Source organism: Pongo abelii, chromosome 19 (assembly GCF_028885655.2).
Source record: "Pongo abelii isolate AG06213 chromosome 19, NHGRI_mPonAbe1-v2.0_pri, whole genome shotgun sequence".
Classification (NCBI taxonomy): domain Eukaryota; kingdom Metazoa; phylum Chordata; class Mammalia; order Primates; family Hominidae; genus Pongo; species Pongo abelii.
The window spans coordinates 68,808,195-68,949,795 of NC_072004.2; the positions used below are offsets into that span (position 1 = coordinate 68,808,195).

The 141,601-nt window shown below is 52.8% G+C and overlaps 2 protein-coding genes across 12 annotated transcripts; one reads left to right on the forward strand and one right to left on the reverse strand.

The window, feature by feature from the left end:
- Positions 1–7,658: 7,658 nt before the first annotated feature.
- Positions 7,659–83,191, reverse strand: SRCIN1 (SRC kinase signaling inhibitor 1). Of its 11 annotated transcripts, none has more exons than XM_054546316.2 (21): positions 74,331–83,186; positions 56,747–57,048; positions 53,142–53,240; positions 46,473–46,496; positions 42,426–42,621; positions 41,631–41,829; positions 41,113–41,206; positions 39,750–40,615; positions 38,620–38,763; positions 38,341–38,384; positions 37,872–38,059; positions 36,517–36,692; positions 31,029–31,159; positions 30,751–30,898; positions 30,181–30,427; positions 29,451–29,685; positions 27,343–27,497; positions 26,844–26,996; positions 26,050–26,172; positions 22,112–22,258; positions 7,659–11,746 (listed from the first exon to the last, which is right to left on the reverse strand). In XM_054546316.2, exons 1-21 carry the CDS (start codon positions 74,521–74,523, stop codon positions 11,612–11,614), a joined length of 3,999 nt encoding a protein of 1,332 aa, XP_054402291.2. In that variant the 5' UTR covers positions 74,524–83,186; the 3' UTR covers positions 7,659–11,611. The 11 variants fall into 11 exon arrangements, with proteins under 11 accessions (XP_054402291.2, XP_063574241.1, XP_063574239.1 ...); XM_063718170.1 differs by having other exon boundaries at positions 7,660–11,746; positions 38,620–38,712; XM_054546319.2 differs by lacking the exon at positions 7,659–11,746 and adding an exon at positions 16,460–17,096.
- Positions 83,192–104,823: 21,632 nt separating this feature from the next.
- Positions 104,824–105,195, forward strand: LOC112129713 (small ribosomal subunit protein eS27). The gene has a single exon (XM_024235523.3). It carries the CDS (start codon positions 104,874–104,876, stop codon positions 105,126–105,128), a length of 255 nt encoding a protein of 84 aa, XP_024091291.3. The 5' UTR covers positions 104,824–104,873; the 3' UTR covers positions 105,129–105,195.
- The last annotated feature ends 36,406 nt before the right edge of the window (positions 105,196–141,601 follow it).

Sequence of the window (141,601 nt, forward strand, 5' to 3'; positions counted from 1 at the left end):
AGACATCATCAAGAATGTGAGAAGAGGCCAGGCCGGTGGCTCACGCCTGTAATCCCAGCACTTTGGGAGGCTGAGGTAGGCGGATCCCTTGAGCCCGGGAGTTCGAGACCAGCCTGGCCAACATGGTGAAACCCCATCTCTACTAAAAATACAAAAATTAGCGGGGCGTGGTAGCAGGTCCTGTAATCCAGCACTTTGGACGCCGAGTTCAAGACCACCCTGGGCAATATAGCAGGACCCCCTCTCTACCAAAAAAATTTTTTTCTCTTTTTTTTTTTTTTTGAGATGGAGTCTCACCCTGTTGCTCAGGCTGGAGTGCAGTGGCACGATCTTAGTTCCTTGCAACCTTCACCTCCTGGGCTAGAGTGATTCTCCTGCCCCAGCCTCCCGAGTAGCTGGGATTACAGGCGCCCACCACCACGCCTTGCTAATTTTTATATTTTTAGTAGAGACGGGGTTTCACCATGTTGGCCAGGCTGGTCTCAAACTCCTGACCTCAAGTGGTCTGCCCATCTCAGCCTCCCAAAGTGCTGGGATTGTAGGCGTGAGCCACCACGCGCAGGCAAAAAAAAATTTTTAAATTAGTGAGGAACGGTGGTGTATGCCTGTAGTCCCAGCTACTTGGGAGGCTGAGGTGTGAGGATCTTCTAGCTGCAACACCAAAAGCACCAGCTATAAAAGAAAAAAAATTGATAGATTGGACTTCATAAAAATTAAAAACTGTGTGTGTCAAAGGATACTATTAGGAAAGTGAAAAGACAACCAATCATTGGATGGAAGAAAAAAAGTGTGTGTGTGTGTGTGTTTTTGTTTTTTGTTTTTTTTTTCCTGAGACAGGGACTCACTCTGTGGCTCCAGTTGGAATGCAGTGGTATGATCATGGCTCACTGTAACCTCAACCTCCTGGGCTCAAGTGATCCTCCTGAGCTGGGATTATAGGCATGCACCACCACACCCGGTGGGAGAAAACATTTGCAAATCATATATTTGACAAGGGACTCATATCTAGAATATATAAAGAACAATAAAAATTCAACGATAAAAAGACAACCCAATTTAAATAAAAATAAGCAAAGGATCTGAAGACATTTATCCAAAGAAGATATGCCAATAGCTATTATATACATGAAACTATTTTCTTTTTTTTTTTTTTGAGACGGAGTCTCGCTCTGTCACCCAGGCTGGAGTGCAGTGGCGCGATCTCGGTTCACTGCAAGCTCTGCCTCCCGGGTTCACGCCATTCTCCTGCCTCAGCCTCCTGAGTAGCTGGGACTACAGGCGCCTGCCACCATGCCCGGCTAATTTTTTTGTATTTTTAGTAGAGATGGGGTTTCACCATTAGCCAGGATGGTCTCGATCTCCTGACCTCGTGATCCGCCCGCCTCAGCCTCCAAAAGTGCTGGGATTACAGGCATAAGCCACCGCTCCCGGCCAAGATTTTCAACATCAGTAGTCATCAGGGGAATACAAATCAAAATCATGAGCTACCTCTTCATACACATTAGGGTGGCTGCAGTAAAAAGACAGACAACAATAAGTGTTGACAAGAATGTGGAGAAATTAGAATGCTTATTACATGGCTGGTGGGGCAGCCACTTTGGAAAACAGTTTGGCAGTTCCTCAAAATGTTAAACCTAGAGTTATTGTAAAACCCAGCAATTCTATTCCTTAGGATATACTCAAGAGAGCTGAAACATATGTCAACACACACAAAAAAACTTGTACACAAATGTTCATGTACTGACAACCTAAATATCCATCAACTGATGAATGGATAAGTAAAATATGATATATCCATACAAGAAAAAATTATTCAGTCTGGGCACGGTGACTCATGCCTGTAATCCCAGCACTTTGGAAGGCCAAAGTGGGTGGATCACTTGAGGTCAAAAGTTCAAGACCAGTATGACCAACATGGTGAAACCCCTTCTCCACTAAAAATACAAAACTTAGCCGGGCATGCTGGCACACACTTGTAGTCCCAGCTACTCGGGAGGGTGAGATAGGAGACTTGCTTGAGCCTGGGACGCAGAGGTTGCAGTGAGCCGAGATCACGCCATTGCACTCCAGCCTAGGCAACAGAGAGAGACTCTGTCTCAAAAAAAAAATAAAGAAAAGAAAAAAAAAAAAAGAGTGAAATACTGAGGTAGGAGGTGGGACTCGACTCCAGAGTTAGCTCTTGGACACTGGACCAAATTGAGAACTAGCTAAAACAAAGATGGAGTGGAAGCAGTTCTCCATAATACATGCCTACCAGTGCAGCATTTGTTTACCATTGCCATGGCAACAGCCAGAAATTACCACCCCTTTCCATGGCAACGACCCAGTGACCCAAAAGTTACCAAAATTTTCCTACAAATTTCTGCATAATCTACCCCTTAATTTGCATACAATTAAAAGTGGGTATAGCTATGAATGCAGACCCGCCTCTGAGCTGCTACTCAGCACACAGCCTGTGGGGTAGCCCCGCTCCACATGGAACAGCACCTCTGCTGCTGTGCACTGTCACTTCAATAAAAGCTGCTGTCTAACACCACCGGCTCACCCTTGAATTATTTCCCGGACAAAACCAAGAATCCTCCTCTGCTAAACCCCAATTTGGGGGCTTGCCTGCCCTGCATCAGTACTGATACATACTACAACATAGATGAATTTTGGAAACATGTAGAAGGAAGATTGTCACAAAAGACAACATGTTGTATAATTCCATTTGTGGGAAGTGTCTGCAATGGGAAATCCATACAGATAGAAAGTACATTACTAATTCCCTAGGGCTGTGGGTTGGGGTGAGGAGGTAGGTGGCAGAGAGGAGGGTGCAGGAATGGGGAATGACTGTCAAGTGGTCAGGGTTTGGGGAGTTGAAATAATCTAGATTGTGGTGATGGTCACATATATCTGTGAATATACTAAAAATCACTGAACTGTAGACTTTAAAAGGGTGCATTTTGTGGTATGTGAAATAAATCTCAATAAAGCTATAACAGGCCAAGCATGGTGACTCATGTCTGTAATCCCAGCACTTTGGAAGGTGGAAGTGGGAGGATCACTTGAGCCCAGTAGTTTGAGACCAGCCTGGGCAATATACTGAGACCTTGGCTGTACAAAAAACTAAAATTGACCAGGCATGGTTGCACATACCTGTAGTCCTAGCTACTCTGGAGGCTGAAGTGGGAGGTCTGCTTGAATCCAGGAGGTTGAGGCTGCAGTGAGCCGAGATAGTACCACTGCATTCTAACCCTGGTGACAGAACAAGACCCTGTCTTGAATAAATAAATAAATAAATAAATAAATAAATAAATAAATAATTTTAAAAAGCCATAACAGGTCGGTCATGGTAGCTCGTGCCTGTAATCCCAGCACTTTGGGAGGCTGAGGTGGGCAGATCACTTGAGGTCAGGAGTTCAAGACCAGCCTGGCCCACATGGTGAAACCTCATCTCTACTAAAAATACAAAAATTAGCTGGGCGTGGTGGTACGTGCCTCTAGTCCCAGCTACTCAGGAGGCTAAGGTGGGAAAATCACTTGAATCCAGGAGGCGGAGGTTGCAGTGAGCTGAGATTGTGCCACTGCACTCCAGCCTGGGCAACAGAGTGAGACTCTGTAAAAAAAAAAAAGAAAAAGAAAAAAAAAAAAGCAGCCATACAAACAATAACAAACTGTACTCTAAAACTTGCTCTAGGCCAGGCTTGCTGGCTCACGCCTGTAATCCCAACACTCTGGGAGACCAAGGCAGGAGGATCACTTGAGTCTAGGAGTTCAAAATAAGCCTTGGTAACTCTGTCTCTGCAAAAATTGAAAAATTAGCCAGGGGTTGTGACTTGCACCTGTAGTCCCAGCTACTCAGGAGGCTGAGGCCAGAGGATCACTTGTGCCCAGGAGTTTGAGGTTGCAGTGAGTTATGATGGCACCACTGCACTCCAGTGTGGGTGACTGAGCAAGACCTTGTCTCAAAAAAATAAAATAGGATAAATAAAATACAGTAAAACTTGCTCTGCCTATCCAGTGGGTTTTTTTTTTTTTTTTTTTTTTTTTTTTGAGATGGAGTTTCGCTTTCGTTGTCCAGACTGGAGTGCAGTGGCATGATCTCAGCTCACTGCAACCTCCGCCTTCCAGTTTCAAGCGATTCTCCTGCCTCAGCCTCCCGAGTAGCTGGTACTACAGGCATGTGCCACCACACCCAGCTAATTTTTTGTATTTGTAGTAGAGACAGGGTTTCACCATGTTGGCCAGGATGGTCTCGATCTCTTGACCTTGTGATCCGTCTGCCTTGGCCTCCCAAAGTGCTGGGATTACAGGCATGAGCCGCTGCGCCTGGCCTCCAGTGGGGTTTGATCTATTTCATAGGAAACATTTCTTTTTTTTTTTTTTCTTTTTTTTAGACAGAGTCTTGCTCTGTCAACCCAGGCTGGAGTGCAGTGGTGCAATCTCGGCTCACTGCAACCTCCGCCTGCCGGGTTCAAGCAATTCTCTTGCCTCAGCCTCCTGAGTAGCTGGGATTACAGGCGCCCGCCACCACGCCCAGCTAATTTTTGTATTTTTAGTAGAGACGGGGTTTCACCATGTTGGTCAGGCTGGTCTCGAACCCCTGACCTCGTGATCCACCCGCCTTGGCCTCCCAAAGTGCTGGGATTACAGGCGTGAGCCACCGCACCCGGCAGGAAACATTTCTTTGGGAAAACTCCAAATGTATGAGGGCTTAGGTGAAAGGAATAGAGACTTTTCCCTGCCCTTCTAGTATGGACATGGAGAGGCAGCATGATTGTCACCCTGAACTAAAGCACAGGCTGAGATTTTGAGTGAAGATTTCTGGAACAATGATAAAGGGGAGGGGATGGAGGGATCCCCCTGCCAGGTGTGCCATTATGAGTGGTATCAGCCAGTCAGCACCAGTGAGCTTCGAGGAAGCCTGTTCTCAGTTAAGGGGCACAGATGCCACTAGCCCCAGGCCCCCATCCTGTGGACCATGCTCTGTCACTCTGAGCTCAGGGACCACTTAAGCCACTCAATGATCAAACAGTCAGAAAATGCCCAGGGGGGCCCAGAGAGGATGTGCAGACAATGAAGGAGAGAAGCCGAGGGCTTCCCCCATCGCTACACGTCAAGTAGCGCCTGCCTCCTCTCCATCAGGAACCTGAGTTCTGAAGGCAGTCAGATCGCACTCAAATCTTGGCCAGAGTCAGCCTTCCCCACTGATAGCACAGAGGTAATAATATCTATTGTCTGGGTTGTTAGAAGATTAACAGACTTTCCATAAATGGTAGCAATTAGTATTATAAAACATTAATAAAGCATGGCTATTGGGAGGGGTAAGTTCTGGTTTTTCTTTTTTTTCTTTTTTTTTTTTTGAGACAGAATCTCACTCTGTCACCCAGGCTGGAGTGCAGCGGCGCGATCTCGGCTCACTGCAAGCTCCGCCTCCCGGGTTCACGCCATTCTCCTGCCTCAGCATCCCAAGTAGCTGGGACTACAGGCGCCCGCCACCACGCCTGGCTAATTTTTTTGTATTTTCAGTAGAGACAGGGTTTCACTGTGTTAGCCAGGATGGTCTTGATCTCCTGACCTCGTGATCCGCCTGCCTCTGCCTCCCAAAGTGCTGGGATTACAGGCGTGAGCCACTGCGCCTGGCCTATTTTTCATTTTTGAGACAGGGCTGGGGACTGGCTTTCTGTGAGTCTCAAGGGTTGCTGGGCTTTGGTGGGTGAGTGACTCATGGAGGGGCATTCCCTGCAGACAGTAGGCAGTATTGTATTTGAGACAGGGTGTCCCTTGGTCACCCACACTGGAGTGCAGTGATGCCATCATAGCTCACTGAAACTTTGAACTCCTGGCCTCAAGCAATCCTCCCGCCTCAGCCTCCCCAGTAGCTGGAACTGCAGGTGCATGCCACTCTGATTAACTTTTTTTTTTTTTTTTTTTGAGACATAGTCTCATTCTTGTCGCCCAGGCTGGAGTGCAATGCCATGATCTTGGCTCACTGCAACCTCTGCCTCCCGGGTTCAAGTGATTCTCCTGCCTCAGCCTCCCCAGTAGCTGGGATTACAGGTGCCTGCCACCATGACCAGCTAATTTTTGTATTTTTAGTAGAGATGGGTTTCACCATGTTGGCCAGGCTGGTCTCGAACTCCTGACCTTGTGATCTGCCCGCCTCGGCCTCCCTAAGTGCTGGGATTACAGGCATGAGCCACCATGCCCAGCCCACTCTGAGACAACTTCTGAAACAACATGTCAGTTCATGACACTTTCTTACTTTAAACCCTCCTATTGTTTTCCATGGCACCTTCCTTACCACAGCCCATAAGGCCTCACATGAGGGGGCTTCTGCCCACCACGCTGCACTTTCCCCTCCTCACTCTTCTTGGATTTCCTTCATTTTCCAGAACCCACTGGTTACATCCCACCCAGGGCCTTGTGCCTGGGACCCTCAGCCACCAGCACCCCCAAAGCCCACTCCTCACCCACCCACAAGGTCTCCTCTCAAATGTGACTGACCCTGCTACTCCCCGCCACACCTGTCACTGGCCTCTTTCCTGTGTGCTCCCAGCACCTGCCTTGGTTGAGCTCGGGTGTCTGTTCTGTCTGCTGGCTGTCCTGGCAGCTCCCCCGCCAGACAGAGCCCCAGCCCCAAGGAGTGGACGAGCAGCGCCTCGCAGGGAGTGCATCCTGGATAGGCATCTGGCAGGTGAATGAGCGCAGGCTTCCTTACAGGCTTGCAGCAGATGGTTCCGTTTGTTACTTGATCTTGAACTGTCATGAGTGCAGTGATTCTGGGAGGGGGTTTTTTGGCTCCTCTCCCAGTTTTTGGGGAATAGGATGGCAGAGAGAAGGCAAGATCTGCTGACATTCTAAAAAGGACATAGGGATGGGCTACGGGCAGGCTGGGGACTGGCTTTCTGTGAGTCTCAAGGGTTGCTGGACTTTGGTGGGTGGGTGACTCACGGAGGGGCATTCCCTGCAGACAGTAGGCAGGTCGCTGCCCTCTGTTTCCAAAGAGGTCTTTAGGAGAAGAGTGAGCAACTGGGGCCCCTGTGATGGCTGGAAGATTGTGGCTCCAGGACATGGTCACTACCTTCAGGGATGGAAGTGAAGTGATGCTGAGAGGAGAGAAGAGATTCAGTAACATGCCAGCCCTCAGCCACGCAGAACAGCTGGAGGGCAGCCTCGGGGACTCTTAGAACATGCTGGAACAGTGGCACAGCCTTCAGAATTCCAGGAAAGCCTGTAAAATCCAATCAGGACCCATGGCATACACCATGGTGCTCTGTGTAGCAGGTGCCACTTTGCTGTGGCTGTTTGTGCATATGTGTGTACATACCTAAAGCATAGAAGTGTCAAATGCATTTTGTATTGTTACCGCTTTACGGGTTTGAAAGCTGCTGCATCTAGAAAAGATGGGTGTGGCCGGGCTCGGTGGTTCACGCCTGTAATCCCAGCACTTTGGAAGGCCGAGGTGGGCAGATCACTTGAGCTCAGGAGTTCGAGACCAGCCTGGGCAACATGGCGCAACCTTCTCTACAAAAAATACAAAAAATGTAGCCAGGTGTGGTGGCAGGCACCTGTAGTCCCAGCTACTTAGGAGGCTGAGATGGGACGATTACCTGAGCCCAGGGAAGTTGAGGCTATAGTGAGCTGTAATCATGCACTCCAGCCTGGGTGACAGAGGGAGACCCTGTCTAAAAAAAAGAAAAAAAAGAAAAGAAAAGAAAGAAAAGATGGGTGGACCCCCACCAAGGGTCATCTCACTCAAAGGGCAGGAGGCTGAGACCCAATTCAGGGGACTGCTGGAGGTCATCAGCACTGCTTGGTTTTAGGGTAACCGTGGGCTTTGGTGTCAGGCAGAGCTGGATTCAAACTTACAGGTTTGTCTACAACCTACCAGTTGTATGACTCTGGGTAAGATGCCCAACATCTCTGAGCTTTGTCACTTGCCTGAGTAGGTAGTGCCAGTAGCTACCTCACCGATGGTTGTGAGGATTAGGCAGGACACCTCCTGGAATGCCAAGCCGAGAACTGTTTTTGTTTTTTGAGACAGGGTCTCGCTCTGTCACCCAGGCTGGCGCGCAGTGGTGCGATCTCGGCTCACTGCAACCTCCACCTCCTGGGTTCAAGCGATTCTCATGCCTCAGCCACCTGAGTAGCTGGGATTACTGGTGTACACTACCCCACATGGCTAATCCCAGGGGCCCTGTTCTGTCCTCCCCCTCATGCTCTGCCAGCTGAAGGCCAGTGGCTGCCAGGGATTCCCCATCTGCCACCTCCCCCCATCCCAGCACCTTCCAGATCCTCCAGGGTGAAGCAGAGAAATAATGAGACATCAGCCTATAGGAAGGAGATCCAGGAGAGGAAAAAGAAACAAGTTTTATTAAAGCCCCAAACACTTGGCTAGAAAAACTGAAAAGGAAAGAGAGCAGGGAGGTGCGGAGAAGAAAAAAGGACATTAAAAAAGAGAGACAGAGAAAACACAGCAACCCTTTTCCATTTAGAAATTGTCAAGTTACACCGACAGAGGTCACAGAATATCCACAGAAGCCATCACTGCTACACCAACATGGGCCCTACAGGGTGGATGGGGCAGGGTGTGGAGCCGGGGCTCACCCCGGGGGGCCCCCTGGGGACCCCACTCAGAGCCTCAGGCCTGAGGCTCCTGGGGAAACAGCATATTGTGGAAGGGGCAGGAAACCCCCCATGCGAGTAACACAGCACAGTGGGCGGGGGCTGAGAGGACCAGGTACAGGGGTCCCCGGAGACGTCTTAGTTTTCTCTTGGTCAAGCACACACTGATGGACAGAGCAGCGAGGCGCATGCAGCTGGGGGCACTGATGTGCTGCAGGCTGTGAGAGGGCCAGCGGGGACGGGGGCTCAGGAAGGGATCTGGAGCCAGTGGTGCAGGGATGATGGAACACACGCACACAGAGGCACACCCACACACCTGGGTCTGCACCAGCACACATACGTGCACACACACACTCGGAGACACAGATCACATGCACCTCCATGTATGCGTCTCTATCCACATGTACGTGGCCCACATACAAGTCTCTGGCGCTAGGCATGTCTGCACACACATTACACATGTTCTCACACACAAAGCTCCTCTCACGCTAACATGCAGGTAGGCACGTGCCAATGCCCGAACAGGTTACATGCACCTATGTGCCCACGCCTTCCCCCACACATGTGCTCAGCCATGCCTGTGGGTGCAGGCCCCATGCATCTGCACACACAGTGCATGGGCTCGTGCCAGCACACACACAGGCTGCACGCGATTCCACACGGATGCCTCCCAGCCCATAAATGTGCAGGAACCAAAGGGAAAGAAAGATGCAAACCCCACTGGGCTTCACCCGAGCGGGTGGGGCAGGGCACATGGCTTCCTCCTTCTGCCCCTTCGTGGATGGACACTGCCCCCACCCCCCACCTCCCCTACAAAGGGACATTCAACTCAGGACAATGACGGTGGGGCACACATTCCAGTCACAGGGCTGAGGATGGGAGCTGGGGGCAAGTGAAGTAGCAAGCAGAGAGTAATGGAGTGGAGGGAGGAGGGGGCACCACTCCCCCCTCCCCTCCCAAGTCAGGGGGTCTCTGTACAGCCAAATCAAACCAGACCATTTCACTGGGACCACAGAAGCCAGGCCGACGTGCCCGCCCCCCAGCCCCCCTCCCCCGCCAAAACAGTGGCCAGGGAGAGTGCCGTGGTTTTCTTTTTTTTTTCTTTTTTAAATATTTATATATATTTATATTACGTATATTATATATATAATATGTAAATATATTTTTAAAACAATATAAAATGTTAAGACACTTCACTTAAATGTAAAGAGTTGCCTGCAATTAAAAGTAATTGCATCATTTATGAGGTCCTTTTTTTTTTCTATTTTCCAGGGTTTTTTTTTTTCAGGAGGGATTTTTTTTTCCTCTTTTGTTATTTTTCAAAAAGGCTTGCTCGCCTTGGTACAAAAATGATCCAAAGCTAGAAAACAAGGATGAACCAACAAAGGCAAAAACAAAAAAAAGAAATGAAGAAACACAACCCGTTTCCCCTCCCCCCAAACCTTCAACAGCTCCCCGCTCTCCCCAAGTGCGGACCTTCCCCAGCCCGGCCCCAGGGGCTGGGGTGGGGGGGCTCTGCCTTCTGCACAACTCCTCCTTTCTGTGCTTGCTGTGAGGGACTGATTCTAGTCCCCCTCCCCTGTGCTTGCTTCACTTTGTGCTCCAAGTGGGAATACTGCTGCCGGGGACCCCGCTCCTCCTCCTCCTCTTCTCCTATCCTCTCCCTACTGGCTCCTCACTGTGCCCTCTGGGGGGCCAGGAGTGAGAACCAAAATTGGCCTCTCTCTGCCTCCCCAGGACCCGGCCAAAAGCCAGGCAGCACTGCCAACCGCCTCTGCAGGGCAGGCAGGGCGTCCACAGGCCAGGGGCGCTGGCTGGATGGTCAGGCCTCAGGGACCTTCAGACATCTCACCAGGGTCACCAGAGCCCCATTGAAAAACTACGTCTCATCCTTTCCCGGGAAAACCCTCAAATCGCCAAGAGGATGACTGAAGGTCAAGTCACCCCACCTGCGGGTCCCAGGTGTCTTCAGTGCTCCCCATCAAGCCCCTCTCGACCCTCCCATTTCCCTCAAACCAGACCCTTCCCCCAACTGCAGGCCACAAAACCTGGTTTTCTAGGCCCTCATTCTTGCCCACCCCACCCGCATTAAATAAGTTAATGCCATTTAAAGTGCTAAATCAGGAAACTAAAAGAACCAAATACCCGTCCAGGCGGCCCTCTCCCAAGGCAGTGTCCCTGATGTCCGGCTGTCCGTGGGACCCACTCTCCACAGCCAGCAGACCAAAGGGCCTCTGCCCTCCACTCCCCACTGGACGGCGAGGCCCAGGAGGCCAGCGCCTCCCCAGGGACACAGACTCCATGGCCTCGCACCCACCCTGAGGCCTCTCAAAGCCCGGCCTCGTCTCCAGCCTGTCCGTCTCTACTCCAGGCCCACTGGGGTGTGAGTGCGAGGAGGCAGAGCAGCCACAGAGGCGGTCACAGTCTTGTCCGAGCTTAGACAGGGAGTGGGGCGTCTCCAAGGCCAGTCTCCCTGAGCCCCGCTCTCCGGCTTGATGTATGGGTTGGTCCGATGTCCCCGCGTTCCTCCAGGAAGGTACCGAGAAACGGGAGAGGGGTCTCCCACTGCTCCAAGTCTCCGTGGTTCAGAGTTTGTTTGGAGTATTCTTGGGAAGTGAGGGGAAGGTGGGAAAGGGGTGCAGGAGCTTCAGGATGGACTGGGGGAAAGAGTGGTGAAAGAGAAGAGGGAGAGACGTGACAGGTGCGGCCAGCGAGAGGCCAGCTGGGAACAGATCAAGGAAGGTGGTGTGTTTGGTTTTTAGTTTTACTGTTTAAAAAAAGATAATTAAAAGTTAATTGTTAAAAAAAACAAAAAAAAAAACCAAAAACACCAACAGATGATGGGTAGAGGGAGCTGAGGAGGGCCGCACCCTCCTCTTCAGGGCACACCCCTCAGGGGGTCTGGAGAGTAGGGTGGGGTGGGGTGGAGATGAAGGGAAGAGAGGGGAGAAATGGCAGGAGTGAGGGAGGGGGACAGGCGGGGCAGCGGGGTGAGGGGCTTCTAGAAGGAGATGGAAGAATTCCTTGCCCCAAAGGAAGTCAATACAGGGATAGAGGTTCTGGAAGCCGAGGGCTTTTCTGAGACTGGGCTCGAGGTCTCATTCGACCCGCTCATCTCTTTAGATGGTTTAGTGGCCTGGAACAAAAACAGGGGTCAGGGGTCAGAGAGTGGAAGGGAGCGCCTCCAAGCTGGCCCCCAGCTGAAGTTTTAAAAGTGGAAAACCTCCACAAATCCAAGGAAATTAACTGCAAAAGGAAGAAGCCAGAGGGGCATCTGGAGAGAGGGGTCCCTTGAATGGGGAGGGGCGGGGGCAGAAAAGGGGGGGAGGGGGGCACGAGGTTGGACAAAGGGCCTGGGTGGTCAGAGGGCAGGCCCATAGTTACTGAGAGCAGAGAGAGAAGCAGGGAGTGACCAGAGAAGCACAGAAGAGGCCGCGCCCAGGATGGGCAGACGGGGAGGTGGGGGTGGGGGATGGCAGGGGAGGGGAGGAAGAAGAAGTGAAACGTTAGCTGGGACAGGGGCACAAGCCCTGCGGGGGAGGAGGACAGGGTGGGGAAAGGCTCCTAGTCCCAACTGGCCCACTGTACAGCCGGAGCCCCTTCCAGCCTCATCCTGGTGGCAACAGAGGAGGGGGCTTATCCTCCCGGGGGGAATAAACACTTCAAAGACCCCCTCCACCACCACCACCACCTGGAAATCTGGGAAGAAGGCGCACCAGCCTCCCGCCCAGTGCAGGAGGCCCCACTGCACGCCCTGCAAGCGCTTGTCGCCCCAGTTGGTAACAGGAGGCTACTCCCTTGTGACTCGTCCTGCCCTCACTGGTCAGTTCTAGTGGTCAGAACTGACCCCTCATGCTCCTTCCACCTTCGTGGACTCCCGCGACTCCACCGGTCCTGGAGGCTTTTCCTCTGCAGCTGCGGTCTCCAAAGTGCGGTTTGAGAGCTACGTGCATTACCTCATCACCTCCAGGGGACACCCTGTGGCATGCATCGTGAATTCAGATTCCTGGGCTCCCCTCCAGAATCCATCTCTTGTGTGGGCTCATGAATATGCATTTTAAGCAGGTGCCCCAGGTGCCTCTGCTGCACACTTACCTTTGAGATCCACTGGATTAAGGCTACACAGACCCAGGTTTCTCCTTGTAATTGTATTCACTGTCCCTCCTGGCCTTGCTTAGCTACTAGTGTGAGAACTGAATCACCCAGATTTAAAAAAAGATCCAAAAGATAAGACAGGGCGCTGTGGCGAGTCACCAGAGACCACCCTGAGGTTAGGTCTGGGCAGGGTCGTTCACTTCCCTGTACTATCACCCTGCTGCTACGGAGTTTTCTCAGATGCCTTGCAGTGGAGAAGCTAGAGTCTAAAGCAAGCCCTGTCTCCAGCAGCCTGCCTGGCTCACAGTGAAGAACCAGCGCCGGCTGCAATCACCATTTCTCCTTTACAGGTGCACAGATGGTTGGTTCCACGATTCACCTGGGTTTTGCTCACCACAGTGTAGTTTGCCATCTACATTTCCCTTTTATGAGAATCAAAACAAGGGCCAGGTGTGGTGGCTCACACCTGTAATCCCAGCACTTTAGGAGGCTGAGGCAGGAGGATTGCTTGAGCCCAGGAAGTCAAAACCAGCCTGGGCAACATGGCGAGACCTCGTCTCTACTAAAAAAAAAAAAAGTTTTTTAAATAGCTGAGTGTGATGGTGTGTGCCTGTGGTTCCAGCTTCTCTGGAGGCTGAGGTGGGAGAATGGCCTGAGCTCAGGAGGTAGAAGTGGCAGTGAGCTGTGACTGCACCACTGCCCTCCAGCCTGGGTGACAGAATGAGGCCCTGTTTTTTTGTTTGTTTTGTTATTTATTTGTTTATTTAAGTTAAAGCGAAAGTTCCCCATTTGGGTTTTCTTTTTCTTTTCTTTTTCTTTCTTTCTTTTTTTTTTTTTTGAGACGGAGTTTTGCTCTTGTTGTCCAGGCTGGAGTACAATGGCACAATCTTGGCTCACAGCAACCTCCGCCTCCCGGGTTCAAGCGATTCTCCTGCCTCAGCCTCCCGAGTAGCTGGAATTACAGGCATGCGCCACCATGCCTGGCTAATTTTGTATTTTTAGTAAGACGAGGTTTCTCCATGCTGGCCAGGTTGGTCTCGAACTCCCCACCTCAGGTGATCCGCCCACCTCGGCCTCCCAAAGTGTTGAGATTACAGGCGTGAGCCACCGCGCCTGGCCCTGTTTGGGTTTTCTAACCCCTCTCCTCTGCTCATCCATTACTCAAGGGAGTTCTAGGGGGTCCAGGGCCCAGCCACAGGGTTGTCAGATTCACGCAGTCCTCAGCATGTGTCAGGCATGGCCCCTGCCCTCTCTGTGCCCCCAGTACCTGGGCCTGGAGACAAACTCATCCAACGGGAACCAGAGGCTCTCTGACCATTGTGTCACTTACCTTGGGCTCAGTCCTGCCTCTCCTCTGCTCTAGCCTTTCCCATTTAAAGGTCTTTCCCCCAAAGCCAGGTGGGAGGGAAGCACTGCCCAGCTCCCCCAGATGTCTCTTCACACCTCACCATGTCCCCCGGCAAGGTGCTGATTCTCCCCGGTTGTCCTTGTCCCTCTGAACTGATCTTTCTAGGTAAAAGCTGCTTTTTCTGCTCCTACCCCTTCAGCATTTTTCAAGAGCCTCATTCCATTCCAAGCTTTGGTCTTGGGAACACTTGTCTTCCGGCACCACCACCTGGCTCCTGTATTCAGGCAGGTGACGTGCCTTCACCCAGTTGAGGTACCCCTTCTCCCCCCAACAGCCAGTGCAAGACCTTTAGACATCCAGCTCCACCAGTTTACGGGGATGCCTCGTCCCCGTCCCGCTTCTTCATGGAGACCACTTCTGCAAGCATGTAGTTTCTAAAATCCTCTCGGGCCATCTTCCCTCCTGGGAGACTCTGGCCACACCGTCCACAATCCACTCTCCTGAAGTTGAGGGAGCACATCCAGCTGTGCCCGGTGACCCCAGCCTGTGCTGCTAACCCTTCTCAGGTGACACAGCTGCTGTCTCTGAAGGTTCCTGTCATTTCCTTTCACCCACCATCCTCCCCTGCTAGTTCCAATTATGTCCAGAGAAGCAGAACTTTGTTACCTTCGTGGCAAGGCAGAAACCTCACATACGTCCAGCTTTCAGCTGGGGGAGGCATGGAGCACTGAGCTGGTCCCAGAAGGCATCACCCTGCACACCTCCCTCTTGCCTGGGGATAAGAGCTGGCCACCTGCTCTCGCTGGGTCCATGTTCCCAAGGCCCTTCACACTCTGACGCCCAGATGTCCAGACAAGTGTGGAACCTCTTGACTCTACAGACCCCGCTGGCTCCACCTCCAGGGCCATTCCCAAGGCCACCCTCCCTAGCCCCCACGCCCTCCTTCCTTGCTAAGCCCTGCCTGGATCAGGTATTGAACCATCAGAAGAAGTTGGGCTTTCCCCAGCCCAAAGTGGGGGATGTGGGGATCATGACAAAATCTATGGCAATTGGAGAAATTCCTTTTTCTCCTTGCCAGTGACTGATTTAGGAATGGGCAGTGAGATAAGAGGTGTGGTCTGTTGGAGACTTCTGGGAAAGATTCTCCAGCTTCTAAAAACAGCTGTGTGAGGCGGGGCTCATGCCTGTAATCCCAGCACTTTGGGAGGCCTAGGCGGTCAGATCACTTGAGGCCAGGAGTTTGAGACCAGCCTGGCCAACACAGTGAAACCCCAATTCTACCAAAAATTACAAAAATTAACCAGGCATGGTGGCGTGCACCTGTAATCCCAGCTACTTGGGAGGCTGAGGCAGGAAGATCGCTTGAACCAGGGAGGTGGAGGTTGCAGTGAGCCGAGATCGCACCACTGCACTCCAGTCTGGGCGACAGAGCGAGAGACTCTATCTCAAAAACAAATTTAAATAAATAAATAAAAACAGCTGTGTGAAGCCGGGCTTGGTGGCTCATGCCTGTAATCCCAGCACTTTGGGAAGCTTAGGTGGGTGGATCACCTGAGGTCAGGAGTTTGAGACCAGCCTGGGCAATGTGACAAAACCCCATCTCTACCAAAAATACAAAAAATTGGTGAGGCGATGGCGCCACCTGCAGTCCAGCTACTTGGAAGGCTGAGGCGGGAGGATGGATTGAGCTTGGAGAGGTTGAGGCTGCAGTGAGCAGAGATCATGCCACTGCACTCAAGCCTGGGTGACAGAGTAAGACCCTATCTCAAAAATATTAATAATAAGACCGAGCTCGGTGGCTCATGCCTGTAATCCCAGCACGCTGGGAGGCCGAGGCGGGCAGATCACGAGGTCAGGAGATCGAGACCATCCTGGCTAACAGGGTGAAACCCCGTCTCTACTAAAAATACAAAAAATGAGCCGGGCGTGGTGGCAGATGCCTGTAGTCCCAGCTACTTAGGAGGCTGAGGCAGGAGAATGGCGTGGACCCGGGAGGCAGAGCTTGCAGTGAGCAGAGATCACACCACTGCACTCCAGCCTGGGCGACAGAGCTAGACTCCGTCTCAAAAAGAAAAAAAAAAGAACAAAAAAAATAAGGCTAGTCACGGTGGTTCACACCTGTAATCCCAGCACTTTGGGAGGCTGAGGTGGGTGGATCACAAGGTCGGGAGTTCAAGGCCAGCCTGGCCAACATGGTGAAACCCCATCTTTACTAAAAATACAAAAATTAGCCGGGGGCAGTGGCAGGCACCTATAATCCCAGCTACTTGGGAGGCTGAGGCAAGAGAACTGCTTGAACCCAGGAAGTGGAGGTTGCAGTGAGCTGAGATTGTGCCACTGCACTCCAGCCTGGGTGACAGAGCGAGACTCCATCTCAAAAAAAAATAATAATAAATAAATAAATAATAATAAAAATAAAATAGGCCGGGTGTGGTGGCTCATACCTGTAATCCCAGCACTTTGGGAGGCCGAGGCGGGCAAATCACGAGGTCAGGAGTTCGAGACCAGCCTGACCAACATGTTGAAACCCTGTCTCTACTGAAAATACAAAAATTAGCCAGGCATGGTTGTGGGCACCTGTAATCCCAGCTACTCGGGAGGCTGAGGCAGGAGAATCGCTTGAACCTAGGAGGCGGAGGTTGCAGTGAGCCAAGGTTGCACCATCGCGCTCCAGCCTGGGTGACAGAGTGAGACTCTGTCTCAAAAAATAATAATAATAACAATAAAATAATAAAAATGACAGTGGGACCAAATGCAAAGAAACGTGGGTCCTGATATCCTCAAGCTGCTAAATTCACCAACCCTGGAATCCCCCTGCTTCCAGCCTTCTTGGTTACAGAATACCTTTCCTTATTTTTTATGCCATTTTGAATCAGGGTTCCTGTTCCTTGCAGCTGAAAGCATTCTCACCAATACACGTGAGGCCCAGTGTTGCTTTATTGCTCTATTCAACCTTCATTTTTTGTTAACGTATCACCTTCTAGAATTCTCGTCACAAGCGCGATCTCATCGAGGCTTGCTCACATCCACGAGGTTATGCTCCCTGGCAGGGCAACAGAATCCAGCACTAAGACAGCAGAATTTGTAGCAGGCAAACTTGGGTTTAAGTCCCAGCTCTGCCACTTTTTAACCATGTGACCCTAATCGCATATCTTTCTGTGCCTTCATGTCCTCACCTGCAAACGAATAACAGGCCCCACAGCACCAGATGCACACAACGAGATGATGCCAACAGGGTGTAAGACCCGGCGCCCAACACCCTCAGTACACATGCAACAAATGGTAGCCATTATAGCGATTGTCGTTTTAACCTTTCAGATTTGCTTTGGCTGTTTCCACCTGGATTGGGCCTGATTGGTGGCAAACTCATTCGCTCATTCACTCAATAAATATTTACTGAGTGCCTACGTATGCCAAGCACTATTCTAGGTGCTGTGGGGATGCAGCTGTAACAGCACAGATTTACTTTAAGGTATAAAGTTGTAAACTTGGTACCTAACAGGTATGCTATCTGTCTTTCAGTTGCCTCTCCATACCCCGGAACCAATTACCGGGGAGGGGGGTGCTCACGTATGTTGCCCAGGCTGGTCTCGAACTCCTGGTCTCAAGTGATCCTCCTGTCTTAGCCTCCCAAAGTGGGGATTACAGGCGTGGCCACTGCCCCTGGCCTCCCAGAACTAATTTCTGCCCTGCTCTGTACCCTGAGAGGCTGATCCTGGTCACTCCTTTGCTGACTGGACTTTGGCTGGGTTTGGCCAGTGGGGTCTGTGGCAGGGTGACAGAGAGGGAGGTGGGGTGAAGTTCCTTCCCTGCTCTCTCCCTCCTGGGAGCTGTGTCACAGGCAGCAGCTGTACCCTCCACAGCACAGCTCTGCTGCTCCCGCCCTCCGGGACTCGCTAAACACCTGCCCCACTGCCCTTCCCCCAGGGAGACACAGCCTCCTGCTCTGAGATGTCCATGGGTCCTCGGCATCCCTTGTTTTCTCCCTCAGTCCTCTGCTGTCATCCTTTCATTAAAGTCTCTTCATCTGGGGCCGGACGTAATGGCTCCCAGCACTTTGGGAGGCCGAGGCAGGCAGATCACTTGAGGTCAGGAGTTCAAGACCAGCCTGGCCAACATAGTGAAACCCCACCTCTACTAAAAATACAAAAATTAGCCGGGTGTGATAACACACACCTGCAATCCCAGCTACTCAGGAGGCTGAAGCAGGAGAATCGCTTGAACCCGGGAGGCAGAGGTTGCTGTGAGCCGAGATCACGCCACTGGACTCCAACCTGGGCAACAGAGCGAGACTCCATCTCAAAAAAAAAAAAAAAAAAAAAAAGTCTCTTCATTTCAGCCATCTGAGAAGATAAGCAGTTGTTCAGCAAATTTCTTAGCCCTAATAGAAGAGGTGGTGTCCATAGCTTCAGGTCTACACAAAGCCTTGATCCTTGCACGCCTGGGAACCTGGCTCCCGTCCCTCCCTGGGATCTTAAGCACAACATTCACGGGCTTCTCCTCAGTCACTTCCTCTGGCTACTCTGTGGGGTCAGGCACTGCTGCAATGCATCTCCATCTTAGAACTTTCTTACTCCCAATTTCTGTGTCCCTGATCCCAGCACTCTAGTCCCTCTATCTCAACATCGTCAAAGACAGCTTAGACTCACTGGATGAAGGAGAGGCCTTGGGCACCGCCCCCCCAACCCCCGCCCCCACCCACCGCTGTAGGGCTCACTGTGGTGTTCCAAGCTGTCTCCTGTACCTGGCATTATGTGAGCTCAGGACCAGGCTGGATACTTCTGTCCCCATTGTACAGACGAAGAAAGGGCCTGAGAAGACAGAGGGCTTTGACCAAGGCCACAGGCTGAGCTGGTGTGGATCGTGTCCCGCCAGTGACTCACGTGGCTGGAGCACACCGAGGGTGTGGGTGGAGGGGCAGGGTGAGCTGAGGCTGCTGTGAAGGGCCCTGGGCTGTACATGAAGGATTTGGGTTTATCATCTGCCAGGGGCTGGGGCAGGGATTTTAAGCTGGCAGGGGTGTGTGTGTGTGTGTGTGTGTGTGACACACACAGAGACAATCAAATCTGCATTTTACAAAGTTCCCTCCCTACCCCCAGGTCTTGGGAAATCAGTTAGAGGTGACAGAAGTCACAAGGAGATCTTAGAAGACCATGCATGTTGGTAGCGAGACATCGATGGTTTTCCCCTGCTTCTCTATACTTTACTGTTGAAAATTTCCACAGGGAGGCCGGTGGCGGTGGCTCACACCTGTAATCCCAGCAGTTTGGGAGGCTGAGGCAGGCGGATCACGAGGTCAGGAGTTCAAGACCAGTCTGGCCAATATGGTGAAACCCCATCTCTACTAAAAATGCAAACATGTAGCCGGGCGTGGTGGTGGGCGCCTGTAATCCCAGCTACTCGGGAGCCTGAGACAGGAGAATCCCTTGAACCCAGGAGGCAGAGGTTGCAGTGAGCTGGGATCGCGCCATTGCACTCCAGCCCGGGTGACAGTGTGAGACTCTGTCTCAAAAAAATAAAAAATAAAATAAAATAAAATGTCCACAGGAAACATTTATTACTTTACGAGAAAGAAGCCATGTTTAGAAGAAAGGCTACTGGAGCACTGGAAGTGAGACAGGGGCACGGAGGGGCTTGGGAAGGCTGGGGGTGGGTGACCCTTCCTGAGGGAGACAGCAGCTGGGGCAGCCTCGTACAGGCTGGGGCGGCGGGGTCGGGGGAGCAGTATGTCTGGACGCACGCGTGCGAGGAGCCTAGGGATGACCAGGGAAGCGTGTGTGGGTGACTGGAGCTCAGAATGGAGACCTGGGTGGGGGCAGGGACTAAGCAGTGCCTGGTGCCTGAGGAGAGGAAGGCATGGTGTGAGGAGAAGAGGCTAAGGAGTGCGGCACACGAAGGGAAGAGGCAGGCAAAGGAGAGTCGCCCAGGCAGGGTGCAATGGCTCACGCCTGTAATCCCGGCTCTCTGGGAGGCCGAGGTGGGAGGATCACCTGAGCTGAGGAGTTTGAGACCAGCCTGGCCAACACGGTGAAACTCCGTCTCTACTAAAAATACAAAAATTAGCGAGTGTGGTAATTAGCCTGTAGTCCCAGCTGCTCGGGAGGCTGAGGCACGAGAATCACTTGAACCCAGGAGGCAGAGGCTGCAGTGAGCCGAGATCACACCACTGGACTCCAGCCTGGGAGACAGAGCAAGACTCCATCTCAAAAAATAGAGGGAGTCACCCAGAAAAGAGCCCGGAGGCTCCGGGTGGAGGCTGGGAAGAGGATGCTGAGGAACAGAGCGTCTGCACAGCCCTATGCAGGTGTGGGGGTTCTACAAGCCCACATGCTGCAGAGCAATGGGGGAGGGGGGTGGAAAGAGCCCATCTCGATGCCACTGGAGACCCAGGCAACCCCGGAGATGGGGTGGAGGCTGGGCCATAAAGGCATGAGGCTGACACCACAGCCGAGGAGCTGGGCTCTGGGTAGGGAGGGACTAGGGTGGGAAACAGTGCAGCATCATTAGAGCCGAGGGAAGGGCCTGCTGGAGAGGCTGAAGCACTTTGTGGTGGGGAGGGAGGCAGTCTGGACTTGTGTCCTGCCCCTCACTTGCCAGCCATGTGGCTTTGGATTAAGCCTCAGTTTCCCTGTCACATGGGGGTAATAGACCTTCCTCAGTGTGGTGAGTGAGATGAGATAATTCGCGTGCCTGGCCCCAGTGAAAGCTGTCAGTGTCAGCTGCTCTGCTGGGCACCCAGGAGGGTCCAGCCCAGACAGGACAAGGGGAACTCATCCCTGGCAGTGGCAGGAAAAAGATCTGGAGGTGGGGCTCACAGGGTGTCTGGGGGCTATGAGGAGGCAGGTGGGAGCTGTGGAGAGGCTGTGGGGGGCTGGAGGGCTGCTTTTTGAGAAATTCTCCTGGGAGCCAGTAGGGAGGCAGGGCCTCGGGTGCCCAGGGCTGTCCCAAGGCCAGTGCAGGGAAGGGTTCCAAGATTCCTAGGTCCCGATCCTGGCTGTGATGCCACCTTGCTGTGCACCTTTGGGAAGCCCCTCTCCTTCTCTGAGCTGCCCCCTCATCTGAAAAAGAGATGGACTCACCCATCTCTACCCTCTTGCCTCTGAGTCTAGAACCTTCTCTAACGTCTTGCCTCTGAGTCTAGAACCTTCTTTAAGTGAGAGCATCTGGACATATCACAGCCTCCACCCTCACACCCAGAATGGTCCTGTCATACAGGAGCTACTCATAAATATTCACTGAATCAAACGAGCGCACTAAGGGTCTCTCACAACATCTAGGTCCAGGAGCCACCCTGCAGCCTCTGACCAGGCCACAAGGGCAGTAAACACCCACGGGTGAGGTGTGTCCACCCTCCACACAGCCTCTGCTCCTGCTCATTAGATCTGAAAGAGATTGTGGCATCCCTGCAATTCCAGCTGCACCCCTACCCTTCCTGAGGGCCAAAGTGCCTCCCCCTGTCCCCACCCCACCTTGCAAAGACGGGAGGTGACCCCACTGAAACCCAAACACAAGGCTGAAAAGCAGATGCAAAGTTGGCTTCTCCCTTGGCTAGGGGTGGCCTAAGAGCTAAGAGGGAGACCGGGATGAGAGTGGGGCCCTGAATAGCAGGCGGAGCCCTGGGAAGAGGAAGAGGGAAGCGGAGAGAGAAACAGAGTGGCAGGAAGCAGAGGGCCACAAAATCCCCCTTCTGCACCCCAGGGTAGGCCAGGCCTGAGAAGGGACCCAGACGTTGGGGCTGCTGGAGTCACAAACTCGCTCGCTCGCTCGCCCCTCCTCCAGGAGCCAGCAGTGGAGTCCTCTGTGTCTGAGTGAGGGAACTCCTGAGAGGGGAGGTGCCTGGTTGAGAACTCATATGCTAATCTAGATCCAAAGCTCCGGGATCAGGAGGAGGGAGAAGATGGTTCAGGGGGTGGGTGGGGCAGTCCTGGCAGGGAAGGTCTGTCTGGGCAGAGGTTGGGAAAGCTGGTCACGGGAGCAGGGGCAGGAGATGCCCAGTGGGGCAGGGGCCCGGCATGCAGCAGAGCGGGCCTCGGTGGCCCCCACAGTCCCCGCCCTCACCTGCTGCTGGGCCTGGATCCGCATGTACTCGGCCCTCTGCTTGCCATGTTTGCTTTTGTCGGGGCTGCCCGCCTGGCCCTGGGCCGCCTTCAGCCGAGAGGCCCCTGGAGTCACCACCTTCATGGGCGGTACACTGCCTCCGCCACTCTGCAGGAAGAGGAACAGGGTTGCAGTTGCAGAGTCCACGTGGGGTGAATCACACAGGAACCCTAGCACTGGGTGGGGTCTCGGGGCTGGGACCTCCTCAGTGGGGCCCTTTGAGACCTGGAGACCCCTCTCTGGCTCCACATCTGAGTCCAGAACCCAGGTCCACCCTCTGAGTCCCCACTTATGGTCTCCCTGCAGGAGAGGGGTGGGGCCCAAGCCAGTTTCCCAGTGGCTCTTGAGGGAGAGCTCTTCGGTGGCTTCCTTGAGTAGCTCAGGGGCAGCTGATGCCCTCCTTGGGGAGCCTCTGCTAAAGTGAGGGTCCCCAGCAGCAACCCCACTCCTGGCAAGGGGCACCATCTGGACCTGGGTGCACATGCCAGCGAGGGGCTCTCTATAATGGCACACAGAGCAGAGGGGCAGCCCCAGGCCCACATCCTCCTCCTAAAGGGAGGATGCAGGTGAGGTCTCCCGAGGGATGGGCAAGCTTGGCTCCCATGAACCTCCCCAAGTACCAGGCCTGCCCGCGGGGCACTGGGGATCCAGAGGCGCAAGCAGAGAGATGACAGAGACAGAGAATCAGAGACAGGAGGGGGAGGGGAGCATGGGGATGGAAGGTGGGGAGAGAACTTTATTTGTTGGTTTACAGATACAGAGCAGAAGGGGAGAGGCCCTGATTCTTGCCAAGGCTGGGGATTGGCCAGCCCCTGGGTAGGCCGGCTTCCCAGCCTCCCCCGGACTCTGCCTGCAAACCCTGCCCTGGCACCAGGCTCCCAGGAGAGTGGTAAGAGCTGAGAGAAGGCCGGTGGGAGGAGGGGGCTGGCCTGGCATTTCTGCTGCCCCCTACTCTGTCTGACTCTGGAAATGGAGGAGGAAGGCAGCAGGGGAGGATGAAGAGGGGGCAGCCACCTGGGGGCCGAGGGGTAGGGGTGGGGGGCTGCCAGGGGACCCCACGGCAGGGCCTGTGCCCATGTTGCTCAGGGTGGCTTCCAGCTCCCGGAGCGTCTCCTCCAAGCTGTCCATCTGCTGGGCAGTGGCGCCCCACGTGGTGCAGCCTGAGTTGCCAGCAGCCTGGCCCTGGTGCTCCCTACTGCAGGTTTGGGCATCATGTCCAGAGTCCTTGAGGATCTCCTCTGGGTAGGTGTCAGCAGTAGAGGTCTCCGGAGTCCCATCCTGGGCTGGTCCCTGAGGACATGGTACCCTGGCTCCTCCATCCTCTAGGCTGCTGCCTCCTCCGCCCAGTCTCTTCAGAGCTGCCCCCTCCTTCCGGGGCATGAAGCTGTTCCTCGGCCCAGAAGTCTGCCCCACTACCCCTGGTGGGGCCTGTGGACCATCCCAGCCCCTTCCGCTGTCAGCCAGGGTCTGAGGTCTTGGGGTGGGAGCTGTCCTGGGTCCCAGTTCTTCAAGTCTGGCCTCTGGCGGGGAGGGAGGGTTGGGGGCACACTCTGTCAAGATGATCCTTGGGACGCAGAAGGCCCTGGGACCTGGGGCAGCCTGCGGGGAGAAGGAAGATGAGGAAAAGTGTGATTCCTACAACCAAACCCCAAGCTAAAATGGGGGTTACAGTTAGGTGAGCCTAGCCCCTTTCTTTTACAGATGGGGAAACTGAGGCAGGGAGGGTCCTGACAGAGGCTACCCAGTAAGTTGGAGGCAAAATTGGGACCAGAATTCAGGTCTTTCCCACCATACCCTATGGCCTCCTACTTTCCAGTAAAGGTGCCGATTTGGCCAGGGCAGGCACATGTTTACTTTACACCACCCATGTGAGCCTCTGGGAGCCGGGCTCAGGGTTGCTCCCATGAGTGTGCCCATCTGTGCAATGACTCAACACCAAGGTGGGGCTGGTGGAGGATGAAGTGAGCTCGCTGGGCATGTTGTGAGTGCTTCATAAATATTAGCTATTCGTTGAAATGAATGGAATGGCCGAGACCTTTGGCCCCATGTGGGCAGAGACGACATGTCAGTCTCTGGCATCTCAAACCAGAGACTTCTGGTCTACCCCAACTTTGTGTGCTCTCCCCAAGAGCTTCACAGCTAGAAGGGGTGGGGCTTGCCCCCTGCCAAATCCTCTGTGGCACACACACTCGGGCAAAGCTCCCTTGGGCACCTGCTCCGGTGCCAGCATCCCTGGCCCTGGCCTCGGTGAGGGCACAGAGGGAAGCCCCAAGTACCACTCCCCAATGTGAGTGAATCCTGGTCTAACTCTGAGCACCAGGCTTGTGCCAGGTGCCATCACATCCTTCCTCACCTTCAGTGCCTACCTTAACCTGTGAAGTGACTGCTGCTCTCACCAGGGCGAGGGAGGTTACACACTTCACCCAAGGCCACCCACCCACAGCTAGTTAGTGGCAGAGCCTGGATTTGAACCCAGATAGTCTGACTCCAAGGCCAGTGCTCCTTCCACTAAAGGGAGCTGTGGGGAGATGGGAGGGGGCAGCAGGGACCCCCAACCATCCCCTCCCAAAGGAACCCACCCAGTCTTGCCACCTGCTTACCTGGAAGTGGGGGGTGCTGACTGGGAAGGCAGAGAGGGCAACCTCACGTTCGCCTGGCTCCGTTGCCCGATGCTGCCGCAGGATGCAGAGGGTCGGCCAGGGGCAAAAGGCCTTGTCCACTGGGCCCCTCGGGATGGGCTCCCAGAGCCAGAAAGGGGCAGGTCTTGGATGGGAGGGGCCAAAGTGCCAAGGGCATGGCCAGCCCAGGAGGCGCCCCTTCCATACAGCTCATCCTAGAGGTTCCTCGCACTGCTGTGTGCCCATCCTCTGCCCAGCAGAAGGCACTGTCCACTATCTGATGCCCCTCTGCTCCTCCCCCGCCAGGAAACCAAAGCGCCAGCAGGCCTCCACCCAGGCCAGAAATCAGGTGGCCACCAGCACAGAGCCCGCTGTGGGCCAGGGAGCCCCAGATAGGGAGTGTGTGCACATGGGAGGCTCTCCTTCCCCAGAGCAGAGGCCCCCCTGCCTCAACCTGACCTGGCAGAGAGAGAGAGATTCCCAGACCTTCCCCCTCCCCTCCTCCCCAAGCACAGTCCCCAGGAGTAGGGTGCAGGCAGCAGGTTCACCCCCAAATTCCCAGGAAAGAATAAAGAGGAAATAAGTGCAGCAGGACAGCAGCAAGGACTGACGTTAGAGAGAAGGAAGAATTTCCCAATGCCAAAAGAACCAGCAGCCAAGGAATGGCATAGCTTTCTTCCATTCCAGGCTCTCTGTCCAAGAGAGCAACGTAGGCCCTGGGGCTAGTGAGGCTGTAGATGAGCCTACCCCTGTGGTGTCCTGGCCCCCAGTGCAAGGCATAGATTCTAGGGGAAAAACAGAGCCCCTCCCCGGCACAGGCAGCAGAGCAGCGAAGATGGAGGTGGGGGCTAGGCAAGGGCTCAGGACAAGGTCAGATTTTGAGTTGGACTCAAAGTCATCTTGTGAGCAAGATCCAAACTCCAATCTTGGCCACACTCAGCCTTCGGGCCAGACCTAAGCTCAGACTGCGGACCAGAACAAAATACTCAGGCCTCCATCAGCAAGCCTGTGAGAAAATGCAGACACGAGGGGCCACCAGACACCCAGGCTGCTGGAGTCTCAGGGAGCCCCCCAGCAGGCAGCGGGGAGGAAGGGTTATGCGCCTGTCCTTGGAATGGGGGAGGGGTGAGTCCCCATGTAATGCTGTGGCAGTGGCTGTGGCCATGGTGGGACTTGGGATGGTGACTGGCGTTTTAGCGGGTTAGCGTGGGAGGTGAGGAGAGGAAGCTGTGGGGGCACAGGCAGAGAGAGAGCTGTGAGAAGTGGGAGCAGCCCCGTTACCTTCCGTGTAGGGCCTGGGGCTGAGCCCCCGGGGGGGCCCAGGTCCTGGGGGGACAGCAAGGTGGGGATCAGCTGGCGGCGGGGCGTGGGGGGGAGGGAAGACACTGAGCTTCTCTCAAACACCTGGGGAGCAGAAGGTGGGGGCAGGTTTGGAGGAGGGGGCACCAGGGAGGATGGGAGTGCTGGCCTGTGGCCCCGGCACCCTTGGGGAGGGTGGCCTGGGATGGCATCGGCCCCCAGCCTCACCCCTTGGTCCCTTGCCATAGCCGCCAGCCCTCTCTGCCCTCATCTGGTCACCTCAGAGCCCTGGTAGTCCAGTCTCCCGCACTGGGGCTGGGGGTGGCTGAGAACGCTTGAGTGTGGTGACTGACACCTCTGGGAGAGTCGAGGCATGGGGCATGAGAGTCTCAGAGCTCTGGCCTCAGAATACTCAAGTATGGGGGTCTCAAGCATGAGCTGATCTCGGAACACTGGGGGATGGGGGTCTCCAAACTCGGTGATCTCAGAATCTTCGGATATGGGACTTTCAGAGTGCAGGAGGTCTGGGGATACTTGGGGGGACTCACAGACTACAATTAAAAAACTCAAACCTGCAAGGAGAGGACTTTAGACCCCTACCCCTCATTTCACAGTGGAGAAGAAATGGAGGCAAAAGGCTGGGGTCTGAACAGCCAGCGCTCCACAGGGAGCCCGAGAGCCCATCTTCTGCCTCATCCTGTCACCTGGCCTGGGGGCAGCCTGGGAGGGAAGGGGGCCTGGCTGAGACCTTGGGGGCCAGGTATGCCCTGACCTACCTCTAGCTCTGCGATGATGCGATCCTCGTCATCCTCGTCCTTGATGGCCGAGGCCATGATGGGTGGTGTGGAGGCTGGGCGGGCCACCTCAGACACAGCCCGGCGCAGCTTCACCTGGGGCTTCTGCACCTCCAGCTCCTCAGACTCGGCCTTCTGCAAGGCCCGGGACTCCTGTCAAGGCCAGGCTCTGCCCCGCTTCAGCACCAGCTCACCTCCCAGGTGAGCTCCCCCATCCACCCCAGCTTCTCGTCTGCTACTTCTGCTGCTACACCCCTGCCAGGGTGTCCCTCAACGGACAGGAGCCTGGCATGGAATTAAGGCAAATACACATACCTAGAATCCCAAACTAGCAGGACAAAGTCGCTACCGGCCACTCCCTCTTTCCTTCCATGTTCTCTGAGAAAGGGGTCTCTTTCCCACCCCAGAGGGTCTCCAGAAGTCATCTGAGGCTTCATCCTAACTCAGTCCCCTGGCCCTCTGTCTGAGGTGGGAGTGGTACCTTGATGAAGGCCGAGTCCTTCTTGCTGGTGACCACCACCTCTCCGGTGCGTGTGGTGGTCAGGCCGTGGGAGGAGGGGAAGCTCCGGCGGGGAGGGGGCGGTGGGGGCGACTTTGAGGGCTTCTCCGTGCGGTATCGGGGCACTGTCAACTCATCTGCAGGCACCAAGGGGCTGGGGGTCAGCAGGCCTGCAACCTTGGAGTCAGTGTACTACATCTAACTTGAAGGGGATAAACCTTGCTTCTTCCTCCAGGGAGGACCAGGAGGAGGTGAGAGGAAAGCCTGGGGGCAAGAACACAGGGCCCCTCCTTCTCTTACCTCCTCCTGCACACAAGCCCCATGCCCTGTCCCTCTCCTGACAGCACTCTTGCTACTTCAAGTGTGGTCTGTGGACCAGCAGCACTGGCAGCGCCTGGAAGCTTGTCAGAACTGCAGCTCAGGCCCCACCTCTGGGCAACTAAACCAGAATCTGGTTGAACAAATCCTGGGGTGACGGACACACATTCAAGTTAGAGAGGCGCTGCTCTAACCACCTCCTTCCCACTGCCCCTCACCCTTGCCTCGGCTCAGCTCTCCATCTCTCCTCCAGGGATCCTGGCCCCTCCCACTAGGCTCTCCTCTCCCCCAATTTGTCCTCCAGCCCTGTTTCCAGGGTAACCTGCAGAGAGGTCACTCTAACCATTCCCCTGCCTTTGATCTTGCAGTGGCTCCCCATCACCCCAAACCACGTCCAAGCTCCTTAGGCCAGCACCTCTGCACCTGCCAAGCTTTCAGCCTCAGCTCTGCTTGCTGCTCCCCAGGTTGGACCCTGTTCAGGCCATGCCACACACACACCTCCAGGCGTTTGCACACGCTGTTCCCTCACCCTGGAGTACCCTCTCTCACTGGCTAGGGAAGTGCCCACTCATTTGCAAGACTTCAGTGAAAAGTCACCTCTTTAGGGAAGCCTTCCTGCCGTCCTAGGGCCTCCGCCAGGACTGCACAGTACTGGCATTCACCTCTGCTATTACATTTAGCTCCTGCATTCTATTTCTGGTTTACATACTAGGCATGGCCTGGCACAGATTTCTTAATCATTTTGAGCCTATGTCCTCCTCTGTAAAATGGGAATAACTACCGTATCTGCCTCCTGAGCTTGTTATTAAATTATAAGGATGAGGCCAGGCGTGGTGGCTCAAGCCTGTAATCCCAGCACTTTGGGAGGCCAAGGTTGGCGGATCATGAGGTCAGGAGATCGAGACCATCTTGGCTAACACGGTGAGACCCCATCTCTACTAAAAATACAAAAAAAATTAGCTGGGCATGGTGCAGGCGCCTGTAGTCCCAGCTACTTGGGAGGCTGAGGGAGGAGAATGGCGAGAACCCGGGAGGCGGAGCTTGTAGTGAGCCGAGATCGCGCCACTGCACTCCAGCCTGGGCGACAGAGACAGACTCCGTCTCAAAAAAAATAAATAAATAAAAAATAAAAAATAAAAATAAAATTATAAGGATGACTACATTAAAAGCAATGGAACAGTTCTTATCACAGAGTAAGTGCTTGATAAACACAAATGTCAGTGTTATTCCCCCCACTAAATTTTGAGCTCTTTGAAAGCAAGCCCTGTCTTATTTCCATATCTCCAGCACCTAGCACATAGTAGGTGCTTAACAAATATGCATTGCAGGAATGAATAAAATGAAGGAATGATGACTGCCACTTCTGGTCTGGATTTCTGCCACTCCCAGGACCGTGACTCAGGCTGGGAACCATGGGAACTGTGTCAGTATCAGCAGTATCAGCGCTCAACCCGCCCTCAACACAGCCTGGTTCGCGGCATGCGCCCAGCCAAGTCATGGAGGCGGATGACTCTGCCTGGACTTGCTCCCTGCCTGGTCCTCTCAGTGGCTCCCTTCCCAGGACAGTGGGAAATGCCGGGATGGAGTCCAGCTCGCCCTGTCCTTCTGGGTCCCAGTCTCCCTTTAGTGGCGGCTGATGTCTCAGGGCCTCCCTTGTCTGGCAGCCCAACCACAATGATCTTGAGACCCCAGTGCCTTCCCCATCAGCCTGAGCTCCTGAGGAGGGCACTCCCCCATGCTGGGCTCCTCACCAGCCCTACTACTCCCCATACCTGAGCCCCTCCTCCCACTGGGCTCCGTTCGGGGGGCTGCCTTCTGGCCATGGGGGGCCTTGGGGAGCTTGTGATCTGGAGTGGGGCCCGGGCCTGGATGGGCCTTGCTGGCACAGTCCAGGTCAGGGATGGCCTTGAGCAGCTCTGCCTGTGTCTCTTCCAGCAGCCGGTTGATGTCCTTGGCACTGTACTGGGTCAGGGCTGCCCGCTTCTCCTCCCAGTCTCGCTCTGCAGCCTTAAGAGGGAGCCAGGAGTCAGGACCCAGGTAGCTCTCCTGCTCCAGGATCTCTGGGGCCTCAGCCTCCTCCCCCAAGCCACACAGGCAAGGAATAGAAAATGAAGCCTCATATTTGATCCCACCTCCAGGAAGACCCTTCGACTTCTCGTGGGTATCACATGGCATCCCCATGGATAGGAATGCCACCCTCATTATATATTACATTCGTGATAAACTTAGATCTATTTCTGGGCATTCTATTGTTTCACTGACTACATAGTCTATTCTTGGGCAAACATCATACTGCTTTGATTATTGTAGCTTTATAATATGCTTTCTGTCTAGGAGGGCTAATGTTACCCTCATTACGCTTCTTAGACTTCCATTAGGGCACTGACCCTCCTCCCCCAAGGAAAAAGACCCACAGGATTGGCACTCCCCACTCTAGGAAGGATGGTTGTAGAATGTGTGAACCTGGCTCATGGCCCCACCCACAATCCCTGGCCCCAGCACCTCGACAGACACAGCTTTGTCCACGCTTCTCTTGCCAGGAGTGTCCAGGCCTTTGGTGGGGTTGCCCCCCTTGGGGGTAAGAGAGGCCCCTTCAGCTGGCCCGCTCAGCTCATGCAGGTTCAGCGGGGGGCTGGGGGGTGGCATTTCGAAGTCCACGCTCTTGTTGAAGTCAGTCTCTGCCGTCACCTTCTTGGGGGACTGACTCAGGAGATTGTTGGGGGGTGGCCACACACCCTCATCCACTTGCCTGGGGTTGGGAGAGTTGGGAGCAGCTGTGAGGCCAGCAGGTGGAGACCCTTCTGCAGGAAGGCTGCCCTGAGGGAGGTGGGGTGGGAGGCAGGCTCTGGGATGCTGCAGGAGAGGTGGGAGGGCCTGGGGAGGAGTGACTGCCCCTGGTATAAGAGGAAGCCAGGTCTACAGCATGCAGGGGTCACAGGGCAGAGCTGAAGTGCCAGTCCAGTGAGCATGCCAGTGACCTTTGGGGGAGTTGGGGTAAGGGTTCAGTCTGACCTATGGGTCTGGGCCCGGTGTGTGACCCCATGGGAAATCAGAGGTCAGGGACAGAATGACCTTCGGATCTGGGCCAGCGTGTCTGTGACCCCGCGGCAGCGCTTGAGGAGCCCATCCAGGCGCTGGGGCTCCTCCTTCAGGAACTTCACCGCCTCCACCTCCACGCGCAGCACCACCCGCATCTTGCTCTGCAGGCCGGGGAAGTGAGCTGAGGAGACAGGAAGGCGTGAGCTGGGGCCAGAGGGAGCACCACAGACTGGGAGGAGAGGATGGTGGCTGGAGTATGGCAGACTCCCCCACCCTGAACAACGTGCTGCATTCGCAGGCCCCAGACCCACCCTTGAGCTCTGTCAGCGTCTCCCCGAGCTGCTTCAGCACCAGTGCCTTCTCCTCCAGCTCAGGGCCGGGCACCAGCCGGTGGTTGTGGGACATATCCCTCTGGATCTTCTCCACCGATTTCTCCAGGTCACTGCAGCCACAGAGAGACCCTTTCAGCCCTTTTGGCCTGAGATGCCAGCCCAGCCCCCTGAAATTGGGCAGCTGGAAAGAAATCAGGCCACCAGTTGGATCAAAAGTAAAAGCAGGAGGCTGGGCGCGGTGGCTCACACCCGTAATCCCAGTACTTTGGGAGCCTGAGGCAGGCGGATCACTTGAGCCCAGGAATTCAAGACCAGCCTGGACAACATAGGGAGACCTCATTGCTACAAAAAAAATAAAATAATTAGCTGGATGTATTGGCAGGTGCCTGTAGTCCCAGCTACTCGGGAGGCTAAGGCAGGGGGATCACTTGAGCCCAGGAGGTTGAGGCTGCAGTGAGCCGTGATCGTGCCACTGCACTGTAGCCTGAGTGACAGAGGGAGACCTTGTCTCAAAAGCAAACAAACATAAAAGCCAGCCATCAGGCCACATACTCAAGTAAAATCTGCAATGCCAAATCTCAGAGATGAGGAGACTTCAGAAGCACTCCCTAAGAGGTGCCCTGCACCATCTGCCCCCTTGGAAGCTCTGACCCTCAGCAATATCTGCCCGAGTATCTCTCATTGTAACTTGCATCCCCTGATTCTATTCTGCCAAGGAAGCAGAGAGAACTTAGTTGCCTTTCAAAGAACCAGAGGCAGAGCACGTGCCCCCGGGGAGGTCTCTTGTCTCGGGGGAAACTGCCATGTCCATTGCCCTTCTCTCAAATGATCCAGCCACATAGCCTCTTTCCTGAGAGCCAAAGCTGCTTTAGATTTTCAGCTCCTATATGCTGAACTTGTGTCATTTGAGACCCTACATTCTTCTAAAATGTAAATCAGATCAGGTCATCACTTGTGCCATTGAACGCTAAATGGATCCCATCATCCTGAGGCTAACATCCGAACTTTTCAATGCAGCCAAGAAGGGCAGGAAGGTGCTAGTTGAAAACTTGTTTCTAGAGTCAGACTGATCCAAGCTCCAATCCTAGCTCTGCCCTTGCCAGAGGAGAGATTTTGGGCAAGTTACCTAATATCTCTGAACTTCAACCTCCTCGTCCAAAAAATAGGGATGGTAAGAGTTCCCTGCTAGGCGTGGTGGTTCAAGCCTATAACCCCAGCACTTTGGGAGGCCGAGGCGGGCTGATCACCTGAGGTCAGGGGTTCGAGACCAACTGGCCAATATGGCGAAACCCTGTCTTTACTAAATATACAAAAATTTGCCGGCCATGGTGGCATGCGGCTGTAATCCCAGCTACTTGGGAGGCTGAGGCAGGAGAATCGCTTGAACCCAGGAGGCGGAGGTTGCAGTGAGCCGAGATCGTGCCACTGCACTCCAGCCTGGGCAACACAGTGGGACTCTGTCTCAAAAAAAAAAAAAGAGTTCCCTCTTCATGGGGGCCATCAGGTGGATTGGATGAGCTAATGCAGACGGGAAAGCACGTGGCAAAGGGCTCAGTGCCTGGGAGCTGCTCTTGTTTTCCGTGCTGCTGTAACCCTCGTCCCATCTGGCTTCTGCTTAGAGCCCTTCAGACCTGCTCTGAGGTGCTACATGTGCTGTCCTCTCTGGCTCTTTATAATACTGTTTTCTCTGCCTAGAATATTCCATTCACCCATACACATACAGGCACACACACGTGCTAACTCCTACTGATCCTCAGGTCTCAATGGGAGGCTGTCCTCCAGCCCCTCCCCTTGCGGCTGTTGGGTCTGCTTCCTGCCCTCCAAACCGCTGAAGCTCCTGTTGGCTGGGTTGTGCAGCCTTCTGGACTACTAACCCCAGGCAGGCAAAGACTATGTCTTCCAGATTTATCTCCGGTTTCTAGCACCTGGCATGGTGCCTGGTGCAGAATAGACGTCTGGGAAATAATTGTGGAATGAATGAACAAGGGAGAGAAGGAACTGCTGCCCAGGTAGGTCATCTCAGTTCTGTACTTGAGTCGCTGACATCCCTGACCCACATGCGGGACTTTACATATATTCCTGTCAAATCCCATTGTTGGATTTCAGCTCAATCCAGGTGCAAACAACTTTTGAATTTCAGTTCTACCATCCAACAGATTTGCTCCCCCTTAAAGCTCTGTGTCATCAGCAAATCTTATCAGCATGCCTTACACATCTTCATCCAACTAGCAGGTGAAAAGACAGCCTGGGTTGAAGTCAAGGGCAAAAGCTTGTGACTCAGCAGCACTACCAGTTAAAGAGCTATCCTGTATTATGCACTTACTGTATGCCAGGTGCCACACTCAGGCCTTGGCTTTCATTACTTTAATTAATCCTCAAAACAAATCCTGGAGGTGGGAACAGTTATTATCTCCAGCTTATACACAGACTAACGGTGGCTCAGAGCCTAGACTACACATCCCAGCCTCCCTTGCAGTGATAAGTGGCCATTTAACTGAAGTCTTCCCAATGGAAGATGAGTGGAAGGGGTACATGCTGCTTCCAGACCTGGCCCACAAAAACCTCCCATGTAAGGTCCTCCATGCTCCTTTCTCCTTTTTCATTGGTTGGAAACTCTCTGGGTGATCTTGGAAAACACAAGTTGAAGACGGCAGAACCTCTATCAGCCTGGGTCCCTGCATGGAGAAGAGCCACCCGCCTAACCCACCCAATACTATTCCATGAGAAAGATATATTTATTACTTTTGAATTATTAAACAATTTGGGAGCTTATTTGTTATAGGAATTTACCCTAATTAATTAGCTATCCTAACTAAGACTCTGGCATTTAAAAAAAAAGGAAAAAAAAGATATTCAGATATTCAAAGAGATTAACTAGTTAGTTCAAGGTCATACAGCTATTTTGTGGCAAAGCAGGATCTACTCACATCTGACATCAGCCATTGGTTCTGCTGCATCTCATTTCCACATTAGACCAACATCAGCCACGCTGCCCCCAATCCATACACTGTCCTAGCCCAGCCCTCGCTCTACCACATGGGAAAGAACAACTCCCCTGCTCATATGTGTGACACCTGACTGGTCCAGACTGTGCCAGTTTTATAAAATGGTCACTCCCAAACATAACTCAGAGGGGGAAGACACTCTCATGTAAAGGACTCAAATAAGCCTTCAGGAGATAACAACACTGCTATTCTCAGGCAGGAGGGACTAGGCCTCCCTAAGCTCAACTGGCAACTTGATTTTCTGATCATCCAATCTGCCAAAGTTGGGGGGACTCTAACCTGGGAAAGCTCTGCAAATGAATCCCAGGCCAGCTAGTCTAGACACTGGATTAAAAAGTAGCTAGGCTTTCCAAACCCAGGTTTAGTCCTGGAGGGGTCAAGAGGGGAGAGTCAAAATGGAACCAGCTAAATAATTTATGGGGCCCAATGCAAAATGAAAATGTTACCTCTAGTTTAAAAATTATTAAGAATTTCAAGATGGCAACAGCAGAGCATTACACCAAGCATGGGGCCCTTCCGAGCATGGCGCTCTGAGTGACTGCACAGGTGGCATACCTACAAAGCTGGCCCTGGGTTAGGCGAAGGTGGATTACAGGACCTAAAAGGTCTCAGTCAGCAGCGGCTGCACCTAAAGGCAGTGCCCAGACAGACCTTAAGTGCTGGGCTAGATGGACAGGTGAGTGAGTCAAGCTGAATGAAACAGAACCAGTTTTAACTTCCAGCAAGTTGCCAGGAAAGAGGAAGTGGTATAGCAAATTGGAGCAAGAGTAAGTGTGCAGGAGCTATGGCCAGAGTGAGGCGGGGGAAGGGGGCTGCAGGGTTAAAGCCTGGGAAGGCTATGGGAGCTGGGTAGTGAGGGCCTTCATGGCCAGGTTGGAGCCCAGTATCTGCCCAACCCAGAAGAGGCAGGGGTCCCCTTTCAGGAGGATGGAGAATCCTGCCAGAAACGGTACTGCAGATCCCAAGCTCTCTGAGTAATGGGTTTGATAATGGGGCAGGGGGTGGGGAGTCTGTGTTCCTGGAGAACCAAGGCCCTCGGGGAGCCAAGGACCAAACACTTATAATGACGGTAGCATAAATCTCTCCTTTCGTATCTTCTGGCTCTGTGCTTTTAGATCTCCTTTAATTTCCCTTTAATGTCTCGGTAAAATTCCTTTTGAAAATTCCAACTCCCCTCCTCTGGGCTGAATGAAAAGGGACAAGGAAAGGATAGAAAATCTGGAGAAATGGAATTCCCTGGGTGAGGAGAGATGGCACCTGCCAGTCTGCTTGGAGATCTGGCTGGAGTCCTCACTAAGTTGTCACATCTAGAGTGATGGGGTGGCCCCTTACTCTATTTCAGCCACATGGTGTCATGGGAATTGTTGTCTTGGGCCTTGCTAAAATGCACATGTACCACTAGGCTATGTGGGCCCCAGGCTGAGGAGCAGCGACCCATCTCAAGGAACCCGTTGCAAGAGGCTCATTTATGACTTAGTGAGGAATCTGGGCTCCAAGGAGCAGCCTCTCCTGGCTCCCGGAGTCACTGGCCAGTACAACTCAACCCCTTGTTGAAAAGAGAGGTGAAAAACTTAATGCTGGGTACAGATGAGGACACTGGGGCACAGAGAGGGGCAGGAACTGCCCTGATCACTCAGCCTCTCAGTGCTGGCACTGGACTCCAGGTCCCCTAGTGCCCTGTGTCACCAAGAGAGGGCCCACAGGAAGGAGCAGGGCCTCTGTCTCAGATCCTTATCACTGGCAAGGGAAAGCAGGGTGGGGGTGCTCACTCCCTGAATGGACACTGAAAGGCAGCGTCTCCCTTCAAAGGTGCCAGACAATGGAATGGTTGGCCAGACACCCATTTGCTAAATTTGGATCAGAAGACTGTCTTCTGTTAACCCCTCCATGCCTAAGCATGCGGAGGCAGAGTGTTCGCGATTCCTCCTTCCTTCTGAAAACACTACAGCCCTGTTTCAGCTGCACTAGGAAGGAAGGTGGGTTTTCCTTGGCTATATCTGGACTCAGAGATCAGGGAATCGGATCTCCAATGATGGCTGGTCAGCGCCAGGCTGGAGCAGTGGCGGCACCTGAACGATGCACCTGAACTCACTACCCGAGGGTCACTTTGCACGGGTCACAGGCCAAAATGAAAGTAGGCAGAGGGCAGAGGGAAATCAGGCAGCTGGCCACATGACAGTGAAGCTGCAGGCCACAGGAAGCCTGAGTGTGGATCATTATGAAGCAAGACCATAGCAAAAGCAGGCATCAAGCCAGAAAAAAGAAATCAGGAATAATGCCATCCGGTCAAAGGTTTGTGGGTCACAGAGAAATCAGGCCAGAGGAGAATGAAATCAGGCTTCAGAACTGACCAACGCCACCTGTGACTCAGAGGGAAGGGAGCTGCGCCTCCCAGGGAAACCAGGTTGCGGGTCACTCCGGCCGCACCCGCACCCCTCCCTCCGCCGCGGGCCCAGCCTCACTTGAGCTGCTGGGTAATAAGCTCCTCGTCGTTGAGATAGCGCAGCCGCTCCTCTTCCACCAGGGTGCGCTGCCGCTGCAGCGGGTCCTCCTGCCGCCGCGCCGCCTCCGATACGCGCATGCTCAGCTCTGCCTCCGTGCGCTTCAGCAGCGCGCGCACCGACTCCTGGTTCTGTAGCTGAGGGACGCACGGACGGATGGACCCGGGTGGGGGGAGCGGAGGCGCGCGGCAGGGGAAGGGCCGGGAGAAGGCGGGTAGAGGACTGCCCAATCCAGGGCGGGGCTCTGCAGAAGAAGCGGCTGCTTGGCTCCGCCTCAGGCAGCAGCGAAGGGGTGGGATGGCGAAGGGCAGGGGCAGAGGGCTAAGTTCTGGGGAAGAACAGAGGCAGGAGGAGAACGGATGGGGATCGTGGAGAGGGGAGCGTTAAAATGGGTCATGCAAAGGGGCAGCTGCATGGCTGTGGCCGCGAGCAGGGGTGGTATTGCAGGGGGAGGAGAGCAAGGTTAAGTTCTGGGGAATATGAGGCAGGAGAAGGGGTTGGGAATATTTGCGGGACAGGGTGTAGCCCTATGTAGGTCCCTGCCGACAGTGCGGCCGCACGGCTATGGCTTCCATCATCCCGGAATGGGGACAGGACTGGAATGAAGGACTCAAGCGCTGGCATTTGCTACAGTTTCCATGGCTGGGACAGGAAGACTAAGTTAACGATCGATCCAACCCTGTTCCAAGCCTGAATGGCGGGGGTGGGCGAGATCTTATCCGTTGCCCAGATGGCAATTCTCTGTCCCCTCCCCAGCCTGTCTCTGCTAATTATCCTCACCTGACGGGCCCTGGGCCCGCTTGAGGAGCGGACACGGCGATGCCAAGCTCCTGACAGGTGGGACCATCTGCCAGGCAGGGCCGGGGAGACTGTCGGGGCTCAGGAGGGAGGAGCTGAGCGGACTTGGGGGAAGGGCTGTCGCTGACTCAGGGAAAGGGATGCAGGGCAGGAAGGAACTGGAACTGCCCCGAGGGATACTGACGAAGGAGGGGCTCAGTGGGTGACTGGGGCTCAGTGGGTGACTGGGGCTCCAGGAGGGCGATGGGGACTCAGGGAAGGAGAAGGAGGGCTCAATGAGGGGGTCACGGGCGAGGGGTAAGGCCTTGGTGAGGAAGTGGAGGTTCGGCGAGGGGGCGGAAGCTCAAGAAAGGGGAAGGGGAGAAAGGGTTCGGAGAGAGACAAGTGAGCGGCGAAGGACTCGGGCGTGGGAGCTCTGGGAAAAGGATGAGGTAGTAGGGGATGGGGCGGGACTTGCGGCAAGGGACTTCGACCAGTAGGTGGGCGTTGGTGGGGCGGGGCCCAGGACGGGGCCGTACCTGGAGCTTGCGCAACTGCTGGAGCTGGCCGCGCAAGTCACTGGCGCTGTTCTGCAGGCCTCGCAGGTGAAGCTGCATCTGCAGGCGGCTAACGGCGGTAGGCTGCCCTGCGGGGGTGCTGCTGGCCGAGGGCGGGGGCGGGCCGGACACCGGGGTGGCCCCGCTGCTCCGGCCGCCTGACCCACAGGCTGCAGAGGACCACGAGGATGGGAGAAAGTGAACAAACTGTGAGCCTGGGAAGGACTGGGCTGGGACAAGGTCCTCCCTACTTTCCGACCCCACACAGTAGCCAGAGAAGCCCGTGGCTCTACCTGCCCTAAGTGGTCAGCCCTAAGGGTGGGGATCAAAGTGCCAGGAAAAAGACCTCTTGGGCTAAGGCCAGTGATGTAGCTATTGCTTAATCCCCACTTTATAGATTAGAAAACAGGCTCGGAGAGAACAAGGATGGGGGAGGGGGAAGGTCACTCACGTGCTGAGGGGGTGGCTGCTCCATTGGAGCCTTCAATCTTCTCGCTGTGGCACAGGGAAAAAAGCCATCAGGGGGTCCAGGCCAGCCCCAGACCTTCAGAACTGGGTGCAACCTTGGATGTCATCTCCTCCAGCTCTCTGATCTCAGGATGGAGTCCCAGAGAAGGGAAGGGATTCACCCAGGGTCACCCAGTGAGACACTGGCAGAGCCGATGCCCATTTCCCCTTCCTCCTGCTCCACCCCTAGGCCCTGGCAGTGGTGTTGGCAGAGGGGCCTCACCTGGGGGTCTCAGGCTCAGAGCCTCGCAGTAAGGCGCTCTGCACCAGGCCTGTGAGGCTGGCAATCTGCTTCTCCATGGCCTCCATGCGCTCCCTGGGGAGGAAGGGGGTCTGGGCAACCTCGCCTCTGAGCATAGGGTCTCTCCTGCCCAGCCCCCCATTCCTAAGATTGGTAACCAGAAGAAACACCGTCCCATCCCTGGCTGCCGAAACACAGACAATGCAAAGGGCCCCAGTGCCTAAGGATCAAGCCCACAGCCTCCCATCTCACCTTTCACTCCCTCCCTAAAGGCTGCACGCTGATCTCTCCACGCCTGGCAATGCTTTCCCCTGCCTGCTCTGCCTTTCTCCTGACCCCCTCCCCAAACCATTCCACAGACCCCAGGAGCCCCAAGGAACCCCTCCTTCCATACCACCCAAGGGAAGTGGAGGTATGCTGAGTGTCTCCTCACTAGACTAGGACAGGAACTGGGTTTGCTCAGCTTGGCATTGACAGTACCCTGTGCAGTGCCTGCCACACAGGCCACGTAAGAGCTGTGTGAAGGCCAATGGCTTCTCTTCACCGCTCAGCAGCGCTGCCTGAGGATGCAGATTACCTACTGCCCTGGTTACCTCCTCCAGCCCTGCCCCCTTAGGAGGGGACTGAGCGATGGGCAGGGGCTCCTCAGCCTATACACTAGGTACCCGAATGTGCTCCTTTCCTCGTCACCATTTCTCAACAGCACCCTCCTCCCCAGTGGACTTCAGCTGTCCCGGTGCTGGACAGCTCTCACTGCTGCAAACTCTTAAACTGGAAAGCCACTAAAAGTGGTTCAGCCCCTCAATTTTACAGTTGAGGAAACCGAGGCTTAGAAAATGGATGCAAACCCAAGTCTCCAGAGTCCTCGTCTGGGGACCTCTCAACCACCCCCTCGAGTCTTGCGGATGGGAGGAAAATGGCAAGCTGGTCTCTCCAATGCCCTCCCTGCCACATCCAAGATGCTCTCTGGCGACCCTTCAAGACTACTGAAGGTCTCCAAAGGACTCCAGGATCTCAGTCCAGGACACACACCTGCCATGGACTCTGCCGTGAACCCTCTCCGCAGCGCACCCCTCACCCCCAGTCCCTGAGGCCTGGTTAACGTCCCTCACCTGGTCTCCGTGTCCTTGGCTGGCACTGGCGGCCCGAACCCAACCAGCGAGCGTTCCCCAGGCCCAGGGAAGAGCTCCGAAGGGGGAGCTCCGGCCGTCGAGGCGCTCCCCGCGCTGCGGGTCTTCCCTCCAGGACTCTCGGCAAAGACGGATGAGGAGCCCGAGTCCTTGCGGAAGGACTGGCGCACTGGCGAGCCGCGGCTGGGCGGCCCCGAGTAGGGGCTGTGCGGCGGCGGGGGACCTCCGGGGGGCGCTGCCACGTCGGCCAGCTTCTGCGGTGACGAAGGCGGCAGGCGGAAGCCGTAGCCGTCGCCGTACAGCGGGCCGCCGCCGCCCGCCGCCTTGTACAGGGAGTCCTCCAGATCGGACTGCAGCGCGGCGGCGGAGTAGGTGCTGAGCGAGCGCACCGAGCCGCGCTTGTAGAGGCCGCCGGCGCCCGGGTAGGCGAACGGGTCGCCGGCGGCCGCGGCCAGGCTCAGACGGCCCTCGTGCAGCAGCCCGTAGGGGTCAGCATAGAGGCCCTCGCCTTTCACCAGCACCATGCCGCCCGCCTTGCTCGCCAGGTCCTCGTCCGGCTTCACGTCGCGCCGCTCCAGGATGGCGCTGGGGCTGGGGCTGACGCCCTGGGCGGCCGGGGCGCCTCCCAGCCTCTCGGCCGCGTGGTGCACCGGGCTGCCGGCGTACGAGGGCGGGCGCCCCCCGGCGTACGATAGGCGCGAGCGCGACGGCGAACCGGACTGCAGCCCCGATGGCAGCCCCGACGGCAGCCCGGGCGGCGGCGAGCCGGACGCCAGGTGCGGCGCTGGCGACAGGTTGTTGAGACGCCGCGTGGGCGACGACTCCCGCGATGCGTACACCATCTCTCTCTGCGCAGAAGACAGCCCGGAACCCCAAGGGGCTGGTCACCAAGGACACCCCTGTCCCTTGCTTGAGGAGCCAGCATCTCCTCCCTGACGCTTAGGAAGTCCCTTCTGCTCTCTGCCCTCCCTCCATCCTGCTGCGTCTAAGGCCCCTTTCCTATCAGGGTTCCTAGCATGGAGGAAAAGGTGGCTGATGAAAAGGCACCAGAGGGGTAACCCTCAGCTCAGCTACCGTGAGGGGTGGGAAGTAGAAGGGGAAGGGGTGGCTCCGGCTCCTGAGAGAGGGCTTAGAATATTTGGAGACAAGTTAGCAAAATCCCGAGTGGACAGGCCCGGAATGGAGGGGAAAGTGGCAGGTGGGCAGGGGCTCTTCCCTAACCCCTCAGCCCCTATGCTGTCTTCTCCAAAGCTGGCCCTGGTTCCGGATGACAACTGCCCAGACCCTGCTCCCCTGGACACCATGTGCCCAGCCTCCCCAATACCCTGGGCATGCCCAGCCATACCCGGAGGTCCCCGTTGGTGAGATGTGAGCCAGGGAAGGCAGCGTAGAGGGGCTCCTTTCTGTAGATCTTGATAATACTGCGGTCCTGGATGTCCCTGGGAGAGGCGGGGGGACGGGGGTCACCACCCATCCCCCAGCTGTGCACAATGAGAAGGGGTGGGTACTCCAGGCCTAGAGAAGAGGGGTGGCCAGAGGCACTGGGAGCCTCAACTCTTTCCTAAATCCTTCGCTCAGGCTGCCTGCACACACGTCCAGCAGCCTCCACCCCGGCCTCTTCCTGGCCTCAGGCGCCATTTTCAAGTTAGCTCAAAGCAAAGGGAACCAGCAGGGGTGGACGATTTAGAGAGGGGGTGGGGCAGAGATGGCCGAGGAAGGGGGCGGGGCGGTAGGGCTCTGGGAGGGGAGGGGAAAGGCTGAGGTCGGGTCAGGAAGGAGCTGGGGAAGGGCTGGCGGGGTCCAGCACCCTGCAGAGGAGGAGCGTGGCGAAGCCCACCCGCATCCCCCCCGGTCCACGCCCACCGGACGTCCTCCAGCTCGTAGAAGACGTTGCGAGCCTCGTCTTTGATGAGGATGGCGGTATTGGGCGACTTAAGCATGCCCATGGTGAGCTTCTGCGGGAACATGTGCGCGATGAGTGCGTGCAGCGTGTCCAGGCTGCTGACCTCGTGCGTGATGTGCACGCGCCGAGTCTCCTCCCCGAACTGCAGGAACAGCACCCCTGCGAAGGAGACGCCGCCTTCGCTGTCACTGCTGCCGTCTCCACGCCGCCCTCCAGGAGAGCGCAGGGAGCTTTCCGGAGCTGCGCCAGCCCCGCAGCGGCAGGGTCTGAGGCTAGACGCCGCCCCCGAGTGCAGGTGCACCCAGGCACCTCTCATGCTGCCGGCGGGGGCGCCAGGCCGGGTCTCCAGCCTCTCAAGGTACCCACTGGACTCCAGGCAGTTGGAGGAACTTGGACAAGGAAATGGAAGTGGGGGCAGAGCAGGTGGGGCGGAAACTGAGGGGAAGTGAGCTGAGGGAGACAGAGGTTGGAGAGAGTTAGAGAAGGGAGATGGGAGAGAAGGGAGGGATGAAAGAAAGGGACAGAAAAGGAAGCAGGAGGGAGAGAGGAGGCTTGGAGGAAAAGGGGTCGGGTGGGGATGCTGAGGGCGAGAGAGAGATGGAGAGAGCTGGGGTTGCTTGGGGAGAAGGGGCTGTGGGAAAGAGAGCAGAGCTTGAGGCGAGCTGGCGTGCTGTAGGGGAGGAGGGGGCTCCAGGGAGTGTAGAGCAGAGGGAGGAGCCTGTGCCGGGAGGGAGGGTGGACTGGGCGGGCAGTACCTGGGGAGCGCAGCTTGGTCTGGCTGGCCGAGCGGGAGAGAGGCAGGCTCTGTCGGAAGCGGTTCATCCTGCTGAAGCCCAGGGGCAGCTCGGCCTCCGACATGGTCTCCAGCGACTCGGCCGAGGCGTACGACAGCTTTGCCGCTTGGTCTGCCAGCCCGGGCTGGGCTCCCTGAGTGTGGCGTGAGCTGCGGGTCTGCAGGGGCCGGGCAGGGTGAGAGGAACCAAGGATGAGCACCCCCCCTTTGCTTGTCACTGCCCATATCCAAGCCTGGGAAGGTCCTGCCAGCCAGCGACACCCACACAGATCACAGACTCCTGGCATGGCCACAAGAGTTCCCCAGTCTCTCCTGGCCTTGGCCTCCCTGGGACACCGGGCGGGTAAGGAATGGGCAAAGGACCCAGGCACCCTGGGAAGCCAGACAAGAGGCCATGTGAGCGGGAGCCATGGGCACGGCTGCTATTTCAGGCTTCCGAAGAACAACAACACAAATTTGTCACCGAGGTGAGCAGCAGAATCGTGGAGCAAATTGGGGCATTAGTTCCAGACGTTAATTAAGTGGCAGGTTTGTGAGCGGAGAATTTATTCTTCATGGAGTTCAGAGGGTGGGGGTGGGGGTGGGGGCGGGAAGCAGGGCCCAGGGAGAAAGCAAAGAGAGCTGGGACCCCATGATCCCAGCTTTGAGGGGATGCGGACCCTGACAGAGCTGGACACAGGGAATGTGCCTGATTTAGGGTGACTGAGAAAACTATCCCAAACTCCTCAAAGCCAGCTGGACCTGGATTTGAGACGACCTGCCCAGTGCCCACAATGCACATGTTAAGTCTGATGTGACACACATGCGCACATGACACATGTGCCAGGCCTCAGCCCCTCCTTGCAAGGCACATGCTGCCACACAGCCAGCCAGCCTCCCCCAGGAGCCTCTGAGTGATGGCAGCCACTTCTCTGAAGCTGTAGCTGAGGCTGATATCTGGCTGGGGGTAGGGAAGGATGTCACAGGACAGCTTGATGGCTCTCTCTGTGGGGGAGGGGGAGTCAGGATGATTCCAACCATACTTAAAAGCCTACTTTTGGCTGAAACCTGGGGATGTCACTCAGGGCCACAGCCCCTGACATTCTGCCCTAGTCCCTGGGCAAGAAATCTGGTTGTTGTACAGAAGCTGGTACAAGGAGTGAGATAATGAATCCGATCTACATCATTCCATGTTATGTGTATTATATACATATATGTATTACATATACATATACTGTCAAGAAATAATCATGTTGCCCAATTTTTTTTTTGTAAAACAAATTGTCTATTTTTAACAACAAATCACTCAAAACCATTAACACTGGTTATCTCAGGGTAGACAGTTTTCTTTTTTCACTTTATAGATTTCTCTACAAAACTGTGTGAATAGATTCCTTTTATAATTTAAAAAAAGACAACAGTAAAATATCTCTAAAAAGGAATCATTTATTCTCCTCTTCAGCTCCCTCTCTCCCCAATTCCTGATTTACCCCTAATTAATCTCCATCTTCATATTAATTCAATTTAACGTTCCAATTGGATTAGCACTCTTAAAGGGAGAGCATCTTCTTCTGATGGACAGTATGCCCAGCTGTCCCCAAGGTGGCCTTGAGGGTTTGGGGACCATAATAGATCAGATGTGGGGACATCAGGGAGCTTCCCCTCTCAAGCACAATGCCTTGACCACTGGGTGGGTGTGGGTCTTGGCAGGAGGAAGGCAGCATAGAAATGGGCCAGGGGCAGTAGGGAGGGGCCGCTTGTGCTTGTGACCGAGAGGGCTATGGCTCAGCTCTAGGCTGACCACCAGTGCCAGCCCACACCCCCTGTCTCACCTTCATCCCAGCTGAAGGGTGGGGAGCTCTGCGGCAGTGTGGGGAACCAGGTCTGGTCTGGTGGTCATGGGGTTGCCTGGCAACTAAAAGGTCAGTGGTTGCCAGGCTAGTGTGGATGAGGGCTACAGAATTCAGGCAGCATGAGGCAGCCAGCAACGATGAAGAGTAGGGGGTGGCCATGGTGCCAGGGGGGACACCAGTGAGATGCCAGTAAGGAGGTGGAACAGGGGTCCAAATGAAGGGAGGCAGGGCAGGGATCCTGGGGGTTGCTGCCTGCCAAGAAGGCAGAAACCCTGGGAGAAGAGATGCCCACGTTCCCTGTTCCACCACTTCCTAGCCCAATGGGTACCTTTCCATTCTCACAGCCTGTACAGAAAACCCTCTCGAGAGGAGGGAAAACCTGCTGGCACTTCTCTCCGTGCTTGGGCTGAGACAATAGGGCAGAGGAAAGTGAAACATCCAGAAGGACTTCCCCACCATAAGGGAGATGGCAGAAGAACAAAACGTGATTCAAGCAGAGCTCTCCCAAGATAGGAGAGGGACCACCATGGGAGGTAGAGAGCGCCTATTACCAGAGTGTTCCAGGGAGCAGCTCATGGATCTGAGATTCCCAGAGGTTGTCCATAGACTAGGGAAGAATCACTTGGGAGTTTTTAAAAATACCCTTTCCAGGACCCCATATTCACTGAACCGGAATCTCTGGGGATTGGAGCCTGGGGTTCGAGATTTTTGACAAGTTCCTAAGGCGATTCTGATTTCTAGGTTTGAGAATCAAGGCAGAGTCTATGATTTAGTAGCTAATGAGGTCAGCTACCATGTAAGGCTCATCGGGAGCCAGGCACTGCCTGGAACATGCATCCCCTCGTGTTTTGTTTTGTTTTGTTTTGTTTTTTTCCTTCCTTCCTTCCTTCTTTCTTTCCTTCTTTCTTTCTCTCTCTCTCTCTCTTTCTTCTTTTTTTTCTGAGATAGGGCCTCGCTCTGTCACCCAGGCTGGAGCGCAGAGGCGCAAACATAGCTCACTGCAGCCTCAATCTCCCATACTCAAGTGATCCTCCCACCTCAGCCTCCCTCTTTAGCCAACAAGTTCTCACTACATTGCCCAGGCTGGTCTCGAACTCCTGGGCTCAAGCGTTCCATATGCCTCGGCCTCCGAAAGTGCTGGGATTACAGGCATGAGCCAGCACATCCGGCCTTTTTTTCCTATCTTTACAACAATTCTATGATGCAGACATTGTCGTTCTACTCTACAGAGGAGAAACCAAGGCTAAGAGGATATGTGACTTGCCCCAGGTCACCAAGCTAGTTAGCAGCGGACTGTATGGAATTCACCACTATGCAGCCTGGCTCTTGGGTCCATGCGCTTAACCACTACCCTCAATTGCCTCCTCCAAAGAGGCTATGCTTGACACTGTGACTTTGACTCCATGATTCTCTGATTCAAGGACTTCTTGCAGTGCTAGGAAGAATGCATGCAAATAAGACACCTGGGGAGTCTGGGTGGGATGCCTCCCACCCCCTGTCATGATGCCTGGGACTTGGGAGGCCAGAGACTCCAGGAGGCAAGCAGGTGCCTGAGGGTGCTCTCCCAGGGGTCAGCAGGATACCCTGGGAGCGGCAGACAGCTCTCTCAGCTCTGGAAAGGCCAGAGCTCAGGAGGAGGCAGGAAGGCACCTATCCCTCAGCTTAGCCCTCCACTTAGACAACAGGCTTGAGGGTGTAGGACCATGAGTCTCTTGCTTAGCACGGACCAGCCCCCATGGTGGAGAGTAAGAAAAGGAAGGGGGACCCATCACAGTCATGGGGCCTCCCTGGGAGGTGAGATATGAATTCAAAGAAGAGGGCCCACAACAAGGGTCTAGGTCCTTAACTCAGAGCCAGCAGTCTCTCCAGGCTGGGGAAAATGTATGTCATTCCAAAATGCCCCTCAGGGGCTGGGGATGCCTGGGGACTGAGCATCGCTAGCCCAGATCCCCAGCAGGGGTGGCCCAAATTCCCACTCCATCCACAAGCCCCTGACAGGCGAACCCAGACTCTCCCAAAGCAGCAGCCACAGCCTGCAGCCCCAAGGCCCACTGCCCATACCAGAAGGTGCCCGTGCAGACGCGCACCCCGGTGCAAAGCCTGTGCAAGGGAGAGGCAGGGGCAGGGGAGGGAGAGCACATGCAGTTGTCATGGGAGCAGAGGCATCACACACTGACCTTGAAACTCCAGTAGTTTGGCTGCTGATGGAAATAAGAGAAGAGATGGTTATGAGGGGGCCGGGGAGGGGAAAACAGGGGCAGGGGCAGGTTAGAGACCCTTGGAACTCAGCACTCATCACTAGGACAAGGGCCCTCCACCCTCCCAGGAGCAGGAAGGAAGTCATGCCTGGTACATCAATTCTCTACTGAGACCTGGAACACTATGGTGTACCCAGGATGGCCCTGAGCAGGCGCTACAGCGACTCCTCGCAGAGTTACTGGTGGGAAAAGGCACAGAGGATGGTGATAGAGTGAACCCATGAGTTAGTCACAAGAGAGGCCGCGACAAAGCTGAGCTGTGGGGTCAGAGAAATGGCAGGCCAGGGAACAGTGCTTGGAAGAGGTGGCATTTGAGGTGGGTCTGGAAAAACGAGCAGCTGGAGACTGGAAGGAAAGGCCTGCTGGGCAAAGGGTAAGTGCCCAGGGGCAGACAAGTGGAGGGGGGTTGAGGCAAGTCACTAGTCCACGTTGGCTGGGGCGCAGCTGGGAAAGTAGTAGATTACGCTGCAAAGGGTGGGGAGTGGGAGACTGAGGCCAGATGATGAGTGGCCATAACTGCTGAGAGAACGTATTTAGACTTAACTGGGTGGACAAGCAGGAAGTGTCTGAACGGAGCAGAGTAGGATCAGAACTAGACTCCGGGGCAGGGGTGGATGGGTGGATCAGGATGGATGGGGCAGGGGTCGGAGGAGGGGGGCTGGGGCCCAAGGCCAAGAGAGAGAGGCCTATGCAGCGTGGTGGATCTAGTTTACAGAGCAGAGTGGCCAGATGCCAGGAACCTCACTCACTGGGCAATCAATGGCTGGGGAACTGGGGGCAGTGAAGGGAGTTGGGGAGACTGGGGACTGTGGCTGGCTGGCTGATTGAGGAGGGCTCCTCGCATCCCTCTTAGCATCCCTAGAATGGGAAGCCAGAGAGTCCTCCTCATTTGCAGTAACCCAGGGTCACCCTTCCTTCCCTAGAGACCAGAAGGCCCTTCCAGATGGCTTAGTACAAGGAAAGAGCTGCCCTGGGGCCGGGTTGGTTCTTGGCAAAGCCAAGGCACCCTGCTGACCGGTGCCAGCCTCAGCAGGGAGACAGAGGCAGCAGATGGCCTGGCCCCGGGGTGCCTGGCACGAGCAGACAAGATCCCCAGGCCTTAGAGCCACTGGCAGAGGAGAGGGACATCGAAGGCGCCCCTGGGGGAAAGAACACCATGCCAGGGTGTCCTGGGCCACCTGAATGCTTTCCTGGCGGGGAGGAGTTGGAAGGGGCTGAGTCGAGGGGCACTCCAGCTGGAGGCTTTACCTAAGGCAGACCTTTGGGGTGGGGGTGACACTGGGCTGGGCCTGGGACCAAGAGGGTCATTTGCCAGGACCACCCCCTCCTAAGCCACCATCCCCATCCTTCCCCCAGCATTCACTCTAGAAAACAAACAAACAAACAACAACAACCACAAAAAATAGTCACATACCAGGCAGTAGAAGAGGACAACAAAGTCTGTGTCCCAGCCAATGCTTGGAATCATCTATGGACTGAGGCCACCCCCAGTGGTGCTAGGGGATGCCCACAGGTACTGAGGGTAGGGGAGACCAGGGACCAAGTAACAGGCTCCAGCGGCAGCTGACTGTGGCCTGGGGAATGGGAGGGGTAGCAGAGGGAGTGGACACGTGGGGGCAGGCAGAGGGCACCGGAAGGTTTATGAGGACAATCACGTCTGCAGACCCGGCGGTGATGGACTGCTCTGCAGAGAAGGCCTCGAGTCCCTTATCCACCACTACCATGACACCAGGCACGGGCGGCGCACACATGGGCCACCCACAGCTCCCCGCAACACATAGGCTCACGCACAGCTGAGCACAGACTCTCAGACACATCCTCTGATAAGGACATCTCCACAGACACACCCAGAGCAATACACACACACCCCTACTAAGAGAGGGGCTCCCCAGTCAGAAACAGCCCCGGAAACAAACAGAAACTCAGAGACAGAGACATTCACACATAGACCGCCCCCACTCATACACAAATGTGTTCTGCTCCCGCCAGACCCCTGCCTCGCTTACACACACTCACAAGCACCACAGCCAGAGGACAAGAGGCGCTGATGGCATTCACACTCACCCTCAAAACACCACAGTCACAGAAACAGAGACACGGGTGCCCACTCACAGTGAGAGACACACACCCCAGCTATTGAAACACACACATGCACACACACGGCCTCAGAGCCACCCACGTACAAAGAGAAATCCCCAGGTCAGGGTGCCACTGTCCCATGCCTATCATGTCCCAGATATCATAAGTCAGGGAGGTGACCTCTGATGCAAAAGAGATAGAAGATGTCCTGTCCCCCATCCTGCCACCAATGTCAACACATCAGACTCAGGGTACCTTGTTTGGATGACTGAGGCCCACCTCGTGGTCCTGGGAGGGAGATAAGGACAGGGCCTGGCCACAACCACACTGGCTATGGCCTCCACATGGGCCTGCCCCAGGGTCCCAAGGCTGTGCACATCCATGGGGCAGTCACCTGGAAGGGACGTATCACTAGCAGCAGCCAAGGGAGAGGACTGGGTGGCATCAGTGCCATAGGAAAGGCCAGCCAAGCCCCTCAAAGGATAAAGATGGAAGAGGGGCTGCGCTTGTGCTGGTCACTTGGATGCATCAGAGATGTTGAGATCAAAATCTGGAACTTCAGGCTCTGATCTATAGAGCACATGAGTGAATCCTGCCCCTCCATCCTCTGTCCTCCCTCTGGAAAGTGGGAAGAACGGTCCTCTTTCATGTTGACCCCATCAGGAACGAGACACAGTCTCTTGGCAACTCAGTGTCTCTGGCGAGAGAAACTGTGGTGGGGGAGGCCTCTGGGGATATGGTCCATCCCCTTCGCTGTCTCTTTCCAGGATTTTAACCCATGGGACAGACTAGGCTGACTGAGAGCAAAGGGCTCCTCTAGTGTTCTCTAAGGTGGGACATTCCCAGTCACTCTCCTTCCAACTTCCAGCACCCTGTACCTCCTCACCCCTTTCCAGGGTGTCTGTTCCTCCTGCTGTGCCCAGTACAGTACCTGGTGGATAGCAGGCACTCAGCAAGTATGTGACAATGAATGAATGTCAATAAAATAGGACCGAGCCATGGGTGGAGGATGGGATCTCTGAATACTCTGGTCTGGCACCACTCCCTCCATCTCCTGGCACCCAGCACTGCTCAGCCTTCTGGGCCTTTTCCCTGGGAATTTCCCAACACCAGAAACCCCCCAGTTAGGAGGGCAGAGGGCAGGAAGGGCCAGGAGAGGTCTGGCTGTCCACCCCAAGCCAAATCTTCCAGTGCCAAAGCTGTCTCCCTCCCCCATAGTCAGGGAGGGGGTCTCACCTTCCCAAAAGACAGTGAAAGGGGGAAATAAAGAAAGGGGTGAGTAAGGGAGACCCCGGCAGGGGCAACCACTTGTGGGGAAGAATCTTAAAGGAGCTGGGGTAAAATGAGAGGTGTTCTAAAAAGGTAAGATGGAAGCATAGAACCCTAGGGACCACGCTCTGAGAAACAGGGAAAGGGAGTGTCTCTCAAGGCCCAAGGAAGCCAGGCCAGGGAGTCCTCAAACTCCTGGTGAGAAGAGGAAACAGCTTCTTCCCTCTGGGAGCTAAGGAGTTAACTCCCTTCCTCTCTCCTCCATCCTAGCCACTGGTAGCGGGGTTCCTACTTCCCCTGCTGCTGGTCTTTCCCCCCTCAGCCCTCATGCCCTGGGAGGGGAGGGGCTAAGGCCCCTGGGGAGGCTTGGCCCAGCCAGCTGAGGTCTTTTTCCTCCCCTGGGCAGGCATCCCCAGCAGGTTCAGTGAGCGAATGACCCCTCCTTGACCTCAAGCCCGGACCACGCATCTTCCAAGGAGGGAGGGCAACCCACGGGTCCGCACCGGCTCCTGAATCCCCTGGCTCTGCTGCACCGGTGCACACACCCACCTCTCAACTCCCATGAACACGAGTCAGCGTAAACACTCGTCCCCCGGGCTGGGGCTAAGCCACTCGCCCCTCCTCGGGCGTCTGCCCCCCCGCGATGTACATACATGACCCTCTCTTCCAGATGTGTGGATGACACCCTCATCTCCTTCCCAATGCAGAGTGTGTGTGTGGGTGGGTGGGGGGGTGCTGTGGGACGCTGGGGGAGAGGGCGCACCCCGGGAAGGTCATGACTTTCCGACGTTGGGGGAGGGGGCGCCAGCCTGATTTTGGAGTGGGGGCCGGCCCACGCCGAAGGCACCTAATGCGGTGGGGGAGGGGAGGAGGCGTTTCTCAGGGATCGGGAACCTGCAATGGCCTGGAAGTCCCCCACCCCTGGATGGCTCTTGGTGCCGCGGAGCGGGCCCCCATCTCCGTGTCCCCGCCCCCCGCCCAACCCGAGGCGGCGATCCCGGCCCCCACAGTCGCTCCCCCTTACCTGAGGCCACAGGTGTACGTGCGGGGTCACCAGCCCCAGGTCCTGCGTCCGGCTGGGGAGGGAGGGCCCCTACTCCCACCCGCCCGGGCTCTTCTCTCCCCCGGCCGCCTCCGCAGCCGCGGTCGCCGCCGCCGGTGCCCTTTGCTGCAATGCGAGAGCCGCCGCGGCCGCCGCCGTGCCGGCCCGGGCCCCGGTCGCCCCGGTAACCGCGACTCCACCTGGCGCGGCGCGGCGCGCCGCCGTGCACATCCCCTCTCGCGGCCCCCTCCCTCGGCGCGGCCCCGCCGGCGCAGCCCCGCAGAGGAGCGGCGGAGACTGGTGGCTGCGTCGCCGCGGTCACCCGATACGCCGGCCCGGCGCCCGGGACTCGGGTTGCAGCAGGAGGGAGGGAGGTTAGACAGCCTGGTGGAAGCCGGGGGAGGGGCTGTGGCTTGGAGTCCAACCTCTCGTCCCCTCCCAGGATCCTCTTCACTGCCCCCATCCCTAAAGGTCCCGCCTGGTGGAGGGTCAGGGAGGGGAAAGTGTTCTGCCTCCTGCTCAACCTTCAGAGCCCACAGCCTCTCCCCACCGGGGTCTTCGCTGTGCACCTTTGGCCTTTAACTCTCCCGTGACTTAATCCTTAGCCAAGTTTGGGAGGCCTAGGATGCCTAAGTTTCCTAGATGGCCTCTGATCCTGCCCTGCTGTGTGGCTCTGGCCTTTCCAAAGTCTCTGGGCCTGCACTTAACAAAAGGGAACCTCAGACAAAGCCTTAGGGGCAGGGAGTGTGATAAGTATCAAGTGATGACAAGATCCTATGCACAGACACTTTCCTGGTTAATTACAGAGCCCCAGGAGGAAGGTCTGCTCAAGTGCTTCCCTTTTTCCCCATCAGAGCAGATCCCAGATGCGGACAGGCCAAAATCCCCAGCTCCTCCAACCCCTTGACTTGGGACAACTGAGCTCACCCAGTCCAGCCTTACTCCTGTCCATCATCCAACCCCTATCACAGCCCCAAGATGCTCCATCTGGGGAAGACCTCTGGGCAGCCAAGGCACCCCAACCCTGCCCATGCATATCACATCGTCCTCTGTCCTATCACCATCCCTGTCCTAGCCCCACTTTGTTCTCCACCATGCACTTGGCCATTCAGGACAAGTCTGTCCCACTTGCCATCTGGCCTTGGGGGCAGACACATTCCTGTTCCCCAAAGTTCAGCCAAGATGGGGCTTGGGAACTGGGAAAGAAATTGGGCTGAATGCCCTGTGAGTGATGCCAAGCATGCCAATCTGTTACTAGACTTGAGTTACACTCGGCTAAAACATCCTCCCTCTGAAGGCCTGTCATTTCCTAGGTGGTCACAATTTTCTTTCTCTTAATTCTCCTTGAAAAAGCCAAGCTTTTTTGTCCTCTGGGGGAAGCAGGGTGTGTAAGGACCTGAGCACCCTGTTCCCACTGGATTCCCTGCCACTACCCCTCCTCTGCCTCCTACAGCTGAACATCCTCAAGTCAAGACCTCCCCTGGGCTGTCCCCCTCCCATTGCAACTCTGATGCCCATTTTGGGCCTCAGATGCCTATTTTTCTCCCATAGCAATGTCCAGGCCTAGCCAGGAGCCCAGGCCCCTAGTATCCTGCCTACATGTGTCCCTGTCTAAGCTAAGATCTATCTTCCCATAATGGACACTGAAGCCTGATGAGGAAGAGGGGAATAAGTTCAGAACAGATGGCTTGATGCCCAAGTCTTCTTAAAAATTAGAGACTAAGCCATGAACTTAGCAAGAAGGGTGAGAGAGAGACTTCATGAAGAACTTCCTGATGGTGGGACATCTGGGGAAGGCTGGATCTGCTCAGAAACGGAAGGGGAGGGTGTGGAGAGGGGAATAAGATAGTCCTCAGTGGGAGGAGGGCATAAAACCCACAGAGCAAGGTCAGGGGACTTCTATTTAAAGGAGAAAGAGATACAAAAACTTTTTTAAAAATCCTGAGTATCTTCCCTCAAAAAATTCCTTCTCCAAAGTCAATCAGGCCTGAGGAGGTAGCGGCAGGGAATTAGACATCGGGCAGATGTGTGTACGGGGCACAGAAGTCTCCTGAAAATAGGGGCTCCTACACCAAAGAGAAAAGGTTGCAAAACAAAAATCCTGAACATCCCCCCTCCAAAAAAAAAAAAAAAAATCCTCCCCAAAGCCAAACTCCACCATGGGCTTGGGGGGTGAGGTGGAGGTGGGGGTGACTCACCTGGGCCGGCTGGCCAGCCCCGGAGGGGGCGGAGTCGCCATGGAGGTGGGAGCAGAGGGAGCTGAGGAGGCACACGGGGTCCACGGTCCAGCCGCCAACCTGTGTGTGCGAAGCGGGGGACACCCCATTAGGGGAAGCGGGCAGGAGCCGCTGGGGTACTGTGACTGGGAGGGAAGGGCATTCCTGGGGCAAGCCTTGGCACAGAGCTCATACTGCAGAGGGGTCTAGCGATGCTGGCAAGTCCCTTACTTAGGCTGGATATCTCTCTAACTAGAGCCCTGCTCTGTTTCTGGATGTCTGCCTTTTCTGTTAGACCCGGGGGTTCCCTGAGCCCAGGGCAGGGCCTTCCCTATCAGACATTCCTGAAATCCTCATCTCCACTTTATTTTTTTTGAGACAGGTTCTCACTCTGTCTCCCAGGCTGGAGTGCAGTGGCACGATCACAGCTCACTGCAGCCTTAACCTCCTGGGCTCAAGTGATCCTCCCACCTCAGCCTCCTGAGTAGCAAGGACTACAGGGGCAAACCACCATGCCCAGCGAATTAAAAAATATATATATTTTTAAGAGACAGCCATGTTGCTTAGGCTGGTCTCAAACTCCTGGGCTCAAAAAATCCACCTGCTTCAGCCTCCCAAAGTGCTGGAATTACAGGCGTGAGCCACTGTGCCCGGCCTCATGTCCAATTCTTGGCTGCCCCTCTGCACACTGGCAAGGAAGCTGCTCCCTACCATCTCCCCTTCCCCAGCTCTCGTCCCCTCCTCACTGAAGGTGTCACACCTACCTCACAGAAATAGGAACCGCTGGGCAGGAGAAGCCTCCCCCCAGTTGTCTCTGTCCCACAGCATATCTTTCTTTCCTGTATCTCAGTGGAAGTGACTCCACCGCCTTCGTTCCCCAAGGCCACCCCACACCTAAGATCATCCTTCCAGATTCCTCTAGGACCTGTTTCCCGTGGCCTTCTTTCTCCTTGGCATCCTCAGATTCATTCCTCCCTCATTCTCTCATTCATTCCACAAACACTGCCTGAGCTGGCACCATGCTTAGGCACCGAACATTCCATGGCAAGTGAACGGGCCATAGATCCTGCCCACTTACACTCTAAGTGGGGAAACGAATGAGTGAAAGAAGAAAGGAACAAATTTGTGGGTGGCTGGGCTTTGATTCATTTCCTAAGTATTTACTGAGTTCCAAACTCTGTGCTGGTGAACATGCTAGAATATAGGAGGCCCTTAGACATGCCTATGCCTTCTCTCCCAGGCCTGCTGCCCCTGGAAGCTCCACCCAGCTGTTTTCATCCTTTTCCTGGCCCAATCTCCCCAAAATAAGTCTGTGGCTGGAGCTCCTGATCCTTCACCAATCCCAAACTCCCTAACCCATGAAATTGGCTATTACTTTACCACACCACGAGACACAAGCTCTTAATACCCTCTGCGCCCATGAATCCCAGCCAGTCGCGATGTCTGTTTCTCTCTCCCCATCCTTTTGGACTTCTGAAGCGCTGGTCACCCTCCTGCTGGCCCCTTGTCCAGGGGCCTTTTTTCCCCTGGGACTTCCTCGTGGATGTAGAACATTCCTGGTCCCCTTTCCCCAAACATCATGGGCTTTCTCCCTTCTTAGACCCCATTGTGCCCTGATGGCCACTCCGCATCCCAGGTCCACTTTGTATCTGCTGTGACTGTGCTCAACTCTTCTCCTGAAGCTGCGGCCTCTCTGGAGTCCTGAGTGGTGCATATGGTGCCTTAAGAGTATCCCCAAGAATGCCCTACCCACTGCTCAAACCCGTCTCTGTATATTCCTCTCCCCCACCCCCAAACATTTCCCTCCAACCCTCCTATTTCTCTCCAAGGCACCAACATGTCCCTGTCGCCCAGGTGTTTCTGCCATTGCCTTCTAGGCCCAGGTAGCTTAGCCTTAGACCTACACTTGATCTTCTTCCAGCCCCCATCCATCCATCCTTTCCCCTTCATCATCCCCGATGGACTCTTCCTCTTCTCCTTCCCCTGCCTCCAGTCCCACTTCTCCCCTCCTATTCACCATCCAAAAGCAACCACAGCCATCTTAGCCACCACCATCTGCCCCACTTTTTCAGTCAGCCCCCACACATCCCACTACCTACCACCTGAGCCTTCTCGCCGGCCAGGTGGACCTCTGTGCGAGTTCCCAAACCAACTCAGGCCTATGCCCATGCCATACACCCCCACCACTCCTAAAACAACATTCTCTTCCTTTAGGCCTATGTAAACCCTTTTCGTCTTTCTAAGCCCAATTTAGATAGCAGGAAGCCTTCCCCGATCAGGCCTGCCTATGATCTTCCCTCCTCTAAACCCCGTCCCAACTGACTGTTCCCCTCCCCAGCTAGATGACACATGCCTCTGCCCTTCTCCTCAAACCAGTGCACACAGGAGGAACCCAATGAGAGGGGCTCCCTGAGGGTGAGGGCCACATCATCTTCTTCAACTCTCTCTAATCCTGATCTGCATCCTGCTCCCAGAAGGACTTCAGAGCTGGGAAAAGGCAAAAGCCAGACGGAACTGGAGGTGGCACTAGAGGGCAGATAAGGTACCAGAAATGTGCCAATGTGTCTTGTTCCCTGCAGTGAGGATGGGAGTGGGGACACTCCTCCCCATCCCCAGCTACATCCAGTAGAACCTGGAAAAGGGAGACAGGGACTGACACACCCCCAGGCTTGACTGAAAGGCTGCTGATGGGATGTGCATCCCTCCCCTCAGTCCCTTCACCCAGGGGGACAATGGCTGAGGCTCAGAAGCCAATATGCAGCAACCATGCAAGCGCCTCACCAATGCAGAACTGTACACAGGATGCTAGACCCAGAAAGCATGTTCTTACAGACAAGAAGCTCATACTTGGGTGGAGAGATGCATTCAGGACCCCGAGGTTCTGGGGGAGGTTTAAAAAGGAACCATCCCACTTGCTATAGAAGGAGACAGGTCCCAGTCTAGAGACAGGCGCCGTATCTCCTCTCTAAGCCCTACTGATGGCAGGAGAGATACCCAGGCACAGAGAGAAGAGGCCTCCAGCTCCAAGTCACCCAGCAAGCCAAGGGGTGGAACAGGGAGGAAAGAGGTCAAAGGCTCCAGTTCTGGGCTCTATTCTTGCAGGCTGCAGGAACTGGGGACACATCGGACCCAGCCTACCGAGGCTCTCAAGGCCCGACTCTCTCTTAGAGTCCATATCACAGAGGTGCCGACGATCCCAGCATCTCAACTTCACCACGGGATGGACTCTCAGGCACAGAACAACAGTCCCCAAGGCTGTCCTCCTCTCCTTTCCTCCCAGAAGAGTTCTGCCCAAACAGCCTGAGTTAAAGAGGCTGGGCTCTCTCTGCCCGGTCACACGCTCTCAATTTCCGGATTGCAGGCAGAGGTCTGGGGGCCAAGCCCCCACCCCCTTCCTCCCCAGGCTCCAGAAAAGGCCAACCAGAGCCACTGCCCTGGAGGGACAACTCCCCAACTCCTCCCCTTCTCCCCTCTCTGCTCCAGATGCCTCCCAGAGTTGGAATGAGGCTGGGGACACGGAGCACGGGGTCAGACCCCCTCCCCTGCCCGCTGGCCGCGGCCGCAGCCGCAGCCGGGAGCCCACTCACCTGCTCTCGCATCCTGTCCTGCTGGCCTCGCAGGGCCAGGGCGTGCTGCGGGTACTTGCTCTTCAGGTGGTCCATGAAGGCATCACGCTTGCGGTCGGCGTCCGCCTTCTGGAGCCCGCTGAGCGCCTCCAGACTCTGGGCCGCGATCACCGTGTGCCGCCGCTCGGACGTGTGCACCAGCCCCACGTTGGAGAAGCGCCGGCCCCCGCTGCCCCCGCCGCCCCCGCCCCCCAGGGTCCGGTACTCCCGCGGGTACTCCGCATCGTCCGCAGACAGCATGGGGGGGCTGCTCCGCTCCGGATCTGCGAGAGGTGAGAGGGGCACGGCGGGGTCACGGCGCGCCCGGCCTGGGGTTGCCCATCCCTCACCGGGGGTCCCTGCGGGAAGGGGCGGGGCCTGGGCCTAAGGAGAGTGGAGAGGTGCCTGGGGAGAGGCAGGGGCTGCCCAGCACCCCACTAGGGACTGAAGGGGGAGGTGGGTGGATGGCGTGGAAAGCGCGCCTACGGCCCCCAGGGAGGGGTGAGGAACAAGGGCTGGATACTTCCTGTTCCTCCGTGGGTTTGGAGCGATAATGACCGCGGGGGTGCCGCCCTTTGAGGCCAAGGGTTGGGGGGTTGGATGAAAGGGGTAGAAGATATCTTGAGACCCTCTCCAGCCACACAACCCCCTCCCCTCCTAAAGCTGGTGCCAGCAGGTGAGGGAAGGAGGGGTGCTTTTTAGATGCTCCCTAAAAGACGTGAAAAGGAGCTCATAGTCTTCCTTTGAGGTTGGATGGGGGAGCCCTGCCTCCTCCCTCAGACTAGCATATGTCCAGGACACACTTATCCTCAAGGCTGGGGGCCGGCTGGGAAAAGGGCCAGGGCGGGAACACATGGGGAGAATGAGGGCAAAAATCGCTCTCGGGTTTCCCATGGAGATGGAAGCCCAGTGTCTCGGGCAGTGGGACCCCTTTTCCCTTCCCTCCCCAGAGACAGACAGATAGACAGACAGGAGAGGCTGGGCACAGAGAGGACAGTGAGAGATGGATTTGGAACAAACTTAAAGGGAAAGAAAGCAGACAGAACAGCTGAAGTCCTTCCCAGGGGCTTTCCCCCCACCTCTCCCCTCCCTTCTTCAGTCTCTCCTCCCAACACACACACAAGCTCAAGACCCATAAGAGACATACAGGGGACAAAGGACAGCACAGAAGCAAAAGAAAGAGAAGGCCAGGGGTTGAGGTCCCACGCGGAACTCTGAATCCCCTTCCCAAATGACCACCAGCCCTGAGCTCCTGGCCTCCCCAGGCCCAGCCCTGCTGGCCTGCACTCTCCAGCCTCAATGGCCAGTGGCCAGGGGTTCCAGAGGTCACCCATGCCCGTGGGGGTGGAAGAAGTTGCTGGGGGCCTACCTCAGCCATATTCCTGGGCATAAAACAGATTTGTGCCACTCAGAAGTCAGTCCATAAGGAGACAAGCACAGCCTCTCCTGCACACCCCAGCCCCACAATCCACCAGCCCCAAAGCAGCCCTCCAAGTGTGGCCTAGAACTGGGGCATCAGGCGCTGCAGCAGACACATGCACTCCCGCCCCCATGTGGCCTGACTCACAGGGCTCCTCCAAGGGCAGCCCAGGGCAACAGGGGACGCGGCTGGAAACGCTGGAAACCAGCCAGGTTTGCCACAAGCCTCAACGCTGGAAACCAGCCAGGTTTGCCACAAGCCTCCTCCCGCCAAGCATCCACTGTCAGGAGGTCTATGAACAGCTGCCAGGTCTGCCATCCCCTGCCCAGCCACAGAGGAAAGAGGAGATTCAGCCAGGTTTCAAGAAAAGCCACCTGCCCCCAACACACACACACACACACACACACAAACACACACACACACACACACACACACACCCCTCCCTGGGCTATGGTTGGGTTGTGTCCATTAGGGGCACAGAGCCTGTGAGGACCCAGCACCTCCCACCGAACCAAGGGAAGAAGGGCTCCCATGGGCATGAGAGCCGCAGCTCACCAGGGCCTGACCACCTGCCTCATGGCTGCATGCTTCCTTCCCTACACCCCATCAGGTGGGTGTTATCATGGTCCCCATTTCAGAAACGGCTACCAAGACTCAGAGAAGTCCACTGACAAGCCTAAAGCAACACCGAATGGTAGAGGCCTGATTTGATCTCAATATTTATTACGTTTGTGCCACCACACTCTCCACGATGACTGTTTCTTGAGTGAACATTGACAGCACCACATGGCATGTGTGGACTTCCTCACTGACCTGATGCTATCCCCAACCATGGCCCTGGGTCTTGGGTGGTCCCTCTCACCATGGTCACCATCCTCTGTTGTGCTTCCCAAAATAAGGTCCAAGTACATGAGAGATGACTTTGGGAAGAACATTATTTTATGTCTTCTTTTCCTTCCTTTTCTTTTTTTGGGGGGACAGGGTCTTGCTCTGGCACTCAGCTTGGAGTGCAATGGTGTGATCATAGCTCACTGCAGCCTCAAGCTCCTGGGCTCAAGAGATCCTCTCACTTCAGCCTCCCAAGTAGCTGGAACTACAGGTGCCTGCCACCACACCCAGTGAATTTCTTCCTTTTTTTAGAGATGGGGTCTTGCTCTGTTGCCCAGGCTGGTCTCTACCTCCTAGGATCAAGTGATTCTCCCACTTTGGCCTCCCAAAGTGCTGAGATTAAAAGTGTAAGCCACGGACCGGGCACGGTGACTCATGCTTGTAATCCCAGCACTTTGGGAGGCCAAGGCAGGTGGATGACGAGGTCAGGAGTTCGAGACCAGCCTCACCAACATAGTGAAACCCCATCTCTACTAAAAATACAAAAAATTAGCCAGGTGTGATAGCGGGTGCCTGTAATCTGAGCTACTCGGGAGGCTGAGGCAAGAGAAATGCTTGAACCCGGGAAGCAGAGGTTGCAGTGAGCAGAGATCATGCCACTGCACTCCAGCCTGGGAGACAGTGTGAGACTCTGTCTCAAAAAAAAAAAAAAAAAAAAGAAAAAAGAAAAAAAGTGTGAGCCACCACACCCAGCTCTTTTTTTTTTTTTTTTTTAAATACTTTTATTTTAATAAGGATTAGAAAAAGCTCCAACTAGAAGGTCAAACCAGTGATTTCATGGATATAGTTCCTTGGGATGGTAGTGAAATAAAGTTTCCTTTTAAGTAAATTTAAAGTTCAAAGTGAGCTAGCAAAAATGTATATTGCATTAGTACAGTACAAAAGGTTTCCTGATATGATGGCAATTCATGAAATAGCCCCTGACTGAGTGAGACTGGGAACACTGGGGCCATCTTCCCGAGGGCCCAGTCCCTGCCTTTGAGGTACTTGTGGCAACCCACAGTGGCCAGAAGTGTGGCTAAAGGAGAGTGGCCTGAATAATGCCTCCAGGAGAAGGCTAGGGGTTCCCTGGGCGCTGGAGAAATAGCTCCAACCAAAGTCAGAGGGTTGCCTCCCATAACCCCTGACATTCCTCCTCCTCCACTCACCCTCATCACCAGCCAGAGGTCTGCAGCCCATTGGCTACAAGTGAGAAGGAGGGTACCCTCTGAGGCCAAGAGCCTTTCCTTTGCCCAGGCCTTGTGGATTCTGCCATGGCCTTGCTGCTGGAATCCAGCTCCACAGTTCAGGCCTAGTCCTGCCTGAGCCAGAAGGACCCCTACCCCTTATGCCAGAGAGCCAGGCTCCTCTGCCCTCCTAGGGCTCAGGACAACATTGGGACAGGTCTCCAATTATCGTCTCCCAGCTGCTTCCTTCCTGGAGCCAAAAGAGCTCCTCATCCCCTCTCTTACCCCCTCCTCATGCCAGCACCTCCTTCCCTACCTCCTGGGGGATCTCAGTGTGTCTGGGGTGGAGCAAACAGTGTACCAGCCTGAGATGGTGGTAACTGTGGAGTGGGAGGGTCCCCAGGTCACCCAGTTCTTCCAGGCAGATTATGGCAGGGAGAGGTCCGAGCTCCCAGCTGCTGGAGCAGGCAGAGGGTAGGGCATGGAGCTCACAACTGCACTATATGACTGCAGTCCCACAGATCTCACAGTTGGCAGTGGGGAGGGGCTGCTGAGCAGCCTGCACAGACAGGGGAGCAGGGACTACCCCTCACTGCCTCCTCCAGGCCATCGCTCAGCCCTCAGGTGCTCTGGCACTGGGGCTATTGGGGTGAGGCGGGCAGGAGCTAGATACTAAGGGGTGGCAGAGAGAGGGGAGGGGCAGGAGAGATGATCTGCTCTCTCTGAGGGGCAGTGGCAAGGAGGAGCTTTGATGTGAAAAGCTTTAGAATCTGTTTAAGAACCTTTGAGATCCTTGGCTTTTATATAACAAAAAAGTAAGCTGAGGCTCGGGGAGAAGGGAACGCCTGGGTAGCCTAGCTGTCCTGGCTTCCTACTTTGTACAGATTTAACTTCTTTCTGCAGGGCCCCAGCTGAGCTGGGAGGATGAACCTGGGCTTCTGGTTGAGGGTGGGGGAGCATCCTGTCCTTAGGAGAGGGAAGCCAGTGACCAGCCTCCTGGGGGGCTCTGAAGACTCAGGCATGATTTTAACTCTTTCAGCAGGCCAGGCACTTGAAATAAGAACATTGGGAGAGAAAAACCCAGGCCAGAGACACCCTGGGTGTCTTAGCAACTTTTCTGAGAGACCCCAGGCTAGCCATTTATTTATTTTTGAGACAAGGTCTCACTCTGTTGCCCAGGCTGGAGTGCAGTGGCACAATCATGGCTCAATGCAGCCTCAACCTGGGCTCAAGCCATCCTCCAGCCTCAGTCTCTTGAGTAGCTGGGACCACAGGCATGTGCCACCATACCCAGCTTATTTTGGGGGTCTGTTTTGTTTTGTAGAGATGGGGTTTTACCATGTTGCCCAGGCTGGTCTCCACCTCCTGAGCTCAAGCGATCCACCCACCTCAGCCTCCCAAAGTGCTAGGATTACAGGCATGAGCCACCACACCCAGCCTCATTCAGTCAACAAATCTCTTTCCTCTCTGAGCCTAAGAACCTAATTTGTAAAATAGGGATGTTAACATCTACACTCTGCCTTTGGGCACTAAGTGAGAGGCTAGCAAGACAATGGTAGAGAAAGTAGGTTGTTTTTTTTTTCTTTTCTTTTCTTTTTTTTTTTTTTTTGAGACAGAGTTTCACTCTACGGCCCAGGCTGGAGTGCAATGGTGCCATCTCGGCTCACTGCAACCTCCGCCTCCCGGGTTCAAGCGATTCTCCTGCTTCAGCCTTCCGAGTAGCTGGGATTACAGGAGCCCACCACCATGCCCAGCTAATTTTTGTATTTTTAGTAGAGACGGGGTTTCACCATGTTGGCCAGGCTGGTCTCCAACGCTTGATCTCAGGTGATCCGCCCGCCTCGGCCTCCCAAAGTGCTGGGATTACAGGCGTGAGCCACCGCGCCGGGCGAAAGTAGGTTGTTTTCAATGAAAGACATTCCTGAGCAGCGATGGGCTTGTAGCAGCCTGACCTCCCTGTTACCCCTACGCCTGTTCCAGCCATCAGCAAGTCCTCGGAGTGGCCCTGACCCTCCTCGGACCTGAGCAGCCCAGGGAAAAGACACAGGGATCGATTCCAATCTAGCAAGCGGATCCAGGCACCCGCCAGCCCTGCACAGATCAATGCGACCTGTTCCAGGCAGGGAGGGCGTGAGAGACCCGGGTTGGTGTCTTAAGCATGGCTGGGTTCTCCTGGGAGAGGGATAGGGGGATTGCGATAGAGAGAGACGGAGGCAGCGAACTCTGGGGGAAGAGAAGCAAAGCTAGGATACCCTGGGGGAAGGGCGTTGGGCCTGAAGTTTCCCCCCAACCCAGGGATGGGGTTGGGGAAACCAGAGACATAAGGGAGGGGCTCAGGGCTTCTCTTTTCTCCAAGGAACCTCAGTGTGCAAGGCTGACTATATTTTTTGAGTCCGAGATTCAAACCACAGGGAAGATGCCAAGAACTGGCGAAATCCAGAATCCGAATGAGGGGAAGGGCAGGGTGAGGAAGGCGGGTTCTGCCACCCTCAGCTCAGCCTGCCCCGCCTGGGAAACGCGGAAGGTGAAAGTGGCCCGAGGCTGGGGTGGCCGGGAAGTGGCGGGCGCCCCCCAGTGGCCGGCTAGGAGGATGGCACAGGTGCTTGGGAAGAGTGACGTTGTCATTTGTTCGAACAATTCCAAATTCTACGTTTATTTATCAGCCTCATTTATTTTTATCCTCCACCACATCCTTTTACATGAGATCACTGTAACTCATTATGAGAATTAAGATCCCAACATCTTAGTGACACCATCTCATAAGCCACCAAACCGGTCCCCAACTGGCATCTTTACCCCAGATGTAACCCTCTACTCTGTCCTCTGGCTGCCCCTGGGCAACATTCACACATGATGTCATCTGCAGAGGAGGAGAATGGGGAGAGGAGAGGAGAGGGAGGGAGAAGGAAGGAGAGAGGCAAAGGGACAAAGCAGAGGAAGAGTGAAGCCACCAGCTCAGGAAAGGGAGGAGAGAACTCTCTGGGGCCCCTGACGTGAGTCCTCCCCAGCCCCAAACTCAAGATCTGGAAATCAGGTCCCTGTAACCCTCTCTGTGGAGATAAGGAGGCTGGAAAAAACCCCTCCCTTGGGGACCTGAGAGGCTGTCACATGTGTGCCCCGACCCACTGCCTGGGCAGGGGTAGGAGCTGGGTTATAGCCCTGGCAGGAAGCGAGGGCAGGAGGCGCTCAGGGTGAAGACACCAACTCACAAGCCCACAGGACATGGGGCTAGGCAGGGCAGCAGGAGGGGAGCATGGAGACAGCTGGAAGGGTGGAGGACCTGCCTTAGGCCACACCCACGCACACACATAAACACGCAGCATGAGGTTCCCCCAGTCCCTCCTCTGCAGCCAATGCTACAGGAGCCCAAGTCAGCCAGGAGGAGCCCCGAGGCACTGCCACCTTAGATTGTGCCTGATGACTCCATCCTGCTGGGTGCCTGCTGCAGTCGGGAAGCACACTGTGTGCTTGGAGGTTGGAGGCCAGAGGACAAAGGTCAACCAGGACCAGATATGTCTCAAGCTAGGCAGAGGCTCTGGGAACCCGAATCAGGAGAGGGGATCCTTTGCTTCCCTTGCTAGTGAAGGAATCGGCCTCCCTGTCCCTGGGTGCCCCTGGCTCTGCCTTCCTCGTGTGCCCATACTCCTCAGTCTCTGCTGGCTGGCTGTGGGTCCTTGGAGCAGAAGCCCATCTGTGTCTGTTTTCTAAAACCATCTTTTCCGCCCCATACCACAGCAACCAAAGTCATTTTCCGGGCAATTGCCTTTCTGTAAACATTCCTGTGTAATATCCCCCCAAATTGCTAAGACCCAGCGCCCTGTTGAGTCTCCCTGTCACTCCAACTAGAGCCTCGGAGATGGGGGCGTGTGATGGGGGAAGGGCGATGGGGGGAAGGAGGCAGCTGGACTGAAGATTGGAGACAGGAGGCTCCTGCCTAGCTCCTGGCACGGGGGGCGGGCCAGAAACTCTACACCTCCCCACAGTGATCCCCACTCCCTGCCAGCCCAGCCCCACCCCCTGAATGTCAGGCTCCACTTCAAGAGAGTCTGCCTGGACTAGGAGGGAAGACAGAGAAGAAAGGGGAAGGGAGCCCACTGGACAGAAGGCCTGAGGCAGGGCCTGGGAGGAGAAGAAGCTGAGTTGAAGGCATGGAGGAGATGACTAGAAAATAAACACTCCTGGTGACTGGGGCAGGGCACTAGGGACATGGGGCAAGGCCAGGCAAGTTGTCTTCAAGGAATGCCAGCTCCCCTCCCCGCCAAGGGTGTCAAGGAGGACAGAGAACAGGGTCGAGGCTGGGGGGATCGAGGCCATCCCCCCAGCGTGCACCCTGCCCACTCCCTGGGCACTGTAGTGGATGGGGGTGGGGGGAGATAGACAAGGCAAGAGGTGTCAGGTGGTTCTTGGCAGGTGACACACCTGTTGCCCCCTCCTCCACCTCCCAGCCCTGATCTATAAAGCCACCATGGAGAAGGGTCTGGAGCAGGCCAATTCTCCTCACCATATAGCAAGGGAAACTGAGGCTCAGGGAGGTTGAGTGATCTAATCTGAGTCACCACGTGGACTCCCTTCCCCAGGGGTGGGGGTAAGAAGGGGGACTAGGACTGTGGCCTATGACCCTGTGGTCTCTTCCATCCCCCTGCCCAGGGAATTCCGCCACCCCCTTCCCAAGCTCCACAGAAGCTGGGCATCCGATGGGATGGGGGATGATGGAGCCCTGGAGGGAGCTGGGAGCAGAGGTGATGCGAAGGGAAGCTAGGGAGGGTGCAGGGCACTGCCAGTCACAGCTTTGTGCATGCAGAAAAACACAAACCAATTTGTGCAGATTTAAAACCCACTGAAGGCCACTTAGTTAGTAAACGAGTCAGAATCTAATTAAAGGACCTCTTCAAGGCTGGGGGAAGGCGCTGACACCTGCCTAGGAGGAGCAGTGAGGCTGGGGGCCTGGGCCCTGGCTGCTACTGGTGGAGCTGCTGGGGCTTTCCATGGGGAGAGCAGATTTGAGGGGGTCAAGCTCCCTGTGGGTGGGCACCTGGGGAGGGGGGCGGGCATCAGATGCTTCCCCAGCCCAGCTCTTCCTCCTCGCCCATCCCAGGCTGACTGCGTCCACTTGCACAGACCTGGGCACTCCCAGGGCAGGACCCTCACCTCCTCCCTCAGACTGGGGCCTCCCTTATGGCAGAGGGGCCATTCCACTCAGAAGGGCAGAATTGGGTGGGGTGAGGAGGCCTACCAACCACATCAGGAGTGGGGTGGGGTCCTGGGGACACTCAAAGATCCCAGGCTTGGCCTCGGTGCCACCTCCACCAACTGCACAGGCTCTGTGTGGCTATGGAGTCCTTGCTTCCTTCTGCTTGCAGCTGTTCCTCCCCCAGGGCCCCAGGCCACACAGCACAGCAGCTCTCAGACCCTGGTGGTGAGGTGGGGCCTCCCCTCAGCTCTCATCTCTCGGGAAGAGGTGGCCCCCTCCTTACCCGTCCTGTGTCGGGAAACCACAGTGCTCTCTCTCCAGCCAGATGCCTTTCCTAGGCAGGAAACCAATGCCCAGAGAACAAGCCTGACCCAATCTGCAGGAGCTGAAGGCAGAGCCCAAAGTGGAACCCAGGGGTCCTGGCCCTCAGGGACAAGGATTTTTCCATTCCACGATGCCACTTCCCAGAAAGCAGCTGCCTGGGGAGCCCCTCTCTAGGCCACGGGCCCCAGGAGGACACAGACCAACAACCTCCTTAGGAAGGATCAGCAGCAAGGCAGAAACACCGCAGCAGCCCGGCTGACAGGGAGAAAAGCTGGGGCCCACGGCCCAGTGATGCCCCCAGCCCAGAGGGATGCTCACCACACAGAAATCAGAGTCCCTGCAGGGCATCCCAACTGCACATTCAGACAAGACTCCCCATCCTTGCAAAATGTGCAAAGAAGCCCCTTGCCCAGAATTCCAGATATACAACCCCCCTTCTTCCCCCAGCCCCTCCTCTCTCACACACAGCAGGCAAATCTGTGACATTACCAAAAACCACTGCATCCACTGACTAGTTATGTGACCTTGAGTAGGTCAGGGGACGCTCAGAGCTTCAGTCCTCTCATTTGCTTTAAAAAAAAAAAAAAAAGAAGAAGAAGCAGAAGCTAATAACAGGCAACAGGCAACACGCAACAGGCATGCAGACTGCAGACCCCAGGTGAGCAGAGTCAGTTCCTTCTGATCTACCCCGGAGCCCGATTTCCTTCTACCCACTGTCAGAGTTGTATCAGACCCAGGACTGTGGGGTTGTGATTTTTGTCTTCTAATGAAGATCTGGCTAATTGGCTTAGCTGGGAAGGAAGGGGGCAGAGAAATGGAGGGCAGCATGTCACCCCCAGTCTGAAGCTGGAGCTGGAAAGGCTGAGAACAGCCCTGGCATGTGCCCACGCGGTGCTATGTTAACCAGCTAACTCCTGTGTGGCATCTCCGCTGCTCACACACCCAGGGAAGGTGTCCTGTCAGCTCCACATCTCCTCGGAGAGGCAGCTGAGGGGAACACAGGCCGAGCGGGAGGGGAGGAGGGAATACTGGAGGGTGGGAAGGGAGGAAGGCCGGTGTCTGTCCTCAGCTCTGCCATCACTCTGAGGAGGCTGCCAGAGCATCTTCTCCCCAAGGGGCACTCCAGCCTGAGTGCTGTGCCCCTCTGTGTGTGAAAGGGATCTTTCCCCCCTCCCTGCAGCTGCCTCAGGCTGAAAGCATGCCCAGAGGGAAGCATCTTGTTTCCAGGGGAAGAGACTCCAATCTGTTGGAAGTGAGTGGTGGAAGCCCCACCCACCATCCTGCCTCCCCACAGGGAAGCATTTTCAACACCAAGTACTCATCAACGGGCTCATCAATATCAGGCAGGAGGCCCAGCCTTGCCCAGATGCCCTTGATGTCCTCCTCAGAGACACCACCTTTCATGGGGACAGGCTCTCCCCAAGAGGCCTTGTCCCAGCCCTATGACCCTAGCACTCAGACAGCTCCCTCGGCCGCTAGAACCAGCAGGATTCCTCCAGGTTCCCAGCACACACTCAGTCGCCCAGGCACACACATCTGCTCACTCATGCTTCTACACCAAATCTGTGCACCTCGGCATGTGCCCGGCTGCCCAGTACTTGCTCACTGACATGGGCCCAGTCACAGCCTGCCTCACCAGCACCCTCCACCTGACCTCAGGTGATCCATCTGCCTCGGCCTCCCAAAGTGCTGGGCTTACAGGAGTGAGCCACCGTGCCCAGCCATGATAACCACTCTTGAACACCCACACATATTCATGACAGTCTACATGCAGGGGTCTACATACCTGGGCCCACCAGGGTGCCCCACTCTGCCACCTTAGATGCCACACGGACAGGGAGGATGTCATGCCAGTCCATGCAGCTCATGCAGGGCACCTGGGGCTCGCTAAAGCACCAGGTCGATGCATCTCCAGCTTGGGGTGAAAGACAGTGGGGACTTGCCCATCCTGAATCCCTCATGGAGGTGACATCTTCAGCTTCTTTTCCACTTTGCCAGGTTCAGGGCTCCCTTGCCGAGGTGTTTACACAATGTCTTAAAATACAGGAGTTGGCCCAGTAACCTCAAGGCCACCCTACTCTGACCAATGCTTAGCCAACGGGGTGATGTTCATGAGTGAGACCCTCCTCTGGGACCTGGGTGCCTCCAGCCCTCATTCCACCTCTGTAGGTGCTCAGCGCCTCCACCAGGGCGAGGGGGCCGCAGGGCCTCTGCCCAGCTTCCAGCTCTGCTGATGGGGAAGGACAGGGCTGCTGGGACCCAAGGCTTAGCTCTCACCTCATGGGTTAATTTCTCTGCCACCCTGCAAGCTAGCTAAGAACAAACAGCCGAATCTGCAGCCCATGATTCTCTCTCCCTAGGGACACCCTGTTAGTATCCCGAGAGACTCTGGAGGATGGGGCGAGGGCAGCCCGGAGTTCACGGTTTGGAAAAGGCAGGAGACTTGGCAAGTCTGCTTGGCCTCTGGGTCAGGCAGTCTTTGGAAGCCAGGGCCTGGTCAGATAGCAGGGGCATCTTGTGGAAGTCCTCTTTGTTGTCTAACCTGAGCCCTCCCATCAGAGCAGCATCTGGGAATGTGGAGCACAGGCTTCAAGGCAAGGAAAAATAAACTGTCTCCCCTTCTGCGAAAGACACAAAGACTCCCACCCTCCCTTCTCCAATCCACACATCCATCTTGAGTGACGAGGTTTAAATCCAGCATCGGGCTTGCTGGAAGCTGTGGGAAATATGGACCAGCCATGAAATGATAACCACTCTTTTTCTTGAGACAGTCCCACTCTGTCACCCAGGCTGGAGTGCAGTGGCACCATCTCAGCTCACTGCAAACCCCTCCTCCCGGGTTCAAGCAATTCTCCTGCCTCAGCCTCCTGAGTAGCTGGGGCTACAGGCCCGTGCCACCACACCCGGCTAATTTTTGTATTCTTAGTAGAGACAAGGTTTCACTGTGTTGGCCAGGCTGATCTCAAACTCCTGACCTCAGGTGATCTGCCCGCCTTGGCCTCCCTAAGTGCTGGGATTACAGGCGTGAGCCACTGCGCTCAGCCATGACAACCACCCTTGAACACCCACATATATTCATGATGATCTGAAAGGGCTAGTGCAGCCATCATTCTCTTCATTCTCACACAGCCATCATTCTCTTCATTCTCGCAGTCACCTTGTGAGGTTGCAAACCCCTTATTTTACAGGTGAAGAAACTGAGGCTCAGGAAGGAGTGACTTGTCCAAGGTCAGAGTTGATAAGTGGAAGAGGCTGATCTCAACTGTGGGGGTGCTTAGCCCATGTCCTTCTTCTTTCCCCTACACCCTGTTGCCCCTGAGGAAGATGCTGATTCTGCCACCAGGTCATCTGTGAGTACTCATCTAAGCCATTCGGCCAGAGCCCCACAGGTCCCCTCTGTCCTTCCTACACCCTAAGAAGAGAATACTGAAACAACCCTCCTTCCCAGCTAATCTTGGGCGCCATCTACCCAGTCCTCTTAGGGGGAGTCTATTCCCCAGGGCTGGAGGAGAGGGAGGAAGCAGAGCCACCCCCAGATCACAGAAACCCAGGCTGGAAGTGGAGGTCCCACCGTCCTGAAAGACCTTCTAGGGGATCCACCTTTCCACAGCCCTACTCGTAGCCTTCTTTTACCTACGCTGGGTACGAAGCCCTCCCAGCCCCTGCCACAGGCTGTGCAGAGACAGAACTGCAAATCAGGAGCTCCAGCCAGTCAGGTCTTGGATACTTCCAGGAAAGGAGAACTCATTACATCCAAAGCACCAATCATCTTGTGGGGTTTCTCCTTCCTTAAAATGAGCCACAGTCTGTGCCCATGGCCCTCAGGAGAACCTGGGGGAAGGTCATGACCTCTCCCTTTGGAGCAGAGTGGAGGCTCATGAACTGGAACCTTCTGTCATGAGCCCTCAGGTCCTTCCTGTGTGGCCCAGCCCCCCCGGCCATCTGCACCGCCCTTTGTTGGGTAAGCCCCATGTCACCACCCCTCTTGGCTGCTGGCCTTCAGAACTGCTCTAATGGTCCAGATGAGGTATGAGCAGCACAGGCGACTCCTCTCTGCTTCTGTTACTAGAGTGCCTTCGATAGTGCCCCTCCTGCCCACACAGCACATGTGCCAGGAAAAACAAATGCTCAGGGCCTAAGAGCCCTGTTCCAGGGCCAGAACACACCTTCCTTGCCTCCTGCTCCTAATTCTCAGGCCTCCCCCAGCCTCAGACCTTAGGGGCCAGCCTGACTCCTCTCGCCTGGGAGGGGTGAAGTTCCTGGCCCAGGAAGGAGCTGAAACTGCTCCTTCCAGTCACTTCCATTCGCTTTCTGGTGCCTGGCCTTGCTAATGTCACTTAAGGGGTCTGGTCTGAATCTTAGCACCCCCCAGCAACTATGCCCCTCAGAGCCCCAGCTCCAGACACCAAAGGGTGTGCCCAGGAGTCTGAGTGGGCAGCCTGCTCTGCCTGGAATTCTCTGGCTAGTGGCCTGAGGCCCAGGATGCCCCTGTCTGGCAGCCAGTCACTCTGAGAACTGGAAAACCACAAGCCCACATGATAATATCTGAGGCATATTAACCACACAGTGCTTCCTCCTTGCTAACCTACTTCCTCTTCCCTGCCCTGCTACCAGAGGGCCCCAGACTTGGAAGGAGAGGCTCCCCCACCCTCAGCTGCTTCCCTGCAAGTGCCCCATGTCTGCATCCCATGCTTGCGCAGTGGCTAATTCTGGTGTCTCATCAGACAGTAATTATGGGGGAATCAGCAGTGCCGTCATCTCTGCAGCTCGGCACCTGTCACCACGCCACCATCCCCAGGCTGCTGGGATGGGCCCGGAAGCTGAGGGAGGAGGGGTGTGCTGGGGTGAGGGGCATCTGCACCTTTCCAGCCTCTGCAGCCCTCACTTCCCCGCCCTGCCTCCCCAAGGCGATCACCAGGCGGTCACCAGCCACACAAGTGCTCCCTGTTATCCGGGACAGGTACTGAAAGCAGGTGCCATGTGTCCCATTATGCACCCCCATGACCAAACAGAACAGGCAGAAGGACACAGCAAGCCAAGGCTCAAATCTCACCTTGGCCACTTCCCATATGTGTGACCTTGAACAAAGCATTTCAGTCCTCCAGGCCTCAGTTTCCCCAATGGCAAAATGGAAAAAATAGTGCCTCCTTTGTGAAGATGGGAAGAAATAAGGTGTGTAAAGTATCTAGCACCGTGCCTGGCACATGTGTGATCATGTAGTCATTCAACAAACAGTTCATACACAGCTACTTTAATCTGTTAGGCAATATGGGGATGCCAAGATGAATGAGATGATTTAGCAAGGATCACACTGTGGCTACACTGAGGCACAGGCTTTTTTTGTTGGGGGGGAGTTAGGGGGCTGGTGGTGTTTGGTTTTATTTCTTTGAATTTTAATACCTCTAAGGAGCACAGGAAGTGAGGTAAGGAAGGGAGGGCTGCAGAGGCAGGAAGGCACCCCTCTCCTCACCACAGCCCCCACCATTCCCTATCATCCTCATGCATCGCTTCCCTCATTTGCTGCCCCTGAAGGTACTGAGTTTGCTGCCTCCACAAGCAAAAGTAGGCTAGTGGGCTTAGTTATGTCCAGAACTGGTGATTGTTCAAGAAAGGTTACATTAGGAGCCACCAGAGGTTTGACAGTGCTCCGGGAGATCGGAGGGGCGAGCCCAGAGGCGGTTGTCGGGGAAGGGCATACCAGGGAGGAGCAGGAATGGGAGGTGATGAACAGGAGCCGAGCCGCAGAGGCAAAGGCCCACAGGGGAAGACCAGACCCAAGGGGAGCTGCTGGGGCCCCCACCTGGCTACAGCACGGACTCCTCAGGAGGAACAGGGTGGGGGAGGAAGGTGATGAATCTCAGTGTGAATTCTCCATGGCGTTGGGCCACAGAGGAGCCCTGCTGCCAGAGTGCAGAGAGTGAGGCAAAGGGGCACGAGGGAATGGGGCAAGACCCATACAAAGTTTCAGGTGAAGGCAGAGGGGAAGGGAGGGTGTAGGGCTGAGGCTGCCCTGCTAGAGACTGGGACTCTGTCTCTGACCTCAGGCATGCTACTTAACCCCTCAGGTCTGTCTGTCTCTTCCCCCACAAAACAGTCAGCAGCATTGAACTCACAGGACAGTTGTGAGGATGAAAACGAACTAACGCTTGTACAATGCACAACTCACATCTGGCTCCCAGGAAGCACCCAATAAATACTGGCCATCGGTGTTTTCATTATTACCAGCGATGATTTTTTTTCTCAAAACTCAGCAATGACTAAATGAGCCCCATCCCCTGAAAGCCCACAGAGGGAGCACAGGTCTCTTCTAACCAAAACCAGAGTCAACAGTGAGGGGCTGACCCCGGTGTCCACTACCATGGTAGCCTCCTCCCGACTCCCACCCCCTACACCCTCACTAGGCATTGCAATAATCCTTCATAGCACTCTTCCAAAACCCATCCACGTCTTATTCCACTCTGGCTGGTAAAGCCAGGACGGGGCTGCTTCACCTTTTTACAGAGGCAGAAAGTAAGTCTTGTAAGGTACTGAGCTCCCCATCACTGGGGGTATTCCAGAAAAGGGTGGGTGAAAGAGAAGAACATTCAGGTCTCAGAGGCCCTTGCCCCGGCCCCCTCTGCCTGGTTCACTGCCCCGAGCCCATCCTGCAGGCTGACCCTTGGCCCCTCTGCTGTTTGTGCAGGGAAGCGGGGGTAACTCACGCGAGCAAGGAGGGAAAGGACTCCAATCTCAAGTCTCTCCGCGTTCTCCCGGCTTCTCCCGGCAGCAGCCAAGGATGGGGGAGGGAGGGGAGCAGTGTCGTTGCTCTTTTAGGAAAACGGTAATTTTAATTAAGAGGCAGACAAACGAGCGCTCTGCAGATTGTCTCAGAGCAAAGTTATTAAAAAGCCATCAAGGCGGCGGCAGCCTAGGTGGCAAGGAGAGCTGCCTCCCCCAGCTGCCCACCCAGATTGTAGCTGAATAGCAGTTCAGAGAGCTAGAGAAGGGCTGGAGGACATGGAACCTGAAAATAGCCCCTCTCCTAAGAAGGCAGGGCAGCATCCAGATAGTACCCAGGGTACAGCCTGCCCAACCCTGGGCAGCAGGTGGGGACGCAAAGGGCACCTGCAGTTAGGCAGCCCCTGCTGTGGGCCAAGTCTGGGCCCATCACTACTTTTTCTTTACTCTTCTCAACAATGCTGCCTGGGAGGTGTTCTTGTACCACTTTACAGGCACAAACACTGAGGCTCAGAGAGGGAAAGTGGCTCGTCCAGGCTCACACAGCTAGGAAATGGCTGAAGTGGGGGTTTGAACCCAGGGCAGGCTGACTCTCAAGTCCAATGCTCCAGGCTGCTGGTCCTGGGCCCAGATTTTGGGGGGTGGCTTTCCCCGCCCATACACCCTCCTCCAGCCGGGCTCTTTGATGTCCTCTGAAACAGCCTCAGGAGCAGCCTAATGTTGCCCTTAGTCATCAAGGTCACTAGGGACTTAGAGGCCAAGTAACTGCTTGCTCGGCAGGGTCACATTATGAGGGGACACTCTACAGGGACATAAAGTTACAAAACAGCTTCCAGCAGGGGGAACAGGGGCAGATAGACAGAGGACAGGCCCTCACAGCCAGGATATCTTCCAACTCTTCAACCTCTACTTGCTCAACACTTAAGCAAAGCATCCAGGAACCTATCTGCCTTGGTTGCTGTTAGACTCTGAGCCTAGCCCAGTGCCTGGCACAGAGAAAGTGTTCAATAAGTCTTTCCCCACCCCCCCCGACCCCCGAGATGGAGTCTTGCTCTGTTACCCGGGCTGGAGTGCAGTGGCGCAATCTCGGCTCACAGCAACCTCTGCTTCCCGGATTCAAGCAATTCTCCTGCCTCAGCTTCCTGAGTAGCTGGGATTACAGACACCTGCCACCACACCCAGCTAATTTTTGTATTTTTAGTAGAGACAGGGTTTCACCACGTTTGCCAGGCTGGTCTCGAACTCCTGACCTCATGATCCACCTGCCTCGGCCTCCCAAAGTGCTGGGATTACAGGCGTGAGCCATCGCGCCTGGCCTTCAATAAGTCTTTGTTGAATAAATGGATGAATGGATAAACAAGCAAACAACTGAATAAATGAAACGAGATCACAAGTTTGCATGTGACTGTAAGCTAAACAAAACGGTCCCATCTTCTCCCATCCCCCACCCTCTGGGCATCGCTGGAACATGGGCTTCCCCCCATAAGAGGTGCCCCTTGCTCCTGACCCCTCTCCCCAGGCCACAAGCCCCCTCAGCAGAGGATTCCCGCCTCTTCTCTTCACCCCAGCCCTAGCTTACATGGCGGCTTTGCAGCCCGCACACACATGTACATGCATGCGTGCTTGTACACGCACACTCACTGACATGCACACACGTGCACATACAGACATGTTCTCTACCAGCCAAAGTGCCCTCCCCAGAGTGAGGTATCTGTTGCCCCCTCCCCTGGCAAAGGCTGGGCCCACCAGGGATAGCCCCCTCTCCGTTTCTGGCCCTCCAGGCTGGGGAGGAGCATCTGACTACGGAGAGCTGGTGGGAGGAGGAATCGTGGGGGGCCTCCCTCCTCCTGGCTTACTAACCTGGAGACTTTAAACAGAGGGAACAGAGTCCTGGAGGCTTCCCTCCCGCCGCACGCTGGAGCCCTGGGTGAGGGACAGGAAAGGAGGAAAGTCGTGAATGAATGCCCAGAAAGGCCCGGCTGCAGAGGAGCTGGAGAGAGGAGGGGGCCGGGGCAGGGGCTCCCAAAGTGGGCCGGGTCAGGGGCAGGGCCATGGGCCATGGGGTTGGGGGAGGTGAAGCAGGTACAGAGCAAGGCAGAGCCTTAGGAGCTCTCCCTTTGGGGCCCCCCAGGGCAGACAGGATAGAGATTGGGTGTCATAGGAAGAGCAGGGACTGAGGGGGTGGAGACACTGGTGGGAGACAGACAGGGGGACAAACAGGAGGACAACACAGAAAACATAGGGTCCCCAGAACTGGGTTCCCAGGACAGACAGCCAACAAGCCATGCCTGGTTCTCCACCCAGAAACAGGGGCAAACGATTTACTGAGGTGCCCAACCTAGACCCCAAATGATAGCCCGCCTGCCTCGCTCATGCAAGGTTTTGCCATTCTGGAAGGTTGATGGGTTCAGGGTCAGAGAGGCTTGCCATCATTGCCCTGGTGACAACCCTCTCCCCAGCCTACGAGACCCCCATCTGCTCCACTCCCCACTAACCCTGAGAAAGCCCAGCTTCCCCTGCCTGTGTTAGACGAGACAGGCATTCCCACCCAAAAGGCACTCATAGGTTCACACTGTGCTAGGAGCACAGACCTGCCTGAAGTCCTTCACCTAGCTACTGCCTCCACACCCCCAACCCTCAACCTGCCATGGCAGGGTCCCCTGCAGCTGTCCACCATGCCCCACCCTGCAGGAAAGTCCTTTCTAAACCTACTCCACCTCCCTCACGCTGCAATACCTATTAGCCTTTTACCCTGGGGCATGCAGCAGTAAGACCCTTCCTGCCTGGAGACACTGTGGCCAGCACCCACTCAGGCACATCCCTCCCTTGGCTGGCTCAGACCCATCCATACCCACAACACGTCTGGCTACAAGCGTTCTCAGAGCCCCCTGCCAATCTCATGGTTCCAATTTTCCCACCGATTACCTAAAACATCGACATCCCAGGGAGAAACAGCTGTTGGGACACGGACTGGGAGAAAATAGTAAGAATGTTCACTAATGTGTCTAGCCCCAGAGGGCTTCCTGGATGAGGCGGTGGGAGGCACAGAAGTGAAGGCTTAGGAGCTCCAGCTTCCTTCTTACCACCAGCCCTAAGTGGCAGCTCCAGGGGCCCAGCCCCAGACAGGCTGAGGTGAGGATCTGGGTTTTCAAAAAATCTAAAGAGGTTTCTTATGTATGCCCTTTCCTCAGTGGAGAGTGGGCCCCATTCAGTCATTCAGTCAGACAGAGGAAGAGGAGGAAGATAAAGATATGACTATTTATTGAATGTCTACTATGTGCCAGGAACTCTGCCTAAATTATCTCGTATAATCCTACTACCCACTCTGTAAGGAAGCCACTGTTAATGCCCTTGATCTACAGAGACGGAAACTGAGCTTCAGAGAGGTGAAGCAACTTGCCCCAAACCACACAGCAAATGACTGTCAGGGCTGCGATTGCAGCCCAGAGCTGTCTGAATGCAGACCCTGAGCTCTTGACCCAGGAGCTAAACTGTCTCCTATCCACCCCCACCCATCTCCCAGTCTTTGGCTATCTTCCTTTTGGTGGCCTCTGGGAAGCTCTGCCTAAAGTCTAACCTCTTTCTATTGGATGCTCCAGCAGAAATTATCTCCTATGGGCAATAAGGTAGAAAAGAAGATTTCTCTTCGGTCTCTGCCTCGTCCTAAGAGTGGGAGGCAGACTGTTCTAACCCCAGGCTGCCAGTGGACCAGGAGAGGGGTGAGACATCAGGTTAAGGAGATAGGCGGGTCTAGGATTTCCTGAGCTTCATCTTTAGGTGACTTCTGCCTCTCTAAGAGCCCCTTCCTGCCCCTCCCACTTCCAGGAGAGAGGAAGCTCCAGGAAGCCCCGCACAAGCCCCTTCTCGTTTTACCAACCAGAAGTTCCCATAGTGCCCAGGTAGAGGAGAGCCCAGAAGTTCAAGGGTGGACAAAGTGAGAGTCTGCGGCAGTCCCCACAGCCCTCGCCTCTCCACAGAGCCCTAACTTTCCATGGATAAGGGGGCTGGGGACAAGAATGGGGGACTCATCAGGCCAGCCTGGTCACTGGGTGGGGTGGAATAGGCTGGGGACAGCCCAGGAGAGAAGACAGCAAGGCCCATCCCAAGGGCTTCAAGGAGCCATGGAAGGCCTTCCCAACGAGCTGGGGTCATTCATTCTTCCCATAAGAAGCAGAGGCTGGTGCCTGGAGTGATGTCTGCTGCATATGCAATTATCATGCATCCTAGGGGTGAGGGGAGACTGCAGAACACGTTCCCCCGCCCGCAATCTCCCCAGCTCTGCACAAGCAGAAACAGGAAGGCTCTTTCTGTGGGGTCTCTGGGTCTGGGGTCTCTCTATAAGCTGAGTCTGGGGGCCCCTCTGTGGGCCCCTGGGTCTGGGGTCTCCAGCATGCTCTGCCAGCTGGAATGGAAAAGAAGCCAGTGCCCTGGAATGCGTGTGTTTGCAGAGGTGAGAAAGGCAGGCATGAGAAAACCCAACTCCCTTCCAGCCTTGGGTTACTCCACACCGGGACATGCAGGCAACTGAGGCAGGTGGCCGGGGCTACCGGGAGCCAGGATAAGGTTGTGGGGGAGCTGAGCCACCAGCTTCAAGTGCCTTGTGGAAGAAAACCCGAACTGGATTATAGTCCCCGGATGGAATGGAGTGTGGCAAAGCCAGTTCTGCTGGGGTGGGAGGAAAACAGTGAGTTTAGAATTCAGAGGACAGCTGAATCCTCTAGCCACTCCCTTCTCCATCCCCTGGGCTGGGAGGGCAGATGTAGGCAAGGTGTACCTTCAGAACAGGAGGGGGGCTGTCTGTAAGGCATGAGTGTGTGTGTGTGTGTGTGTGTGTGTACATGTGTATGTATTCCAATATTCTCTTGGGCCAAATCTCCATCTTTTTTTTCTTAGCTTAAGCTGGGAAACAGTCTTCCCACCCTCCATGTGGCAAAGCAATATTATCTCAAGGGAGAGGAGGTAGAGAGAGCCTGGGAGCTCTGGAAGGGAGCTTGAATGTCCTCTAGTCCCACTCTCTTTTCTTATACCAACGACACTGAAGACCAGAGGGGGCAACTAAATTGCCAAGGTCACACAGCAGTAGGGGAGACAGGCAAGCTGACTCCAGCCCAATGCTTGTTCTTTACAATTTACTTCTTTGCCCTAAGGAGCAGAGGAGCAGCTTCTCTCTGTCTCCTCGTCTTCTCCCTCTCCCGGAGCACTGGATCCCTCCCCAGCAGGGCCCCCTGCACTCTGGCAACCACACCAGCCAAACTCCTCAGGATGCCCAAAGGTCATCTGAAAGGTCATGCTGACCAGTCCCTTGCCGCTAGGTCCAACTCTAGTCTACGGGTGCTCACAGACCACTGTCATTGAGGTGAAAGATGCAAAAATACCACCGGAGCCTCCCATCCTGAAGTGGCCACATGCTGGGAGGTTTATCTTCCTATCTAACCTCAATTCCTCCTACTACAGCGTGGGCCTGCTTCCTCTCAAGCTGTCCTATGCAGAGATGAAGGCAGGGGGAGAAAAGCAGGTTTCCAGCCTCCACACCCTTATGTTTGCCCACCCCCAGCAGACAGGATGAGGGCAGGGTGTCCCTGGGTGGCTGGGCCCAAGCCCAGTGCATGCGTGGGGCCCGAAGGGTGGGATGAGGGAACAGCAGCCTGGGTATGGGGGAAACAGCTCTTCTAGGAATTGCCCCTCCAAATCCTCATCCTCTGCAAAATCCTAACTAAGTCTCAGGCTTAGACTTCTCTAAGGATTATTATCTTCTCTGGGTTCAGAGATGTCGGTCCCTATCCCCTCATAATTGATTGTTTATTATCCCAACAATAAGTTGATTGTTTATTATATGTCCGGCACTGTGCAGGATGTTTTCATCTGTTGTTTCATTTAATCTTCACAACAATTCCAGGATCAGAAACGAATCTGTCCCCTGGGACCGTCCTTCCTCAAGACTAAGTCTAACCTTGATCTCTCTTGCTGCATTTCCTCTGGCCCAGTCCTCCTTGGTGGCATTTTTGTTCCTGTCTTTAGAGACTCTTCTCATGACTCAGTGGCCTACATGATCTTTTTCCAGGCTGTCAACCTTTACCCAGCCCTGCCCCAGGAGAGGGTAGATATGTAGGTAAAAGCGACCAAGGCATGCGAAGAGGCTCTGGGGGAGGTCCCCAAAAGGTCAGGCAGGGCTGTTGGAGGTAGGGGCAGGACTAGGGTGGCAGGCTCTCCTCTCTCATAATGTCCATGACCCCTGCAGGGGGCCTGGGCCCCACCTTCTGTGTGGTAGCTAAGAGGGCTCAGAGAGGCAATGAATGACCTAGTCCTTCTCAGTGACCATCTCTGAGGCCCAGGTTTCAGCACACACATCCCCAGAGCCCAGGGGAATGGGCAAAAGCAGGCAGGGGCACAAGGGCAGGACTTGCCATGGGTTGAGCCTGGGAGATGAAGCCAGAGGAGGAGCTCTGACACCTGGCTAAGCTCCCGGCAGAGGGCTAGCAGGCCCTGGGAGGGTGCACAGCCTCAAGACCCTCTGCCAGCTGCAGGATCAGGCCTCCGTGGGGTTCTGCACACCCCATCCTAGCCACAGGCAACTTTGGTGAATTCACCCACCACTTGGCTTCTCTGTTTTGACCTTTTGGAGCAGAAGTGCTGAGGGCAGGGGTCCCCTCGACTACAGCCATCCCCCCAACCCTGCCCCCAGCATGGCTGGAACATAGGGGCCAGACTCACCTCCCCAGGGAATGCTCAAGCCCAGCTTTCACCCCTCTGGGAAATCGGAGCAGCAAAAGCATGGGCCAATGGGCAAGGGGAGTTGGAATGGTGGGTGGGACTCTGGGCCGGGTGTGGGCGGCACCCTCCCCCTTCAAGCAGGCACCATTAATATATGCAAAGCATATGCAAATCACCCAGAAGAGAGACACAACACCGCTGGAATGTCACAAGAGACCTTGGGGATCAGCCAGCCCACGCCCCCTCATTTCACAGGTGAGGAAAGAGGCCCGTGCTGGGATGGGACTTGCTCAAGGTCACGCAGACATCTGGGCACTGAGGAAGGATAAGAATGAGCTCTCTTGACTTAGTGCAGTGCTTTTTCCACCAGGGTCTTGTCTTTCTGCTGGGGGATTTATAACATGGCAAAGGGGCCCCAGGGCGTGGATGGGGCTCCAGGCAGGCCCATCAGAGACATGGGTGGGAGATGGAGCTGAGAGGCTTCTTGGATGCCTCCCTTACCGCTTCTGCACCTGGAGATGGTCTGGTGGGTGTGAGGGGCAGTGCAAGGGCAGCATAGCACCTGGGGGGCCAACGGTTGGAGGGGCGGGAGGCTGGAGGTAGGCAAAGAGAAATCTGAGGGGCAGGGCAGAAGAGCAGGGAAACTGGGCTGTTTGAGGCAGGGGAGGAAGAGCCCAATGTCAGGGCAAGGTGCCTGCTGTGGTGTGGGAAGGGGGATGACGGCCTCAACACATACACACACACACACACACATGCACGCACACACACACACACACACACATCCCTAAGTGCTCTGCAGCCCTTCCTGGACTCTGACAATTATGGCACCTGACAGACCATAATAGTTAACCCAGGCCCATCCCTTCTGAGGCCACTTCCCCGCCCCCAGCTTGGCTTCTCAACCTTCCAGACAGTCCTCGAAAGCAGGGCCAGAGCTGGGGAAAGGAACGGGAGGCAGACAATGGGAGGGGTGGTCAGAGGCAGGAAGGGGGAGGCAGAAGAAGAGACCGGGGACAGGGTTAGAGAGAGAGACAGCAGGAAGGGCAGCGCAGGAGAAATTGACGGACAGGGAGCGGGAGGGGAGGAATGGGGAGAAGGAAAGGCACAGAGGAGAGATGGGGGAGGGGCGAAGACTGAGGGCATCCTGGGGAGCGCTCTGGAGCCCAGGTATCGGGTAGAGGAAACCTGACCCCGAGGTTCTAGGCTGCTTGGCAGGAGTTGGGGACCATGCCCCCTGCCCCTCTGCCCACCTCCCCAGAAACTCCCCTGGCTTCCAGGAACTCAGTCCTCCCTCCTTCACTGCCTCCCTCCCTTCCTCCCTCGGGGCAGGCACTGCTTCCCAGCCAAATCCGAAGCCTTCATCTCCGCTTCTCAGAGCTTGGAATGAAAGAAGGGGAAGCGAGTACAGCCCTCAAACCCGCTGACGGCCAGATTTTTATTATCTTTGCTCGAATGGGCCCTAGGAAGCCAATGAGGGATTCTTCAAAGAGCATCTGGGTGCCTCATTGAAGCCTGCACCTGCACCAGCCCACCCACAGCAGGCAGCCAGGACTTGGGGAGCACAACCTGTCCCCCACCCCCCACAAATCCTAGAGTCCAGAGCCTCGGCTACCAGGAGCCTCACCCTCAGCAGCTTGTGCCCAAGCAGCGGTCCCTAGGTCAGGAAACCAGGTTTAAAGCTAGACTTAAGTCTGCTGGGCCTCTGAGGCAGTCTGTGTCCCTCTCTGGGCCTCAAGGACATAAATGAAGAAAGAAAACAGATTTCCTTGCCAGGGCTTGGAGGAGATAAATGCTTGGGATTCCTCGAAAGAGCAGCTTTTATGGCAAGCCCTGGATCCTTCCCCTGAACTCCCTGAATGCCCAGCACCCACAGTCCCCTTTGCAAGAGCACCCCCCACCACAGCTGCCTCTTTATGTGCCCCAGGCCTGCTACCCAGGATGACAGACGCCATGAACTGTTCTTCCTTGAGCCCCAAACTCAGCTCCCTCAGTTCAAATCCTCAACACTGTCTCCCTTCTTTCCCCAAAACCTAACCTGCGGTGGGGGTGGGGGCTCAACAAACTGGGTACTTCAAAGAGCCCAGCTGCCTCCCTCCTAAGCACTTCCAGGGCTGGGGTTTTGGCAGAGAATTCCAAGGTTGGCATAGGCAGATGGCAGCCATGCCACCCCCACCCTCTAGCTCTGACCACACTGTCGATGCCCACAGCCAAAGAAGGAATCAATGGTTCTAATTAAACCCTTTTTCCAGGGTGGGTCCCTGGCGAGAGAGAGGGAAGAGGGAGAGAGACAGGGAAGAGGGAGAGAGAGAGAGGGGGGGGGAGAGGGAGAGGGAGAGAGAGAGAGAGAGAGAGAGAGAGAGAGAGAGAGAGCGAGAGAGCACATCAGAGAGGCCCTGCATCCCAGTGCCCAACCCAGTATCCTGCACATCTTTAAGACGCCTGGAACCCAGCAGGGATGAGGCCACGAAGACCCCAGACACTCTGCATTAGGCAAGGAGGCAAGTAGAGGGGCAGGGGAAAGCCTGGGGTGGGGGTAGCTCTTTGAGGGGTTCATTCTAGCGACCCTTCCCCTAGTGGAGCATCCCCCTCCACTCAGCACTCCCCAAGGACCACAGTTGCCTCTTCCAGATAGAGCTCCAGGGCACAGACAGTGGGAGCCAGAAGGGGGATTTGTGCCTCCATCGCAGCCTTGAGGGTCATCACAGAGAACCAGCCATCGTGGAAAGGGCAGAAGAAGCAGGAATTGTTGTGGGGGGGACTGGACAAAGACCCTCTTGTCCCCAAGGCAGGGTGGCAGGAAGCCAGGGCAAAGCCTTTGCACTTGCTGCCAGTGGTGCCCGGGTGCCAGGCAGTCTGGGTGGGGACAGTGGGGTGGGGGGTGGTGGTGGTAGATCTTACTCTTGGAACCCCTCCCCTTATGCCAGAGCCCTCACCCCATCCCTTGCTTCTACCCCAGGCCACCAGCTAAGTCTCTGTCCCTAGCAACTCTCAGCTTGCCTGGAGCACTCCTTCCTGTGTGAATGTGCCTTCCCGTGTCCCTGACACCTGTACAGAGTGGCCCATCATCAACCAGAACCAGCAAAACCCCTCAAATGCACCATAGCTGCTCCCCACATACAACCACACCAGAAACCACCACTATCACAGCTGCCACCAGTGGCGACAGCCTTACAATCTCCATCAAATGCATCAATTTTTAAAGACCAACAAGAGGGAAAGGGATGGGAATAAGAGAAACTGAGGCACGGAATTAGACAGCAAAGCAGCTGGCTCAAGGTCACCCAGACCAAGATACCAAGAGTCGGGAAGAAGGTATCCTGACGACCCCCAAAAAGTGCTCAAACCCCACCCAAAGGAACATTCAGGCCCACAAACCTGGAAGTCTGGTCAGCTTCCATCACTCCCAAGCCTCACCTGTTTCTCCCTTCCCCAAAACAGACAGCAGCTCCTCCATCTCCTTTTGAAAGGCTGCTGCCAGAAACCCCCACCCCCAGCTCGGGGAGCCCACTTTCCTTAAAGTTGGGGTGCTGCAGGACCTCCATTTCCCCACAACATTTGAGGAGAGGGGCTGGGAAGATCCCCCTCCTTGCATACTTCCCCGCGCCTGCTCACCTGGCTCCCCTCGGCCCCCAGGGTCCCTCGGTCCAGCCTCCTCCCTGGGAGAGCGGGATCTGCCCTCCGCCGTCCTCTCCCACCAGGCCAGGGCAAAGCGCCGGAGGCACTGCCAGGGCTGCATGGGGAGGCGTGGGGCTGGGGGGCGCGCACCAGCAGCCGCACACGCCCCGCCGGGCCCTGACAGCCGAGCTGCGGAGGCACCCGGCCTGTCCCCTCTGCTTCCACCAGCATCCTGCTGCCCCCACCGACAGGACTCGGAGCTGGCCCGGGAGCTTCTGACGTAGCAGGGGGGTGCGTGGGAGGGGAGGGGGGGCCACGGTGCGTCCCCTTCCCAGCCCCACCCTCCACCCCTCAGCCGCCTGCCTTCCCTATCTTCTCACTCACCCTAGATGCCCTCCCCAGCTGGGGGCGCCCTCCCCTGCCCCCTGGCCTCTGCAGGGGGAGGGGTTAAGATCAAATAGCCCCTCCCTAAACCCCTCCCTCTCGTGGCCCTCCCTACCCGCTGGTAGAGCGGGGAGCTGGTCCCCAGTTTCTGTAACTGCTGCTGAGGCTCAGAGGTCTCCAGGGCTAGGACCTCGAGGTGCGGGGAGGGGGGGGGGGTATGGAATACAGGCTTGTATCCTGGCAACGCGGCCAACCCCAGAACGCACTCATCGCCTTCCCTCCCTGGAGGCTGGCGCAAAGGGCCCAACACCACCATCCTAGCCCGTGCACCCCATTCTGGGAGCTGGGGGAGGGAGGCCTTTGATGCACCCCTCACTTCTCCATCCCCTTCTCCTCCCCTGCATCCTCCTCTTCCCCCACCTCGGATGGACGCCCTCCTCCCCCCACCCTCCTCACCATCCATCCCCCTTCTTCTTCTCCTCACCCCTCCCCCTTCCACACAAGCCCCTTTACAGTTGAACCCCTCTGGCCCCCACCCTGGGGCGTCGTGAGGCCCTCCCCACCCAGTCTCCTGCCTCGCCACCCTGCCCCCTTCTCTGGTCCCAGCACTCCTCTCGCCCGGGTCCTTCTCCCAAGCCCGGCGCACAGCGGTCCCCTGCCCCCCACACACCTGCGCCCCAGCATCCCTCGCCCAGCCGGCCACCGCCTCCCCGGCCCGGCCGCCGCCCCCGCCCCCGGCCGAGGGGGAAAACACACAAAGAAAACAGAAATACCTTCCACTTAAGCATGGAGGCACATTAGGGAGGAGAGAGACAGGGACATGCCTTGGGACGGAGCGTTCCCCATCGGGCGGGGGCGCGGGGGGCGGGGGCCCCGGGCCGGCCTGCCTGGCGCTCGCCCTCTCGCCGCCTCGCGGGCTCCTCGCTCGGCCCCAGCCCCGGGGCGCGGTGCCAGGCGGGCGGGCCGGGGGCGCAGGCCCCGCCGGGGTGGACCAGCTGGGAGGGCGCCGGCGGCCGGGCGTGTGGGTGAGCGCGCGCGCGGGCGTGTCACCGAGTGTGCGAGAGCGTGTGTGTGTGTGTGTGTGTGTGTGTGAGTGTGTGTGTGCGCGCGCGCGGGCCGGCGCGGGTGTGTCACTGCGGGCGGGTGCGCGCGCGGCGCGGGCGCGCGCGTGTGGCCGGAACGTACAAAGGGCCGCCCGGGGCGGCGGGGGCGGGGGAGGGGAGGGGGCACTGCGCCTTCTCGCGCCCTCCAGCTTCACCGCGGGATCCCGCAGCGCGCGGCCGGGGCCGGGAGCGGGGCGCGCTCACTCTCTCCTTCCCGCGCCACCTGCTTCGTCCTACCCCAAGTAGTCTTCGCTCCACGATAGAGACAAATACATTGACCGGGGACCGGCTCGGAGGAGGCACCCGGGGGAGCGGGGACACTTGGAGGGTGGAGGACTCCTGGGTCTCCAAGGCCGGGCGCGCCTAGGGATGGAAAGGCTCTCGGGGCTGGGTGGGGAGGCGGGGCGGCGAGACTGGGGGCTCCCTTCAGCCAAGGTGACCTCGGAAACCAACAGCCGCCCCATGCCGGGAGCGCCCGGATCCTCCTCTGCTTCTGCCGCGCGACCCCTCACCCCAGCGCGCCTAGACGCGGCTCGGTCAGAGGGTCTGGGCTCCCCGGCGCCCCCTGCTGGGCAGCCTCGTGTCCCCCGCTCCGGGTTGCGGCCCCTCCTGCAGGCTTGCGCGGGAACTGCAGGCAGGTCCGCGCCCCTCCGGCCAGTGAGACCGCACCGTAGGACGCTCCAGCGACGGTCCCTGCTCACGCCTCGCTTGGCGGCGCCACTCCGCCTCTACTGCAGCCCGCAAAGCACTAGCTCGGCTCCACCCTGCCGTCCCCCGCCCCTCCGCGTCCCGCCTTCGTTGGCCTACCTGTTGGCTCCGCAGACTTCTCCAGCGCTGACCCGGACCCAGACCCAGACCCAGACCCAGACCCAGACCCAGGCCCGCGCCGACACCTCATGTTCCAGCGGCCCCCTCCCTCCCTCGGTCCGATGCTCTGGCCAGTCCCTTCTTTGGGAGGAGAAGGTGGGCTGAGTCCCCTGTCCCTTTTATTTACTTCTGGCGTTTCCAAAAGCAGTTTAGGTGAGCAAGAGAGGGGACACAGTACTTCTATTCACTATGGGCCATCAGGCAGAGTGACAGGCAGGCAGAGAGCCCAGGAGAGGAGACCCCACCCCAAGTGGCCCAAATGACAAACCGGTTTCCCCACTTCCTGGTCTACCCAGTTGCAACCTTAATCTGGGCTCTCCCAATTTCCTGTCCACCCCCAGGCCTGCCCCTGAGCCAACCACATGCCCAGCTAGGGACAAGGTCCCAGATTCCCCTTAGAGATAAATAACCAATTGCAGTAACTCAGATGCCAGGGCCAGGACCAGAGGAGAGGCCCTTCCCAGCTCCAGCGGGACAGATCAGGAGGACAGCCAAGAGCTGTGTCCTGGACACACAGTCTGGGCACACGACCCCAGCGGCAGGCACCCTGACTTCTTCCCTCCTGGGCCAACTGCCTCACCCTCTGCCAACTGGATGGTGCCCATCTTTTGGCCTCCGAGCGCACAGTGGGCATCCATCCAGTGCCCTGCCTGGCTGCCTGCCCAGGATGGGCATGGGAGGCAGCAAGCTGTGTGTGGGGGAGGCTCAAGGGAGGCAAGGGTAGCTTCCCCTCAGCACACGGACACCACCTCCCAAGCGGCTGGGAGCCCAGAGCTCTGGCACACGTCGCTCCTCCATTCAGATTCCTCACCCACCGACTGCACAGGACTCCTGCCCTTCACCTGCCCCCAACTCAGATTCCCCTCAAGGGACAAGATTTCTTCCCTCTCCCGCTTTGTGCCTAAGGGGAAGAAAATTAGCAGATGCTCTACCCATAATCTCTAATTTAACCCTTTCAACAGCCTGATGGAAGTGAGCATTTTCAACCCCCTATCAGAGAGATATAGCCAATTGCCCAATGTAAGAGCAGCAAAGTTGAAATTCAAACCCAAATCTGCCTTATGTCAAAGCTCCCTGCCTTTCTTCTATCACCATCATCTCATAACCCTGTGGGCCACCACAGCAGGGACAACCCCTGGGACACAAAGTCTTATAACCATACAGTTGTTAGAAGAGAACTGGGATCAGGAATGTGGTTGAGAGTTAAGATGTATAGCCATGCCATAATCAGGAAGGAGACAGGGATCTGGTCCTGTTGTGGAGAGAGTGACCTGAGGCATTACCTCTAGTTGACAATTGAAAAGATGCTTGTGTCATCCCGTGGAGATTTGCCTGCCCAACCCCACTGGCTTGGGGTGGGGTGGGAAAGGTTCTGTGATGCAGCCCCCAGGGATTGGAACAGTTCCAAAGGTGTCAGCAGAACGAAGCATCCATTTTTACCCGCCCTAAGGTGAGCTCGCTCATCATGAAGGCCACCTCCATAGTGAGGAGCTTAAATCAGATTTATGTAATATTTTTAATTTGTATAGCTCACCTTTTAATGATGAATCCTTAGCATTTCTGATCATCTTCATAGCTGTCAGCTCATTTGAGACCCTTCTGCCCTCTCTTCCCCAAAGAAGCTTTGTCCATACCCACCCCGCCCAGCTGACTCCATGGATCCCCTGGAGGGGTGAGAAGGGATACAGCTCCCTGAACAGAACCCAAGGTCCCAAGGCTGAAAGTGGAGCCAGAGGACAGATGGCCTGGCACCATCACCCCTCATTGACCCCAAGAAAAATAGGTGCTTTTCCCTCCTCCCACCAGGTCTCAAAAGGAGGGGTTCCTGGTGGAGAGAGAAGGCTGGGGACACCATCTCCACTGATCAGGGCAAAAGCAACACAGGTATTACTTCGGCTGAGAGACGAGAATTGCTCCTGTAAGCTGGCACGGTGCCCAGGCACAACCAATTTGCCAGCTGCCTCCACCTGAGATGCCTCAGGTGCCACCCCGCCCCCGCTCTCATTCCTCAACAGGTAACTTCTCTCTGGTCCTCCTCCCCTGTGCCTCTGGCAGTGTATTTGGTGGGGAGGGGGCAGCTGGCATGTTTGGGGCTTAGAACAGCAGATCCTAACCATTCACCTTGCCTCCCCAAACATCCCACCCAGCCCTCACCTGTTCCTGGGAGCTTGCAAGAGAGAGATTATGGGGGTGCACCCCAGGAGAGAGTTCTCAGCCTTGCCTCTCCTTCCCCAAGATGCAATAGGAACAGGGGTTGCATCTGGACAAACATCTGGGCAGGCAAAGGGAGATGGGCCTTGGGGTGGGCAGAGAAGGGCATCTGGGCCTCTAGAAGAAGGCACAGGGAAAAGGTGACATGGAAATAATGGCTGAGACACCCCAAACTGGTCACTCTGCTGCTTTGGAGCACCCCCAGCCCAGTATCCTTGAGAAAGCCCCCGGTCTGTGGGGCTGTTGTCTGGCCAGGCATTTCATGAGACCCCAAGGAACCATCCACATTCCACTAAGGGTGGCCTGCAGACAGTGAGGGCCTGGGGACCTGGTCCTATTATGGGGCAAGTAACCAGGGGCAGTGACCTAGCACCTGGGGCACAAGAGGGGTGGGGGAGGAGCCAAGGAGGAGGAGGGTGCTTCCCCCTGCCCCAGGCCTGCATCTGGGGCTTTCTGAACACAGCCTGGTCTCCCAGAGTCCCTAAGCCTCCCTTCTCACATTCCTCACCCTCCTACTCCTCCTCCCACTCCATAGGAGAGGAGTGAGTGGCAGTAAATTTCTAAAGACCCTCCCCCCTTCCCTGCTTGTTATTGTAATGAATGCTAATGATGCTTCCTAATTGATGCCCTCATTAGCACATCAAACCCGCTTTCTGAAGAATGGAGACAGAAAGTGGAGGCAGGTTCTCCGGGGTCGGAGCTGTAGCCAGCCTCCTCCAGAGAACCTTATCCCGTTGCTTCTGGCAGGGAGGGACCAGTGTAGGGGCTTGGAGTGAAAAGCTGAGGTGTTCCCCTCCCAGTGGGAATTTCCTGAGCACAAGGCTGTCTTCCCTGTCAGATGGCAAGTGTTCCATCTGTCCCATCAGACTGGGAGCTCCTTGAGTCAGGCACCTTGCCCCCCTCATTAAGCCAGGGCCCCCCCTATGGTAGGGCAGTGGCTCTCAAAGTAATTGGAAAAGCCCAATCGCCTGGAGGGCATGTTAAACCAGGGATTGCTGCCTGCCCCCCAAGGTCTCAGATTCAACAGATTTGAGGAGGGGCCTGAGAATTCGCATTTCTTTTTTCTTTTCTTTTCTCTTTTTTTTTTTTTTTTTTTTCTTTTTTGAGATGGAATCTCACTCTATCACCCAGGCTGGAGTTCAGTGGCTCGATCTCGGCTCACTGCAACTTCTGCTTCCTGGGCTGAAGTGATTCTCCTGCCTCAGCCTCCCGAGTAGCTGGGATTATAGGTGCCCACCACAACGCCCTGCTAATTTTTGTATTTTTAGTAGAGACCGGGTTTCACCATGTTGGCCAGGCTGGTCTCGAACTCCTGACCTCAGGTGATCCACCCGCCTCAGTATCCCAAAGTGCTGGGATTACAGGCGTGAGCCACGGTGCCCGGCCCCACCCTGACAATTCTTTTTTTTTTTTTTTTTGAGATGGAGTTTCACTTTTGTTGCCCAAGCTGGAGACCGGAACTGGATCCCTGATCCCCTGCTGTGTGCCAGGTCCATGCTCGGTGCTGCTGATGCCAGTGGATCTGCTTTCTCTGTAGGAGGGGAGAATAACCGCAAGGGAGAGGGTTCCTAGCACCCATCTCACTCTGGGTGACCTCCCAGGGCCTAAGTGGGGAGAGGGGCTTGTGGCTACAGTCCATGCGCATGCGTGCAGCTCCCCACCTCCTCCCTTCCCACTTGGTCCCTTAGGCATAAGAATTGTCGGGATGGGGCCGGACGCGGTGCTGACCCCTGTAATCCCAGCACTTTGGGAAGCCCAGGCAGGCGGATCACCTGAGGTCAGAAGTTCGAGACCAGACTGGCTAATATGGTGAAACCCTGTTTCTACTAAAAATACAAAAAATTAGTTGGGCATGGTGTCAGGTGCCTGTAATCCCAACTACTTGGGAGGCTGAGGCAGGAGAATCACTTGAACCTGGGAGGCAGAGGTTGCAGTGAGCTGAGATCGTGCCGTTGCACTCCAGCTTGGGCAACAAAAGTGAAACTCCATCTCAAAAAAAAAAAAAAAAAAAAAAAAGAATTGTCGGGGTGGGGCTGGGTGAGGTGGCTCATGCTGGGCAAGGTGGCTTACGCTGTAATCCCAGCACTTTGGGAGGCCCAGGCAGGTGGATCACCTGAGGTCAGGAGTTGAGACCAGCCTGGTCAACGTGGCAAAACCTCGTCTCTACTAAAAATACAAATATTAGCCGGGCGTGGTAGCACGTGCCTGTAAGCCTAGCTACTCGGGAGGCTGAGGCACGAGAATCACTTGAACCCAGGAGGCGGAGGTTACAGTGAGCCGAGATCACACCACTGCACTCCAGCCTGGGTGACAGAGCAAGACTTTTTCTCAAAAAACAAACAAACAAAAAAGAATTGCCTGGGTGAGTGGGTGAGTGAACTGCAACCTTAGTGCTCTAGTTGGGGGAGAAGGGAGACAGGAGACTGGAGCTGGAGTGAAGAGATGGAGGGTGAGGGGAGGGGGCAAACAGAAGTGGGATGAAGAGAAGATGAGAGGTGGAGAAAAACAGAAGAAAAGGGAAGAAGAGGGGAAGCAGGAGGGAGGGAGGGGAGGAAAGAGAGAAGAAGAGAGGGAGGGATGTAGGGAGAGATGGAAAGAGTGAAAGAAGGCCTAGGACAGGGAAAGGGAAAAGAGAAGAAAGATGAGGCCAGGGCAGGGAGGAGGAGCAGGAAGGTACAGTCTGTATCTGTCCTTAACAGGACATGTTATGAGCCACTGAGGCCCAGGTAGAACACAAGCCCAACTCCTGCAGGGCCACACCCAGCTTGACTTTAAGGCTCTAGATTTCACCATCTGATTCACATGTTTTGGGGAAAAAAATGGAAGACTCCTTCCACCTCCAGCTAGCTGCCTTCCCAGGCCTGCCAACCAGCCTTAGAAGACTGTGGTAGAAGGGGCAGGGAATGGAGCCGGTACTATCCTGATCCGTTTTACCCCTGCTAGCACCTACTAACCATCTCCTTGCCTTCCAAGGTTATAGCAATCCCCTAGTTAATGATGAAAGTAGGAAGAACTCTCGTGCATTGCTGATGGGAATGTGAAATGGTTGAGCAGCTATGGAAAGCAGTTTGGCAGTTCTTTAAACATAGAATGACCCTATGATCCAACAGCCCAAATGTCCTTCAGTGGATGAATGGATACACAAATTGTGGTATATCCATACAACGGAATACTATTCATCCATAAAAAGGAATGAAGTACTAATACATGCTTCAACATGGATGAACCTCAAAAACATCATGCTGGCTGGGCACCGTGGCTCAGGCCTATAATCCCAGTGCTATGAGAGGCCAAGGCAGGAGAAGTCCTTGAGGCTAGGCGTTTGAGGCCAGCCTGGGCAATGTAGCAAGCCCCTATCTTTACAAAAAAATCCCCGACCCCCACCAAAATATCATGCTAAGTGAAAGAAGCCAGTCATTAAAAGTCATATATTGTATGATTCCATTTATATGAAATATTCAGAATAGGTAAATCCACAGAGATTTGCCTGGAGAGACGAGAGAACAGGAAGCAACTGTTAATGGGTATGAGGTTTCCATTTAGGGTGATGAAAACGTGTTGAAACTACATAGAGTTGATGGTTGCACAGTATTATGAAAGCACTAAATGCCACTGAGTTGTTCACTTTATAATGGTTAGTTTTATTAATATACTATGCAAATCTCGCCTCAAAAAACAAAGTAATAATGAAAGTAGAAGTCTGCCAGGGAATTCAGTGAGTAGAACCATCTGAAAAGTTCAGCTTATCTTCTTTGGAACAAGAGCTTGTACCCACATGAGTCATACCCTTTCCCGGTGTGCTGGAACACTGGGCACTGCTCTGAGGACTCTCAGAAGATGCTCGTAGGGCCTTGGGATGTTTTCTGGCCCCAGGCTGCTCCCCGAAGCCTCTTCCTCTGCCTGGCCCTCACTCCATGGGGGCCTCCCTTTCAGGTTCCTGCCTCCCAAGCAGGTGGCAGACAGGTGATCTGTGTTTCGCATCTTCAGCTAACATTGTGCCATCTGCCCCAGTGGCAGGTCCACCCCTCTCTGATCCTTTGCTCCAAACATAGCTTTCAAAGCCCTCTGGTTTTCTTTACCACAGATTTTTTTTTTTTTTTCAGTAAGTGCAGTGACGCGATCTTGGCTCACCGCAACCTCTGCCTCCTGAGTTCAAGTGATTTTCCTGCCTCAGCCTCCTGAGTAACTGGGATTACAGGCATGTGCCACCACGCCCGGCTAATTTTTGTATTTTTAGTAGAGATGGGGTTTCACCATGTTGGCCAGGCTGGTCTTGAACTCCTGACCTCAGGTGATCTGCCCACCTCGATCTCCCAAAGTGCTGGGATTACAGTCCTACCACAGATTGTTTTAATCACCCCTTAAGTGAACCTCCTGCTCTCTGGAATCTCACATTCCCCACAGCACTCTCCTCACATGCCAGGCCCTGGGCTGCCTGCTCAGGGTGCAGCAGAGTGGGGAGGAGTTCCAGAGTGAATCAGGCTGTTCACTGCTCTTCCCTGCTCCAAAGCTTCCTATAGCCCCTTCTGCTCAAAGATCTTCCACGGCTCCCCATTCTCACACCAAGGGATTATAGGAATCTGAACCCTTTGAGGTCCTAACAAAAGTTTTGCATTCTCTGTAAATAAATAAACAAATGTGCCCATGTACAAGAAATGAGTGGGCCTCTTTGACCTCTGCAGCCCGTCCAAGGACCTCTAAGGCAGAGCTACTCAAAGTGTGGTCCACAGACCAGTGCCAGCCGCTGGTTCACAGGAATACAGAAATGGAGAGTAAGCATTGAGAAACCTTTATAGCGATTGCCTGTACATCTAGGCATATGACCACTTTTACTGTATTTTACAAAAATATGGGTATGCAATCAATTGGAAATTTTTTAAAAAGGCAGGGGTGGTCCTTCATTATAGAGTTTGAGAAACACTACCCTAAGGACCCTTTCACTGCTGACCTACTCGATAAATTCAGACTGGCATTCCAGGCCCTCCACGACCCCATCCTCTAATCTTTCCAGCCTTATTTCTGGCTACCTCCCACAACACACACACACACACACACACACACAATCTTCCCTTCACACTCCATGTCTTTGCCTATACTGTTCCCCTCCCCCATGGGGTTGTCCTTTCCTTCCTCTGCACCTGTTGACACCTGATTCTGGTCTCAAAGCCCAGCTCAAATTCCATTTCCTCAGTAAAGCCTTTCCAAATTCCACCCCCCTCTTTCCTTACACACATAAGCAAACACACAAACATATTCTAGCTGAACTTTGCACTCCCCTGGGCTTTCCTAACACCCATGTAGCTTTCTTTGTGGCCGTCTGTCTCTTCCTAGCCAAGGCAGAGCTGTGGTCCTCTCTGCCGATGCCTCCTGGCCTCTCCCCCCTGGGATGTCCAGCACCTTGCTGCATGGATTCTGGGCATTGCTGTCCTGATTTGTACCCCACCCCCCTGGCGTCTCCTGTGGTTGCTCCTCTGTGTCCACACATCTTCTGTGCTGGCCCCTCTGAGCTCCCCTCAGCAAGGACTCCATCCCACTCCCTGCCCCACTCCTGACTTCACCTTGTCAGCTGGGAGATCCGACCCTCTCAGCAATAACTACTAGTATATGACTGGGGCCAAAAACTAGTGACATCTTGACATGTTAAGAACTGTAAAAAAGGCTGGGTGCGGTGGCTCACGCCTGTAATCCCAACACTTTGGGAGGCTGAGGTAGGCAGATCATGAAGTCAAGAGATCCAGACCATCCTGGCCAACATGGTGAAACCCTGTCTCCATTAAAAATACAAAAATTAGCTTGGCGTGATGGCGCGTACCTGTAGTCCCAGATACTCAGGAGGTTGAGGCAGGGGAATTGATTGAACCTGAGAGGCAGAGGTTGCACTGAGCATTGAGCCGAGATTGCGCCACTGCACTCCAGCCTGGCAACAGAGCAAGGCTCCGTCTCAAAAAGCAAAAACAAAAACAAAAACACTGTAAAAAAATACTGGCAGGGCATGGTGGCTCATGCCTGTAATCCCAGCACTTTGGGAGGCCGAGGCAGGCAGATGCTTGAGCCCGGGAGTTCCAGACCAGCCTGGGCAACATGGCAAAACCCTGTCTCTCTCTCTTTTTTTTTTTTTTTTTTTTGAGACAGAGTCTTGCCCTGTCACCCAGGCTGGAGTGCAGTAGCATAATCTCAGCTCACTGCAACCTCTGCCTCCTGGGTTCAAGCGATTCTCCTGCCTCAACCTCCTGAGTAGCTGGGATTACAGGCGCGTGCTACCACGCTTGGCTAATTTTTGTGTTTTTAGTAGAGACGGGGTTTCACCATGTTGGTCAGGCTGGTCTCGAACTCCTGACCTCGTGATCCACCCACCTTGGCCTCCCAAAGTGCTGGGATTACAGGCGTAAGCCACCGCACCCAGCCAACTCTGTCTCTATTAAAAATACAAAAAATTAGTTGGGCATAGTGGCACATGCCTGTAGTCCCAGCTACCCAGGAGGCTGAGGTGGGAGGATCACTTGAGCCTGAGAGGCAGAGGTTGCAGTGAGCTGAGATCATGCCACTGCACTCTAGCCTAGGCGACAGAGTGAGACCCTGTATCAAAAAAAAAAAAAAAAAAAGAAAGAAAAGAAAAGAAAAAAGAAAGTAAAATAATAAATTTTGCTTATTTTTTATTTTATTTTATTTTTTGGAGACAGTGTTGCTCTGTTGCCAAGGCTGGAGTATAATGTCCCGATCTTGGCTCACTGCAACCTCCACCTCCCAGGTTCAAGTGATTCTCCTGCCTCAGCTTCCTGATTAACTGGGATTACAGGCGCCCACCACCACACCCAGCTAATTTTTGTATTTTTGGTAGGGACAGGGTTTCACCACGTTGGCCAGGCTGGTCTCAAACTCCTGATCTCAGGTGATCCAACCGCCTCGGCCTTCCAAAGTGCTGGGATTACAGGCCTGAGCCACCGCGCCAGGCCCATAAGTGTTTCAAATGAATCATTATTTCTAGTTTTGCCCTGATTAGTGGAACCATAGCAACCAATCTTCCTCGATTTGGCCACATTTTTCTATTTGTGCGAATTAGCCAGGTGTGATAGTGCACACCTGTAGTCCCAGCTACTCAAGGGGCTGAGACAGTAGGGTCACTTGAGCCCAGGAGGTGGACACTGCAGTGAGCCATGATTGCACCACTGCACTCCAGCCTGGGCAATAGAGTGCAACCTTGTCTCAAAAAAAAAAAAAAAAAAAGAAGAAGAAGAAGGAAGAAGAAGCAGTTCAGCTTCATCAGAGTTAGAAAAATGCCTCAAGAATTCTGCCCACCTTGAGAAACAGAGGGAAGGAGGGCATGTTTCATCTGAAAAGGGAGAAACTAAAATAATGATCCCCGTGTGTGCGAAGGAGGAGACAAGCCAGGGAACACTCTAGGGGTTTCATGTCAGCAAGAGAGCCTGAAATTAGCTCTGAGTGTGAACCTCCTGACAGTGCAGGAGGGATGATGAAGGCCTGGCACCAGGGGGAGGATGCTGGGTGACTCCCAATTCAGAGATCATTCAACCAGGATTAAGGGTGGAGGCCCAGCCAGGCCTGCTGGGAGGCAGAGGACTGGAGCAGGTGACCACTTAAGCTGCCATGCAAGGGCAGAGCCTCGCTGACAGGGAGAGGCTGAGAAACGGATTATTAAGGCAGGGTCCAGAGCTTTAGAGTCTTCAAAGCAACCCCATAATCAAGGCTTCAAGGAGGCAAGCCAGGATTACGAATAGCCCGTTTTCCTGATGAGAAAACTGAAGCCCAGAGAAGTTAAGAAACTTGTTTGAGGCCTCACAGGTGGGCCAGGACTTGAGCCCAGACCCTCAGTTCTTAAGTCCAGTGAGATGACCCCCACTGCCCTGCCTCTTGGGGCCAGAAGCTTCCCAGATAGGACCCAGGCCTCCTTTCTTGGTGGCTCTATGAACTTCCCTAGGCCTTCTGCACCCCCACATCCCCATACCACCCTCTCCACCAACACCCCAGCCATACAGCCCCAGAACAGGGCGGGGACCGCGGGGAGAGGCTGCAAATCCCTCTCCTAACAACTGAACTGAGGGAGGAAGGAGGTGGGAACAGGTCCCAAACTTCCATCTCACTTGTCCTCGCCCGTCTCCATCTCAGACTCTCGTGATAGGAAAGTAGGCCAGTTTGGAATATGTCACGGATATTTTCAACAACCCCATCTGTACTATAGCTTCGCACACAGCCTACCGGGGTGGAGCCAGAGGCTTCCTGCCGGATGAGGAATACACCTGCTACCTCTGGGGCTCAGAGCCCAGATGGGGGCTGGGGACGTACACAGGGGACTCTGGAGGGCCAGGCATCCAGCAGTCAGGATAGGGCGGGACCGGAGACCAGCCATGTCTGTCCTCTTCCCAGAGCAGCGGGAGCAGAACAGCTGGGACCTACAGACACCATTCCGCTGCCCTGCGACAGTGTGCCCTGCCAGCCTGGGGGTGGGGCACTGAGGAAGGAGCAATCAGTCCTCAGGGAAAGGGATCTGGAAAAGCTTTATGAGAGAGGTGGCTGAAATCTGAGTTGGGCCTTGAAAGCAAAGCAGGATTTTGCTGAGTGGAAAAGAGGAGGAGGATGTTTCCAGCCAAGGGAGAATGCTGAGAAAGCTGGGGCCAGCACGCCGGGGCCAGCGCGCGGGAGCCGGTATGGCTCGGGGGTAGAGGGCTGCCCAGGGAGCGGCAGCAGGAGAGGCTGGGAGGTGGCAGGCTAGCATTGGAGGAGCTGTGAATGGTGGATGCCCAGCTAAGGAGCTTCAGGTGGGCCCTGCAGGTGCCCATGGAGGCTTTTAAGTGATGTGATTCAGGAAGAACATGTAGCTATGGGCAGGAAGGAGTCACCTTGGGAGGGGCAGGGATGCAGGGGTTGAGTGAGTGCCCCTTCTGGACACCAGACACCCTGATCACATCCTTCTCCAGTCCACTAGCAGGGTAACCTCTCCTGACTGGGAAGAGAGGCCAATGTAAGAAATAAATTCCTTGTAAAAGTATTAGTGACAGCCAGGTGAGGTGGCTCACGCCTGTGATCCCAGCACTCTGGGAGGCCAAGGCAGGTGGATGACTTGAGCCCAGGAATTTGAGAACAGCCTGGACAACATAGCAAAATCCCATCTCTACAAAATAAAATGCAAGAATTAGCCACGCATGGTGGTCTCAGCTACTCGGGAGGCTGAGGTGGGAGTATCACTTGAGCCCAAGAGGCCAAGGCTGCAGCGAACCATGATCATACCACTGCACTCCAGCCTGAGTGACAGAGCAAGACCCTGTCTTAAAAACAAAAAAAAGAGAGAGAGAGAGATGTTAGAGACTTACTAGCTCAAGGGGACCAAGGTCAGGTCGGGGATGCATTTCAGGGGATTCTCCTGGAAAGGCTGGCCCAGGGGACACCCACATGCTTTTGTTGACTAAGCACCACCTGCTATAGGCACTTGGCAGCATGGCCTTATTTAACCTTATAACAAGCCCAAGTGGTGCATATGCTTCCCTCCTTTCTATTGATGTGGAAACAGAAGCTCAGGAACTTCGGGTCCCATCCCCAAGGTCCCACAGTTTGTAAGTGGCGTAAGAATTTGGGTCCATGTGTCTCCAGAGCCCAGGACATTCCCTTCATCTCTTTTTTTTGTTTGTTTGTTTTTGAGACGGAGTCTCGCTCTGTTGCCCAGGCTGGAGTGCAGTGGCGCAATCTCGGCTCACTGCAAGCTCCGCCTCCCAGGTTCACGCCATTTTCCTGCCTCAGCCTCCCGAGTAGCTGGGACTACAGGCGCCTGCCTCCATGCCTGGCTAATTTTTTATATTTTTAGTAGAGACAGGGTTTCACCGTGTTGGCCAGGATGGTCTCGATCTCCTGACCTTGTGATCCACCCGCCTCGGCCTCCCAAAGTGCTGGGATTACAGGCGTGAGCCACTGTGCCTGGCCCTATCCCCTTCATCTCTTACCACCTCCCAGAACAGAGCCACGACTCCCTTCCAAAGAAGGGCCCCAACCTTTACCCCCTCTCACTGTCTCTATCCAGATCCAGGGCTCCAGGGCCCCATGGCAACCCCACAACCCTAACTACACTCAGATAAAGAAACTGAGGCCAAGCAATGGCTCATACCTGTAACCCCAGCACTTTGAGAGGCCAAGGCAGGCAGATCACTTGAGGCCAGGAGTTCAAGACCAGTCTGGCCAACATAGTGAGACCCCATATCTCCTAAAAATACAAAAATTAGCTGGGTGTGGTGGTGCCTGTAATCCCAGCTACTTAGGAAGCTGAGGCAGAAGAATCACTTGAACCCAGGAGGTGGACGTTGCAGTGAGCCGATATCATGCCACTGTCCAGCCTGGGTGATAGAGTGAGACTCTGTCTCCAAAACGAAACAAAAAGAAACAGGTTCAGAAGCATCAAGTGACTTGCCCGACGACACAAGTTCATTTGTGATGTAGGCAGAATTCAGAGCCAGATCCCTTCTCACACCTACCCACTCTGTCTTACAGCCCTGTGTCTCTGGCAGTTTATTTGGTCGGGAGGGGGCATCTGGCATGTTTGAGAGCACTCAGCCTCTGTGTTTCCCAGTTTCTTCATCTGTAAAATGGGCCTGGGAGGGTTAGTGAGAGTGCACAGATACAAATCACTCAGCACTCAACATTCAACAAATATTTATTGAGCAACTACTAGGAGCAGGATCATCTTTCAGTGGTTGGGGCACAACCAGAAACAGAAATAATCTCCTGCTCTCCCAAAGTGGACATTAAGATGAGGATTGAGAGGAGAATGGGCCAGAGGCACAGGGAATGTGCCCCATAAATGCTCCCACTAAGTCCCATCTTCTGGCTGTGGGAGCTTGAGCAAGTCTCTCTGGCATGCTCTACGTGTGGATCTAGAAATTGGGAAGAAGGCTGAAGAAGCTCCCCACTGTGTAGCCGCTATGTATTACTGTCACTGCCAGCCTCTGTGGTGAGCAGCCCTGCTCCAACCCCTGTGAGACCAGCAAAGCCCTTCCCAATCTTGCTCTGTTTTCAGCCACATCTGGGTCAGGCAGACGGGTGCACCCTTTGCCTCCTGTTCCCTCCCTTCCAGGACCCACAGCTCTGCTCCTTGTCCTGTTGCAGACTCACAGCTGCCCAGCCCCTGTCCAGGTCCAGCCCTGAATCAGATGCAAGCATCCTGTCGGAGGCTGTAAGGGGCTGGTGTTCAGGGGACACCTTTGAGGCCCTGATGCTGCCCTGAGCGTCAGGCTCCAGCTCCTTACTTCCAAGGGGTGGGCTGCGCGTCTGGCCAAAATCAAGGAGCTCCTTACAGAAGGACAAGGAAATCAAGGTCTAGCTCTAGGAACATAAAATAATCATAGTTGAGGTCATTCTTAAGCACTTAAGATATTATTTTATTTAGTTCCATCTGCGAGTATAAAACCCCATTTTAGAGTTGATAAAACTGAGGCTCAGAAAAGTGAAGTGACTTGCCTGAGGCATCCAAAGCCCCTCTCTTATTTACTTCCAGGTTGATGGAAACACTTGGCTCTGAATCCCTGGACTGTGTGTCCAACTTCCAGGCCGTGGCTGGACTCCAGTCCCCAAGTGTAACCAGAGGCAGGGGAGCTGGGACCCCAGGACTGGGGAGAAAGAGTCTGGCACCTCCCCATGGCTGTTGCGGCTCAAGCTGTTCCTTTCAGGAACAGCTGCTGCTCAGTCTCCTTCACCCCCAACCTCAGGGTCAGGAAGTGGGGCCACCATTGGGAGGTGGGATCAGGCCCTTCCTAGGTCCCCATCGCTGTTTCCAAAACATCATTCTGTCACTTTCTTGCAAAAGCCTCTGCTCTATCCATCTGTGCCACCCTCACTGTGCCACCTACAGTGGCCTTGTCCACTGAGCTCGCAGTACTGCCTCTCATTTGTTGAAGCCTTTTGACATCCCAATTCCTAGCATATCCTGGGTAACTTCAAAGTCTCAGCCTCTCAGTGCTGTGACCTTCACATGCGTGATCACTTTCCACTGTACCCATAGCCTTGTTTCCATCTAGACACTGTTACCATCTGTATGTGCTCATATTTTCCTCTCTGGAGCATCGTCTACTCCCTCTATTCAACTATTCGTCATACAACTGTTCTTCAATCTCCCATCAACTGATCCAGAGGTGCATTCCCCATCCATCAGTTCCCTTCTGCCTTCACTCTCTTTTTTTTTTTTTTTTTTTAATGAGGCAGGGTCTCACTCTGTCACCCAGACTGGAGTGCAGTGGCGAGATCTTGGCTCACCGCAATCTCCACCTCCTAGGCTCAAGCAATTCTCCTGCCTCAGCCTCCCAAGTAGCTGGGATTACAGGCATGCACCACTACCACCCGGATAATTTTTGTATTTTTAGTAGAGACAGGGTTTCACCATGTTGGCCAGGCTCGTCTCGAACTCCTGACCTCAAATGATCCACCTGCCTCAGCCTCCCAAAGTGCTGGGATTACAGGCGTGAGCCACTGCACCCGGCCCACTCTTTCTTCTCTTGTCAGCCCAGAGTCCCTGGTTTGTCAGATCATCTTAACTCCCCACACTCTGTCTTTTGGGGTTACACTTCCCTGACAAAACCCTAACATTTAGACTTCTGATTCAAGATGGCTACCCTTAACACATATGTTTGCCCCTCCATCCTGGACAATCCCTTTGAAATGACACAAAAAAATATCCTGGGGTTTTAAAACAGGTTTGATTTACTGATAGCACAACCTAACAGAGAAGGAATCCATGACACCATAGAGGGCTCCACTAAGAAAGTGAATTTTCCCCGAAGAGCCCTAGATTTGCGTCTCAGTATGGGAATAAGGCAGGGATGTCCACCCCCATCATCCCTAGTCAGCACTGTAGTTCAGCCAGTGCAAGAAAGGGAAAAAGACATCAGATTTGAAAGGCAGCAGCAAAATGATCATTATTCACAGATGGCATGAATTTCTATGTAGAAAATCTGATGGAATTTGTTAAATGGCTATTAGAACTAATAAGTAAGTTTAACAAGATTGTAGGAGATAAGATCAATATATAAAAATCGATTACATTTCTATATACCAGCAAGTGAACTATTGGAAATTGAAATTAAAAAAAAAAAACCCTGTATAGTAGTGCCCAAAAAATATGAAATATTTAGGGATAAGTCTGACAAAGGATATACAAGACTTGATAACAGAAACTATGAAATTTGCTTAGAGGAATTAAAGACCTGAATATCATCCCTAGTCAGTGTTGTAGTTCAGCCAGTGCAAGAAAAGGAAAAAGACATCAGATTTGAAAGGCAGCAGCAAAATGATCATTATTCACAGATGGCATGAATTTCTATGTAGAAAATCTGATGGAAGCTGGGCGCAGTGGCTCACGCCTGTAATCCCAGCACTTTGGGAGGCCGAGGCGGGCGGATCACCTGAGGTTAGGAGTTCAAGACCAGCCTGGCCAACCTGGTGAAACCCCATCTCTACCCAAAATACAAAAATTAGCCGGGTGTGGTGGCAGGTGCCTGTAGTCCCAGCTACTTGGGAGGCTGAGGCAGGAGAATGGCGGGAACCCAGGAGGCGGAGCTTGCAGTGAGCCGAGATTGCGCCACTGCACTCTAGCCTGGGCGACAGAGAGAGACTCCATCTCAAAAAAAAAAAAAAAAAAAAAAGATATCAACTCTTCCCAAACTGATCCATAAATTCAACACAATCCCAGTCAAACTTCCAGCAGACTTTTTGTTTAGATATTGACAAGCTAATTCTAAAATTCTTATAAAAACGCAAGGGACTTAGATCAAGCACAGTGGCTCACGCCTGTAATCCCAGCACTTTGGGAGGCCGAGACTGGCGGATTGCCTGAGGTCAGAAGTTCAAGACCAGCCTGGGCAACATGGTGAAATCCCCTCTCTACTAAAAATACAAAACTTAGCCAGAACAGTGGCACATGCCTGTAATCCCAACTACTCAGGAAGGCTGAGGCAGGAGAATCACTTGAACCCGAGAGGTGGAGGTTGCAGTGAGCTGAGATCACGCCACTGCACTCCAGCCTGGGTGACAGAGCGAGACTGTTTCAAAAAATGAAAGAAAGAAAGAAAGAGAGACAAAGAAAAAAAGCACAAGGGATTTAGAATAGTCAAAACAATTTTGGAAAAGAAGGGGAAAAATTGGAGGACTTACACTATCTAACTTTAAGATGATTATAAAGCGACAGCACAATCAAGACAGTGTCATATTGGCATCAAGATGGGCAAATAGATCAAGGCTTGTAAACAGATCCATGCATATATGTTCAACTGATTTTCAACAAAGATGTAAAGGCAATCTAGTGGAAGAAAGACGGTCTTTTCATCAGGTGCAGTGGCTCACGCCTGTAATCCTAGCATTTTGGGAGGCCAAGGCAGTTGGGACACTTGAGCTCAGGAGTCTGAGGCCAGCCTAGGCAACATGGTGAAACCCTGTCTCTACCAAAAATACAAAAATTAGCCAGTCATGGCAGCATGCGCCTGTGGTTCCAGCTACTTGGGAGGCTGAGGCGGGAGGATCTCTTGAGCCCAGGAAGTAGGCTGCAGGGAGCCATGGTCATGGTGCTACACTCCAGCATGGACAACAGAGCGAGATCCCTGTCTCAAAGAAGATATAAATAAACAGTAAGTTAGCTGGTTGTTGTGGCATGCACCTGTAGTCCTAGCTACTTGGGAGGCTGAAGCAGGAGGAGGATTACTTGAGCCCAGAAGTTCAAGGCTGCAGTGAGCTACAATCACACCACTACACTGCAGCTTGGGTGAGAGAACAAAACCTTGCCTAAAAAAAAAAGAAAAAGAAAAAAGAAAAGGCTGGGTGCGGTGGGTCACACCTGTAATCCCAGCACTTTGGGAAGCCGAGGCGGGCAGATAACCTGAGGTCAGGAGTTCAAGACCAGCCTGGCCAACATGGTGAAACCCCGTCTCTACAAAAACACAAAAATTAGCTGGGCATGATGGTGGGTGACTGTAATCCCAGCTACTTGGGAGGCTGAGGCAGGAGAATCACTTGAACTCGGGAGACAGAGGTTGCAGTGAGCCAAGATCACACCACTGCACTCCAGCCTGGGCAACACAGCAAGACTCGGTCTCAAAAAAAAAAAAAAAAAAAGAAAGAAAGAAAGAAAGAGAATAAAAAAGCAAGCCAGAATGGGAAAGAATATTTGCAAGCATATATGGATAAAAGACTTTTATCCAGGATATATAAAGATCTCTAAAATCCCAATAATAAGAAAACAAACAACCCAATATTTAAAATGGGCATACAGAGCCAGGTGCAATGGCTCACGCCTGTAATCCCAGCACTTGGGGAAGCCGAGGCAGGTGGATCACCCGAGGTCAGGAGTTTAAGACTAGTCTGGCCAACATGGCGACACCCCGTCTCTACTAAAAATACAAAAATTAGCTGGGTGTGGTGGTGTGTGCCTGTAGTCCTAGATACTTTGGAGGCTGAGGCAGGAGAATCGCTTGAACCTGGGAGGCAGAGGTTGCCAAGATTGTGCCACTGCACTCCAGCCTGGGTGACACAGCGAGACTCCTTCTCAAATAAATAAATAAATAAATAAAAATAAATAAATAAATAAATAAATAAAATGGGCACAAGGGCCGGGCCCGGTACTCGCACCTGTAATCCCAGCATTTTGGGAAGCCAAGGCAGAAGGATTGCTTGAGCCCAGAAGTTAGAGACCAGCCTAAGCAACATAATGAAACGCTGTCTCTACAAAAAATGTTTAAGCTGGGCGCGGTGGCTCATGCTTGTAATCCTAGCACTTTGGGAGGCTGAGGCAGGTGGATCACCTGAGGTCAGGAGTTCGAGACCAGCCTGGTCAACGTGGTGAAACCCCGTCTCTACTAAAAAAAAAATACAAAAGTTAGCCGGACATGGTGGCAAGCGCCTAAAATCCCAGCTACTGGGGAGTCTGAGGCAGGAGAATTGCTTGAACCGGGGAGGCAGAGGTTGCAGTGAACTGAGATCGCTCCACTGCACTCCAGCCTGGGCAACAGAGCAACACTCTGTCTCAAAGAAAAAAAAAAAGTTTAAAAACTAGTTGACCATTGTGGCTTGCGCCTGTAGTTCCAGCTACTTGAGAGGCTGAGGTGGGAGGATCCCTTGGAAGTCAAGGAAGTCAAGGCTGCAGTGAGCCACAATTGCACCACTGCACTCCAGTCTGGGCAACAGATCAAGATCCTGTTTCAGGAAAAAAAAAAAAGTGCAAGATTTTGGATACTTCAACAAAGAAGAAGATATGCAGATGGATATGGAAAGATGCCCATCACTAGTCATTAGAGAAATGCAAATTGTGGTTTCACAATGAGATATCACTATTGGAATACCACAGTATCAAGCGCTGATGAGAATGAGGAGAAAATGAAACTCATACGCTGCTGGTGGGTATGTAACATGGTATGACCACTTTGGAAATTAGTTTGGCGGGGTTTTTTTGTTTTTGTTTTTGTTTTTGTTTTTGTTTTGAGACAGAGTCTCGCTCTGTTGCCCAAGCTAGAGTGCAGTGACGCAATCTCAGCTCACTGCAACCTCCACTTCCTGTCTTCAAGCAATTCTGCCTCAGCCTCCCGAGTAGCTGGGACCACAGGTTCCTGCCAGCATGCCCGGCTAATTTATTTTGTTTTCTTTTGAGATGGAGTCTTGCTCTGTTGGCCAGGCTGGAGTGCAGTGGTGCAATTTTGGCTCACTGCAAACTCTGCCTCCCGGGTTCAAGCGATTCTCCTGCCTCAGCCTCCTGAGTAGCTCGGATTACAGGCATGCACCACCACGCCCAGTTAATTTTTGTATTTTTAGTAGAGATGGGGTTTCACCATGTTGGCCAGGCTGGTCACGAACTCCTGACCTCAAGTGATCCCCCCACCTCGGCCTCCCGAAGTGCTAGGATTACAAGCATGAGCCACTGCACCCGGCCACATGATAAAAAATTATTATGCTGGATGAAAGAAGAAAAATGAAAAAGAAGAGTATCTACTGTATGATTGCATCAAGAAAATGCAAACTAATCTATAGGGATGGAAAACAGATCAATGGTTGCCTAGAGATGAGGGGAGGGGGTGGAGAGCGGGGGTAGCAAAGGGGCATGGGGAAACTTTTGGGGTGATATACATGTTCATTATCTTGACTTGATGGCTTTGAGGATATGTTCACATGTGAAAACTTACCAAACTGTACATTTTAAATATGCGTAGTTTATTGTATTGTCAATTGTTCATCAATAAAGCTATAAAAAGGTAAATAAAAAGAAGCAAGAATCAAATAAAAGAGTCACTGTAAGAAAATAAATGAGACATAAATACTACAAAAAGAGCAAAATCATCACTACATGCAGATTACATTATTGTCTAGTGAAAAAAGTCAAAGATTCAACTGAAGCCATTTAGATCACACCAGCAGGTTCAGTAAAATGGCCAAAAGAAAAATATACAAAAATCAATAGTTTTCTTTTTTACCAAGCAAAAACAATTTTAAAATGTTAGAAAAAAATGCTTTTCCGGCGGTGACGACCTACCCATACGAGAACATGCTTCTCGCAAAGGATCTCCTTCATCCCTCTCCAGAAGAGGAGAAGAGGAAACACAAGAAGAAACGCCTGGTGCAGAGCCCCAATTCCTACTTCATGGATGTGAAATGCCCAGGATGCTATAAAATCACCACGGTCTTTAGCCATGCACAAACGGTAGTTTTGTGTGTTGGCTGCTCCACTGTCCTCTGCCAGCCTACAGGAGGAAAAGCAAGGCTTACAGAAGGATGTTCCTTCAGGAGGAAGCAGCACTAAAAGCACTCTGAATCAAGATGAGTGGGAAACCATCTCAATAAACACATTTTGGATTAAAAAAAAAAAAGTTAGAAAAAAATTATCTAATTCGTGATAGCAATTAAAGCTATGAAATACCCAGGAATAAACTTTACCCAGAACATACAAGAAGACCTGAATAAATAGAGAGACCTATGCCATCTTCTCGAAATGGAAGAACACTCTGGAAAAGCTCTCAATTTTCCCCCAGATTACTCTATAAATTCAATGAAACTCCAGTTTAAATTTCCAGTGGAATTATTTAACCAAAACTAGAGAAGGTAATTCTAAAATTCATCTGGAAGAGTAAATGGATACCAAGAACAACAACAACAAAAAAAGTAGTTAAAAATAAGGATAATGGACCAGGTGGGAATTACTTCCATTACCACTAATCCAAATGTACCATAAAACAATTATTATTATAGCAAGCATAGGATTTGTTTTCCTATTTCACAAATATTTATGAAATAACCAAGTAAATGAATAGGCAAACAGAACAATAGAACACATTGTCCAGAAACAGTCTCCAAAACGTTTTTCATGTAGTGAATATTTTAGCATAAAGACTTACCATGTATTTCTATTATTTTTATTTATTTATTTTTAATTTTTTCTTTTCTTTTCTTTTCTTTTTTTTTTTTTGAGACGGAGTCTCGCTCTGTTGCCCAGGCTGAAGTGCAGTGGTGCAATCTCTGCTCACTGCAACCTCCGACTCCTGGATTCAAGTGATTCTCCTGCCTCAGCCTCCCAAGAAGATGGGATTACAGGTGCCCACCACCATGCCCCGCTAATTTTGGTATTTTTAGTAGAGATGGGGTTTCGCCATGTTGGCCAGGCTGGTCTTGAACTCCTGACCTCAAGTGATCCACCCGCCTCAGCCTCCAAAAGTGGTGGGATTACAGGCTTGAGCCACCTGTATTTAATGTATTTCTATTAAATATGTCCTGGATATATCCATGAGTCCCTCAAAAGCAACATGCCCCAAATTGACCTACCTTCTTATTCATGCACCTCTTCCTACTCCACAGTTCCAGACAATCACTCAACCAGGAAAAGTAGTCACCCTGGATCCCTCCTTTCCCTCCCACTCACTCTCTCATTCAGTTTTACCTTTTAAGATATTTCTCAATCTCCACCTCCCACCACATGGAAATTTAGCACATGATAAAAACAGCATTTCAAACTAGCAAGGAAAAGAAACCGTGCTAGAATAAGTGGCTATCCATCTATGAAAAATAAATACTTAAGTCAGATCTATACATAACAATGAATTCCAGATGGATTAACTAAGTATATAAATAACTAAACTACAAAAGCACCAGGAAGAAATACAGGAGGGTTTGGCTTTTTTTGTTTTTTGTTTTTTTTTTTTGGTTTGTTTTGTTTTAATCAGACAGTGCCAGAAGAAGGAGAACATTTTTTGTAATTTGGGGATAAGAAGGACTTTCATAAGACACGAAATTCATAAACTATAATGAAAAATATCAAAAGATTTGATTACAGTAAAAGACACCATAAAGTAAAAAAAGTGAATGCTAGGCCGGGGGCGGTGGCTTATGCCTGTAATCCCAGCACTCTGGGAGGCCGAGGCGGGCGGATCACCTGAGGTTAGGAGTTCCAGACCAGCCTGGCCAACATGGTAAAACCCTGTCTCTACTAAAAATATAAAAATTAGCCCGGAGTGGTGGAACATGCCTGTAATCCCAGCTACTCAGGAGGCTGAGGCAGGAGAATCACTTGAACCTGGGAGTCAGAGGTTGCAGCGAGCCAGGATCGTGCCACTGCACTCCAGCCTGGGCAACAAAAGTGAAACTCCATCTCAAAAACAAAAAAAAGTGAATGCTGAAGTAGGAGTTTTGCAGTATTTAAAGCACAGATAGAGTTACCTGCTAATTATTATCCCTAATATACAAAAGGATCCTACACATCAGTTAGAAAAGGTCAGAAAATCCAACAGGACAAAGGGCGAAGGTAATGACAAGACAATTTATGCTTTTTTTGTTTTTTTGAGACAGAGTCTCAGTGTGTTGCCCAGGCTGAAGTGCAGTGGTGTGATCATAGCTCATGGCAGACTTAACCTCCTGCGCTCAGCCTCTCAAGTAGCTAGAACTACAAGTGCACACCACCAAGCCTAGCTAATTTTTAGTATTTTTATTTTTTGTAGAAACAGGGTCTCGTTATATTGCCCAGGCTGGTCTTGTATTCCTGGGCTCAAGCAACCTTCCCACCTCAGCCTCCCAAAATGTTGGAATTACAGGCATGAGCCACTGCATCTGGTAGAGATATATTTTTGTCCATTAAGTTGGTAAAACATTAATGCAATTGATAATGTTTTGTGTTCACATGAGCGCAGATACAAGGGAACTGTCGAACATTGTTGACGAATATACAAAACAATACGACAGTTTGGGAGGCAATTGATCTGTACTCACCAAAACGTTAAACAAACCCTTTGAGAAAGCTACTCCTTTTTAGTAAAAATCTGTTGTTTTAGCTTTCCCAGCACCCATTACCCCTTCAGAATTCCGGCAACTGCCCTTCCCTCACCCCAGATTGTCTGCAGAACCACTTCTCTCCTACTGTCTGGCAAGCAGTTTGCTGGGGCTGGCTCCGCCTCCTAGTTGCAGGGCTGAGTTCTGTGACTTAAACTTGCCCAATCAGTGTATTCCATCCCCCACCTCAAGCAAAGTGATTGGTTTAGGGCAGGACATGTGATCTAAGTTAGAGCCAAATTAGAGACCACCCTGTGATTTTTCCAGTCTCCCAGAGAAGAAGAGCAGGTGGAGTGTGGCCATCTTGACTTTCCATGCAAGAATTGATCTGAGAATGAAGCCAAAACAAAGGAAATCCAAGTGCTGGTGAGAGATTATGAAGGCAAAATTTGGGCACCTGGACCCAGCTATACTTGAAGTCAGCTGTCCCTAGGAATTGAGTGATATGAGCCAATAAAACACCCTCCATGGCCAGGCACAGTGGCTCACGCCTGTAATCCCAGCACTTTGGGAGGCCAAGGTGGGCAGATCAGTTGAGGTCAGGAGTTCGAAACCAGCCTGGCCAACATGGTGAAACCCCCGTCTCTACTAAAAATACAAAAATTAGCCAGGTGTGGTGGCACACGCCTGTAACCCCAGCACTTTGGGAGGCCAAGGCAGGAGGATCGCTTGAGGCCAGGGGTTTGAAACCAGCCTGAGCAACTTGGTGAAATCTCATGTCTACAAAAAATACAAAAACTAGCCTGGCATAGTGGAGTGTACCTGTAGTCCCAGCTACTCAGGAGGCTGAGGTGGGAGGATCACTTGAGCCCAGGAGGTCAAGGATGCAGTGAGCCGAGATCACACTGTTGCATTGCAGCCTGGGCAACAGAGAAGATCCTGTCTCAAAAATAATAAATAAATAAATAAATAATAAAATACTTGAGGGGGAAAAAGTTTCTTAGAACCATGTGGAAATACTACTTCTTTTTTGTTTTGTTTTGTTTTTATTTTGTTTTTGTTTGTTTGTTTGTTTTTGAGACAGAGTCTAGCTCTGTTGCCCAGGCTGGAGTGCAGTGGAGCAATCTCGGCTCACTGCAACCTCCGCCTTCCAGGTTCAAGCAATTCTCCTGCCTCAGCCTTCCAAGTAGCTGGGATTACAGGCATGCGCCACCACGCCCAGCTAATTTTTGTATTTTTAGTACAGACGGGGTTTCACCATATTGGCCAGGCTAGTCTTGAACTCCTGACCTCGTGATCTACCTGCATCAGCCTCCCAAAGTGCTGGGATTACAGGTGTGAGCCACCACACCACACCCAGCCTTCGTTTTTAATTTTAAAATACACCAAGACCCGCAGTGGATACCTGAAACTGCAGATATACCAAATCATATATGTACTATGTTTTTTCCTGTACATACAAACCTATGACAAAGTTTAATTTTAAAATTACGCACAAGAGGCTGGGCACAGTGGCTCACACCTGTAATCCCAGCACTTTGGGAGGCTGAAGCTGGTGGATCACCTGAGGTCAGGAGTTCGAGATCAGCCTGGCCAACACGGCGAAACCCCATCTCTACTAAAAATACAAAAATTAGCTGGGCGTGGTGGCACATGCCTATAGTCCCACCTTCTCGGGAGGCTGAGGCAGGAGAATCTCTTGAACCCAGGAGGCTGAAGCTGCAGTGAGCCAAGATCACACCACTACACTCCAGCCTGGGCAACAGAGTGAGACTCCGTCTCAAAAAAAAAAAAAAAAATTAGGCACAAAAAGAGATTTACAACAATTAATAAAATAGCACAATTATAACAATGTACTTGTTGTATTCCTCCTACCTGTTTTCAGACCTCGATTGACCTTGGGTAACTAAAACTGTAGAAAGTGAAACTGTGGATAAGGTGGAACTACTGTATGTCTATGCATATAAAAAGGTCTGGAAATACAGACAGACACACACACCCCCACACCCTCACACAAACACACACACACACACGCGCGGACACACACACTATTAGCAGTAGTTATCCCTAAGGGAGTGGCAATGGGAGCCAAAGGAATCCACTGTTGTGTGTTTTTTGTTTGTTTGTTTGTTTGTTTTGAGACAGAGTCTCTGTCACCTAGGCTACAGTGCAGTGGTACGATCTCAGCTCACTGCAACCTCCTCCTCCCGGATTCAAGCGATTCTCGTGCCTCAGCCTCCCTTGTAGCTGGGATTACAGGTATGAGCCATCACACCTGGCTACTTTTTTTATTTTTAGTAGAGACAGGGTTTCGCCATGTTAAACAGGCTGGTCTCAAACTCCTAACCTCAAGTGATTTGCCCGCCTCGGCCTCCCAAAGTGCTGGGATTACAGGCATGAGTCACTGCACCCAGCCCCAAAGGAATCCGCTTTTAATCCTATACACATCTTTATGATTTGAATTTTTCTTTTCTTTTTTGTAGAGACGGGATCTTGCTGTGTTGTCCAGGCTTGTCTTGAACTCTAGGCCTCAAGTGATCCTCCCACTTTGGCCTCCCAAAGTACTTGGATTACAGGCATGAGCCACCATGCCCAGCTTGAATTTTTCTAAAGAGCACTGAATCATTCATTCAATAAATATTTAAATAGGACCTGTCTTGACCAATCACTGTTCTAGGTTAAGGCCATAGCATTAAACAAAACAGACAAAATCCTTGCTTTCATGATGGAAGGGGGCATCAATATATTTTTTAAATGATATCTAGGTGGGGTGCAGTGGCTCACGCCTGTAATCCCAACAATTTGGGAGACCGAGGCGGGCGGATCACTTGAGGTCAGGAGTTCGAGACCAGCCTGGCCAACATGGCAAAACCCCATCTCTACTAAAAATACAAAAAAATTAGCTGGGCATTCTGGCACATACCTGTAATCCAGCTACTTGGGAGGCTGAGGCAGGAGAATTGCTTGGAATCAGGAGGTGGAGGTTGCAGTGAGCCAAGATCATGCCAATGCACTCCAGCCTGGGTGACAGAGTGAGACTCCGTCTCAAAAATAAATAAAATAAAATAAAATGTTAAAAATTGATGAATCCAACTCTTGGCTTTTATCGTGCCTGTATCCAGGCAGCTGAGTATCACTAGAGAAAAGCACATAGCTGAGAAGACTGGGACCAAAGAAAATGGTGGTCCTCGATGTTATATGGAACCTGAACGTGGCTTGACAATCCTGGCTATGCTTCAGTGATTAACTCCCTTCCTGCTCTTCAAAGTGACAACTTCCAGCATCTCCCATTCTCCTTCCTTAAACTGTTTAAAAGAGTGATTGCTGGGGCCAGGCCCGGTGGCTCACGCCTGTAATCTGAGCACTTTCGGAGGCCGAGGCGGGTGGATCACGAGGTCAGGAGCTCGAAACCAGCCTGGCCAAGATGGTGAAACCCCATCTCTACTAAAAATACAAAAATTAGCCGGGTGCAGTGGTGGGCGCCTGCAATCCCAGCTATTCAGGAGGCTGATGCAGGAGAATCGCTTGAACCCGGGAGGCGGAGGTTGCAGTGAGCCAAGATCATGCCACTGCGCTCTAGCCTGGGTGACAGAGCAAGACTCCTTCTCAAAAAAAAAGGAGTGATTGCAATTGTGCAGTTGTCATTAGGACTATTCTGTGTCTCTGCCTTCTGGGCACAAAGCAAGATGCTATTTCCCTTAAAGTTAGAATAGTCAGCCAGGCGTGGTGGCCCACGCCTGTAATCCCAGCACTTTGGGAGGCTGAGGCAGGAGGATCACGAGGTCAGGAGATCGAGACCATCCTGGCTAACACGGTGAAACCTCGTCTCTACTAAAAATACAAAAAAAAAATTAGCCGGGCGTGGTGGCAGGAGCCTGTAGTCCCAGCTACTCAGGAGGCTGAGGCAGGAGAATGGCACGAACCCGGAAGGCGGAGCTTGCAGTGAGCCGAGATTGCACTACTGCACTCCAGCCTGGGTGACAGAGCGAGACTCCGTCTCAAAAAAAGAAAAAAGAAAAAAAAGTTAGAATGGCCATGCAACTTGGTTTGGTCAACGAAAGTTGGACAGAAGTGATGTGTGTTACTTCCAGGTCAATGCTTTTTAAAAAAAATTTGGTAGTTTTGGGGGTGCAAGTGGTTTTTGGTTACATGGATGATTTATATAGTGGTGAAGTCTGAGATTTTAGTGGACCCCTCAACTGAGTAGTGTACACTGTACCCAACACATAGTTTTTTATCCCTCACCCCGTCCCCACCTATTCTGCTTCTGAGTCTCCAAATATCCATTATATCATTTTTTTTCTTTTTTTGAGATGGAGTCTTGCTCTGTCGCCCAGGCTGGAGTGCAGTGGTGCGATTTCGGCTCACTGCAACCTCTACCTCCTGGGTTCAAGCAATTCTCCTGCCTCAGCCTACCAAGTAGCTGGGATTACAGGTGCCCACCAACAGGCCTGGCTAATTTGTCTTCATTTCTTCATCTCCTACTTTATAACCCCCTCCACGCTGGTGCCACCCCACTAACTCCATTCAAACTACTCTTCCTTAGGCTGTGGCATACCTGTTTTAGTCCTTACCTAATAGGACCTCTCAGCAGCATAGAGCAGTTACCCATTTTCCTCTTTACAAAAACACTCTCGGCCGGGCACGGTGGCTCATGCCTGTAATCCCAGCACTTTGGGAGGCCGAGGCAGGCGGATCACCTGAGGTCGGGAGTTCAAGACCAGCCTGACCAACATGGAGAAACCCCGTCTCTACTAAAAATGCAAAGTTAGCCAGGCGTGGTGGTGCATGCCTGTAATCCCAGCTACTAGGGAGGCTGAGGCAGGAGAATCGCTTGAACCTGGGAGGCAGAGGTTTGCAGTGAGCCGAGATCACGCCATTGCACTCCAGCCTAGACAACAAGAGCGAAACTCTGTCTCAAAACAAACAAACAAACAAAAAACCACACTCTCTTCCCAGCTTCTAGGATACTGTACTTTGTTTCTTGTTTTTTGTTTTTGTTTTGAGATGGAGTCACTCTGTCACCCAGGCTGGAGTGCAGTGGCGTGCTTTTGCCTCACTGCAACCTCCACCTCCCAGATTCAAGCCATTCTCCTGCCTCACCCTCCTGAGTAGATGGGATTACAGGTGTGTGCTACCACGCCTGGCTAATTTTTGTATTTTTAGTAGAGACAGGGATTTGCCATATTGGCCAGGCTGGTCTCGAACTCCTGACCTCGTGATCCGCCCGCCTCGGCCTCCCAAAGTGCTGGGATTACAGGCGTGAGCCACCGCACCCGGCCAGGATACTGTACTTTCTTGGTTTCCTTCTCACAACCTCTCTGACTACTTCTTCTCAGTCTCCTTGGCTCAACCCAACTATGAAATGTTCCTCGGTTTTTCGTCTTAGGCCTGTTTCTATCCTCACTCCCTGACACTCCCCTGACCTTAATTACCACCCGTATTTTAGCAGGTCCCAATTAATATCTCCAGCTCAGATATAAATTCTAGTCCTATATATTGAATTGCATACCAGGACTTTCTCCACTAGGTTGTCAACTAGTCCAAAACTGATCTCATTATCTTTCCCCTTAGTTCTGTTTCTCCTCCTGGGTTTTCTAAATAAATAGTGATGCCATCCACCAAACCGCTTAAACCAGAAATAGGAGTCTTCCTTGATTCTTTACTCTTGCACTCTATACCCTAAAGCAGGAGTCCCCAGCCCCCGGGCCACAGACTGTGGCCTGTTAGGAATAGGGCCACACAGCAGGAGGTGAGTGGCTGGCCTGCATTCCCGCCTGAGCTCCGCCTCCTGTCAGATCAGAGGCGACGTTAGATTCTCATAGGAGCAGAAAGCCTACTGTGACTGCGCATGCAAGGAATCTAGGTTGCGTGCTCCTTATGAGAATCTAAATAATGCCTGAAGATCTGAGGTGGAACAGTTCCATTCCAAAACCAACCCCCATTGCTTCTCGGCCTTTTGGCTAAAATCAAGTGTAAAACCACCTCCCACCCCACCATCTGTGGAAAAACTGTCTTCCACAAAACCGGTCCCTAGTGCCAAAAAGGTTGGAGACCACTGTTCTAAAGGCAATCACTAAGTTTTTTTTTTTTTTTAGACAGTCTCGCACTGTTGCCCAGGCTGGAGTGCAATGACACGATCTCTGCTCACTGCAACCTCCACCTCCTGGGTTCAAGCAATTCTCCTGCCTCAGTCTTCCAAGTAGCTGGGACTACAGGCACATGCCACCACACCTAGCTAACTTTTTGTATTTTTGTAGAGTAGGGTTTCATCATGTTGGTGAGGCTGGTCTCGAACTCCTGACCTCAAGTGATCTGTCTGCCTCGGCCTCCCAAAGTGCTAGGATTACAGGTGTGAGCCACTGTGCCTGGTCACAATCACTAAGTTCTATTTTTCCTACCTCCCAAATATCTAATTTGTTTACGTCTCCTATTCTTCACCACCATGAATCTAATTCAGGATGCCAGTTTCACTTACCTGGACAGCTGCTCCGATCTCTTAACTGGTTTCCCTGCTTCTGTGCGTGTGTTCTTCCAGTCAGATCTTCATACTGCAACCAGAGACCTTTGCAAATACAGGAACAAATAGGAAACAAATAGAATATGGTAAATTAAACCCAACTCTATTAGTATTTACATGAAATTTAAAGGGGCTAAATCCTCTAATTAAAAGAAAAAAGATGTCAGACTGCATTAAGTAATCCAATTATATGCTGTTTACAAGAGCCACATCTTCAATATAAGGACGCAGAAAGGTTAAAAATTAAAGGGTGAGGCCTGGGTGTGGTGGCTCATGCCCGTAATCCCAGCACTGTGGGAGGCCAAGACAGGCAGATTGCTTTGAGCTCAGGAGTTGAAGACCAACCTGGGCAATATGGCAAAACCCCATCTCTACAAAAAAATTAAAATAAATAAATAAATACTACAATTAAAGGATGAAAAAAGATATAATGCAAGCACTAACCAAAATAAAGTTGTTGTAGCTATATTAATATCAGACAGAGTAATCTTTAGGGCAAGAAATATTACTAAAAACAAAGAAGGAACTGGGCAGGGTGGCTCATACCTGTAATCCCAGCACTTTGGGAGGCCAAGACAGGTGGAATGCCTGAGCTCAGGAGTTCGTAACCAGCCTGGGCAGCATGGTGAAACCCCGCCTCTACTAAAACTACAAAAAAAATTAGCCAGGTGTGGTGGCGCATGCCTGTAATCCCAGCTGCTTGGGAGACTGAGGCATGAGAATCACTTGAACCCGGGAGGTGGAGGTTGCAGTGAGCCGAGATCGCGCCATTGCACTCCAGCCTGGGTGACAGAGTGAGGCTCTGTCTAAAAAAACAAACAACAAAAAAAAGAAAAACAAAAACAAAGAGGGACATTTCATGATAATAAAAGGGTCAGTTCAACAGGAAGACATAACAGCTCTAAATACTCATCTAATAATATAACCTCAAAATACATAAAGCAAAAATGGACAGAATTAATGAACAGGCCAGGCATGTTGGCTCATGCCTGTAATCCCAGTGCTTTGAGAGGTCAAGGTGCCAGGATCTCTTGAGATCAGGAGTTCAAGACCATCCCAAGCAACATAGTGAGAACCTCATCTCTACAAAAAACTAAAAATAAAAATAGGTAGGTGTGGTGGCATGCACCTGTAATCCCAGCTACTCAAGAGGCTGAGGTGGGAGGATCCTTGGAGCCCAGGAATTCAAAGCTGCAGTGAGCCATGATCATGCCACTGCTTTCCAGCCTGGGTGACAGAGCGAGAACGTAACTCAAAAAAAAAAAAAAAAATTAAAGAAGAAATAGGCAAATCCCCAAAATCCCCAATCATAGTTGGAGATTTTTGACACAGCTCTCCCAGTAACTAATAGACAAGTAGATTTTTTAAAAGTCAGTAGAGGATTTGAACAATGTAATTAAACAAATTTCCCTAACTGACATTTATAGGATATTATTTTAAAAACCAGGAGGAAACCAACAACTACAGAAGGCACATGCTTCTCAAGTACCAATTTTGACACTTAACAAAATTGACCATATGCTGGGCCATAAAGCAAGTGTTAACGAATTTCCAGTTCCTGAAATCATGCATAGTATGTTCTCTGGACTCAGTGAAGTTGAGCTAGAAGTCAAGAACTAAAAGATAACTAGAGAATTCTCCCCAAATGTTCAGAAATTAATTAATAAGCCTCTAAATAGGCCATGGGGGTCAAAGAGGAAACCGCCATGGCAGTTATAAAGTATTTTGAACTGAATGATAATGGGATATTGCCCAAAACATGCTTAAGGAGAAATGTATAGACTTAAATTCATAGAAGAACAAAAATTAATGATTTAAGCATCCATTAAAAGAAATTTTTAGAAGAAGAACATTTAACACTCCCCTTCCCCCAAAAGTAGAAGGAACAAAATGTTAAAGATAAGAGAAGAAATCAATAAAATAGGAAACAAATATAGAATGGAGAAAGTCAACAAAGACAAATACTAGTTCTTTGGAAAGATCTCTAAAATTACTAAAGACCTCTAAAAGTAATAAAGAGCAGGAAAGATCAAGGTAAAAAGAGAAGGAGGGAAAGAGATCACAAGTAACAAATATTAGATATAAAAGGCCAGGCGTGTTGACTCACGTCTGTAATCCCAGCACTTTGGGAAGCCGAGGCGTGGATCACCTGAGGTCAGGAGTTCGAGACCAGCCTGGCCAACGTGGTGAAACCCCATCTCTATTAAAAATGCAAAAAATTAGCTGTGTGTGGTGGTAGGCACCTGTAATCTCAGCTACTAGGGAGGCTGAGGCAGGAGAATTGCTTGAACCCAGGAGGTGGAGGTTGCAGTGAGCCAAGATAGCACCATTGCACTCCAGCCTGGATGACAGAGAGAGACTCTGTCTCAAAAAGAAGGAAAGAAAGAAAGAAAGAAGGAAGGAAGGAAGGAAGGAAGGAAGGAAAGAAAGAAAGAGGGAGGAAGGGAGGGAGGGAAGGAAGGAAAGAAAGAAAAGAGATAAGAAATAAGAAATAAAAAAGGAAACATTACTATAGACCCTACAGATGTTAAAAAGATAATAGCAGGATATTATAAACAACTTTACATCGACATTTGAAAATTGAGATAATAGGGGCAAATTCCTTAAGAGGAAACACAAAGTGTCATAAGAAATTTAAAAATTTTATAAGAATTTTCTGATTTTTGAGATCACAATACGCCTATATCTGTTAAAGAAGTTGAAGGCCGGGTAAGGTGGCTCATGTCTGTAATCCCAGCACTTTGGGAGGCTGAGGCGGGTAGATCACAAAGTCAGGAGTTCAAGACCAATCTGGCCAACATGGTGAAACCCCGTCTCTACTAAAAATACAAAAATTAGCCAGGCGTGGTGTCAGGTGCCCGTAATCCCAGCTACACAGGAGGCTGAGGCAGAGAATTGCTTGAACCCAGGAGGCAGAGGTTGCAGTGAGCTGAGATTGCATCACTGCACTCCAGCCTGGACAACAAACGGAGACTCCATCTCCGAGAAAAAAAAAAGAAGTTGAATTAATTTAAAATCTTCCCAGCCGGGCAAGGTGGCTCACGTCTGTAATCCCAGCACTTTGGGAGGCCGAGGTGGGCAGATTACCTGAGGTCAGGAGTTCAAGACTGGCCTGGCCAACATGGTGAAGCACCATCTCTACTAAAAATACAAAAATTAGCTGGGCATGGTGGCACACACCTGTAATCTCAGCTACTCGGGAGGCTGAGGCAGGAGAATTGCTTGAGCCCGGGAGGCAAAGGTTGCAGTGAGCTGAGATCATGCCACTGCACTCCAGCCTGGCCGACAGTGAGACTCTGTCTCAAAAAAAATAAATAAATAAAATAAAAATAAATAAATAAAATGAAATAAAATAAAATCTTCCCCTAGAGAAAACTTCAAGCCTGGGCAGGTTCACTGAGGCAATTCTTCCAAACATTTAAGGAAGAAATAATGCCATCTTATACAAACTCAGAGAACAGAGTAAAAAGGAACACTTCCCAGTTCATTTTATGAGGCTTGCATAACTGTAATACCAAAAGCTGACAAGGACAGTACAAAGAAAGGAAAGTCACAGGCCAGGATCTCTCATAAATATATATACAAAATCCTACACAAAATATAGCAAACGAGGCTGGGCACAGTGGCTCAGGTCTGTAATCACAGCACTTTAGGAGGCCGAGGCGGATGGATTGCTTGAGGTCAGGAGTTTGAGACCAGCCTGGCCAACATGGTGAAACCCCATCTCTTCTAAAATATAAAAATTAGCTGGGTGTGGTGGTGGGCACCTGTAATCCCAGCTACTAGGGAGGCTGAGGCAGGAGAATTCCTTCAACCCAGGAGGTGGAGGTTGCAGTGAGCCAAGAAGATCACACCACTGTACTCCAGCCTGGGCAACAGAGCAAGACTCTGTCTCAAAAAAAAAAAAAAAAAAAAAGACAACAACAAAGCCAGGCACGGTGGCTCACGCCTGTAATCCCAACACTTTGGGAGGCTGAGGCGGGCGGATCACCTGAGGTCGGGAATTTGAGACCAGTCTGACCAATATGGAGAAACCCGTCTCTACTAAAAATACAAAATTAGCTGGATGTGGTGGCGCATGCCTGTAATCCCAGCTACTAGGGAGGCTGAAGCAGGAGAATCGCTTGAACCCGGGAGGCAGAAGTTGCGGTGAGCCGAGATGGTGCCATTGCACTCTAGTCTGGGCAACGAGAGCGCAAACTCCATCTAAAAATATATATATATATATATATACATATGTGTATATATATATCTCTCTCAAACCAAATTCAGTAATATATTTATTTTTAACTTTTTATTTTGAAGTTTTTAAAATTATTATTATTTTGGAGGCAGGGTCTCACTGTATTACTCAGGCTGGAGTGCAATGGTGCCATCACCCCTCACTGCAGCCTCGACCTCCTGGGCTCAGGTAATCCTCCTACTTCAGCTTCCCAAGTAGCTGGTACTATACAAGTATGTCACCACATCTGGCTAATTTTTTATTTTTTAGAGAGACGGTGTCTCTCTATGTTGCCCAGGCTTGTCTCAAACTCCTGGGCTCAAGCAATCCTCCAACCTTGGCTAATTTTTGTATTTTTTGCAGAGACGAGGTCTCACTATGTTGTCCAGGGTGGTCTCGAACTCCTAAGCTCAAGTGATCCACCCACCTTGACCCCTCAAAGTGCTGGGATTACAGGTGTGAGCCACTGTGCCCAGCCAGTATACATTTTTTAAAAAGATAACTCAGAATAATGACCAAATGTGGTTTTGTCCAGTAAGGCAAAGTAAGTTTAATATACCAAAAAATGTAACTAATCATATTAACAAAATAAAGTAAAAAATCTAGACAACCACTTCAATAGATGCAGAAAAAGCATTAGGCAAAATTAAATCATTTTTCATGATTTTTGAAAACTAGAATAAAAAGCACTTTCCTCAATTTGATAGAAGGTATCTCAAAAAAAAACAAACCCACAATTGACCTCATATTTAATGGTACAATATTGAGAGCTTTGCTGCTAATACTAGAAACAAATAAATAAGAATGTCTATTCTCATTTCTTCTATTCAACATTATCCTAGCTAGCTCAATAAAGAAATAAAATAACTTACAAGCATAAAGACTGAAAAAGAAGTAAGTCTGTCTTTGTACAACAAGGTTATATACATAGAAAATCCCAAAGAATCTGCAAAAACTATTATATTACAATCAGTGAGTGAAATTAGCAACAATACTGTCAACATACCAAAAAGTCAATTGCATTTCTATCAGCAACAAATAGTTGAAAAATCAAATTTTAGAAACACCATTGGCAATAATATCAAAAAAAATAAAACACTAATAATTTTATGAAAGATATGCAAGACCTCTATTATAAAAATACAAAAATGTTGCTTGAAGAAATAAAAGACAACTTAAATACATGGAGAGATACATCATGTTCATAGACTAGACTCGATATTGTTAAGATGTCATGTCTCTCCATGTTGATCTATAGATTCAATGCCATCACAATCAAATCTCAGCAGGTTTTTAAAATAGAAATGGACAAGCTGATTCTATCATTTATATGGAAATACAAAAGACCTAGAACAGACAAAACAATTTTGAAAAAGAAGAGCAAACTTGAAAAACTTACACTATTGGATTTTAAGACTTACTACAAAGCTATAATAATCAAGATAACATAGGCCGGGCGCAGTGGCTCACGCCTGTAATCCCAGCACTTTGGGAGGCTGAGGCAGGTGGATCACCTGAGGTCAAGAGATCAAGACCATCCTGGCTAACACGGTAAAACCTCGTCTCTACTGAAAATACAAAAAATTAGTGGGGCATGCTGGCGGGCGCCTGTAGTCCCAGCTACTCGGGAGGCTGAGGTGGGAGAATGACGTGAACACGGGAGGCGGAGCTTGCAGTGAGCTGAGATGGCACCACTGCACTCCAGCCTGGGCAACAGAGCGAGACCCCGTCTCAAAAAAATAAATAAATAAATAAAATCCAATAGAATCTGCGGATAAACTATTAGAAATAATAAGTAGTTAGCGGCCGGGTGCGGTGGCTCACGCCTCTAGTCCTAGCACTTTGGGAGGCCAAGGCAGGAGGATCACCTAAGGTCAGGAGTTTGAGACCAGCCTGCCAACGTGGCAAAACCCCATCTCTACTGAAAATACAAAAATTACCCAGGCGTGGTGGCGCACACCTGTAATTCCAGCTACTTGAGAGACTGAGGCAGGAGAATTGCTTGAATCCGGGAGACGGAGGTTGCAGTGAGCCGAGATTGGAGATCCACCGTACTCCAGCCTGGATGACAGAGCGGGCTCCGTCTCAAAATAAAAATAAAAATAGGTAGTTTGCACAAGAATGGGCAAATAGACTACCACTGGTACAGAATAGAATGCAGAAACAGACCTACAGATACATCGTCACCTAATTTACATCAAAGACCCAACTGCAATTCAGTGGGGAAATGATCTTTCCAATAAATAGTGTTAGAGTAATTGGCTAGCCACATAGAAAAAATTGAGTCTTGGCTCTCCCATTTCGAGCCTACACTCAGATTAATTTGAGATGTATAATACACTTCAGTGCGAGAGATAAAAACAATAAGCCTTCTAGAAAAATTATGGAAGGATATTTTTATGGCCTTGGGGTAGGCAAAGATTTCTTGATCAGGACACAATAAGCATTAATCATAAAGTAAAAGATTGATATATTTGACTTCATTAAAATAAACAACCTCTGTTCATCAAAAGATACCATAAAGATGAAAAATCAAACCACAGAATACATAAACAACTCTTATTAACTAATTTTAAAAAGTAAAACAATCTAATTTTTTAAAAATAGGCAAAACAGTTGAACGCATTTCACAAAAGAGATATCCAAATACCCAACAAATACGTAAGTACTCAAATCACCAGGCATCAGGAAAATGCAAATTACAGCCACAATGAGATACCTATTCTGCACATCGACAAGTATGGCTAAAATTTGAAAAACTGAAAATTTATGGTGGGAGTGTAAATTGATATCATTCTTCTGGAAAACTCTTTGACAACTTCTGTGAAAGATAAACATAAGCTTACCTTATTATCTAGCAACTCTAAGGTATGTACACAAGAAACATAAACGTGTATTTCCAGCAAAAATCATGTATAGCCAAAAACTAGAACAAACCTGAAGTCCATCAATAGTACAATAGATAAGTAAATTGTGTTATAGTCACACAACGGAATTCCATACAGCATTGAAAATGGGCCAGGCACAGTGGCTCATGCCTGTAATCCCAGCACTTTGGGAGGCAGAGGCGGGAGGTTTGCTTGAGCCCAGGAGTTGGAGACAAGCCTGGACAATATAGTGTGAAGCCATCACTAACAACAACAACAACAAAAAATAGCTGGGCATGGTGGCACATGCCTATGGTTCCAGCTACTCTGGAGGCTGAGGTGGGGCAATCACTTGAGCCCAGGAGTTCGAGAGCAGCCTGGGCAACATGACAAAACTGCAACCTGGTCTGTACCCAATAAAATACATAAATTAGCTAGTCCCAGCTACTCAGGCAGCTGAGGTGGGAGGATTGCTTGAGCCTGGGAGGTCGAGGCTGCAGTGAGCTGCCATCATCACTGCACTCCAACCTGGGCAACAGAGTGAGACCTTGTCTCAAAATAATAATAATACATTCAACAATATGGATGAATCTTAAAGACATAATTGTTGAGTGAAAGAAACCAGATATAAAAGAGTATGTACTATATAATAATTCCATTTCTATGAAGTTCAATAACAGGCAAAAAAAAAAAAAAAAAAAAAAAAAAAGAAAGAAAGAAAACCCACAAACAAGTAAAATAAAACTATGGTGGGCCAGGTGCAGTGGCTCACGCCCGTAATCCCAGCACTTGGGAGGCTAAGGCCAGCCTGGCCAACATGGTGAAATCTCGTCCCTACTAAAAATATAGAACTTGGCCAGGCATGGTGGCGCACGCCTGTAATTCCAGCTACTTGGTAGGCTAAGGCAGGAGAATCACTTGAACCCAGGAGGTGGAGATTGCAGTGAGCCAAGATCATGACACTGCACTCCAGCCTGGGCTACAGAGCGAGACATAACAACAAAACCCTATGTTAATAGAAGACACAAACAGCTACCTGTAGGGACAGGTTTGGGATGGGGGTACCTTCTGGAGATGGGAAATGTTCTGTGCTGGGTGGGGTGGCTCACGCCTATAATCCCAGCATTTTGTGAGGCCAACGCTGGCAGATCGCTTGAGCCCAGGAGTTCGAGACAAGCCTGGCCAACATGGCAATACCCCATCTCTACTAAAAATACAAACATTAGGTCAGGTGCGGTGGCTCACGCCTGTAATCCCAACACTTTGGGAGGCTGAGGTGAGAGGATCAGCTGAGGTCAGGAGTTCAAGACCAGCCTGGCCAACATGGCAAAACCCCATCTCTACTAAAAATACAAAAAATTAGCTGGGTGTGGTGGCGCACACCTGTAATCCCAGCTACTCAGGAGGCTGAGGCAGGAGAATTGCTTGAACCCGGGAGACAGAAGTTGCAATGAGCCAAGATCACGCCACTGCACTCCGGCCTGGGTGACAGAGCAAGACCATGTCTCAAAAAAGAAGGAAAAAAAATGTTCTGCATTGTGAATCTGGGAATGGTTATATCATATACCTATGGGAAAATTTATTAAGCTATTACATAAGATTTGTGTCCTTTGCTTATGCATGTTATACCTAAACAAGATAAGAGTCCTTTAAATTCATTTTGGCATGGCCTATCCTCTATTAACATAGCCACTCCAGCATTTTTTTTTTTTTTTGAGACAGTTTCACTCTTGTTGCCCAGGCTGGAGTGCAATGGCCTGATCTCTGCTCACCGCAACCTCCACCTCCCGAGTTCAAGCGATTCTCCTGCCTCTGCCTCCTGAGTAACTGGGATTACAGGCATGTGCCACCATGCCTGGCTAATTTTGTATTTTTAGTAGAGATGGGGTTTCTCCATGTTAGTCAGACTGGTCTCGAACTCCCGACCTCAGGTCATCCACCTGCCTTGGCCTCCCAAAGTGCTGGGATTACAGGCATGAGCCATTGCGCCCCAGCCTCCAGCATTCTTTTGATTACTGTTAGTATATTCTTGTACTTTCTACCTATTTGTGCCTTTTCTTTTTTTTTTCTTTTTTTTTTTTTTTGAGATAGGGTCTCATTCCCATCACCCAGGCTAGAGTTCAGTGGAATGATTTTGGCTCACTGCAACCTCAAATTCCAATACTCAGTTTCCTGAGTAGCTGGTACTATCAGAACATGCCACCACTCCCAGCTGATTTTTTTGTATTTTTAGTAGAAATGGGTTTTCACCATGTTGCCCAGGCTAGTCTTGAACTCCTGGGCTCAAGCAATCTGCCTGCCTCAGCCTCCCAAACTACTGGAATTTCAGGCACGAGGGAGACACCGTACCCGGCCTTGTGTCTTTATTTTTAAAGTGGGCCTCTTGTAGATAGCATATAGATGGGTGTTGCTTTTTCATCTGCCTTTTAATTGGGTTGTCTAGATTATGTATATCTATTTTAATTGTTGATCTGATTGAGTTTAAATCTACCATCTTGGTTGCACTACTGTATAAATGTATTAAGTGTCATTAAACTGTTTATTTAAAATCTACCATCTTGCTGTTTTTTTGTTTGGTTTTGTTTTGTTTTTTGAGATGGAGTCACCCAGGCTGTGTCACCCAGGCTGGAGTGCAGTGGCACGATCTCTGCTCACTACAAACTCCGCCTCCAGGGTTCAAGTGACTCTCGCACCTCAGCCTCCCGAGTAGCTGGGATTATAGGTGCCCACCACCATGCCCAGCTAATTTTTGTATTTTTAGTAGAGACGGGGTTTCACCGTGTTGGCCAGGCTGATTTCAAACTCCTGACCTCGGATGATCGGCCCACCATGACCTCCCAGAGTGCTAGAGTGCTGGGATTACAGGTGTGAGCCACCGTACCTGGTTTTTTTTTTTTTTTTTTTTGAGACACAGTTTCACTCTGTCCCTCAGGCTGGAGTACAGTGGCTCGATCTCAGCTCACTGCTACTTCTGCCTCCTGGGTTCAAGTGATCCTCCTGCCTCAGCCTCCTGAGTAGTTGGAATTACAGGCATGCGCCACTATGCCTGGCTAATTTTTGTTTTTTTAGTAGAGACAGGGTTTCGCCATATTTGCCAGGCTGGTCTTGAACTCCTGAGCTCAAGTGATCCACCTGCCTCAGCCCCCCGAAGTGCTGGGATTACAGGTGTGAACCACTGTGCCTGGCCTAGATTGATTGATTGATTGATTGATTATTTATTTATTTATTTTGAGACGGAGTCTTGCTCTGTTGCCCAGGCTAGAGTGCAGTGGCATGGTCTCAGCTCACTGCAACCTCTGCCTCCCAGGTTCAAGTGATTCTCCTGCCTCAGCCTCCTAAGCAGCTGGAATTACAGGCGCCTGCCACCATGCCCGGCTAATTTTTTGTGTTTTTAGTAGAGATGGGGTTTCACCATGTTGGCCAGGCTGATCTCAAACTCCTGACCTCGTGATCCGCCCGCCTCGGCCCCATGAAGTGCTGGAATTACAGGTGTGAGCCACCATGCATGGCCTAGATTTATTTTCTAATAACAATTCTTGAGCTTTGTTCTGGGATGAAGCAAAGTTACTTTGCAAAAGTTTGGTCCCTTTGAGGCTAATTTTTAAGCTTTGTTAGGCGGGACCAGAACAGACTTTAGTCTAGGGCTAATTTTGCCCCATTACTGAGTCAATACCCTTCTGAGTACTATCTGATGCCCTGTTAGTTATAATGTCTGGTCTCTCTACTAGCAGGACCATAACCAATTCCCGGCCTTGTGTGAGTCTGGGAATCATTCTCTCTTCTCCGTTGGGTGGTCTTGACCTGACCTCAGGCGGTTTCCTCACACACATGCACTGATTAGTACTCGGCTGAAGACTCAAGTGGGATCCCCTGCAAATTTTCAGGATTCTCTTCCTCTGTCTGGCACTTTTTTTTTTTTTTTTTAGACAGAGTTTCACTCTTGTTGCCCAGGCTGGAGTGCAATGGCAAGATCTCGGCTCACCGCAACCTCCGCCTCCCAGGTTCAAGCGACTCTCCTGCCTCAGCCTCTCCAGTAGCTGGGATTACAGGCAACCGCCACCATGCCCGGCTAATTTTTTGTAGTTTTAGTAGAGACGGGGTTTCACCATGTTGGCCAGGTTGTTCTCAAACTCCTGACCTCAGATGATCCACCCGCCTCGGCCTCCCAAAGGTTGGGATTGCAGGTGTGAGCCACCGTACCTAGCCCTCTGTGCAGAACTCTTTTCTAATACCTTACCCAGTGAACTCCTGGGCCTCTCTTGTCTCCCAACTTAACCTCCTCAACTCAGATAGACCATCAGACTCTGCCTGAGTTACTCCGCCCTGTACTGTGACTGGAAACTCACTCCAGGTAATAGGTTTGAACAATTGTAGGAGCTTTGTTTCTCTTCTGTCAGGGATCACTGGGCTGTGCTGCCTGATGTCCAGTATCTGAACCCCATTGTTCTGAATATTCTGTCTGGTTTTTTTAGTTGTTTCTAGTGGGAGGATAAATCAATTCCCTGTTACTCCATCTTAGACAGAAGCAGAAGCTCAACTCATTCATTTTGGAGATTCATGTCCTACAATTCTGTGAATCCTTTTTTTTTTTTTTTTTAGACAGAGTCATGCTCTGCTGCCCAGGCTGGAGTGCAGTGGTGCAATCTCGGCTCACTGCATCCTTAACTTCCTGACCTCTCGGGCTCAAGCAATCTGCCCACCTCAGACTCCCAAGCATGTGGGACTACAGGCATGTGTGCCACCACGCCCAACTAATTTTTGTATTTTTTGATAGAGATGGGGTTTCGCCATGTTGCTCAGGTTGGATGTGAAATTTTTAAAAAATTGATGGTCAATTTCCAGCTGGGTACTGTAGCTCACTCCTGTAATCCAAGCACTTTGGGAGGCCAAGGTGGAAGGATCACTTGGGGCCAGGAGTTCAAGATCAGCCTGGACAACACATCGAGATCCTGTCACTACAAAAATAAATAATTTAAAACATCAGCTGGATGTGGCGGTGGCATGTGCCTATAGTCCCAACTACTGGGGAGGCTGAGGCGGGAGGATCACTTGAGCCCAGCAGTTCAAAGCTGTGTGGTGACCCATGATCGCACCACTGTCCTCCTGCCTGGGAGAAAGATCCTGTCTATAAAAAAAATTTTTTTTTAAATTAAAAGTCAGTTTCCTGCTCTCTTCATCTCTGTCTTCCGTTTCAGGATTAGTCAGATATTGGAGCCACCGCACTCCAGTCTGGGAGACAGAGCGAGACTCCATCTCAAAATAATAATAATAATAATAATAATAATAAGCACATCAGTTACCACTCCTTGAGCGCCTACCAAATTACCAAAAACCTGCCATTTTAATAGATTTTCTTATTGAATCATCACAGTAATTCCATGAAGTAAATATTATTATCCCTCTTTCACAGATGAGGGGACTGAGGGACAAAGAGATTAACTCACTAGCTCAAGATCATACCATTTGTGGCCAGGTGCAGTGGCTCACGCCTGTAATCCCAGCGCTGTGGGAGGCCAAGGTGGGCGGATCATGAGGTCAGGAGATTGAGACCATCCTGGCTAACACGGTGAGACTCCCACCTCTACTAAAAAAAATACAAAAAATTAGCCGGGCGTGGTGGCGGGTGCTTGTAGTCCCAGCTACTCAGGAGGCTGAGGCAGGAGAATGGCATGAACTGGGAAGGCGGAGCTTGCAGTGAGCCGAGATTGTGCCACTGCACTCCAGCCTGGGTGACAGTGAGACTCCGTCTCAAAAAAAAAAAAGATCATACTGTTTGTGGAATGGCAGAAGCTGGGTTGAAACTCAGCCATGTGGGGCACCAAAAACCGTGATCGTGACTACAGAGGGCAGCTGGAATTCAAGGGGCCTGCCTGTTTTTCTGCATCTCACCATCCACGGGTTTCCTAAGTTTTTTGTGCCAGGCTCTGGGGAACCTAAGTGAATGTGGGCCCAACAGATGGGTGTTCACCAGAGAGTGAGCCAAGAAAGAGGGGAGGGGGCAGGCAGAGGTCCCTATAGAAGTGGAAAAAAGCAAGACAAGGCCAGGAGACCGTGTCTTTCTTCTTCTTCTTTTTTTTTTTTTTTTTTTGCTACAGTCTTGCTCTGTCGCCCAGGCTAGAGTGCAGTGACATAATCTTGGTTCATTGTAACCTCTGCATCCCGGGTTCAAGCAATTCTCATGCCTCAGCCTCCAGAGTAGCTGGGACTACAGGTGCGTGCCACCACGCTGGGCCATTTTTTTTTTTTTTTTTTTTAATTTTTTGAGACGGAGTCTCGCTCTTGTTGCCCAGGCTGGAGTGTAATAGTGCGATCTTGGCTCACTGCAACCTCCGCCTCCTGGGTTTAAGCGATTTTCCTGCTTCAGCCTCTCGAGTACCTGGGATGACAGGCACCTGCCACCACCCCTGGCTAATTTTTGTATTTTTAATAGAGATGGGGTTTTGCCATGTTGCCCAGGCAGGACTCAAACCGCTGGCCTCAGGTGATCCACCTGCCCCAGCTTCCCAAAATGCTGGGTTTACAGGCATGGGCTACCATGCCCGGCCATGTGTCTTTTGACTTTAAAAGAGCAGCTTGCAAATCATATTCAAAGCAGTATGCATATGAGATGTAAATTGCATCAGAAATGAGCATCTGGTATTTTTGAGTCAATAGCTCAGGCACTTTTGGGAGGGCCCTTCCCAGCTTTCTCCCAGGGTTGCCTGGGGTCAGGATCCCTTGCAAGACCTATTAACTAAACTTGAGATGTAGCATGTGCCCCTGCCAAACCCAGCTCTGGATAGAAAGGGGAGTGCTGCTGACCACGTCAAGGTGGGTTCTTTATTCTCACGTTTGTCTGACAAATACTTGTAAAGCACCTGCTGAGCATAAGGTGCTCAGGCAGATGCAATAGACAAGCAGGAAAGTCATTATTTCTAACTTTTAGGAACATACCCTCTACTTGGGGAAATAAATAAATACAATAAAGCCTCCAGTATTGTCTAGAGTCTAGACCAGGCTTTCTCAACCTCAGTGCTATTGATATTTGGAGCTGGGCAATTCTTTGTTGAAGGGGGTTTTCCGGAGCATCGTAAGATACTTAGCAGCATCCCTGAGCTCTACCCATTGATACCATTAGCAACTCCTGAGTTGTGACAACCAAAAATGTTCCCAGACATTGCCAAATGTGGGGAAGGAGGGCAAAATCCCCCCAGTTAAGAACCGCTGCTCAAGACCCTGAGGCTATGAGCTTTTCCTACAGACCCAGCGGGCTGAGGACTTGCCTTCAAGGATGCACGTTGTTCCATGTTTTTGTATTTTAACCACTATGGAAGGCGCTCTTCTCAAATTTATCATGTAATTCTTTTCCTTGAAGCCCAGACCTGCCCCCCAACCCCAGCATGCGCTATAATTCCGTCCAGACCCCGGAGATTCTTGAGGACCAATCAATGTTGCCCCCAAATGGAATGGCCCCAGCCTGCAGAGCCTGTCAGGTCTGCAGTCTGCTCTTTCTGCTCTTCAGCATCTCTCTACCTCCTCTTTCCCTGTCATCCAATTGGCCCTGTGGGACTGCTGGTTATATTCCTATCGACTCTAGCCCCCATTCCCTTTAATTGGCAGCTTCCAGGAGTTAAGGAACTCAGTTTTGCAGAACAGTGTTTTTCTAACTGTGCCCCGCCAAGCACTGGGAATCCCCAGGGCCCTCTCAGAAGCCCCCGTGGGATGTAGTGGGGTAGGAGGAGGAGGAGGAGCTTCTGGGAGGCTGGAGGAGTGGAGCCGGCAGGTCGCCCTGCCCCAGCCCTCGGTGGCCCCACAGCAGCTTGGCTGTTCTTGGTTTTGTTTCTCTCTGCTTCTGCATGATATCTTTTGAACAAAAAGTCCCAAGTGTACAAAAAGTCCCGAAAGGCGTTCGCAAACCACTGACCTAGATGGAGGGAATTGTGAGGAGCAGAGGGCCCCCTCTTATAAAATGCCTGCACTTCGGTGCAGGGTTTGGTGGTGTCGGCTGTTTGGAGGCCCTTTATGCTTCCTAACTCCTTGTCACTGTTGGATGGTGGGGTGCCGGCAGGGGGGCATCCCTTTACATAGGGGCTTATTGCTCTATGGACGTGGGCAGAGAATGAACAGGAGAGAGAGACTGAACTCCTGGCTTCCATATCAGGCAAAAACCCCAGGACATGAAGATCCCTAACTGCCTCCCCTCCAGCCCCCAAATAGCAGAACAGAGAGTAATCGCACTGCAGTGGCAGTGAAAGGAGCTGAAGCTAGACGCCGGGAAGAACTTCCCAACTTGGCACCTGGAGGAGGAGCAGCTGGGAGCAAATGTGGAACTGTCTGGGGTAGGAGGAGGTCCCCTTTGCAGGCTGAGAGATAATCACATACACCCTCCCACTCACACCCCCTTCGTCTCCTCCTGCCCCAACCAGGGCTGACTCCAGAAATTCTGCACAGATAAACCTCCAAGCCCTGAAACTCAGCAAGGGGTGGGGAGAGTGGGACCTGGGGCCATGCCCCCTCTGTTGCTAAGAAGCCCTTTCTGGGTGAGTGTGGTGGCTCACACCTGTAATCCCAGCACTTTGGGAGGCCCAGGCAGGTGGATCACTTGAGGTCAGGAGTTCAAAAACAGCCTGAACAACATGGTAAATCCCCATCTCTACCAAAAAAAAAAAAAAATATATATATATATATACACACACACACACACACACACACACACACACACACACAAAAATTAGCCAGCGTGGTGGCATGCCTGTAATCCCAGCTACTCGGGAGGCTGAGGCACAAGAATTGCTTGAACCCGGGAGGCAGAGGTTGCATTGAGCCAAGACTGCACCACTGTACTCCAGCCTGGGTAACACAGCGAGATTCCATCTCAAAAAAAAAAAAAAAAAGAATCCCTTTCTGTCTGACCCCCACCAGACGGCAGCAGAATTGTGTGGGGAGCTTGTTCCCAAGGGACCTGGGGGATGGAGCAGGCTCTCCCTTCTCCCTCTGACCTCCAGGCCCCACTGAGCCCTCTGGACACAAGCACAATCAGGCACTTCATGCCTGGCAAGGGTCAGAATGAAAGGCCTGTGTCTGTCTGCTCCCCGCCCTCCCTTTCTCCATCTTCAGATAATTCCATCTGCCCTTGGGCCAGAGCCTCATCTTTCTCCCCCCTTTCCCCCTCCTGCCCGCTGAGTTATTTACAAATATCTGGGAACAGAAGGGATTTCTTCAATGCTCTGTAGTGCCTGCCACTGACTCAGGTCTCTAACATGCTGGGGGGCGGCGAGGGTAAAGATGCTCGTGGTCCTCCCCTGTCACCCACAGGAACCCAAAGAGCTCAATACGCTGGGCGCAGTGGCTCATGCCTGTAATCCCAGTATTTTGGGAGGCTGAGGTGGGAGGATCACCTGAGGTCAGGAGTTCAAGACCAGCCTGGCCAACATAATGAAACCCCATCTCTACAAAAATTAGCCAGGTGTGGTGGTATGTGCCTGTAATCCCAGCTACTCGGGAGGCTGAGGCAGGAGAATCACTTGAACTCAGGAAGTGGAGTTTGCAGTGAGCTGAGATAACACCACTGCACTCCAGTCTAGGCAACAGAGTGAGACTCCATCTCAAAAAAAAAAAAAAAAAAAAAAAAAAAAAAGGCCAGGCACAGTGGCTCACGCCTGTAATCCCAGCACTTTGGGAGGCCGAGGCGGGCGGATCACGAGGTCAGGAGATTGAGACCATCCTGGCTAACACGGTGAAACCCTGTCTCTACTAAAAATACAAAAAAAAAATTAGCCAGGCGTGGTGGCGGGCGCCTGCAGTCCCAGCTACTTGGGAGGCTGAGGCAGGAGAATGGTGTGAACCCGGGAGGCGGAGCTTGCACTGAGCTGAGATCGCGCCACTGCACTCCAGCCTGGGTGACAGAGCGAGACTCCCTCTCAAAAAAAAAAAAAAAAAGACCTTGGCCTTGGCTGGGCGCAGTGTAATCCCAGCACTTTGGGAGGTGAGGCCGAGGTGGGCGGATCACCTGAGGTCAGGAGTTTGAGACCACTCTGGCCAAGACAGTGAAACCCCATCTCTACTGAAAATACAAAAATTAGCTGGGCATGGTGGTGAGTGCCTGTAATCCCAGCTACTCGGGAGGCTGAGGCAGAGAATTGCTTGAACCCGGGAAGTGGAGGTTGCAGTGAGCTGAGATGGTGCCACTGCACTCCAGCCTGGGCGACAAAGCAAGACTCCGTCTCAAAAAAAAAAAAAAAAAAGAGCTCAATGGCTCCCCCAGGTCACACCGCGGCAGCCCATTTTCTGTTTCCCATTCTGTTCTCCTATGTGGTTTGTCCCGGGTACAGGGTGAACCAGGAAGAGGATGAGTTACCCGCCACTTCCCCATGGAGTCAAAGGGCTTCTTCCTCCTGGAAAATCCCCGGACACGGAAGTGACTAAGACTTGGTGGAGCTGCTGAACCTAAAAAGTAAGTTCAAATTTGGGGACCCTCCTTCCGATAGCCATGTGCCCAAGGAAGGGAAGCTGTCCATGCAGCTGGGGGAGCTGATCTCCAACATGTTCTCCCCAAGCCCACCTCCTGCCACCCCACCCCAATGCTGAAGCCCAGACAAGCAGCCAGGAACTGGCGTCACCATCCCCAGTCCCGCAGACGCTCGTCCCACCGCCACCACCCGTGAGCAACCATTCCGGGGCCTGACATTCTGTCGGCTTCACACCACCTCCCGGAGCCCCAGCCAAAAGCACTTCCTGGATAAAATATTAAACATGCAAATCTGAGACAGAGCCTTAACGAGCGACAGACTGCACGACCACAGCCTGGCAAACGAGACGCACGACGTCCGGGGGTGGGGGGGTGAGAGGTATATATAGATATAGACTTTGGATCTATCTGTGCAATGTGTGTGTAAGGCAGAGAACAGCAGGGATGGAAAAGTACCGCAGCAGCCTCCAGCTGGGGTGGCCTGAGGTGGCGGCAGGAGGCTGGCCGGGAGGGAGGGTCGAGAGGAGCCCCAGAGCCAGGCTCAGAGTGGGGGATGACAAAAGCCCTTTGTGCTTGGATTCTGTGCAGGGGGTGCCAGACATGCTGGACAGGGGAATGGGCATTGGTTTTGGAGAAGGAAGTTGGTTAGAGGCAAGGCCTCCGAGTGGAAGAAAAGAAGGGGAGACAGAGGAGAGGCATAGACCTGTGTAGCAGGAGGGGAGGTGTCTAGAGGGAGAACACCTCCACTCACATGGGGCACGGGGTGGTGCCAGTCTTGTCACCACACTGGCCCAGGTGTCATGGAGCTCACGTGGAATTAGATCAGTAAGGTTCCTGCCTTGATTCAGGTCAGCATGAATTTGACGACGGTGCTTCTTAAACTTGTACATATGCCAGGATCGTCTAGGATCTTGTTGGTAAATGCAATTCCGATTAGAGAGGCCTGGAGTGGGGCCTAAGAGTCTGCATGACTAGCAAGACTCAGGTGATGCCAGTGCTGCTGGCCTCCCGGCCCCCATCAAGTGGTGAGGGACTACAAGGAACTAGAGCAACATGGAGCTCCCTTTGGCTCAGACAAACACAGGACCCACAAGAGTCCAGAGTGGGCTCAGAGGCTAAGCCCAAAGGCGCCCGGCCTAAGGGGAGGTCCACGGTGCTGATCAAGATGGTGTCTGTCCACAGTGTCCAGCCTGTCATGGAATTAGAACTATAGGACACCTAACTTGGCCCAAACTAACACAGAACCCAGCCCAGGGTGTCAGGGAGCCTATAGCAGCCCACACTGAGACACGGCTCACAGGGCCTGGAGTGACATGGAGCCTGGTGGGGTGGGACTGAATGATAGGGCGCCCATGTTGCTTCAGGAAATCACAGTGACCACAGGGATTAGACTGAAGTGGTGCCCGTTTTGGTCCAGAGTGACATGGAACCCACAGTGGCCACAGGGGTCTGGACTGACTTGGAACTCAGAAAGGACTAACAGAGGTGACGGCCACATTGGCTCAGGGTGACATAGAGCTCATCAGGACTTGGACCAACTGGACCAACTAGACCAACCAGGCACCCAACACAGAGCCCCAGACATGACAGGGGGCTCTCCATGCAAACTCCAGGTTGCAGAAGACAGGAAGGGAGGGGCCGGAGGAGGCCGGGAGAGGGGAGGAGCAGGCGCCGGGGAGCAAGGCTGCTCTGCGGCTGCTGTGAGCCCGCCTGCCGTGGGCTGAGTGCTACTTGGCTGGGCCCCAGAGAGGAGGTGCTGCTGCTGCAAGGCTCAGATGGAGGAGGAAGTGGGAAGCTGGAGGCAGGGTGGACGCGAGGCTGGGGTGGGGAGAGCACGTCCTCCCCCAAAGAGGCTTGGCATGGGGGCTGGCCCACTGCCCTATCTGGATCCTGGCATTTACACTCCCCGCTCTCATTACACATGGGCGATGCGGTGGGTTATGGGGCTGAGACTTACTGACCCCGGATCAAGGAGCATTCAGCGCTGGGGGAACAGACAAACTGATGTCTCCCTGAATGGAGCACTCAGGGTCCAGAGGAGGAAGGATTCTCCCTCCTGGCACTGGAGGTCCTTTTGATGCTGCCAGGTCCCTAGGCAGAGTGCCCTGGCCCTATTGTGTCCTTGCCCAGAGGAATGAAGAAAACAATGCAGGCTGCCCCTTCCCACATCCCTGGCAAGATCTAGAAATAGGTGCCCACACCTTTGTCTTAACTAAACCCAGCCCTCCTTCCCGCTTCTGGTCAGATGCCTCTCAGTCCTTGTCCCTACCAAGGGGAGAAGCCCCTCAGAGGCTACCTGCAGCTTCTCTTTGTGCCAAGGTTAATGTAGAGGAGGAAGGGATGGAGGGAGGGATGTTACTATGAATTTATTTTTTGAGACAAGATCTTGCTCTCTCACCCAGACTGAAGTGCATCAGCACGATCATAGCTCACTGCAGCCTTGATCTCTTGGGCTCAAGAAATCCTCCCCCTTCAGCCTCCTGAGTAGCTGAGCTGGGACTACAAGCACAAGCCACCACACCTAGCCAATTTTTAAAAATTTGTTGGGCTGGGTGCGGTGGCTTATGCCTGTAATCCCAGCACTTTGGGAGGCCGAGGCAGGCAGATCACAAGGTCAGGAGATCGAGACCATCCTGGCTAACACGGTGAAACCCCGTCTCTACTAAAAATACAAAAAATTAGCCAGGCGTGCTGGCGTGTGCCTGTAGTCCCAGCTGCTGAGGAGGCTGAGGCAGGAGAATGGCGTGAACCTGGGAGGCGGAGCTTGCAGTGAGCTGAGATCCCGCCACTGCACTCCAGCCTGGGTGACAGAGCGAGACTCCATCTCAAAAAAAAAAAAAAAAAAATTTGTTTACAGAGTCTCCCTATGTTTCCCAGGCTGGTCTCGAACTCCTGGCCTCAAGCAATCCTCCCACCTCTGCCTCCCAAAGTGCTAGAATTACAGGAGTGAGCCACTGCACCTGGCCAATTTGAATGGGGAGCTGGATGACGCTCCCCATCCAGCCTAGTACCGCTGAAGAATCCATCCCTAACTCCACTCCTGCCCACACATCTCCAGGCTGACCTAGTTTCTGTTTCAAGGCTGGGGGGACACATGTTACACACTCCTAGACACAGAGCTGTGCAGAGCCAAAGAGATGCACACGCATGCACGTGGGATAGACGAATGCAGGAGATCGCACACTCGAGGCCGGTGCACACACATGCATATCCAGAGACTCCTTCCTGACTCACGAACAAACCCAAGGACCCCCCCAGCAGACACACACATAGAGCTCCCTGTTCACAGGGCCACACAGACACATATGGACCTCATAAGCCATAGATGTGATTCCCCACAGGGGTTCCCTACTCTCTATCCAGCTCCTGCTCCCAGGTCCCCACCTTCTGGGCCACGAAAACAGCAAAGGCAGCCCTGCTGCCTCACTACTAGGGCCATGGGATCAAGGATCACCGCAACCCTGGGAATGGATCCCCAGTCTCCCTTCTTCTCTCCATAAGCTCCTGCCTTTTGGAACTGCAGTGCTTATTTCCCCAGGACAAGTCTCTCTGTGGGAGGGACCAAGGGTGGAAGACACTTCACTTCCCTACTTCCCTTCTGGTTTTTTTGTTTGTTTGTTTTGAGACTGTCGCCCAGGCTGGATTGCAGTGGAGTGATCTCAGCTCACTGCAACCTCCGCCTCCCGGGTTCAAGCGATTCTCCTGCCTCAGCCTTCCGAGTAGCTGGGACTATAGGAGTGCACCACCACGCCTGGCTAATTTTTGTATTTTCAGTAGAGGTGGGGTTTTGCCATGTTGGCCAGGCTGTTCTCAAACTCCTGACCTCAGGTGATCCACCCACCTCGGCCTCTCAAAGTGGTGGAATTACAGGCTTGAGCCACTGCACCCAGTCTTTTTTTTTTTTTTTTTTTGAGATAGAGTCTCTCTGCTGCCGAGGCTGGAGTGCAATGGTGCAATCTTGGCTCATTGAAACCTCTGCCTCCTGGATTCAAGTGATTCTCCCTCAGCCTCCCGAGTAGCTGGGATTACAGGCGCCCACCACCACCCCTGGCTAATTTTTGTATTTTTAGTAGAGACGGGGTTTCACTACGTTGGCCAGGCGGGTCCTGAACTCCTGACCTCGTGATCCACCCACTTCGGCCTCCCAAAGTGGTTTTTTTTTTTTAGATAAGGTCTCACTCTGTCACCCAGGCTGCAGTGCAGTGGTGCGATCATAGCTCACTGCGGCCTCAAACTCCTAGGCTAAAGTGATCCTCTTGTCTCAGCCTCCTGAGTAGCTGGGACAATAGGCACATGTCACTGTGCCTGGCTAATTTTTTAATATATTTGTTTATTTACTTTTATTTTTGGAGACAGGGTTTCGCTCTGTCTGTCTGGGTGGAATGTGGTGGTGCAATCACAGCTCACTGAAGCCCTGACCTCCCAGGCTCAAGCAATCCTCTCACCTCAGACTCCTGAGCATCTGAGACTACAGGTATGCGTCACCACACCCAGCTAATTTTTTATTTTTTGTAGATAGGGGGACTCACTATGTTGCCCAGGCTGGTCTCGAACTCCTGGCCTCAAGCAATCCTCCCTCCTTGGCCTCCCAGAATGCTGGGATTATAGGTGTGAGCCACCACACCCAGCCCCTCTTCTTCTTTTTTTTGTTTTTTGTTTTTTGAGACAGAGTCTTGCCCTGTCATCTAGGCTAGAGGGCAATGGCACAATCTCGGCTCACTGCAACCTCCGTCTCCTGGGTTCAAGCAATTCTCCTGCCTCAGCCTCCCAAGTAGCTGGGACTACAGGCACCTGCCACCGTCCCCAGCTAATTGTTTTTATTTTTAGTAGAGACGGGGTTTCACCATGTTGGCCAGGCTGGTCTCAAACTCCTGACCTCAAGTGATCCACTCGCCTCGGCCTCCCAAAGTGCTGGGATTACAGGCATGAGCCACTGTACCCAGGCTGTCTCCAGGCTCTTGTGTCAGGTGTGTGTGCATGTGTGTTCATGTGTGCGTGCACATGCGTGTGTGTGTGCGTGTGCATAGGAGCAGGAGTCTGAGCCCGTTTGGGAACACGCTTGTCCCTCCCTGTCCACCTGAGCTCTGGGGCCCAGCACCTGCCCTCCACAGAGGCCTTCCTCTCTTCTTTCCGGTGTCCCCAACCCCTCCCTCTCTCCTAACATACTGTAATCATGCTGGATCCTGGGTTCGTTCTAGAGCCTTCCTCATCTCTGCCCTTCCTCATCCAAGTTCCTCAAAAGAGATGCATGGACTGGATCTGCTTCTTTCCCTCCCGTTTCATCCCTACTCCCCAGGAAGATCTCACTAGAGTCACTGGTGATCTCCTGCTTGCCAAGGCCAGTGGACCTTCCTCATCCTGTATCTGATCTTGTTTTTATTTTTAAGACAGGGTCTCACTCTGCCACCCAGGCTGGAGTGCAGTGGTGCAATCACGGCTCACTTCAACCTCCACCTCCCCAGGTTCAAGTGATCCTCCCACCTTGGCCTCTTAAGTAGCTGGGACTATGGTTTGCGCCACCACACCAGCTAATTTTTGTATTTTTAGTAGAGACGGGGTTTCACCATGTTGCCCAGGCTGGTCTCAAACTCCTGATCTCAAGTGATCCACCCGCCTCGGCCTCCCAAAGTGCTGGGATTACAGGCATGAGCCACCGTGCCCGGCTCTATCCCATCTTTGTGTGACATTTCACCCTGTTTTCCTCCTTTCTTGATACTCTCCTCCTTTGATTCTTGGATGAGTTAGGGTAAGTTGTGTTCGTTAGGCCAATATTTTATTTTACTATGTTTTAATTTTCCATTGTATTAATTTGGCTAATTATTTTTTCATTAGTTAGGTTAATTCTCTGTATTATTTGGGCTATGCTAAACTGTTTAGCTTAGACTAAGTTGTACTGGTTAGGCTAAACTCCTAGAACAAAGAGATCCAAAAAAAGAAGATGGCTTGAAGAATGTAAAATTTGCTTCTTTCCTGTGTTGCAGGTGAACACTCCAGGTCAGCAGGGAGCTCTCACAGCCATTCGGGAAACAGGCTCCTTCCATGTGCTGCTGTGCTGCCCCCTAGGGCCCTGCCAGTGACTCAGGACCGAAGCTGAGTGACTGCCATGCCGGGTTCCAGCCAGCAGGAAGGACAACGGAGTGTGGAGCGGGCAGGCCGAGGGTCTTAAAGCCCGGGCTGGGAGAGGCACACACCCCTTCCCCTTCGCACCCCAGTGGTGGGAATGAAATCACATAGTCGTACCTGACTGCAAAGGGGCTGGGAAATGTGCCTACCCAGGTGGCACGGGGAGCGCAGATTTGGGTGGACAATGAGCAGTGGTCACCAGAGCCCCCAGAGCCTCCCCCTGTCTCCCTCCTCTCCCCTCTCTCTCTCCCCACTCTCTCCCTGGCCATTCCTCCCCAGCCCCCGCCTTTTTTTTTTTGAGACAAAGCCTCCCTCTTTTGCCCACCACAGGCTGGAGTGCAGTGGCATGATCATGGCTCACTGCTTCCTCGACCTCCTGGGCTCACGTGATCCACCTCAACCTCCCAAAAAGCTGGGACTACAGGCACGAACCACCACGCCCAGCTAATTTTTTTTTTTTTTTTTTTAATTTTTAGTAGAGACAAAATCTGACTGTGTTGACCAGGCTGGTCTCAAACTCCTGGGCTCAAGCGATCCGCCCTCCTTGCCCTCCCAAAGTGCTGGGATTACAGGCGTGAGCTGCCACGGCACTTGGCTCCCCTTCGTCACTGTGCCCCAGGGCTCTGTTCTTGGCCCTTTTCTCACCCTACGTGCATGCCTTGGCCATTCCCGTCCAATCCTGTCTGATGCCCTAAAACCTCCCTACCTCCAGCTCAGGCCTCTCTCAGCCACAAACCCACACAGGCACCAGGGCCAAATCTGGGACTCAAGCCACACTCCTCCTCTGCCTCACCCCACATTCAATCTGTCACCAAAGCTGGCGAGTCTACCTTGTAAGGGCCCCCCCACCGAGACTGTCCTCTCCTTCTCCCCGCCGACTGCGACCCCAAATGGGTTCTCACAGCCTCCACCCCTGCCCCCTGCCTCTGCCCTCCCCCAAGCACTCCACACCAGCCTCCCATGAATCATGAAATGTGAGTATTCACCCTGCCTGATCCTGAGCCCTCTTCTCTCACAGTCTGATTGGGTCACCCTTCAGGGGCTCCCTCTTGTCTTCAGAATCAACTCCTTACCCTAACATGTAAGACCTTTTGTGATCTGACCTCGGTCTACTTCATCTCTTGTCACATGTACCCTGTGCTCCAGCCACTCAAACCTTGACACTTTTGTACGTGCTCCACCCCAGTGCCTCCAGGCCTTCACTTGAGGGATTCCTATATCCTTGAAGACTGAATTCAGAGAGTTCCTTCTCTGAGAAGCCCCCTCTGACGCCCTGGTGCTCTTCCCACATGCTCCACTGTTCCCTCAACCTCACCAGTCTCCACCTCTATGCCTGTCCTGTCCTGCTTGCTCACTTACCTCTCTCCCCTGCTAGGTGGTGAGCTGTGGGAGAGCAATATGAGGTTTTAGTTATTTCTCATCTCCAGTCCTTAGCCCATTGTTGGAGACAGTTAACGCTTAACGCTTGAGAAATGTTAGCTCCTTTCTCTTCTTTAAAACTGTGACACAAAGGCTGGGCACAGAAGCTCACGTCTGTAATCCCAGCACTTTGAGAGGCCAAAGCGGGTGGATCACCAGAGGTCAGGAGTTCGAGACCAGCTTGGTCAACATGGCAGAACCCTGTCTCTACTAAAAATACAAAAATTAGCCAGGCGTGATGGCTCACACCTGTAATTCCAGCTACTCGGGAGGCTGAGGCAGGACAATTGCTTGAACCTGGGAGGCAGAGGTTGCAATGAGCTGAGATCACTCCACTGCACTCCAGCCTGGGCAACAGAGCGAGACTCTGTCTCAAACAAACAAACAACAACAACAAAAACTGTAACACGTAGCTTTATACATAAAACTAAAATCTGGAAACAGCCCAAACATCTATCAACAGGAAAACATATACATTGCAGACTATTCATTCAATCAAATACTACATGGTGATAAAATGAGTTAACTACGGCTTCATAGAACAGCATGAATGAATCCCATATGCATAATGTTGAACAAAAGAAGCCAGACCCAAAAACGTACCTTCCATTCTTATGAGGGTCAAAAACAAGCCGAACGGATCTTCGGTGACAGAGGCCGGCATGGTGGTCATCTCCGGGTCGGGAGATCAACTGGGAGCAGGCCTCACACAGCCTCCCAAAGGCTGGAAGTGTTGCTTATCTAGGTCTGGGTGACGATCACACAGGTAATGTACATGTGTAATGATCATCAAGCTGAAATTTTGGTGCATTTTAGAGTAGGTAACTTCCCCTCTATTTGTTTAAGTGCTATGATTTTGTAATAAATCATCGTGGCAGCTGGGTACAGTGGCTCATACCTGTAATCTCAGCACTTTGGGAGGCCGAGTCAGGAGGATCCCTTGAGATCAGAAGTTCAAGATCAGCCTGAGTAGCATAATGAGACCCCCATCTCTACAAAAAATAAACAGAGCTCACGCCTGTAATCCCAGCACTTTGGGAGGCCAAGGCGGGCAGATCACTTGAGGTCAGGAGTTCTAGACCAGTCTGGCCAACATGGCAAAACCCTGTCTCTACTAAAAAAATAGAAAAAAAAAATTAGCCGGGCATGGTGGTACGCGCCTATAGTCCCACCTTCTCAGGAGGCTGAGGCAGGAGAATTGCTTAAGCCTGGGAGGTGGAGGTTGCAGTGAGCCAAGATTGTGCCACTGCACTCTAGCCTGGGTGACAGAGCGAGATTCCATCTCAAAAAAAAAAAAAAAAAAAAAAAAAAAATTGGCCAGGTGCGGTGGCTCACACCTGTAATCCCAGCCCTTTGGGAGGCCGAGGCAGGTGGATCACAAGGTCAGGAGTTCGAGACCAGCCTGGCCAACAGGGTTAAACCCCGCCTCTACTAAAAATACAAAAATTAGCCAGGCATGGTAGTAGGCCCCTGTAATCCCAGCTACTCAGGAGGCTGAGGCAGGAGAATTGCTTGAACTCAGGAGGCAGAGGTTGCAGTGAGCCAAGATTGCACCACTGCAATCCAGCCTGGGCAACAGGGCAAGACTCCATCTCAAAAAAAATAAAATAAAATAAACAGAATTAGCTGCGCATGGTGGCACGTGTCTGTGGTCACAGCTACTCGAGAGGCTGATATGGGACGATCTCTTGAGCCTGGGAGATCAAGGCTGCGGTGAGCCAAGATCGCACCACTGTACTCAGCCTGGGTGACAGAGTCAGAGCCTGTTTCAAAAAAAAAATTAAAAAAAATCACCATGGATGGCAAGTCTGCATTTGAGAGGCACTTTCTGTTACAGAGTCCCCTGATTTTAGGTGATGACATTGAGGCCTAGAGAGGGTAAAACACTCAACACTCAGCTTGAGTTGCTCAGCACATCTGTGGAGAGTCCACACCCTAAGGAGGGGACTGCATGTCCTGCTTTCCCCATGCCACTCTAGGGACCTTGGGGGCAGGCTCTGTGTCTTTGTGTCTCTGGAACAGAGCTCTGGGACCTCTACATATTGATGGGGGCTACTCCCATCCCATAACAGGTTGCTGCTGGGTGGTGAAACATGGCAGCAGTGTGGTCATTTAGAGCGCAAACTCAAAGGACACAATTCTGTAGCTGTATGGGCTTAACCTCTGTGAACCCCAGTTTTCTCATCTGCAAAATGGAGCTAATAGTACCATGGTTGGGTGTGGTGGCTCACACCTGTAATCCCAGGACATTGGGAGGCCAAGATGGGCAGATCATTTGAGGTCAGGAGTTCGAGACCAGCCTGGCCAACATAGTGAAACCCCGTCTCTATTAAAAAATACAAAAATTAGCCAGGCATGGTGGCCCACGCCTGTAGTCCCAGCTACTAGGGAGGTTGAGGCATGAGAATCACTTGAACCCAGA

Coding starts and splice junctions, on each gene's coding strand:
- LOC112129713 (XM_024235523.3), top strand. CDS start 104,874: ATGCTTCTCGCAAAGGATCTCCTTCATCCCTCTCCAGAAGAGGAGAAG.
- SRCIN1 (XM_054546316.2), bottom strand. CDS start 74,523: ATGGCCCTGCCCCTGACCCGGCCCACTTTGGGAGCCCCTGCCCCGGCC. Junction 42,622..46,472: donor CAAACTACTGGAGTTTCAAG/GTCAGTGTGTGA, acceptor CGGCCCCTGCAG/ACCCGCAGCTCACGCCACAC. Junction 38,764..39,749: donor GCCAAGGACACGGAGACCAG/GTGAGGGACGTT, acceptor GGGGCTGGGCAG/GAGAGACCCTATGCTCAGAG.